This window comes from Siniperca chuatsi, linkage group LG4, assembly GCF_020085105.1.
Source record: "Siniperca chuatsi isolate FFG_IHB_CAS linkage group LG4, ASM2008510v1, whole genome shotgun sequence".
Taxonomy (NCBI): domain Eukaryota; kingdom Metazoa; phylum Chordata; class Actinopteri; order Centrarchiformes; family Sinipercidae; genus Siniperca; species Siniperca chuatsi.
Genome location: NC_058045.1, coordinates 30,530,013 through 30,651,908, shown reverse-complemented (window position 1 = coordinate 30,651,908; position 121,896 = coordinate 30,530,013). Strand labels below are relative to the sequence as shown.

At 39.7% G+C, this 121,896-nt stretch overlaps 9 protein-coding genes and 1 long non-coding RNA gene across 24 annotated transcripts in view; 1 reads left to right on the top strand and 9 right to left on the bottom strand.

Moving 5' to 3' along the window:
* Positions 1-9,315: 9,315 nt before the first annotated feature.
* On the bottom strand, positions 9,316-15,091 carry LOC122875580 (troponin I, fast skeletal muscle-like). The gene is made up of 7 exons (XM_044194917.1): positions 14,956-15,091; positions 13,566-13,599; positions 13,127-13,163; positions 12,494-12,622; positions 11,364-11,453; positions 11,107-11,280; positions 9,316-9,723 (listed from the first exon to the last, which is right to left on the bottom strand). The coding sequence occupies exons 2-7, from the start codon at positions 13,571-13,573 to the stop codon at positions 9,646-9,648; spliced, it is 516 nt and encodes a 171-aa protein (XP_044050852.1). The 5' UTR covers positions 13,574-13,599; positions 14,956-15,091; the 3' UTR covers positions 9,316-9,645.
* Positions 15,092-16,699: 1,608 nt separating this feature from the next.
* On the bottom strand, positions 16,700-26,461 carry LOC122875577 (troponin I, fast skeletal muscle-like). Of its 5 annotated transcripts, none has more exons than XM_044194908.1 (7): positions 26,339-26,461; positions 24,596-24,628; positions 22,245-22,284; positions 22,031-22,159; positions 20,548-20,637; positions 18,051-18,224; positions 16,700-17,048 (listed from the first exon to the last, which is right to left on the bottom strand). In XM_044194908.1, exons 2-7 carry the CDS (start codon positions 24,601-24,603, stop codon positions 16,971-16,973), a joined length of 519 nt encoding a protein of 172 aa, XP_044050843.1. In that variant the 5' UTR covers positions 24,604-24,628; positions 26,339-26,461; the 3' UTR covers positions 16,700-16,970. The 5 variants fall into 5 exon arrangements, with proteins under 5 accessions (XP_044050843.1, XP_044050845.1, XP_044050848.1 ...); XM_044194910.1 differs by having other exon boundaries at positions 26,301-26,412; XM_044194913.1 differs by having other exon boundaries at positions 26,343-26,361.
* Positions 26,462-27,786: 1,325 nt separating this feature from the next.
* Positions 27,787-34,732, bottom strand: LOC122875578 (troponin I, fast skeletal muscle-like). Of its 2 annotated transcripts, XM_044194914.1 has the most exons (9): positions 34,516-34,732; positions 34,304-34,365; positions 32,516-32,779; positions 30,305-30,337; positions 30,099-30,138; positions 29,682-29,810; positions 29,496-29,585; positions 28,060-28,233; positions 27,787-27,975 (listed from the first exon to the last, which is right to left on the bottom strand). In XM_044194914.1, the coding sequence occupies exons 4-9, from the start codon at positions 30,310-30,312 to the stop codon at positions 27,898-27,900; spliced, it is 519 nt and encodes a 172-aa protein (XP_044050849.1). In that variant the 5' UTR covers positions 30,313-30,337; positions 32,516-32,779; positions 34,304-34,365; positions 34,516-34,732; the 3' UTR covers positions 27,787-27,897. The 2 variants fall into 2 exon arrangements, with proteins under 2 accessions (XP_044050849.1, XP_044050850.1); XM_044194915.1 differs by lacking the exon at positions 34,516-34,732 and having other exon boundaries at positions 32,520-32,779; positions 34,304-34,428.
* A 1,977-nt stretch (positions 34,733-36,709) lies between these two features.
* LOC122875579 (troponin I, fast skeletal muscle-like) lies at positions 36,710-45,116 on the bottom strand. Its single transcript, XM_044194916.1, has 7 exons — positions 44,994-45,116; positions 43,630-43,662; positions 42,878-42,914; positions 40,582-40,710; positions 39,657-39,746; positions 36,995-37,168; positions 36,710-36,900 (listed from the first exon to the last, which is right to left on the bottom strand). Exons 2-7 carry the CDS (start codon positions 43,635-43,637, stop codon positions 36,823-36,825), a joined length of 516 nt encoding a protein of 171 aa, XP_044050851.1. The 5' UTR covers positions 43,638-43,662; positions 44,994-45,116; the 3' UTR covers positions 36,710-36,822.
* A 9,927-nt stretch (positions 45,117-55,043) lies between these two features.
* LOC122875574 (troponin I, fast skeletal muscle-like) lies at positions 55,044-69,939 on the bottom strand. Of its 2 annotated transcripts, none has more exons than XM_044194907.1 (7): positions 69,745-69,939; positions 62,595-62,630; positions 61,879-61,915; positions 61,663-61,791; positions 61,205-61,294; positions 58,446-58,622; positions 55,044-57,017 (listed from the first exon to the last, which is right to left on the bottom strand). In XM_044194907.1, exons 2-7 carry the CDS (start codon positions 62,603-62,605, stop codon positions 56,937-56,939), a joined length of 525 nt encoding a protein of 174 aa, XP_044050842.1. In that variant the 5' UTR covers positions 62,606-62,630; positions 69,745-69,939; the 3' UTR covers positions 55,044-56,936. The 2 variants fall into 2 exon arrangements, with proteins under 2 accessions (XP_044050842.1, XP_044050841.1); XM_044194906.1 differs by lacking the exon at positions 69,745-69,939 and adding an exon at positions 67,772-67,888.
* A 3,106-nt stretch (positions 69,940-73,045) lies between these two features.
* Positions 73,046-79,161, bottom strand: tnni2a.1 (troponin I type 2a (skeletal, fast), tandem duplicate 1). 3 transcript variants are annotated; one of them, XM_044194904.1, is made up of 7 exons: positions 79,054-79,161; positions 76,069-76,101; positions 75,706-75,742; positions 75,329-75,457; positions 74,948-75,037; positions 74,162-74,338; positions 73,046-73,338 (listed from the first exon to the last, which is right to left on the bottom strand). In XM_044194904.1, the coding sequence occupies exons 2-7, from the start codon at positions 76,074-76,076 to the stop codon at positions 73,243-73,245; spliced, it is 537 nt and encodes a 178-aa protein (XP_044050839.1). In that variant the 5' UTR covers positions 76,077-76,101; positions 79,054-79,161; the 3' UTR covers positions 73,046-73,242. The 3 variants fall into 3 exon arrangements, with proteins under 3 accessions (XP_044050839.1, XP_044050840.1, XP_044050838.1); XM_044194905.1 differs by lacking the exon at positions 79,054-79,161 and adding an exon at positions 76,225-76,586; XM_044194903.1 differs by lacking the exons at positions 76,069-76,101; positions 79,054-79,161 and having other exon boundaries at positions 75,706-75,777.
* A 4,098-nt stretch (positions 79,162-83,259) lies between these two features.
* On the bottom strand, positions 83,260-94,958 carry LOC122875571 (dual specificity protein phosphatase MPK-4). Of its 5 annotated transcripts, XM_044194895.1 has the most exons (5): positions 94,822-94,956; positions 92,096-92,193; positions 91,906-91,986; positions 90,753-90,937; positions 83,260-90,193 (listed from the first exon to the last, which is right to left on the bottom strand). In XM_044194895.1, the coding sequence occupies exons 1-5, from the start codon at positions 94,908-94,910 to the stop codon at positions 89,312-89,314; spliced, it is 1,335 nt and encodes a 444-aa protein (XP_044050830.1). In that variant the 5' UTR covers positions 94,911-94,956; the 3' UTR covers positions 83,260-89,311. The 5 variants fall into 5 exon arrangements, with proteins under 5 accessions (XP_044050830.1, XP_044050831.1, XP_044050833.1 ...); XM_044194896.1 differs by lacking the exon at positions 91,906-91,986 and having other exon boundaries at positions 94,822-94,958; XM_044194898.1 differs by lacking the exon at positions 94,822-94,956 and having other exon boundaries at positions 92,096-92,814.
* LOC122875581 lies at positions 93,033-99,501 on the top strand. Of its 2 annotated transcripts, none has more exons than XR_006377841.1 (4): positions 93,033-93,665; positions 93,759-93,809; positions 97,356-97,688; positions 97,852-99,501. It is a non-coding gene; the product is annotated as an uncharacterized LOC122875581 (long non-coding RNA). The 2 variants fall into 2 exon arrangements; XR_006377842.1 differs by having other exon boundaries at positions 93,759-93,826.
* A 400-nt stretch (positions 99,502-99,901) lies between these two features.
* syt8 (synaptotagmin VIII) lies at positions 99,902-115,013 on the bottom strand. Of its 2 annotated transcripts, none has more exons than XM_044194901.1 (9): positions 114,832-115,013; positions 109,023-109,198; positions 106,153-106,319; positions 105,859-105,954; positions 105,054-105,221; positions 104,545-104,712; positions 103,586-103,703; positions 102,061-102,194; positions 99,902-100,467 (listed from the first exon to the last, which is right to left on the bottom strand). In XM_044194901.1, exons 2-9 carry the CDS (start codon positions 109,171-109,173, stop codon positions 100,231-100,233), a joined length of 1,239 nt encoding a protein of 412 aa, XP_044050836.1. In that variant the 5' UTR covers positions 109,174-109,198; positions 114,832-115,013; the 3' UTR covers positions 99,902-100,230. The 2 variants fall into 2 exon arrangements, with proteins under 2 accessions (XP_044050836.1, XP_044050837.1); XM_044194902.1 differs by lacking the exon at positions 114,832-115,013 and adding an exon at positions 112,354-112,532.
* Positions 115,014-118,301: 3,288 nt separating this feature from the next.
* The window catches only part of dldh (dihydrolipoamide dehydrogenase), a 15,845-nt gene continuing 12,250 nt past the window's right edge, over positions 118,302-121,896 (bottom strand). The window contains exons 12-14 of the mRNA XM_044193149.1: positions 121,445-121,582; positions 119,282-119,371; positions 118,302-118,569 (exon numbers count right to left, since the gene is read on the bottom strand). Of these exons, the coding sequence (XP_044049084.1) occupies positions 118,504-118,569; positions 119,282-119,371; positions 121,445-121,582 (294 nt within the window). The 3' untranslated portion in view covers positions 118,302-118,503. The remainder of the gene's footprint in view (positions 118,570-119,281; positions 119,372-121,444; positions 121,583-121,896) is intronic.

Here is a 121,896-nt window from a genome sequence, read left to right as displayed (position 1 = left end):
ATCTTTATTCTGGTAGAAACAGCAGGTTGAGTCCTGAAACGCATCAAAGAAGAGACACAAACGGAAGAAAAAAAAACGACAACAAAAGGTAACGAGGGATCCAAACTGTCACTCTCACAGCTCCATGTTCCATAAATAGCTACAGCTTGTCATCTAGCAGCACCACCAATTACTTAAATTACACACACCTACACAGATTTCAAGCTGCTTCTTTGTGGTCTGGAGGTTCAGCAGGTATTTTGTAGGATTAAGGGCGTCATTAGTGGTTGAAGACCATAATTATTTTGCAGGTAACTGGATCAGCCTTTAACAAGAAAAAGACTAATGATTATGTGCATTTTGATGCAGATCTGGATCCTAACGCAGTAAATAAACGTATTAGATTGTGTGTGAACTCTCTGACTGCTTTCTCATTGTAAATGTGTCAATAGAATTCTTTAATTTAAAGCATGCACTGCAAAAAAAAAAAGGCAACTCAAGAAAGTCATATCTTATTTTAGGAGGATTAAATATGAGCACACGTAGCATTAGATTCCTGAGTTTGTTTTAACTGGAGTTGGTTTTACTAAGTAAGATGCAGCATTCAATCTATTTTTCATATTTCCTTACTTTGTTTGATACACAGAAGAAACCAAAGATTCACTTCATCACTTGTCCTCACTTTATTAATCTTTATTATCTGAGGACCAAAACGTTGCGATCGACAATGTCCAACTAACGAAATTAGTTTGGGAATATGCAGCACACAAAAGAACAATATCTACTGACATGATACGGCACTTAAAGATCCTGAAAACGTCCTAAATCTTACATATTTGTCTATGACATTAAATAGAAATGAATAAATAAAGACATCTTTAGGCATTATTATTAGTTTAACAGTCACAAACTCAACTAGTCTGCTTCATCAGGACTGTGTGGGTGTGATTTGATCAGATCTGAGTGACAGTGACCGAACAAACGCCAAATCCTGATTGGTGCAAGAAAATATATAAAATCACAAATTTTCTAAATAAGCTGCTGACCTGATCTGTTAATGAGTTAACCTGTTAAGACCTTCATTATTTTAGTTTTGCGTTTATTTGCTGCTGATATAAATTTAATGTGTCTACAGGAAACACGGGGGCCAGATAATATTCAAGCTTTAGAAAACTTGTACAAACAAGCATCTAAATTTGCCCCCAGGCCTCCTATCAGGTTCATACAGCCATGCTAGCAGTCTTTTTCTATTTTTCAGTTGTGTCTCTCTGAAAGGCGGAAGTGCTGATTGAAAATCAGATAAACCTGGTCCTGTCTGCTCTCTGACTGATACACAACCTGCAGGAACCAGATGGACGGCAAGTCGGGCTGCGTTCAAGACTCTGCCAGGTTCATGGTAACAAAAGCAGCTCTCTGTGCAGAGGAGCGTGGGCTGCAGAGCGCCTGGTTGGAAGGCCAGATTCAAAAAGAAATAAATCACCATCCATCCAGAGATGACAGCAAGCGTGCAGAGAGGCTGTGTGACTGAACACTCCTCCAGCTGGGGGGAGGAAACAAAGACCCGCTGCCTCCCCACCTGCGAGCTCCGGTGTGCTGAAAGTGAAACCATATGGGACTCAAACAGCGGAAATTAATGAGATTTTGAGCAGGCGCTAAATGTAATGGCAGTCCTTGAACTTTTACGATGACCTCCGGCAGGCTGGACCATAATAACCCTCAATGACTTTACAGCCTGGGTCAGTTATTAGGGTTACAGTTATGAGGTCTGCAGGGAGACGACAGCAGAGCGATATATCTGATTCAGCAGAGTGACGAGATGGAAAACGGCCTGAGCGATTTTCTCCATGCAGGAAATAAAGAGACCTGAATTTGGAAAAAGTCAATATAAAGTGGTGCATGTAAGATGGAGGGCACAGAGGGGGCTTCGGACCATGAAAATTAAATAAATGAAAACTAGAAAACAATAAGAAAGTTCATACTTTCGTAGAGACTGCACAATCCTCTACATTTGTTGTTTTAATAATATTATTTTAATAAATCTGGAAGCAGATCTGCATCAAAATACCCACTGTGAGAGAAAATCGTGGGATTTGTGTTTTCAATTCAAGTATAGTTTCTGAAAAAAGTGAGAATGTTAATAAATTCTTCAAAAAAACTCCTGGACCTGCACCAAAAACAAATCACTTGTTCTGTGACTTGTGGCCATTTTTTAATCAATATCTCTCTAATGGGGAAAGAAACAGGCCCCATACTCCCATATCAGACAAGCAGGAATAAATTAAATAATAAAATATACACGATCTGTATTCAATCTACAGTATTAATGAGGTTTTCACTCTCATATATTTATTAGGTCATTTTCATCCTCAATGTGTCAGCAGATACAAAATCACCTGCTCCAATCCATACCTTTACCTTCCCATCCTCCCAAAAATAAAGAAAAATAACCAAACAAATAGAATAAAGAAATAAAAAAATGAAAACACACAGACACACACACAGCTGCCACAGCTGAGACAAAGTCTGAGACACAAATATAAGCCCACATATGTTTAGCCAACGTTTCCACAAAGGTCCCGAACAGTCAGGTAACACTCACATACCTGAGCTGATACCTCAAAGTGCTGTGCTGCTGTTCGGAGCAGAAAAACAGCACAAACACGCCCCCTGCTGACCGTGAACCTTCACCCACGTCAGCAGGACGACCTCCTCTGATCTGAGGTCTGTTTCAGCTCTGAGCAGGAACATCTGAACATCATGTATCTCCTCCTCCAGGAGACACTAGCAAGGCTTTAGACTTTTCTTCTTGTTATTTGTATTATTGTGAGTTTAAGCTTCCTCTGTATTCACCATGTGACCTTTGACCTTCCTGGTGTGTACATGCTGTCCTGAAAAGCTCCAAACTGGTGTGAAATATTCAGTTCTCGTCTTTATTTCGGTTATTTTTTATATTATTTAAACTGACCACCAGCACAAAATATCATCTTCCAGCTGCTTTAGTCTTCAGAATGACATGTTGGTCGAAGGGGACACCCCTGACCCCCGACCTCTCTGAGACCCAGGGTTGGTGTCGGCCTGTAGCTTCCTCTGTCTGCATGAGGATGTCGAATAAGCAGAGTTTGAGTTACTGGGATTAAGTGTGAAAATCTACTGATCATTCAGGTTATCAGTTTACTGGTTTTCAGTCCTGCTCCTCAGGGCTGCTCAGTTTTTTTTTTTTTACAGCTAATTAAAACGAATTGCTTCCACCTGACGTCCCAGGTACAGCTGGGACGTCCTAATTACGCAGCAAGAATGAAAAACCAGCAAGATTGAAAGTCAAATCCGAACCTACGCTCAGACATTTGTCTTTGAAGGTTTTTCTGTGATTTTAAAATGATATATAAATATCACATTTCACTGGTTTCCTAAGATGTTTTTGCTACAAATCAAGTTTTGTTTAAAACACAAAACTGTGGATACTTTATCATAAAATGGTGTTTATTCAAATGTTCTGATATTTAGTACTGGTTCTGGAGCTTTCGGTTGTATGAAGCAATCTTTGTAGATGGAGTTTGGCCAGTTGTTGAATTGTACATTAAAAATTAAATATTTTCTGACCACTTTAAGTACTTTTTATCCATGTTGGCTTAAAAATAGAGATCTTCCTCCACAGGAAGGTCGCTCAGCTCAACTGGAGATTGCCCAGTTGTCATAAAAATGTAGATGTTAAAATGTCTTTTTTTTTCTTGTGGTGAGATGGTTTCAAAGTGAATGTGACAACAATCTTGATTTTCTGATGTTTCTCTTTCATATTTGTCAGGTTATGTGGTAGTATTTAAGTAGAATAGCATTGCCTCTTAAGAGTACAACCATACAGAATCATTAGATTCTCTATTTTTTAAAGAAAATCCTCTTATACATGTGAGTGTTTTGACCATATTTTATGTGCTGTCCTGAGCTCATTACTGTTTCAGTGGTTTTACTCTATTGATTCAGTAACAATTGTGTTTCTTCCTTCATTATGATGTGTAATTCAGTCATTTGAATATTAAATACAACCTGTTAACCTGAAAGTATGAACACCAAAAAACCCCAGCCTTCCTTAGTTTCGTGATGGACTGATAAATCTGCTGTGCAGCAGAGGAGGAATGACTCCTGGCCTGTTTTTAGGATCTGTTTTATTACGTTGAGGCTCAGTCTTAATGGCCGCCGCTCAGGTTAATAAATGCTCCTCTGCGGGTGCTGTCAGCCAGCTGCTCCCACATCTGCTGAAATACGGCATGACATCATTAACGAAACATCGACATGAACACCAGCCGAGTCAATAAACAATCAGGACTTTGTTGATGATCATGTTGCTCTGTGTCTGCTGGATGTGGAAACATGCAGCCATGTTTTGTGTTCTTAATCTTCTCAGTAAATTTTATCTTAAAAAAAAAAAAAGTTAATGCTCTCCTGCATGTTAATACAGTGTTTACTTCATACCTATCAAATTCACCACAGTGTTGGAATTTGAGGCTGTTGTTTGAACTGTTTGTATGTACCTTAGAGAGAGATATAAGCTGGTATTAGTTTAGTCCTGGGTGCAGAATACGAGAGCGAAGAGGAGATGGGTTAGGTAGGTATTTAAGGAAGTGCCGGAAGTGGCATGGTTGAGGTGTGGTCCTGCTCCTGAAACTCTGCTAGAAAGCTCCAATTAAAGGTTCTATATGTGACTTTCAGAAAAACCCTTGTTACACCTTTGGCCTTTAAGTGAACTGCAGTCAGCATCCTGTTGCTCGCGCTCGCACTCCGTAGGTGCAAAGCGAGCATCATCCTGGGCATCGGCCAAAAGTGACATACATTGAACGCTGAACACTGAATGCTGGAAAATAAATTACAATAATATTTAGAATAAAGTTACTATCTGTAATGTTCCTATATATTATTTGGACCATTGATACTAACTAGCTTGCTGTTTGCAAATCACCCCATCAGCCACGAAGCAACCAACGGCAGACCCACACCGCACAGCCATGACATATCTAGCCGGCCAACCCCAGCTTAGCTTAGGCCACAGTTAGCTAGTTGTCCTCCCCGCCTTGCATCACTGTTGGCTGGTAGAAAGCAATCGTTATACACCTTTGCTTTGTACCGTTACATAGTTTATTGTTGGCTAAAATCAACGCAACTCTTAATACATAAGTTAGTATCATGGACCACGTTAGCTGGTGAAGTAATGTGGCAAGCTAGCGAAATAACATATCCACTCAGATAGCTAGCGATAACGTTAGCGAGCAAGTGAGCAGTTAGGTTAGCCAGCGACGCTGCATATATCCGGTCGGCTCGCAACGCCAGCCGACAAAGTAACCTGCAAATGGCAAGCCAACCAATTTACCAGCCAGATCTGGATGAATTACCTGACATTATTCACCCAACCCTATTAATCAACCCTAAACCTAAACTAAATTATAACTCATTCGAAAGCCTTGTTCTTTCACACCCAACCTGGAAAACACGACAGCCAATTCTATTTGTTATAGTGTACCGCGCTCCTGGTCCTTATTCTGAATTTCTATCTGAATTTTCAGAGTTTTTATCAAGTTTAGTCTTTAAAACAGATAAAGTAATTATTGTAGGTGATTTCAATATTCATGTGGACGTTGATAATGAAAGCCTTAGTACTGCGTTTATCTCATTATTAGATTTGATTGGCTTCTGTCAGAGTGTACATGAAGCCACTCACTGTTTTAACCACACCCTCGACCTTGTTCTGGTATACGGCATTGAAATTAAACATTTAATAGTCATCTAGTTGATAGCGCTGCAGGCTCACTGCGAACGACACTCAATTCTATCGGCCCTCTAAAAAAGAAGATAATAAAACAAAGAAGGTTAGCTCCGTGGTATAACCCCCAAACCTGCAAATTAAAACCAACATCACGAAAACTTGAAAGTAAATGGCGTCCCAACGACCTGGAAGAATCTCGTTTAGTCTGGCAAGATAGTTTTATATATATATATAGGAAGGCCCTCCGTAGTGCCAGAGCAGCTTACTACTCATCATTAATAGAGGAAAATAAGAACTTTTCAGCACTGTCGCCAGGCTGACAGAGGGTCACAGCTCTATTGAACCATGTATTCCTATAGCCCTCAGTAGTGACTTTCATATTGCCATACTTTATGACCGTTTTATAAAAGTAATAGCTCACTTCAAGCCGTGATATATTGTGTTTATATCACAGCTAAGGCGGTTGTCGACCATGGCTTGTCGTGAGCTATTGCTTAAATATACGGGAAACGAGAAACTTAGAGTCCTCACATCACGGAGGGGACTAAGCAACAGAGGCTTTGTGAGGTAGTGACTATTCTCGCAGGGACAGTCGGTGAATGACTGTAACTGGCAAGCTAATTGCTAACACACTAATCATAGAACAAGCTAACACTAGTGAGTCACAATATCTCTCATAGCTTTCTTAGCTTCTCTCTATTTTCTCTGTACTCTGCCCTTTATGACCCCCTGGCATGACCTATGTATCGTACTTCGTTTCATTCAATAAAGAGATATGGAAGTAAGGAAATGCTAATGGAGGTTAGAAAGCTTATTAGCTTAGCTCACTCGCTAACAGGACAATAAGTTTGCACAGTTTATACAAAAGACGTGTTCGTACGATCGACTGCTGTCTCATAACTGTCCATAAACCATGCAGTTTATACTATCACAGAGGGTCAATAAAACAGCTAATAAACTACGATAGCTATATGATGTCAAGACCACATGTGGTCTGCAGTGTGCACTGCACCTGAAGGCAACAGGATACAGCTCCTAAAGGTCTATACTTACCCACAGCCCAGGTTAAATTGACCATGTTCTAAAGTGTTAAATTGGACTTTCAAACAATAAATGACATGTTAAACAGATTATATTTATTATTTTAGCTGTCCAAGTCACAGGGTAATTTAGAGACAACGTGTCTTTCTCTGCCTCCTGTCTGTGCATGTGTGTTTATCATACTTTTTATTCTAAAACAGTGTGCTTACATAAGAAAACTGCCAAGAAAACCACTATTAATCCAGCTAAAATCCAGGCTTTTTTAAAACTAAATTTAAAACCCAGCCATAAGAATGAGCCCGACAGACTGGTGACGGAGAGAAAACACAGCGTTTTTTTTAAAGGGAGTCTTGGTGAAGTCACATAATCCAAATATAACTCTGAGGCATCTTCTCACATTCCCCCGGAGGCCGACAGGATAAAGTTAGCTGCTGAGGAAACTTTAGAGGCCCCGGAGCCTCGGGCCCCCAGCAGGCCGGAGGCAGAGATTAGAGCACCATACAAGGATTGTGAGAGCATCAGTGTGTGTGTGTGTGTGTGTGTGTGGGGGCATATCTGAAACCAGCAGGGAGTTGAATCATTGAAGAACTACCAGAACTTTTTGGGAGTTTGGATCATTGATCTCCTTCTGTTACACCCAATGAGACGTCACTAAATGGCACTAAAATGTTTGTTTCTCCAGTTCAGTCTCATTGTTTCAACACACCTCATTAATTTAGTTTCACCAAACACTGTGATCACCCCAGAGGATGACTCCTGAATGATTTTGGTCCCTCTGACCTTTCCTTTAGCGCCACCATCAGGACAGAACTTAGAAACATACACAAGAAATATCAAATCTAAGATCAAAACACTGTGGGAAGTCATGTGACGCATATCATTTGACACCTGTAGCACACAACAGACGTGAAGAGAACTGCACAACATATTATAAAAAGCAAAGATGCTGTATTTGTGGATTCAGGTGTCTTCTCTGTGTGTTGTTTCACTTCATTTCTCACCTGAAGAGATAATCAGTCTTGCTGTGGTCCACCAGGAACTGGCTGTTTTTTTGCTAAGGGGGGAATGCACCAATTTTACACATCAAAGTCCGTTTACAGGTCTTGGGGAGTACTGCTACATATATGAAAACAGTTGTATGAAGCCTTATGTGGCTCCAGAGGATGCTGACTCAAGTGATGTCACTTGAGTTGGAGTGAGCTTTCCAGATGTTTTCCTATAATGTTTTGTAGGAAATGAGTGTCCTGTTCTCATTTGTCTGTGCTGATCTGTTGTGGCAGGAAGGTTTGGACTGGATTCAGACAGCCTCGCTAGCATCAACAAAATATAGTTCATATGCAGCTTTCAACCAACAGCAGCACTTAAAGAATGTGGTTTTGTCATGAGTCTCTGCTGTTTTCATGCTGTCATATCGTTTCGCTGATAAAATGTCACGTGGTTCTGTCAAGATGTGATTTACAGTGCTGTGAGGGTGTGAAAAATAATTTAGTATTACTCGCTTTGTGTTTATTGTGTCCTGATTAGATCATTTCCACGACAAGGGCTTTCTGAAAATCCTTTCCACAAAAGTGTGATGAAGTCTAACTGTAATGCTGTGGTTTTACTGGCTAAATTGCGAATGCATTGCATGCATAAATTAAGAAAATCCCATCGCACTGAAAAAATATTGTGAATCTGTCATAAGGATCATGATGCATGGCCTCTCACAAAAATAAATTCACTTCCTCCCTGAATTCTGTGTAAAATATATATATATATAAAATGAAATATTTGAAATAAAATGTAATTATCTGCAATATTTCGCATTATTTTTAATGTATGTATTTTTAATTGTATGGTATATAGGGACAATGATCCAAATTCTTCTGCAGATGCAGGGCTTTTAACGAATCTTATGATAAATCCACTCAAATACAACATCAAACTGTAGCACCACAAATAAATACTGAAAGCATTTCCTCATGTCATTTTACCATTATGTGTACAAAATATTTCCGATACACTTTTTGTTTGATAGCAGCATGATACCCACGAAATATGTTATCAGGTCAGTTTCAACAATATGGAAGCTACTAACTTTTTAAATCAATGATTTATTTTTCACGCCACTGATTACATAATTCAAATGTAGAATAATAATAAAAATACAGTATAATAAAATTTTACTAGTATTTGAAACTATTTTCAGCAAAATAAACTTGAATTTTTCAAACTAATATTTTCTGGGAATCAGAAAAAATATTTTTTAGACAAATTTACACAAATGGCATTGATTTTAGGTGAAACAAAACAAATAGAAATAAATAAATAATCCAGTATTTCCCCACCAGAATTTTATTCCTAGCAGCATGTTGAAGGCTTTGAAACAGGATGTAGGCCTTCATGTTCAGAACAAAAGGCAAGTTCAATTATTATTATATTATTTGAAATAACTAAACATTTTAGAGCTTTTTTTTTTTGTGTCGGGTGAAACATTTCCGTGGGGCGCACTGACACTCCTGACCTCAGTATTTCTGAAATCACAAAAAACAAATCCACACTTATTTTCTTCCACATTTTACTTTATTGTTTCTATTCAACATGGTTCAGTTTGTGTGAATGTTTCCCTGAATGTGTGGAGTTTAAGACTCGGTGTTGTGTGTTGATGTGTGAGCCTGCAGGAACTGTCCACACTCCTCCCCCCTCCCTCCAGACAAAAAAACAAACAAAAGAAAATTCCTCAACCACCTCAAACGTCCTGCAGAGTGACACCTCTAACATGCTGTCCAGCCCTGTGTGACTTAACCGAAACATAAAACAACCATCTGGTTCAACCAACACATATAAGACACGTGGAGTTCATATAAACAGAAAGACAAACAGCAGCGACACGTTTAGGAGGTCTCGAACATCTTCTTCCTGTCGGCCTTGTCCTCAATGTTCTTACGCCAGTCGCCGACCGCCTCTGTGGGCTGCAGAGGAGAAAACACAAACACTTATTTTACAGTATGTGAGAGAACGCTTCCTACTCAGGGATGCTATAGCTTTGGACTTTTCATTATGTTTTATTGTACGTAGAATATGTATGGATTGTGTCACTTCTCACACTATAAGACAGATTTTGTCCCAGACTGAGAGTGGAGAAACAGCTGATCTGATCTCAGAATAGGCGTGCTGATTACAAGATTTTTCCGTTTTTGTTTTTTTTTTGTTTTTTGTTGTTGTTGTTTTTGACCAAAATAAAAAGTCTTTCAACTGAATATCATGGTCATTCTCTGTGTTTGCTCAGTTGTCATCATGTGACCCAAGTATGGACAACTTTTTGCTCCTATGGGGAGAGTTTCCCTGATCTGGATCAAGGGTCTGAGGATGGAGGGTGTAAACTTTGAGGGGAATTTGTGATTTATGATTTAAGTAAAATTTGCTTGACTTGAAACCTGAACAAACTCCATCCGCTGAGGAAAACTGCGAGATTCGTTTGAAAGCTATCGAGTGGATTTTTTATTTATTTGTTTTTTGATCAGGGAATGAACTGTGGCAGCGTCTGGAGCAGCTCGCGGTGAGGTCAAGTCGTGTGCAGATCTGAGCCTCAGATCTCAGAAATGTATATGGGACAAGCAAACGGAGTTAAAAGTCACGCAGTCTGCAGTAGGTTTTACAAACATCATAATGTTAGAATTATACAGGTTTAACCTGCTAACATCACCGTAGCAGCATACTGACTGATGTATAAATGTGTTTTTTGCCCTATCCCAATAAGAATTTACTGAGTTTGATCCAATATTTATATTTTAGTCCATAACACAGATGAATGGTACACGTTTAAGCTTACAGTAAACCTAAACTAATGTTTGTTTTGCCTACGCATATTAATATTGAACTGGTCTTTCAGAAAGTAGGAACTCCGACATATTGTGTTTAATTTTTTTCAAATAGCAAATCTCGAGATCTGATTTTGGACAAACAATTTTGAACTAAATCGAACACAGTACTTCTGTTGTCTTGATGCTTCTGATCAAGACAACACTTTACTAAGTGAGGGAACTTTATTATGATAATAATGTTTCTAATCAACAAAATTCATTTTATATACTGCTATGACAGTTTGTGCACATTGAAACTGCTATTAAAATAGCTCAAATTCAATCTACAACATCTAATGAAACATTTAGCCATGCATATTTTTCAACATGAAATCTAAAATCTTTCACCTTTGCAAAAAACAATAATCGTTGCTTCTCTTTGCCTTTAAACAGCAGTAATTAAGATTCATTTTCACAAGGAAGACAGTGTGTCCTTGTGAGGATACAGCCGGCAGCCAAATGATAAAAATAGTAATAATACTGTAAACTCACCTCCTCTTTCACCTCCTTCTTCACCTGCTTCAGGTTGGACCTCAGGTCCATGTTGACCGTGTGCTTGGAGCCCAGCAGAGCTTTCAGCATGGTGTCCGCGGACATACGCACTTTCCTCAGAGCGGGTTTCTTCACACCTCTCAGATCCACCACTTTGATATTCAGGTCCTCAATCTATGAGAAGGAAAAGCTTTTTATTTTAGTTTACTGTCCTTAAAAAGGTCCTTATTGTTGTGATTCTGTCAGAGGACGTTTACCTCTTTGTCGGCCTTATGCACTTTGGCCTCGATGTCGTACCTCTCCTCGTCGATCTTGTCGATCAGAGCGTGGAGCTTCTTGCAGTATTCCTGTCGGCACGCAAACACAGTTCTCATGTTACATATATGTACAGCTGCAGGTGCACTTAAATGTGTCAAACATCAACGTTGGTGCACTGAAACTATTCTAAAGCCGAAAAGAGAAAACATTGAGGTTTATAATATTCATTTTGCCCTGTGTAGCTTTGTACATGTCAAACCCTACAAGTGTCAAAATAATGAAAATGTGTAAATTATGTTAATTTTAAGATTAAGACACATTTTTGCCTCCAAAACATGAGATCCACGAACAGGTCTATGCAGTAGACTGTAGTAACAGTAATGCTAACAATGCTTATCATGGTGGCTAAATGCTACAGGATGCACATTCATCTGGCAGAGCGCTGCTAACACTTTATAGCTCACTCAGTGCTTCACTTAACACTCCCTATTGCTTGATAGCCTCTATCCGTGGACAGCTAAGATTACATACCGTAGCTAAAGTCTCACGTCCAGGCTAGCCTGTTTTAGTTTCCTCTGATAGACTCTCTGCTCTCGTTAGCATCCAACAACCACACAGTTCCTTTGAGACTTTAGAGGAATAGTTTCTTAGACAGTTTCAGTTGAACACTAACAAAATAATTGGTGTTTCATCTCTGTTAACATGATGAGGTGCTCAATTTTCTCTTCCCGAATAGAATGGAAGCTAGCTAGTGAAACACAAGCTAGCAAAAAACTGTGGCGGGAATTCAGCTCTCAACTACACCAATTTTTGATAGTGGGGCAGAACTACATGCGATACCAACTAAGACTGCCGTGAATAATGATTTACCTCTGTTTAAAATAAAATAAAGCAGGATGCTAGCGTCCACGTTGGTAGTGTCTAACTTAGCTTTCCCCAATAACTGCTAAAAGCTAAACCACATAACCGCCATTGGACTTTCTCCCTGTGTGATTATTGAATGTTCTTCCAAAATGGCGGCTCTATAAACAAGTGCTCGCTCTTTGATTCTGAGGGTCTTTATTCTCTTTCAGAGGCTTTTCTTCAACAACTATGGAATCATTTTCGGGTACGTGGATGCTCCTCTCACCATCAGGGCGTTCTGGTCTCCGCTCAGGTCCGGGGGAGGACAGTGTTCGGCCATGTAGGCGGCCTTAGCCGCTGCGTCGTCCTTTTTCTCCTGTTCGAGCCAGTTCTGAGCGATCTGGAGGATCACGCTCTGCAGGACAAACAACAGAGAAACGTCAAAATCCCCTTTTAACTGTTTTCTAATAGCACACTCATATGACCTCAGAGGTCATAAGCAGCATCACAAAAGAATTATGCAATGCAACTCATGGGTATCAAACACTCGACAAACGCATTTTTTCCCCCTTATGTTTGCTAAAAACTACTAATCAGTTGTAAGGAAATTACTGAGCCTTATAAAACTGAAACAGGTGTTTTTAAAGATTTACGTCTTCCGTAGGAACCAATGAGCTTGGAGCTGAGAGCCACAGGCAGGAAGTCAGAGAGCATTGAGGGACGCACTGACATGTTGTTGGTTTTTGCCATTTTATGGGATTTGTTGACAATAAAAAAATATAGAATAACTGGTGAAGTGATTTAAAACTCAACACTAATATTTTTTTAGGAAAGGTCTTGAAAACCTTTAATTCCCCAGGACTGTACCAAATGCCCCTATAATTAAATATAAAAAGATTTTTTTAAGTGGTTGGATTACCTTCAGGTGATGCCTGCGGCTGGAAGTCATCTTTTTCCTGTTTGGGAGGAAGTCGTGTCAGATCAACACGTAATCGTAAACCAGAAAGTACATTAGTACAAGTAATTAACGTCAGATTCACTCTGAAAATCATGCTTTTCTTAACAAGTGAAAATATCCGTTGTGATAAAAGATAATTTGACATTTTTTCAATGCAGTTGTTTAAAGTACTATTATGATTTTTGAGTCAGTATCTTGAAATATGGCAGATTTCTGTCCTAATTTCAGGAAAATATTGTTAATTATTGGAAAAAAAACCCTGCAAACTTTTCACAAATATTGTTTTTACACCTATTTTCAGAAAAATTACATAAATTATGAGCTTATGTGTTTGTAGATGTGGATGTTTTTGCACAGAAATAATTCAGGTGAAAGCAGAGCGGATGTTGTTCAGACTTACTCAGACATCTTGGCGTTTTTTTGCGGTTCACAACCTGCACGAACACACAGAAGAACACAAACATTTGAGTCTTTTTGACCTCTGCTGAACGCCGTAGCGGTTCAGATCATGATGTCAGCGTGAGGTTCTCTGAGATCAGCATGTTCTGCTGCCCTGATGGAGACGGATGGACGGGAATATTTGTGCGGTAACGTGAGCCGAGGCCACAGCTGAAGAGCAGCGACGTCGACTGAACTAAACTGGGACAGTGGGGATCAGGTGTCGCCACTCGGCGGTTTACGACCGGATCGGGTGAAGGGTTAATTTAAACAATTCTCCACTGGAATATCATTAAATAAAGTTCATCGCTGATACCTTTTAAATTACTTTGAATATTAAAATACTAGGTCCAAATCAAGTGAAATGATCTCTTAATGATTAATTAATTCCAGTTTTAGCTTTTTGATTTTCTTTAATGTTTTAAAAAGTTATCTTTTTGTTAAATTTATTTTTTTTTTTTTTACAGTGACTTGTCAGAACTGACAGACCCAAATTTACCACCTTTTAAAAGTTGTACAATTTCCATTTTTCTTTGTTTCTTTTAACAGGATAAGACACTTAAAATTGAATTTAATTTTACTATGACGCTAAAAATAAAAGAAATAACAGCCAAGAAATGAATTCAACCAGCTGTTTATCAGATTGCTCAATCCTGCCGACACTGAGACAAATAAATTAACTTATGACCCATGAATAACATCATCAGCCATATAAATTAAACACTTAAGTGTCATTAAGTCTGTCCAATTATTGTCAGAGAGTAAAATTTGACAGCCAATAAGCTTTAAACAAATAACATTTTCACATCATCTGTAACAAACAATGGCACAAATTTTAAGGACTTAAGTGACTCAAATAAAAACATTTTTCAAAAAGTTGTTCTGTCAAATTGTTTAAACCTGAATTGTGATATTTTTTCTCACTCCAAACCCTTAAAGCATCACATTTTTAACAGCTGTTCAGATAACATGATGACAAGATGGTATTCTAGCCGTCTGAGTGCGACAGTTTTAAGACTTTGTCGGGTCACAATGATTTTCTAACGCCGAGCTGCAAACAGCCTCAGGACCATAAAACACAACACAGCGAGGCTGAACGGGTCTCGTAAATTTAGGTCTGTCAGGAAAAGGTCAAATGTCAGCTAACAAACATGTAGAAAGTGAGTTCAGGATGTCAGGATGGAGAAAGGAACGGCTATGATCCCCTTTTAAATGAGGATTTTTAGAAACAGAGTCTGGCTGATATGTGGCTGCACTGAACATCTGTCTGAAATTTCTCTGTTTAAATAAAAAGATGCTGCTCTCAGAGAGGCTCGAGGAAAAAAAGAGACAAAGTAAGGAAGATTTCTCACCTATTGAGAGGAGGAAGAAGAAGAGGACAAGACACACTTGGTGGAAGAAAAGGAGACACTGTCAAAGCCACAGACAGTGAAAAATGAAATACGGTATATATGGTGGGTTGCGATGCCTCAGCAAAATGCCCAGATCCTCTTTATGGAAATGGATTCCCAGACAGACCAATGGGCCAACGAGCTCCTGAAATACACCCGGCCCAGCCCAGCTCCGCAAACCGCCCTCCCTGTGAGGGTCTGATCTGAAGGCTTCGAGATAAAGATTCACAGTGTGTGTGTGTGTGTGGGGGGGGGGGTTAAATATACAAGACCACAAACCGGACTAACTGAGGCCGCTCTTTCACCTTCAGGGCTCTCTAAACTAGAACCAGGAGTCCTTAAACAGCTTTAAAATGGGCTCTTATTTCTGATTTCCGCCTTAAAATGTCTCTCAAGTAGCTTTAATGTTGTTTTTTTTTTGAAGCAATAGCATCAATCTCAACCCGAAGACGATGTTTTTAACGAGCATCAAATGGAAATATTCAGTTGTCTTGCTCTTGATTTTCTACATTTTATATGTTTGAAAACTTCTGGACAAAAATAAACTTCTCTGTTTCTGAATGTGATTTTGAGCCGCGTGCCATTTTGATTCAACAAGCGTCCTTTTATCATTAGAGAGACAAACTCAAATCAGCTGTTTCGAGACTTTGAGATTGTAGTGCAGAAGTTTTCCTTATATAGAGAGTGAGATGAGAAGATGGATACCAATCGCATGTCTGCGTGTTGAGTACAGAGTTGAAGTCAGGATGTGGTTAGCCTAGCTTAGCATAAAGACTGGAAACAGCTAGCTCTGCCTAAAGTCCAATTCTTGTGTTTGAACTATTTTACCCCTAAAACCACAAACTGTTGTTTTAACATTTCTGTTATCTGTGTACTGTTTAAAATAACAAAATAAAATGTGTTAATCAGTGAGCTTTAGAGGTGTTGGTAGGTGTAGTTCTGAACTTTGGACAGGCTAGCTGTTTCCCCTTGTTTCCAGTCTTTATGCTAAGCTAAGCGGACATGAAATGATATCTATCCTCTCATCTCACTCTCGGTAACAAAGCAAAAACAAAACAAAACCCACATTTCCCAAAATGTTGACCTCCTTTCCCGAAAGACACTCAAACCACATGAACTATTCTCACAGCACTGTTAGATTTTTTACTTGGTTCAGGAAAACGAGACTTTTAGGGCTCAATAACATAACAGTTGCATAAGATGGAGGTTTAAGCAAATATTGATATTTACTGTAGATATTGTTCACTATCGAACCCCCCGATATTTCCAGGGTCACACTTTTATTTGTATTATGGGCATTTAATAGCTTAATAAACATAGTAATTTCTATTTATTGTCTAAAGTCGTTCTTGTTGGCTAACAGATGATTTATATTGACTGTCTGATTAGCTGATCAGTTGTTTGCCCAGTTTTAAAGCCATGCAGGAGGACGTCTTTCTACTGAGAATCTAGCTTTGATCTCGAAAACAGTACTTTGACGGAAAAAACTTAACTTAAAGTTCTACTTTTCGCTCGTCTAACAGGCCGATGACTTTTCTGCATCATATTTTGAATAAATAAATAATATTAAAAAGAACAGAAAGTCCAATTTATCCAAGTAAAGACTAAATATCTCAATGTGTAATTCACAGTTTGATGTCGTGTGATCTGGGAAACACAAAATGAGGAATGATTAATATGCGGATAAATGTAACAAACAAATTAATCCTTATTTCAAAACATTTATTTCTAATGACTCCATGAAAACCTGTACATTTTGAAATGATGTGACGTTTTAACGGCGTACGTGATGACGTTACTTTGCTTCAGCTCAGTCTCTCTCGGGGCGATGGTTTCACAAAAACAAAAAACAACAACAATAAAGTGTCTAAACTCTTGTCCCTGTGCGTCCTGCTGGAACACAGAGACACATTCAGTCACTCAGACCTCGGCGGAAACGTCTCCCCTGCTGTCGTCCTCGCCACTTCAGGAAGGATTTAGGAAGTTTCGAACATCTTCTTCCTGTCGGCCTTATCCTCAATGTTTTTACGCCAGTCGCCGACCGCCTCTGTTGACTGCAGAGAACAGCAACATGGACTCATTAACACAAAAACTTTTGTGCCAAACGTCAACATTACGTAGGAACTTTTCTATCGCGATCGCTTCAAACTAACGGTACAAGAGCATGCCTCGTTACGTTTTAACTCATTTCTATTAAACGACACATTTTTTTCCAAGGTGTTCTGTGTTTTTTCCTCCTTCCATGCAGCCGTTGGCGTCCGTTCATTTCACTAAAGTATAATAATCAACCTGCAGGAACTTCAAACCTGCTTTAGATACAGTTAGTATCCATTACACTGCAATCGCCATATCAAGACATGTTTGAAAATCAAAAATCCGCCACTGCAGTTAAACTGTTTCAACCTGTTTTCAGTACTTTCTAGAAAATACGTAAAAAAATGCACAAATTTATGTTGAGAACAGGTTTCCAAATGCACCGGCAGGTTTTTCATTTTCTATCTGCAGCAAGTTTCAGGTCTCTGAAGGGTGATTTTACCAGTGCAGTGAAATGATTGGAAATTAATGGCTGCTTGGAGGGTTAAAAAGCCCAAAAATGTAAAACACTACCGCTTTGGAAACAGTTAACAGTGATGCAAAGTGTAAAGGATTTGTTGTAAGTCTGCTAAAACTTGCAAAGACACTGCCATGACCTTTTTAAATGCAAATACTGTTGGTTGTGCATTAAAAGTAACAGAAATGTGTTTCCAGCAGGAAGTTGGAAGCCCATTTCCACCAAGAAAAGACAAAAAGGATGAAAAGTAAGGAACGATATCGCATGGTAAGGCAAAATCCTTTTGGGGCGTTAGATGGAGATGTTAAACCAAATGTGACATCAGGACAAAGCTTGGGTCTTTCTGAAGAACACCTAAATGTCACTATTAGCTGATGTTTATTGTTCTGCTGCTGATACTTGATGCTTTCATGGTGTAAAGGACCATGTGACTGCAGTCTTTACACTCTTTACAGCTAATTTCAAGCTTCTACTGACACATCTGCAATCAATTTGAACTCCTCACCTCCTCTTTGACCTCCTTCTTGACCTGCTTCAGGTTGGCTCTCAGGTCCATGGTCACCTTGTGTTTTCCTCCCAGCAGAGCCTGCAGCATGGCGTCAGCGGACATACGCACTTTCTTCAGGGCGGGTTTCTTCACTCCGGCCAGCTCCACCACCTTCATCTTCAGATCCTCAATCTGGAGGCGGAGAAACATCACGACATGTTAGTCCAGATGTTGTGGAACCGCCCGGTCTGAGGTCGGGGAACATGTGGTACTTTGTCCAAAGGAAAGTTGAAGTTTAAAGATGATTAGTGAGGATTTCTTTCTTTTATGCTAACGCTAAAGCTACAACATTTGCTGAAAAGGACGTATTTAATGTCCATAAACTTTTTTCCTCTGGAGCAGCTGATGCAGACTGAACACAACAGGAGTGGATTTCATGGATCATAGTGTTTGAGATTATACTAGGACCAATGCAATGTGATAAAAAACATGCAAAAAGAGCTTAAACTACTGCTACAACATTAGAATACAAGTCAAAAATATTGGATCCAGACTTTTGGAAAACAGACCAGGACCCGACGCGCATAAATTAATTTTCAAATAAAAGGAGACCCAATCCAAAAGGGACACGAGGACGGTCAAAGCAGAAAAAGTACACTCAATCCAAAATGCAAAATCCACCAATGAAGGAGAAGATTCGGTGGAAAAGAGCTATGCATGTCCTTTTTTCTGCACTTCACAGTGGACATATTGACACACAGACGTGAGACATGCAGCAATACAACAGGATCCTACCAGACAAAGACTGATTATAATCTGGACCTGGTCAGACTCAGGTCTTGGTTACTAGGAATCAAATGGACCTGTGAAGACTTCTTCCTCACACAACTTAAAGCAGACAGACAGTTCTATTTCTTCAATTTAAAATGCAAATTTAAAATGAAAATGGGCCGGGATATATATATATATATATATATATATATATATATATATATATATATATATATATATATATATATACAAATATACTGTACATATATATATATATATATATATATATATATATATATATATATATACATATACTGTATATATACATATCCATATATACTGTACATATAAAAACTTCGTGGGTGTATATATACATATATATAGGAGACGTAATTCAATCTCCTCAAATGCTTTTGAGGAATCTGCTGAGAGGCAACCACACAAACGGGGCCAAAAATAAAATCCAGAACTGTAAAAAACCTTCCTGACCTACATGAAGCGTCCACCCTAACACCTGTTTTACAACCAGCGGTGGACAGTAACTAAGTACATTTACTCAAGTACTGTACTTAATTACACATTCCAGGTACTTGTACTTTACTTGAATATTTCCATTTAATGCAGCTGTATATTTCTACTCCGCTACATCTCAGAGGCAAATATTGAACTTTTTACTCCACAACATTTGTCTGACAGCTTTATTTACTTTACAGATTACAAACCTTCATCCCCTCCCTGTCCAGTGAAAACCACGTATCTCCAGATGTTTGTGATGAACTGAAGGATGAAGAGTTTCCTTCATGTGCTGAGAAAACTCTCCTCCTCCCGAAGCTGAATAAACTCTTTAACCCCCCCCTCAGATCAGCTGGAAAACGCATCGTCACGAAGCTGAAAACAGGCTGTTTCTCTCATGAAAAGTTGACTTTTTAGAGATACGTGGTTCTCACAGGACAGCGACGCTACAAACATATGATGATCTTATAGACCATGATGCATTGCTGCAGATTAAACTACCCAACAGTATATAAAGCAGTTAAAATGAGCTCAACCTTAAACATCTGCAGCAGTAAAATGCAACAGACACATTAGTGCAGCAGGAATATGAATCCAGAAACATCAGATATATTAAAACACCGACAGGAAGCGTTTTACTGCACAGGGACGACTCTTACTGTCATACTTTAAGTAACTTTAGCTGATAATACTTACATACTTCTACTTAAGTGAGGTTTTGAATGGCAGTGAGACAGGTGAGTCGCTCTGAACAGGACTGTCAGGCGATTTTTGAGAATTTTACATGAACAGATTTAGAATTCAACGGTTTTGGATGACTGCTGGAAACGTTTAGTCTTCTTTGAACAATCATCATCAATAATCATCAAAATGAAAGTGGTTCTCTGTCATTTATTCACCTCTGTTCACTCCTGAAATCTCATGGCCCTAAAACCAAGTGATTCACCTGCTTCAGCAATGTTCCTGATAGAAATCACATGTCATAAAATAAAACAGGCCGCTCCACAAGTATAGAAAGACATTTAGATTCAAGAACATTTTTGATGCGAAGGTATTTTTAGAAAACCACAAAAACCACTATTTTAAAGGAGCAGTGTGTAGGATTTAGTGGCAAACTAGTAGCCCCCTAAATCTTACACACTGGACCTTTAAGAGTCTTCACTTGACTACATCTAAAGTCATAACTCACCTGAGAACATCACGTCAGGTAAGCTGATCTCATGTCTCTCACCTCTTTGTCGCTCTTCACAACTTTGGCCTCGGCGTCGTACCTCGCGTCGTCGATCTTGTCGATGGCGGCGTGGAGCTTCTTGCAGAGTTCCTGTTGATTCGCAAAACAGACAAACGCGACATGTTTAAACGCATTTCTCAGCTGTCAGTGGCATGCCGTGATTTTAAAAACCGCGTCATGAAAAGTCAGCAGAGACCATCTGTAAGGTTAACAAGACTTTCTTAATCACTAAACTAATAAACTATTAGACTGACTGTCTGAAATCACGTGCAGAGATTAATATTCAGCCGAGGATGGATCCTGCTGAATCTGATCAGCAGGTCGACATTTACACTTTAGTTTTAGAGGCACAAAATAAAGACTCAGCTGTACTGAGATCAATGCTAACATGTCAGGCTAATATGCTAACTGTTAGTATTCAGTGGATTTCCTTTTCGGCTGTCTATGATGCTTTTTAGCTTCTAGTATTGATTGTTTGCTCGTACGATTCAATTTTCTAGTTATTTTTAGACCATTTTGTAAGGTGATCAAGACTTCTTAATCATTAAAGTTCAGTTGTGGAACGTAACTACTCACTAAATTACTGGACATAAGTAGAACTTGCAGACTCTTGTACTTTACTTGAGTGTGTCTATTTTATGCTACTTTACTTTACTTTGTGCTCTACTACATTTTTCTGACAGTTGTATAGTTTTTAGTTACTTTTCTGATTAAGATTTTACTCACAAAAACATGATCATCGTATAGAATATGATACGCTCTTAGATTAAACTATGTAACTGTATATAAAAGTTAGCTCCACTTTGAAAATATCAAAATGCTGCTTACGTTTCAGAATACGCGGTTATTATTTGGTTATTTGTGGACGTAATAACACAATGAGGGAGCGAGAAGCTAATGAGCTAATTTCATTATACCCCCACCTCTTCAGCTGCTACTACACCTCAGCTCTGACTGCTGGGAAGAGCAACAATATGGGAAAAGCTTGTTTCAGTGGAGAGTTTTAGTTTCCCGTGATGTCCTAAATCCTGTTCCACCAATAATGAAAAGTCTCTGGAATAACATAAAATATTTAAAACAAATTTGGGAATGAAAAACTGTCAAATTTAAACTGAGTACTGGCACAAAGTGCGAGCTAACGGCCAGCGCCGCCGCTCCCACCACGCGCATCACGCACTGTGCGTAGGGCACCAAGTGCTGAGGGGGCACCAAAAATAGCCTAATGAAATTTTATTTTTAAATGCCGGTATTATTTCATTAGCCTATAGAAATATTAGGCACATTTTAGCCATGTATATGTAACAAAAAAGGGGGAACAAGAAAGATATTTAATAATTGCTCTAGTCTAGTCCCCCCCCCACGTGCCGGATGGTCCGTTCCGGTTGTTCGCGCGGGCGAATAATAAAGGAATTATGCTTAGGGCACCAAAATGGCTAGCAGCGGCACTGCTAACGGCAGCATCAGTACATCGCCGTGGTCTCACCATGAGGGCGGCCTGGTCTCCGCTGAGGTCGGGAGCGGGGCAGTTCTCGGCCATGTAGGCCTCCTTCGCCGCCTCAATGTCCTTCTTCTCCTGCTCGATCCAGCTGGCAGCGATCTGCAGCATCAAACTCTGCAGGGGGAATACGAACATGTAAAATAAAAATGTCAACAACAACAAGACTTCGGCTGAAAAGGAGGAAAGGTTTTATTCTCACCTTCAGATGATGCCTGCGGCTGGACGTCATTTTCTTTCCCCTGTGAGACAGAGATTAGACATTATCAGGACTGATGGGCAGATTTCATCACACAACATCTTGGCTGATTTGATAAAGTTTAATTTTGTCTATTGAGTCCTAAAAATCTTTTTTTCCTTAAAGAATAATTCAACATTTAGGGAAAAACGCTTATTCACTATGTTGCAGATAGTTAGATGAGAAGATTGATATCACGTCTTTACGCTAAATATGAAGCTGCAGCCAGCAGCCTGTTAGCTTATCTTAGCATAAAGACTGGAAACAGGTGGAAACAGCTAGCCTGGCTCTGTCCAGCACCTCTAAGCTCACTAAATAACACGTTATACCTAGTTAAAAATGACAATTCGCTGTTATACAGGGTGTGCCAGACTAAATAAATAGGACAGAAAATAGTCGGCGAATTGTCTTTTTGCACTTCAGTTTATGTTTGGATTAAAAACATGACAATTAGTGAGCTTTAGAGATGCTGATATGTGGATTTTTTCCCTTTAAAATGAGCTAAATAAAATTAATAGAATACAAATTCAATTTAATTTAAAAATCTGCTTGTGGGGTGCCATTATTTCACTGTTTCCAGACACAATAAAATGAATTACAGGCAAATGTTTTTCACTTGTATCAAGAAAGACATAATTTTAAAAAGGATACTAAAATGGAAAATGTATGTAGTGCACTTTTTCTTATTACACAACCAGGAATGTGAGGTATAAATCACGGCACACAAACACGTCTGTAAATGACAGTGATAACACACTAGTCTCACTGTAGGAGAGTAAAAGCACGAATGCTTTGAAATGCATTGATTTGAGGAGGGAACACAAGCTGCAACCATTTGAAAAGTTGATACAGATTTAAAATGTATTAACATCACATTAAAATGCTTCCGACTGCCTGCCGTAAGATGTTTCTCCTCACACATACCAGCAACATGTACAGCTGCTGTCATCTGAAGCTGAAGGCTGACCTTCAAGCTGAACTGGTGCCTTCACATGTGTTCAGATCAGTTTAGACACATTTCAGACACAGCAGCAGCAGCGCAGCTTCACGGACGTCACTCTGCTCTACTGAGATCAATGCTAACATGTCATGCTAACATGCTAACTGTTAGTATTCGGTGGATTTCCTTTTCGGCTGTCTATGATGCTTTTTAACTTCTAGTATTGATTGTTTGCTCGTACGATTCAATTTTCTAGTTTTTTTAGTTCCTAATGCCTGCCTCTGCATTTATAAAGGTTGGTGGACTTCTGAAAACATCAGGGACAAAGGTAGAAAGTCCAGGACTTTATCTGATATGTTGTATTTTTATAAATATATGAGAATATTGTCAATAAAGCTGAAAGCACAGCTTAGTCTTATTAAAGTCTGGTAACGCTTTATTTTACGGGACCCATAGTTTCCTGGGAATGAAGTAATATGTTATATATGTGTGTGTGTGTGTAAATTCTTAAAAAGGCTCATGAAAGAGTTATTTACTAATATTACTAATGTGGTTTTAATTATGGGGTGATGGAGACAGTTTTCAATTGGTACACATCCAATCAATCAATCACAAACGTGTGAAATTTCTCTAGAGGCAGCATACAATTCAAAATATATGAAAAATTAAGTAAATCAATTCATCAATAAATGACTAATAAATTAATATTTATTGGGTTTGAATGGAGGTTTTCTTTCAGGAAAGCTTCTCTGGAAACCAACAACTGCTCATAAACTCAACAAAACAAACTAAATTCTAATTAAAATCACTGTTTCAGAACTTTGTCTCTATTTTCCTAATAATTAGAACCAAATTACGTGTTTTTCTCCATTGTGGCGTGGACAAAGTAACAGATCATTACCCTCCAAAACAATCATTCCCATCTAAAATGAATAATGCTACAAAAGAGTTATGTTTGAAGGAATAAACATCATATTCACTCCCACAAAATCAGTGTCATCCGAGAACTGCCTACGTTTTCCTGACTTGACTGGATTCTTGATTGCATCAGCACAAGTGAAATTAATCCCCGTGTTCTGTCTGATTGATCATCAATTAGAGACACCATATCGTGGCACACTATCTGGGATTTACACTAGTGTTTAAATCCAAAACTTCCTTGCTTCCCAAACGGCTGAGTCTGTCTGAGAGCCTGGGGAAGTCTTAAAATGGCAAAAAATAAATGAAACATAATTACAAATAGAGAGCTGTTTTTGTGAGGTTGGTGAAGTTTTGAAATGAAATCCAATTAATGCAATTAAAGTCAGATTACATTGTTACAGTCAATTGAACTCATTTGAAGGTTAAGAAGAAGAAGAAGAAGACGTGTACTCACTCAGACATTTTGGCGGTTTGTGATCTTCACACCCTGTTCAGAGACAGAAAACACTCGTCAGTTAATCATGAGCAGCTACATAAAGCACACTGACTCCGTCCACAGCTGAACTGAACATGCTGCCGCCCTGTTATCGATCAGCAACCCTTTGACCCGCAGCAGGAAACACAATACGCTTCACTATCACGGAAAACCGGCTAATTTTGGACGGGCGGGGTCAGATGGCGGGCCCTCCAACCCGAACAGTTGCCACCTCTGAAGACATTCTGTCTGGAATTTAACTTCTTACAGCGAGCCAATGATCTGAGCACGAAATGCCACCAGCAGATGATCCAAATGTGGCGCTAAGCACGCAGTGAGAGGCGTTAACACCAATTCCAACATCCTGCAGGCATCCAAACCACCGGCTGACACCGAGCTCCAGAAACCAGGTTTCAGATCAGAATCTAAAGAATCAGAAACTATAAAACTTTCTAAAAAAAAATGGAAATGCAGAGATCTAAAAAAAGGTCAGTTTTGAAGCTCAACAAAATCCAAATCTCAAAGAACACGTACACGTATTTACATGAACCACTTAAAACAGTATAAACTCTTTACTCTTCAGTTTAGTTTTAACATAAGATCTAGTCGCTGTGGAAATTTACACGAGGATGCAAAATTAGTTCACAAACACTTTGTCAAATCTTCTTATTTTCATACTAATAAGTCAAACACTGAGTCAGAACAAAGCATCCGACTACAGCCACAAAGAACATTAAATCCCCAAATCCTTCTCACAAAGAATCACATCAAGTCATTATTATTATTTATTTAAAAATCTGTGTTAGCACTTTATTTTATGCGTGTTGTAATTTCTGAATACTTTCTGAGAATTTGCCTGGAAAGAAGTCTGTAATTTGGTGCTAATTATAGAGAAGATACAGTGATCAATTAGTACACTTCCAATTATTAATTTCCAAATCACTGCTGGGCGTTTTAGTCCGTGCACAGCAGGTCAGCTGCACATGCAGATACGTGAACATTTGTTCACAGGCAAACAAACAATTCAACATATATGGAGACTAAAGTTTCCAACAATTAATTAATCACGAATAAATGAATATTTACGTGTGTTTAAATGAAGCTCTTCATTCAAGGAAATTAAAATGTCCATATAATTAGTTTTATTATGTAGATCTGTAATTTCCAAATAATTTTCAGAGTTTACAGACACGCAAAATGAAAGTGCTACCAAATCGGTCTGCAGATTTGAGAAGTTGAGCTTCAAAGACTTAAAGTCCAAGCTGGCTAACGTGAACTCAAACACGCCATTCAAGCTCAACGAAACATCCAGAGACCATCAACTCATGATAAAGCTGATTTTCATTTAAAGACGAGTCAGATCAAACCCTGCGACGCCAAAATAAAACAACAAAATGACAAATTAGCTTCGGTCCAAACTTTAACCTGCCTGAATGTCCCGAAGTTAGTTCACCAATCAGCTCAATGTCCTACAGTGTCCTTTAATAAGTCCAATGTGTCTCAACTGCTGTATAACAGCTCCTTCTCTCTGATTCTACCTCCAAACGTCTGAACGCAGCCTCAGAGGTCAGAGGTCACACCGGTAGCAGCACCTTTAAAAACCAGATAAAAGCGCCTCTGCAGAATAAGCTGAAGTCCCACCTGCTAACCAGACCTCAGTGTGACTCTCTGTATTGTTTCCTACCAGAGTGAACGAAGCGGAGCTGCAGTAGAGACTCTCACCTACTGAACGTGACGAGGAGGAAGAAGACGAAGAAGGGGGGGAGACACTGCCAAGTCCTAAACAGTAAAGATTAAACAGGGTATATAGGGTGTGAAGTGCTCGCTCAGCAGAAATGTCAGCCCTCTTTATGGTAGCAGAGCCACTTCAGACCAATGGGCCGGCAGGCTCCAGAAATACCACCGCAACTCTCCGAGGAACCTCGTAAATTTCTGCTGCAGGAAGTCGCCTCCCTGGACTGCTGCAGGTTCCCTCCCACAGAGACGAGGGAAAGGATGAAGCAATTGTTACACAACGGTCGGCCGGCGTGGGTGACACGATTAATGCTCACAGATTCAGGTTCTTTATACCAGCAGCTTAACAGGCCAGTGGTGAGAACAGTGTGTGAAGTTGTTAGTCACACCCACAAGGAGTCATTTACACCGAGGTTCAGCTCAAGTTAATCTGAGGCTTCAGCAGACCGAGTTAGACAGATCAAGTGAGGATCTTCAGAAGTTTACTTGAAGTCTTTTTAGTAGGAAACTCCCTCTTTGTACTGACAGACTGTAACTCTGAAAGATGTCCACTTGATTTGTCTGATTGAGACTGATGGAGCCTTTACTTCAGATAAAGTGACTCTTCCAGTGGGAGGAAGGGATTTCCTAACAGCCAGTATGAACAGTTACAGTTTCAAGGTAGATATAGTCATGTTAGTATCAAAACAGACTGAAACATATCGTCGTTCAGGACTTTGGAGGCTCAATTTAATGATGTAAACCAAGACAAACATCAGTGCATATGTATATATTATATATAACATGTAAAATGTGGATGTTTTAAAAGGGCAGAACTTCATGCAATGATAAGATTAACGGTGAAGTGTGAAGAGTAAAATGAAGTTACTCACCGTTCGAGGAACTTCATGACGCTGCAGCTTCGTTTGTGATGGAGAAGTAAAACTGTGATTTGCTGAAAATATCTGGAAAGAAGTCATGTTTCATGACATGAACTAAGGAGAGACGATGTGCAGGAAGCAGAACCATCCAGCAGAGAAAAAAGCGGGAGAAAGGCTCTCTGCTGACATCTGGTGGTTCATCGTGAGCACAACACTCAGTTAGGACAAATCTACATTAAGAGGACATTTCCAATTTGCTGTTAAGCCAAAATAAATAGCCGTTTAAATTCAAGTGACTTCTCGACCCTGGAAACAGCTTCTCCTGATTTGGAATTAGTCTCTATTTCTATGTAAGACTTTATGTCAGAGGGAAGACGCCTCAGCTTCAGATCAACAACAACGTCTATGTGGTTTAATGGAAGTAAAATAATATAACGTGAATTTTAGATATCGCTCAAATTAACTGATAAAAAAAACCCTCCTTTAGCAGAGTTTAATGAAACAAAAAGTTCAACACGAGCCTTTTTACCTCTAAACTTCCAAACATCGTCTGGAAAAAACTGCAGTGTGACAGCATTGCCTTATTCCAAAAAAAACATTTAATGGCACGAGTTTTTTTCAATTCCATGAAAAAGGTCAGATGTAACATTGGAAAGAGTTGTAGTAGCCCAGAGGAAGTGAAAGTCTTTAGGAAGTCTCGAACATCTTCTTCCTGTCAGCTTTGTCCTCAATGTTCTTACGCCAGTCGCCGACCGCCTCGTTCGCCTGAAGGACAGATTCGACACAGTGATGCAGGCCGTGTGTCCAACAGTGAGCTAATGTCTAAAGTAAATATGTGACACGTCTCACCTCCTCTTTGACCTCCTTCTTGACCTGCTTCAGGTTGGCTCTCAGGTCCATGGTCACCTTGTGTTTTCCTCCCAGCAGAGCCTGCAGCATGGCGTCAGCGGACATACGCACTTTCTTCAGGGCGGGTTTCTTCACTCCGGCCAGCTCGACCACCTTCAGCTTCAACTCCGCAATCTAAAAACACAGACAGAGGCCCAAAGACCAAACACAGCTGACATGTCATGAACACAGAGGCTCAGAGTGATCCCAAATCTGGAAGAACCCTGACTGACATCGACCAGTAGCAGATCAAAAGTTCAGTTTCCTCTTTCCTCAGTTAGTGGATTCTTTAACTGTAACGTCTTCTTCCTATGAAGTGATATTCAGTTTCACGTGAACACAGGAAACTTTCCTTTACACTGTACCAACAAGAGCATCAGTCGTTTGTTTCAAATGAAAACGACCTGTTTAGATTGATTACTGACCTCGGAAACAACCGTTTCTTGAGCTTTTCTTTGCATCACATGATTTATAGTTGTAGTATAGATAGTCAATAGCTGTTGCCACGGTGATGAATCTCAGCTTTTAAGCCAACGTGGATCAGAAGTCCTTAAAGTGCCCAGAAATTTTTTTATTTGATCATAAAAATCCATGACAGCTGGGGGGACGCCATCTGCAGAGGAAGCGCATGTGATACAACCAAAAGCTCCAGATCAGGTAGTAATGGACCTTGTGATGAGACTGTTTGTGTTAACCTACGTTTATGTTTTCCTCTTGTGGTTGTGTGAATAATGTGTCTTCTCTTACGGGCAACAGAGGAAGCGGAGTGATGTTGTTGTTATACTGCCACAAATACGTCTTAGCGGTGGATGTTAAAAGTGTTCGCTCACGTCCTGAATCTTACCAACGCTGAGTTTGTAACAATGATCAGAATCTTTTCATAACCTTCAACCTGCAATAACTGATGTTTTTGGCCACTTGGGGGCAGCAGAAGCAAGTTGTGAACATGACATTAACATATCACCTTACCGTTAAAGTAACTAAGTACATTTACTCAAGTACTGTACTTAACTACACTTTTGACATACTTGTACTTTGAGTATTTCCATTTTATGCTGTTTTATACTTCTACTCCACTACAGTGATTTACATTTAACTGATTGAATCGCAGGCATCTTATTGTCTGTCGAAACTTCAGCGCCACAACAGTGGACTGTAAATATCAGAATTTGTAGTTTCTATCGTAATTTATTTACATAGGCTCGTCATCTGATTATGCAGCCACAATCAAATTATGGTAGAAAAACAAGGTTAAGAATTATAAATTAAAGGGTTTCACGCAGATCTGGGTTTAGTTACTCTTTAATATGTAAAAGACAGTCAAACCCTGTTACTGTACTTCCCCAAATCCAAATACTATTCACATTAAAGCATCTATAACTGAGAAACATCGCTACCTCCTTGTCTGTCTTTTCCACTTTGGCCGCGGCGTCGTATCTGTCCTCGTCGATCTTGTCGAGGGACTGGTGCAGCTTTTTGCAGATTTCCTGTTGACATGAAAAGAGAAATGTTTTTTTCTCACGAAGTCAGTTCTTCGCGACCTCTGTTCATCCTCTCTTTAAGTTTTATTCGTGTGTTTTTACCACCAGAGCCGCCTGGTCCCCGCTCAGGCTGGGGGCAGCGCATTTCTCCGCCATGTAAGCTTCTTTGGCGGCTGCGATTTCGCTAGCTTCCTGCTCCAGCCAGGTGACAGCGATCTGCAGTATCATACTCTGCAGGACAAGGACACAGAGACTCTGAAGTTATTACAATTAAGCAAAAAGGTTTCTTATTATTCTTGAAGCTACAATCATTGATTATTTTGTCCACTTGGGGACAGAAGAAGTCCAGACACACAGCCCTGACATGTCACATTGTAAAGCTGTTTAGCTAACATGTTAGCCAGTGATGGCGTGTTTTTACCAGCAACATTACAATCCCATTAAAGTTTGCGTTCACCTGTTGGACCTCAATCTAATTTATTTTCTAGCGCATAATAAAGAAATTCTGTTAAATCTTACCTTGAGGTGATGCCTGCGGCTCGATGTCATCTTCTTTCCCCTTTAATTAATGAAAAGGTGATGTTAATAAATAATTTTGGTTTCTTCCCATTAAAAAAATAAAAAAAATCAAATCCAGATTGTTGAAGTTTCTGTTAAAGTTACTTTGACTTGGAAATAATTATTATTGTAGTTTAATATTTCCAACAGAATAAATTCATACGTACTCGGACATCTTGGCTTCTTTTTAGCTTCAGACTCTGTTAAAAATTGGAAAAAACAAAGAAGACAGTTAGGACGAAAATCTGAAACAATTAAAATAAACTATTTAATGAATCGGACTTCACAGATGCATCAGTGTTCACTGTCTTATATTAAACAAATGTACAAGAACCTAAATAAAAAAAAATACAGTATTAAACGAGCAAACATTTGAATTTAAATCATATTAAAGAACAAGACTTTAAATCTGCTACAGACACAAGTCAGTCACTACTTAAACAGCATTTATTGAATTAAAAAATTAGCGGATACATTTTCCACCTTTTTAAATCCCATAATCAATTGAATTCTTTGAGCTTTAGTCTGCCGGTCTATCTAACAAAAACTCTAAAGATATTTGTAATTATTTTTAATCATTTATAATCCAAGGCATCTTCACTTTTAAAAAATTCTTCTTAAAAGCGAAAACCATTTAATCCCAAACTTTTTTTTTTAATTGTAGTGTTTTTATTTCTAATGTTTTTTTTATTCTAATATGATTTTATTTTTAATTTATTCTAATTATATTTCAAAATCTAATTTCTAAATGAATGATAAAGTATATACAGTATAATATGCTCAATTTTTAATGTTCCTTTTAATGTTTTATCTGGTTGTTTTACCTTCACTTTGCCCTGTAAAGCACTTAATAGCTCTTTGGAAAGGTTATTATGATAAATGTTATAATATAATATAATATAATATGTAATATACTTTCTGTCTTCTGTAAAGCAAAACAAAATGTAACTAATGAAAATGATCTCGTGTGATCACAAACTGTTCCTCCCTGATGCTTGAGGACTGTCAGAGACTAAAATGACTTTAAATTAAAATTCTGTTTTAGTTTAGCTGTATTAGTTTCAGTGTTTGTCAAGCTGTGGTCTGAGGGCCTCTGGGGGCCCCCTGTGCAGGTTCCAGGGGACTTGTGCTAATCCTGGCTCAGGGTCAAAGGTCAACGATGACATTTAGGAGGATTTCTTTACGAGCAGTAACATGGGAAGTAGCTGACCGGAGAGGTGAGGTAAAATACAAGTGCCAACATTTAAATAAATAAATATAAATTCCAGCATTTAAAACCAAACTTTATTAATATTTTGACTTTTCCCAGCTGACTCACTTCTAGACAACTGAATCAAACAGCTTTAGATTTTATTTACCCGAAATTCAATGTACCAAATCAGACTTGCATTACTGTCATTTTTGAATGCTATTATTATTGTTATTGTTATCATTATTATTATTATAACTTTTGTCTTGCCAGCAGTCAAACTCTCGCATTAAATCTGTAAATGCAGAATGAGATAATTTCAAGTGGTCTGCTCTTTTACCTTTCAGTTCCCCGACTGTAAGCTCAAATGTGGTTCAGTTTTAAAGATGCTGATGGTGTTTGCAGCATCAGTAATTACTGATGAAATCACCTGTAATCTGATATTCAGGCTATTTTTCACCCAAAGGGAATCGGATATACCATTAAATGAGACGGAAAAAGTGGACCTGGAAGGAACCAAAGACTTTTATACAAATGCAAAAAGTTTTTGATTCTGCAAGTTATGGAAAAAGATCAAACAAAGCATCCAAAACCTCTTCAGGAGGTTCCAGAGGTGGTCTGACTCTGAGATCCAGACTTGTATTGAGTATTTGATGGAAAGATTAGTGAGTGTCTGGTTTAGAAATTTAAAAGATCAGACATTTAGAAGAAGAATTTTACTTAAGAAATGGAGGTAAATCCTACCTTGGGCTGACTTTCAACACTTTTTAGTAATCCTACAGTTTTTAAGTGACACGGGAACCAAGTGAAGTTAAGTTTTTGTGAACTTTAGAGAAGATTTCCGCTCATGACACAATGCTAAAAACGAAGGCTCTGCACACTTAGGTCCTCAGGTAGGCAAGTATTTAGCTAATATTACATACTTTCATTGGACTTAAGTGTACAAAATCCTTTTGTAAACTGAAAATATCCCGTGATATGATCTCTCAACTCCCAACAGTCACATTATCAAATTTGTAAATGCCTGATTATTACTTGAATATAAACAGAAAATACGATCATTTCCTCCAAACTGCGCAGTGATATAAGACTGACTGCATTCTGCAAAAGGTGCACTGTTTAAGTCTTTTACCACTGAGCATCACCTTCACTTTAGCCACTAAATCCACCAAGTAAAAGAGTTTCTTACCTACAGAGTGACGATGAGGAGGGCGGCAGGGACTGACAGAAGGAGTCACAGGCTAAAAAGTGAAATCTGTTGGGGTATTTATGTGCTTGGACGGGGATTCGGAGGTTCCTCTTTATGGCCATGAAGAACTCTGAGACCAACCAGGCCAATGAGCTCCTGAAATACCTTCATCCTTTGACTGCTCACGTCGTAAATCATCGATTACTGATGTCTGGTCTGTCCGAGGTGGTCAGCAGTCCTCAGTGGGACAGGACATGAAGAGATCTGGAAAAGAGAAAAGAAAAATATAAGACTTCAACTCAAATTAATAAGACTCAAGGTCCTGGATAACAAACCTAAAAGCCGTTGTATCATTGTAAGATACAGTACTCCCTACATACGGTCTCCTTTTCTGGGAAAATCTCATTAGGCTAAATTTCACAATACTTGTTTAATATACAAAATTCTTGAGGGATTAGCACTTCCCATTTTTACCACATTTCTAATTCAGAAAAATGTTGGTGACAGATTAACCCGATGAGAAAGAAGAGGGGACGCTGTTGTCCCACAGAGGGAAATATGTTTGTTTCCGTCTGTTTGTCAGATGTGTCTCCTCTGGCTTTACCTCGGCCTTGTGTAACGTAATGTGATTATATGTTGTAATGATTAACTGCTTGCGCCGACTGTCTGCTTAACATTGTTTTGTATTAATTGCCTGCATCGTAGGCTACGTGTTACTCCTTTTAGCTTTTTATCTTGTTTAGCTGCTTCACGTTCGTCTGTTCTGATTTTACATGTTGTTTGTTTTACTGGCTAATCTAACATCTAGCTAAGGAACAAATGAAAAAATGATTAATAAACAACAATTATACAGGAGCGCCTTGGTAGCCGAATGGTTACAGCGCATTAACTGCAATGTCGGTTGTATCTCTCTCACTGCCCAATAAAAAAACACCCAAAAAATATCTAAAACCGAAAAAGTAAGCTAACAGGAAACTAACAAATATGTTAAAGGTCCTGTAAAATTCAGATTTTAAATCTTGTCTGGAAGAGAAGATAACCAGATCCGGAAATCATATTGGCAGCAAAGCTTCAAACTCCTACCGCTAGCAAGGATAGCTAGCTAGCAAACAGAAACAGATGAAGCGTAGCTGGCTTCTGTTCTCTAACTTAGTAGGTTTCATTTATAGGTCATTTTAAAAAATGCTGAAACATGTTTCTATCTTACTGGAGAGTGAAATTTGAGCATCTCGTCATTTTAACCAAGAAGTGTGATTATTTAGCATAGTTAAACACCGTTTAAAAATGGACACGATTGGTTGGATTTTAGCGATTAGCCTTTTGGCTAACATTCAGTGGAGTTATGCCGTGTGTTTATGTCCGAGATAGGAAGTTAGAGAAATAGGAAATATTTCCATGCTTACGACTTTGCAAGTATTCATGTAAATGGACAATTCACGTCTCAAAAAATACAGTGTCAATATTGCAACAAATCGATGTTTAATTAATTGAATGGCGGCGGTCTTTGGCGTCCATGTTTGTTTGCTTTTTCAGGCCCTTTCATATTATTAAACATCGAGTCGGACATATTGCAGCTTTCAGAATTGTGACTACGACTTGGATGTCGACGTAAAGCTGTTTACAAGTCAAAAACAGGTAATTATGGTACTTTTGACATGAACGTTTTGCAAATATGACAACTCTATATTTAACCACAGTAATAACATTTTACCACTCTCAACAACACATACAGAATGTCAATAGATCAAAAATGTTAATTCTTGTCGTAAGAGACCTTTAAAGACGAACCTTATTAGTTGCTGTTTGGAAATCAGAGCTGCTGTAGTTCATGCTGGATTCAGACACAGCGACTGAAAACACAAAGGGACAGAAATTAAAAAAACAGTAAATACAATTGATCAACAACTCCAAACCTCCACCCTGTTCTGTATATGTAACTGACTGCAGTGTAATTGTATGCAAATCAAACCAAAGCCTACAATCAAACTGACATCGCTCACCTTCTCTTTGACTGAACAGAGTCCATCTCTGATCAATAAGGTCGATCAGGAAAAATTTAAATGACGTAAAAATGGCTTTAAAAAAAACAAAAAAACATAAAGTCAGTTGAGTTTCTAAAGAGGTTTGATGTTGTCCATCCTGCTCAGTCAGTAACCATCAGACATTAGTAATAAACTATATTCACATACTGTGACTGACGAGTTTGGGCAAAGTTTCCAATTAAAGACAAAGTGTTAGAAAGAAGTGTTTCCTAACTAAAATAAAAAAAATGTAAAAACACGCAGAAGTAAACACGAAATTACAACAAACAAACAGTTTAAAACATCTCAGTATTTTGTGAGGCCTCCCTTTCATCACAAAACGTTTTCGTCAGGTACCTGCGATGGAAATTTGTCATGTTGTGTGTAAACAGGATCTGGCCTGAGATGTTTGCAGAGGACTGTGGAGTGAAAACACCGAACAGCAAGGAGACAGCAGCCGCTGCACAGGAAGTCCTCCGCTGACACCGTGTGGTCGATGTGGAGGCCAGTTTACCTTAAGCCCCCCTGTTAGCGTTTATAAGCAGTATGCAAACAGTTATTGATGGTTTATAACGCACTATAATGTAATTGTAAGCAGATATAAGTGTTTAATAATGCATTTGTAAACATCTAAAACTCCTGTGGACACTCATAAGTGGGGGCTGATGTTTAAACAGATGATAAATGACAATATAGTAAAAACACAGTTGTAATAATATAAAATATGTTTTCAAAGTTAGAATTGTTGATAAATATTGTGCATTAATAAACACTTAAATGTCCTTATATCTGCTTACAACTACATTATAGAGTGTTGTAACCCATGTATTAAATGTTTATATACTGCTTATAAACGAGGGGACAGCAAAGTATTAGCGAACAGGCACATTTTTTTTGTATGCAGGTCAAGTATATTTCATATAAAAATATAAAAATGATGATTAACAAATGTGCTTTGTGGTAACCCCGCCCCCCCCAAACATTGTTTTGTTAAAGGCACAAATTAGAATTTAGAAAATGTGTAGCTCTACATAATACATGGTATGTATAAATATATATTGAAAATATATTTAAAACCCTTTTAACATGGAGGTGTCATTCTTGACCTTGGGAACACATACCTGCGATGACATATGCTAAACTCAAAGTTCAGTTACTTGCTGTTTCTAGAGCTTTCAACAACAGTCTCCCATGGCTTTCTTCAGCGACTTGCTCAGGTGTTATCACAAAACAAAAGAACTAAACTTTGACCATGTGATAACAAGTGGCCATGGAGGGGGTCTGAAGGAGGTGGTGGGAAAGCTCTGGAAAAGCTAGTAAGTGACCTTTGAGTTTAGAACATTTAATCATAGAAATGTTGTATTTTTGTTTTGTTTTTTGATCATTTGAACTCAGCAGAAAATAATACATTTTCCTGAATCTATACAGCGTGAATTACACAAGGACCGGTCAACATTCACTTTTCACAGCTCCCTGAACACTGAAATATATAATAAAAATAGAATATATAAATATGGAAACATGGATATTGTGTCTCAACCCTCGCTGACATGCACAGCACCACAAAGAGCACAACACGACCTCGTGAAAGCTTCAGCCCACCTTCAAACAGAACTTAAAGACTTAAAATCGGCTGCATCGTGATGCTTCTCTGAGACTCTGAATGTGAAAAACATTTGATTTTAATTAAATTACGTCTAAATTTCGGTGTAAAAAAGCATAATTTTGCTACAGCAAATATTCATTTTCCCTTACAGAAAGTGTCTTTTAGGTCACTGAACTCATTAATAAACTAAAAAACAAGCATTAGTTCTGTTTCAGGGCGAGCTTTGCTTTAACGTTTGACTAAAACAAACAGAAAAACAAGCTAAATGTCGATCTTGTGAACTTTTGTTTCTTGCGATCATAAAGGTGTGTCATCCGCTTCGTCTGCAGTGTTGTGCGTCACTGAGTCAAAGACAGAATACCTCATGGCAGCGGATGTAGGAAACAAAACACATTTATTACAAAAAACACTAAGAGCAGGAAGTTGTCAAAAGTGAAACATCAGCACAGAAGGAAACAGGAAGTCACAGTACAGAACAAACGTCTGATGTTTGAGAGAACTGTGAAATTAAGGGGTAATTTCTCATCTAAACCACTCGCTATACAAATGTACAATAACAGACAAAGCTGAAACTGACAGATTTAATGAAACAAAAGGTATTTCAATTAAATGAAAAATTCCACAAATTCCATAAAAAGTGCTAACAGCCGAGAGCAACTACAGGAGCAGAGTTTAATTCTTTAGGCAGTCTCGAACATCTTCTTCCTGTCGGCCTTGTCCTCAATGTTCTTACGCCAGTCGCCGACCGCCTCTGCAGGCTGCAAGACACAAACGGTCCGAAGTCAACAAGTGTCAACAGTGCATTTATCTGTTTCCGCTCTTCGTACCTGTGTGGTTCCTGCAAAGACTCACCTCCTCTTTCACCTCCTTCTTCACCTGCTTCAGGTTGGCCCTCAGGTCCATGTTGACTGTGTGTTTGGAGCCCAGCAGAGCTTTCAGCATGGCGTCGGCGGACATACGCACTTTCTTCAGAGCGGGTTTCTTCACTCCGGCCAAGTCGACCACTTTGATCTTCAGGTCTTCAATCTAAGAGAGACCAAGCAGCCAACAGTGGGGCAGATAAGTCTGATGAAATTCTACATTTTTCCCATGAAAAGACCAAAATCAACGATGAATGTATCTACTACTAAGTGTTGTGTGTGAATCACAGCCTGATATATCTTCCTCCTCTGAGCCACAGAGCTCCACTGTTGTCCAGAAACTATTAAAACACATCAGCGAGCCGCACTGTTGCACTGGGTGACATGTTCCTTCATCACCATGAACACACACACTGTAGTTTATTCTGACTCAGTCCCACGCACACCATCCTGCTGCCCCAAAGACTCACTACAGCACCACATGTGGATTCATTCGCCGCTGAAAATAGTCCCCAATAAATGCACTATTTCCTCCTGTTTGTTTGATTAAAAACTACAGCGAGCAGCTGTTTTTATTACACAATTACTGAGCCTTTCTTCAAAAATGAAGCTATATATTTGTGAAGTGCTTTTAAAGATTTTCGTCTTCAGTAGGAACCAATGGGCTCGGAGCGGAGAGACACAGACAGGAAGTCAGAAAATAGCCCATGCTGATTTTCGTCTGTAGTCTCTTCTTTTAAAGCTGCTACGCGATGCATTTATATCCGTAATATTCAGCAACAAAGGAACAAACAAACAAAGAATGCCACTAAAACTGACACGGACTCTTAGAACTAAGGGTTCTTTCTGAAGGTTACACCCAGAACCCAAAGAGACAAACTAACAAAAAAATCCCTTAAGAAACATTAAGTTAACTGCTTCTAACTGCCACCACAGCCTCTGTGTCGAAATGACAAAAATGACCCCCGGTATGAATGGTTAGACCCCCCTCCCAAACAGAAATCAGCAAACATGAGCACGACGTCAGACCGACTACAGGGTCCGGTTTCACAAAGATGGACTTTGACTTAGATATAACAAATAGTCAGACTTCAGACAGACGTCTAAATTCATCCGTTGCACAAAGCAGTTTAGGTCTTGACTATCTTAAGCAGGACTATGGTACAATGAATTCTGGGTAAATTAAGACTTTTTTTCAAAGTTAAGAAAATGGCCAACTGAGTAACCGCATCCAACCCATGGATGTATAATGATCCAACTGCTCAGAAAACGTTTGTCTTTTGGAAGAATTGAACATTTACAAGGACATTTTACTTCAGTGAATTCAGCGAAAAGTGTACCGATTAAAAAATAAACACTGCAGCGACAGTAAACCGTGTTAGTCCCACTGTCGACAGGAGCATCAAAGACGTTCAAAAAAGATAGAAATACATGGTACAAGACGGAAAGAAAGAAATGTTAAAAAGAACAAATCCTAAAACAGCAGGAGGACAACAGGACGAGCTTAAAGACACTACAGAAATGGTGCTGAAGATATACTGTTTTGGGGGATAAACGGTGGACGGGAAAGTATTTGGGGTCCACAGCGGAGCGACTACCGGGGCTCCCCCACCCACACCGCCCAGTGGTGGCGCTGACAGCAGCCCACCGAGTCAAGAGGGAGAGACGAGGGCCAATGAGAGCCAAGAGGAGAACGCAGGTAACATTAGACCAGTAATGTCTCTAGTGATTTGTTTGGTGACATCAGTCATAAGAAAAACGCTTCGCTTTGTGACGGTGGTTTTGGTGTGCTATTGTTGAGCCTGTACCTAGCTAATGATTTAATGACACAGCCTACGTGGACGCTACCGGCAAGTTACACGTCAACAAGCGCTATAATGTGGGCTTCAGAATAAAGTAATGCTTTCAGTGTTTATTTTTCTTAGCGACCCCGTCTTAAGGAGGAGAGGCAGGGAGCAGGAGATTGAGATCACTGATTGGTGCCATGGTAACATGGGTCTTATAGTTAGAGTTAGCCTGGGGGTAAGGTGTCTAATTTCTTTGGCTTTTTTGGCTTTGGGTCAGTCTCTATTTTTGTGAAACTTGCATTAGACTACTATATGAGCAAAATTAAGACCTTTAGTTTTCTTTCATTTTTGCATATTTTCTCCCGAATCAGACCAGGTGATTCACCCTGTAACACACATTAAAGACGCTGGGACGGGGCTAACGGTGTGTCCAGACTGAGCTCAAAGCGAATTTCAACTGTTCAAGTGTTTGAACTTGAACAAAAGATTTGCACTTATGGCTCCACTTCATGAACTTACAGACACAAAAGGGGGGGGGGGAAAGGAGAGAAATTAGAGGAAAATAACAGAAATAATTAAAGTTCCTAATGAGTTCTGAGATCAGTCACTCGCAGACACACTCCACAAAAATGGCTGCTGTCGCTAGCTAGCTTAGAGCTAACATCTGTACAGTTCATACACTGGCTGTTTGTGGCGAATAAACACAGACTACACAAACTCTCAAGCTGTCAAATTTATGCGAACAACACAAGGAAAAAAATCTGCTTCATGTGCAGTCTGAATAATTTGTAACAGCTGTCTGTGTAGCATCCCTCCTTTTGTTTGCCATAATTATACTCGTGTGGAGAAAAGCAGGAGGAGGTGTACCTCTTTATCAGCCTTGCCCACTTTGGCCTCCAGGTCGTACCTTTCTTCATCCACTTTGTCGATGAGGGCGTGCAGCTTTCTGCAGGTTTCCTGCAGACAGACGAGATGTTTACTGACTGATCACAACCTCTTACTGATGGACATTACACTTCAAACAGCTGCTAATATTCCTGACAGAAGGCTGCTAATAACATCCTCTGCAATTACAAAGCACTTCATTTTTAGTCATGCTGGCAGAATGGCTCTAGGGATGACAATATCGGTCTGTCGGCCCTCCACTTTGCTCCAGACTTAAATATCTCTTAACTATTGGATGGACTGCCATGAAATTCTGTACAGACATTCATGGTCCCCAGAGGATGATCTGTAATAACTTTGGTCATCATTAGGTCAAAATGTGTCCAATACTTTGGTTTATGACCAACCTGCAAAACTAATGACAATCCCATCAGTGCTAATTAGCAAATATTAGCATACTAACATGCTAAACTAAGAACATTTTACCTGCTTAACATCAGCATTTTAGCATTGTCCATTCTGACCATGTTAACATGCTGATGTTAGCATTTAGCTCGAAGCACCGCTGTACCTACAGCCTCACAGAGCCGCTAGCTGTTAGTCTTGTTTAACACAGTTTACAAAGTTTTTGACAGTCAAATAAAAGTAAAGATCATCAGCATAAAATGAGATAAAGATAAAAGGTCAGAACAGAAAGTAGGACAATCTGAAGTCTCCCTTTAACTGAACTGTTTTAGCTGCTAGCCTGAACTGTTCAGTGTATCATCATGACCAACACAAATATTTTGGCTCAGGTTTTTGGATGATTAGGCCAAATAGCTCAAGTTCAGGATAATTCCAGTCAAGAAATGACAAAGCTTTTCATCTTCAGTACATAACTCTAAATTGAGGTTGTAGCGTCTCTCACCATGAGGGCGGCCTGGTCTCCGCTCAGGCTGGGGGCGGGACAATTCTCAGCCATGTAGGCCTGCTTGGCGGCTGCGATGTCCTTTTTCTCCTGTTGTATCCAGTTGGCCGCGATCTGCAGCATCAAACTCTGCAGGACAGATCAAGCGAGAGTCGACAGTCAACACGAGAGGAAAACATCCTGCGGTAATGATTTTTTTAAATGTTTTCACTCGGTCGTTCTCCAGGTTTTAGGTTATATGTGAGGATTTCAAGGAGAAAGCTTTTTTTTCTCTACATCTGAACACGGTTGTCATTTTTGCACAAGAATTTAATTTGATCCCACGTGCGAAGAGATGATGAAAAGATGTTTTTCTTATGTAAAATTTGGCATGTTTACATTCAAAATTCTCTGTCTCCCCCCAAGACATGGTTTGAGTTTCCATGTGGGTTTTCACTAGTTCTGAGAGACGCTTTGAAGAAAAACCAACCAAAAATATAAGTATTTAAAAGGAAGTCCTTAATCTTGTTTTGGTCACAGAGGTTTTTTCTTTCTCGGGTCATTGTGACCGTTCGCCTCCTCACCGTTGGCTGCTTTTATGTTGATTAAACAGAAATCAAAGAATATTCTACTCCATTTAATTCAACTTAACAACATCACAAGGAGCATCAACATGATCCTGAGCCAGTAGAGGTTAAAACACTGAATCACTAACAATGAATTAAACATGATGATAGGAATTAACTCAATTATCAACAAACATATCATCCAGAAAATCAGACTTCCAGTTAAAAGTCAACAGCTGAAGATGCTCGAACATCACAGACACCAGCTGCCACTTCGACATATAAACCACCATGAAGAAATAACTCAGACACAACAAAACATTTAGGTCCGGGCCGACTTACAACTTTTTCAGTATTTATTTTAACATTTCCTGCAAGTAGGAGACATGTTTCATGTATACTGCATGATGAAGCAAAAATGATTTTGCCTGCATTTTGATCAGCGCTGAATTATATTATTATGATGATGATGATGATGATGATGTGCAGAGGACTTCTGATTTTTTTAAAGCACTGTATTTACCCCGATTTATTACACTTTCCTACTTTTGGAAGGAATCACAGAGCAGCTGACAGACGTGCTGTGGCTCAAACTGGACTACTGCAGTAATTCCGGTTAAATTTCTCTACTGATGCAGCTTCACACCAGCTGCTAATCAGCCAAATAAACTGTGGCAGCAGATTCACAGCTGAAGTGGTGCAACAGTAAAAAAAAAAAAAGTGAGACTGAGGTTCAAATTTAAAGTATGACTTTTACGTTGTAGGAAATTGCGCGTTTTGTGTTTTTTTTGGTGCAACGCCTTTCAAGTTTTTTCCCGTGAATATTTCCTCTGCTTCGATTTGGGTGACATAACTGCGCTGCCATTTTAGCCAAGACTCTCAAAAACGCCTCTTGTTTAAATAAAGGTAAGATAAAAATGACTTATTCCAGGTGCTAAATTGACAGTTTGAACTGAATTTTTAAATAATTCAACACATGAAACTTTCAATCCAAAGCAGTTTTTCTGCATCAGCAGCTTCCTGTCTACTTTGTAAATGATAAAATCTTTAAACACTGTGAAACACTTTCTCGGTGTGTTTTGGCAGTTCCCACCAGCAGGTGGCGCCTCAGAGCTTACACTGTCTCAGCTGCCTCTGTCTGCTCTGACAGCTGTGATGAATCACAAGTCAAATACACAGTTACAAATCCAAACAACACTCGTACGAGAGCCAGATGATTAAAAAGACAGCGGACTCTCTTCCACAAACACAAATCAAAAACTGCACTAACAGATAAACAACAACAACGGTACCCTACAGAGGCATGTCATTACCTGCAGTACTGCCACAGATAATCAATAATCACAACTGTTAGAATATCAAATCTATTAAAATCACCTAGAAACAATGTAAGGTTTCGTATTATTTGTTTAACTACAACCTGTATTTCACCCATAACGCACACACAACACAAACAACACACCCTTCGACAAATTTGACACAAATGGAGCTTCTGGTTTTCTGCAGCTGTGCTGTGCAGTGAGATTACTGATCAGCTGGCTGTGTATTAATAATCAGATATCTTCCAGAACAATCACAAAACAATGAATGATTTTTAACACATTTGTGATTGTACCTGCAATTTATATGCTCAAAAAGAGACTGGCTGGTCCTTTAACAGAGGAACTGTTGACTCAGCACAGCAGTGTTACTCAACTAATCAATCGAGCTCAGATAGAAAATGAACAACAAAGTGAAACAGACTGTCGTACCTTTAGATGATGCTTGCGGCTCGTCGACATCTTTTTACTGTAAAGATCACAAACAACATCGTTAGTCTTTGACAGAAAACGGCAGATTCAAGTAAATTCGTCTTTTATTATCAACTTAGTTAATAAATACACTCATCGAATAAATGTTTATTTGCTCTTTTCGCTGAAGTTTAATGATCTGTTTTATAAAAGCGTATAAATCCACTGGTCTTTGTTTCTCTGGGTTACAACAGCATAAGTTACTGGTTACTTTGCAGATTCGCGTTTTACATCTTTCCGCCATTCTTTCTTTTATTTCCACATTCCTTCTTCCAATCGTTCCTTTCTTCTTTCATGTCTTTCTGTACTTCCTTCCTGCCTCCCTCCCTTCTTTCTATCCTTCTTACTTCATTTCTCAGTTCTTTCCTTAATTTCTCTTTCCTTTCTTTGTCTTTCTTTCCTTTTGTCTCTCTGTCCTTCCTTTCTTTCCTCCTCCTTTAATTCTTCAGTTCTTTCCTTCTTTCATTCATTTTCCCTTTGCTTTCTTCTTTCTTCACGTTTTCACCCAAAACTAAACTCTTTCTCTTCACAGTGAGCATTTTGTACTTTGGATACTCGAGTACAATTCACCGCTGATACTTTTTAAATGAATGCAGTAATATTTCTTGCAATCAGACATTTTAACACTGCGGCACACAGTTGCAGTAAAAGGATTTGAGTTCTTTTTCCAGCACTAAAAATCAATAATTAATAATCGAGACAACAACACTTACTCAGACATGTTGGCGGTTTCTTTTCTTCACAACCTGTTAGACGAGAAGAAACAGAAGAAGAACTCACTGAGACGAGGGAGAATAAATGATGTTGTCATCTGCTCTCTGCTTGAATATCAGAGACCATCATCTGAATGAAACCTAATCTATTATAACAGTTGATGAGCAGCTGAGTGGTGACAGAGCTAAGTTTGGAGTTTGGGTCAAATGTCGGCGCTGACGCCCGTGATAAGCTCCTCTACAGGTGTTCAAAACTAAATATCCTCTGGGAGTTAACACTTCAATTCCTTTCGCAGAGAAGAAACCCTCCAGCAGAATGTGCTGCGGCAGCACGTTAGCTGCCAAAACACAATACACACACTGCAAGAACAAATCGGTCTCAACAAGTCACGCAGTCCCAGAATCAGATTTCAAATTATTTTTTACTAGAAATAATTCAAGGTTTAGGTTTCCATCCCATTAAGTCAGAATCTTAAAACTAGCTGAAAAGATTTTAACAAACTCTGAAAACAATAAAATCTTTTTTTTTCTCAGTTCCAGAAGTGCAGGGATCTAATTTCAAAACTTTCCATGTCAAATGCTTTAAAATGACAATGCACTGTAGAAAAAAAATATATGTCATGACAAGTAATGTTATGTTTAATGCTTCTTTAAATGTTTTTTTCCCCAGACCAAAGCTCCAGAAATGTCAACTTCCAGAGCAGAGTTCACATTTCTAAACAGCCAAAAGCTTTAAAATTGTAAAATTCACCCACAAAAAAATGTTAAGAAAAAAAAGCGTGGGCAGATTTTGTTCTTGTTTTGTCAAAAATTAAGATTTGACAGCTGAATTTGACACCAAATTACCTGCTAAGATAAAAAAAAAAATTCAGCATACTCTCTTAAAACAATAAAATCTCATCATCTTCTGTCAAATTCAAAAGACCTCGAGAAACCAAAGAGCAGAAATCAAGTTTCTAAACTTTGCAAATGTTTCCAATAGTTTAAATAGCAATCTTGCAATCAAAAGGCTTTAGTTTACAGGAATCTGTGAACGTGAGACTAAACAAGTATAAATGTACAAATATAAATCTTTAGCAAAACTCAGCTTGGCACATCCCCGGCTCATTAAAATCTCTGTTTCAACACACAATCTTCAGATCTCATCCCGCAGTATTCAGCGCTCTCCTTCACCCTGGATCACGTTTCCCTTCGCTTATTAACAAACCCGAGAGGTCAGGACTTCATCACCTTAGCACTTTACCAACAGGTCTCCCCCAAAAAGTCTCTAACTGACTCCACTCAGCTGCTTTGTATCCATTTACCAGCTCCGTTCAGGCATGCAGAGAGGAAGAGGAGGAGGAAGAAAGGGAAACTGGCCTCACCTACGACGAGACAGAGAGTCGAGGAGGAGGGCAGCAGTGGCCAGTGGCAGTGGGAAGAAATCATCCCGGGGTGTACATATATACGAGGGCTCGGATATGGATATGGAGCTCCTGTTTATGGAAATGCAGAATCCTCAGACCAATCGGCCGGCCAGCTCCAGAAATATCATCATCCTCTGCCAACTTCACCCTGTAAATCAGGCATCGCCGAGGAGGAGCCTGATATCTTTTTAGGACTCTGCTCGGTGCCACCAGGATGCTATAAAAGGGAGGAAAACGACTATCAAACCATCAGAGTCCAAACGTTTTACCAGATGAAGATGGGACTGATGAAAGTAGTGGGACAGTAGAGTCATTTAGGGGTTGTTTTTGGCTTGTCATCATCTGTCAGAAATGCCTGAAGGTGCTCAAAACCCCCCGAGTTTAAGTGATGATTAGCACTGGATACATACAAAGTTCACTTCAAATTCACAAGTTAAAAGGGAAATCTGTTGATTCTCTGTTGTTACACCACTTTAAATGGTCAGACAGGTACTAGGAATCATATTTAGAGCCTTAAGGTTGTTTAAAACAATCACATTTGACTGTTTTTCTCTGTATAGACTGCATGAAAACAGAGAAATCTAGATCTGGATCGAAACCTGCTTTGGTTAAACTTGTCAAGATTTATGGAGGAGAGCCCAAAAGACCTTTCAGTTCTTTTTGAAAAGTTTTAATAAAAAGCCACAAATCGGACGGATCAGCTTCAGCTTAGCATCCTTGTAATTTGCATCACATATCATGATATATTAGCTTTTTTTGCCGGTTCTTTCAAGCATGTGTGGACAAGCATCAACGTCTCATCAATAATTAGACGGAGGTTTATCACGAAGAACTCGTCCTTTAAAGTTGGCAAGAACGCCTCCCCGTCGTCGCCTCCACTTACAGATTTCAGCTGTGGCATTTCAGCTCAAAGAGTTTTCCCGGAGGAAATAACCAGCAAAGCCTCCTTCTCCAACAGCTGCCTGACACCTCTGAACACAGGACGAGGCTAAAGGTTGGCAGGCATGCTAACGAAGAGCCAAGTTTTTACGCTGATAACCATTGTAAAGCCTTTCTTATGAAGTTTTAATGCGCCCGAAACAAGTAACTCTTAAAACAACGCAATTTGATCCTCAATAGACTGAAAGTCCTAAATGTTGCTAACGTCCCCTGTTACCTGAATTTGGAAGATGGACCACAAGAACAGAAGTTTTGCGATCATCCGAACGTAAAAGCAAAGTTCCAGGAGTTCAACAGCGGGCGGCCTTTACCTCTCTGATCTACAGCATTTTCTAAATTGGGATCAAAGTTCCTCATTGATAACTTCACAGAGCACGAAAAGACACTTAACTCAGCCATGCAGCATAACAAAAGCCCATCTTGGATATCCCCCGAATATCGAAATCAGAGGTGCGATCAACCTGCAGCATCCAGACTCTTGTGAGTTCAGAAACAAGTTCAAAAGAGAGAAACTACCAGTCAGACTTTGATATCACTTTTAAGTATTGTTCCAAATAAAGTGCTTAGCAAGCTCGCATTTCTGCCATCTATAAATATCACGTAATAGCCGGCTGGCCTGGTTAGCGTTTCATCTTGGATTGCGGATCCGAGCTGTGGATCTGCCCTCAGAAAGGCTTCCAGACCTTTCTCTGGCCGCAGAAGGCCCTCTCATATTAACACTTGAAGCTGGGCATGATTTCAGGAAGTCAGGAAGGCAGATTTTCCATGTGGATAACGTTTCATCGTGACTCGCTCATACATGCATTCTTACATAATTGCTTCAGATTCCTCTCAGGGGGAATTTACCTGAACAAGAATGATTCCTGCAATATGTGACTTATACAGGACACTTGTAACACTTGTAAACGACTGGATCAGGAGATTTAATCATGAACTGTATTGTTTGAAATGCAGAATACTGAGTTCTCGGTTCTTTGCTGTGGTGGTGGCATCGAGGCTGGTGAGGCCAGCACACTTAACAACCTGGTAAGGAAGGCCAGCTCTGCGGTCGGGCTGGAACTGGACAGCCTGGAGTCAGGATGAAGGACAAGATCAAAGCCAAGTACCTTTAAATGTTGCTTTTTTTGTAATTTAAACCAAGCTAACATAGTACAGCTAACATAGGAGCTAATGAGGAGCTAGCCTAAATAAACTAGGCCCAGCCTGTCCAGGTGCAAGACATCAGGTTAGATGGCTCCGCCCATCTCTACCTGCAGACAACCTGCAAAATGGAAGGAGCACTGAAAGAGTCAGAGGCTGTCACAATATACACAAAATATTTCACTAATCAGGTACATACTAAAGATTAAAATGCTGTTTTTGATCCATATCAGAATCAGAAATACTTTATTGATCCCCGAGGGGAAACTCTTTCTTTACAGCTGCTCACTGTCACGTCAGTGCACACAGGAATAGAAGTACTGAGCAAATCTAAATATAATACACTATAATACAGGTCAGATAAATTAAGTACATATATACTATAAAAGCTAAAATAAGTGTAAAGTACAAAGTGGATTTACCGGTTGATGATAAGTATGTACGGTATAATAATACAATGTAATAATATAAGTAATAAGTAATAGTGCATGAACTGTTAAGTGTAACTTATTAAGATGATTATGATATAGTAGGATAGTGATAGGATAGTGCACAGCAGTAATAGAAGTATAAATAAATATCAATAAATTAAACTGAAAACAGAGAATATTGCAGAATTATCTCAAGTATTACAGAGATGTTAATGATCAATGTCCAGTTTAGTGACTTCGGGTCATACAGACTGACACTTAGAGGGAGGAGTTAAAGAGTTTGATGGCCACAGGCAGGAATGATGAAGGTGCTCCTTTGTTTGACCAGCACGTCATGGAGCGGGTGGGAGACGCTGTCCAAGATGGCATGTAGTTTACCCAGCATCCTCCTCTCTGACACCACCGCCAGAGAGTCCAGCTCCACCCCCACAATGTCACCGGCCTTACGGATCAGTTTGTTGAGCCTGTTAGCGTCCGCTGCCCTCAACCTGCTGCCCCAGCATGCAACAGCATACAGGATAGCACCGGCCACCACAGACTCGTAAAACATCCTCAGCATCGTCCGGCAGATGTTCATTAGAGATTAACCCAACGATACTGATATCCTAGTTAACTCCTAGTTAACTCTTCACCAGTGATCACCTCAGACCCACTGACCAGTAAAGGTGTCAGCTGAGCTATAAGCATTTAGCAGCTCAGACTATAGGAGTGGAGGCTGAGGGGGAAAGGCGGTGACAGGTCTGAGTGAGGTGCAGACAGCGGAGATGATGGAGTTTGAATCATGCTGGGAATGTAGCGGTGGAGGGTGATGCTGGGGGGGGGGTCGGGTTCATGGTTCTGTCAGAGAGACGGGCAGGTCCGAGTTTGGAAATGCGAGAGAAGCGTGTGGCCTTTCCTCACTATGTGAAAGCATTAATAACTAAATGTGTATGTTTACATGGAGTTTAATTCATACTCCTGATGTAGTAGTAGTTTGTTTAGATCCATCCACCATCTGGTTGTGTTTGCAGCGTGGACGAAGTGTGTGGCCACCCGCAGGCACTGGGTCTGCGGTTGGATTTACTTCTTGACACTAAGGCTTTTCCAGTATGAATATATATGTATATTACAATATGGCAAATGTGTTGCAACCAGACAAAACTCTTAAAAAAAACTCTAAATTAGTAAAACGAAAATTTCAATAACTTGTTTGTTTCTACCCACACAAAGTTGCCAGTTTGGGCCGATGCTTCGAATATCTGAATACAAACAATAAAACAAAAGCTTGTTTTTAAACATACTAAACATTATTACTCATGTTTTTGACTAGTAATACAAAATATAATCAACAAAAGTATTATTATTGATAAAGATAAAACTTTATTGGTCCCCAGGGGGAAATTCACAAGCAGTATGTAAAAGTATTTAAAATCAGCTCCACCTTTACCAGCTTCAACGTTAAAGTGATGAACATATTAATAATTAGAATCCAATAATATACATTATTCTGAAATGGGCCATTCTGCTTTTTTTATTTTGATAATAATACTATTACTAAACTATTTTCTTTCTACCGATAGTTCCTACATGAAGCTGCTCACCACAAGGCCTGTGGATTATCTCGAGTACCCGGGTCATGATTTCTGGAAAGAGACGGTGCTGTTGAGTTTTTCAAATATTTTTTTTTTTTGGCGCTTTGAGCTCCACAAGTCGAGTGCCTTATAGTCCCATTGTATTAAAAAAATGCAGACATCTCTCCAAAACTCAGCACACCAAAACAATCTAGATGGATAAATAGCACTACAAGTAAGAGGAAACGTGTGTATTTTTGATTTTGGGGTGAACTGTCCCTTTAAGACATTATGAAATTGGTCAATGGACGAAAGCACAACTTCCACTGAAATACATTGATTTTGGTCTAAAACTTTGTTGTTATGAATGCTGGTGTGATCCTGCCCTTACAGTCCTGTTACTGTGGAAACTTCTGACAATAATGCTCACAAAGTTCGACATTGGACAAATATCAAAAACACCACTAAAGCCTGAAACATACTCTGTGTATGTCCGCAAATGTTAAAGTCCAAACCCAGCTCACGCGCTGAAAAAGCGTTGTACATCCACCTTTGCATATTTAAGTAGGGTATATTTTTATAGGGTATATTTTTATTATTATTTCAGTTAACTCCAACATGGCAGGATTTACCTAGCAAGTCTTGTTTTTGTAACTTTGCATACAGCACACATTACTGCTTCACAGCTGAAAATACTTCTGATATATTCTGCTGGTTCAGACCTGTGCGAGCATTAGCATCCGGAAATTCAGTTCTGGGTGATGGGACTGTAATATGTTAGTTTTACAGTCACCTGGACAGGGGGAGATATGGGATAAGCAAGCAGAAACCATCTCTGCTGTTGGCTGAAAGCCTCTCCAATCAAGCACACCTCAAACCTACAGTACCTTTTCAACCATTAATATCTTTAAATACCCACCGAGACACATTAGAAAAGTTTAAATTACCGACTGAGAGCCAAATGTGTTTACTTTCTCTTCTAAAAGGTAAAGCTGAGTCACATTATTTCGAGCTTGGAGCAGCATCAAGTGGCCATTGGAGGACCTGCAGCTGAAGACAATAACGTCTGACAATGACATTGACTCAGCTGTGACGGTTTATACTTCTGCACTGTTGGCTGTTCTCTTTGTTTGCTGGCTGATCCCCAAATTCAGTCATGTCAGGAACAATTATGTAAGGGCTGTAACACTAAATGACACCTCCTAGCACCTCGAAGCAATGAAACATGAAACCTAGATTGGACTAGAAAATCCACTCAGCATGTGTCTGGTGTCAGTTTCCACCTTCAACAGAGGAGACTCGCCTCCTCTTTAACCTCCTCCTTCTGTCACTCCAGGCCTCCATAAGAGGAGTAATTACTGAAATGTAAATACAGTTGCTAACATGAACACGACATAAATGCTTATGTCACCTAAACTGCTCAGACATCAGCTGTGGTGTAAAAGCGTGAACTTGCAACTCCAGTTCACAGATAATTAATTACTGTATTTTAAACTGAAAATAGTCTTAAAGATGAATGAACATTTCTACTTGACATGGAAACAAACGTAATAAAGCGTCTGCGGTCAAACTGGTCTAACAGTGACTAAAATTTCTTGGTGACTCTGTTGCAGAGTCGCACACAACTCATCAAGGAGTATTTCTCACATTTGACTGTAATTAAAAGTGTCATCCAATATTGTAATGTAACACTTTAACGCCAGTGCTTGCTGCAACTTTTTGTTTTATATAGAAGTGCTAAAAGATGTGACATTAACTGATTAACAGCCTTCATTTAGAGAGGAAGAACTAATCGGTGAAATGCTGCAGGGTTTGATTGGAACAGAAACCTGCAGGTTGGACTGCGACTGCATTTCCCACCACAAATGTAACACAGCAAAATAATGTAAATACTGTTAAACATACTGTATATTAAACCATCAAGCTCAGAGGTTTGGAGAAATGTTTACAAAGCCAAATAGACATTTTATCTTTACTGGAGAGCCGATAGTCGAAAGGTGACAGGAAATAAGCGGAGCGAGACATACGATAAAGGTCCCAAAGGGCCAGACTCATACTGGGGACATAATTAATCATAACCACTGACCCCTTGGTCACCAGGACACCACAATTTTGACCTTGTTGTTATTGACCTTTCTGTGTGCTGTGCCTGATGCAACCTAAGAGCAACTTTCCTGCTACCTGGCGCACGAATATGTACTGCGCTTGACATTTTACAACTTGTCAGTGCTCTCAGGTGGACCAACTATGTAATGGAGACACTGTTGTTTCTTATAAGCTGACATACAGGCACTGTATACGGCGACGCGATGCGTCCGTGACAAGCTATCAGCTGATAATAGTGGGCACTGCCGATTGCTCAAATACAGTAAAAGTTCCCTGCGAATCCGGCATCTTCCACAACTCATTTGCTTAATTTTCATGGCGTTTTATTGGAGAGGTAAACAAAGACAAACTGTCAGCTGTTTCTTACCTTTAAGTCCTGAAGACAGTTTTCATTCATGTTCAGGGCTCTGAGCAGGACAGAGATAACAGCTCACCTGCCTGAAAGGAGAAGACTGTATCATCAAGCAGCTGAAGAGATGTTTTTGTGAGCTGTGTGTTTCCACAGGTTAAAACATAGGTCAACGCAGAGGACATTGTAAAATGCAAACTGTTGTAGCGCTCCTGCTCTGTTCGCTCATTTCTAATTCTGGCTAGTGTCTAAGTGAAGAAGCAGCTGTTATCTGAGGATATGATACAGCCGTCAGCAGAGGTCAAATATAACCTGCAGTAACTCCGAGGAATGAGATGCCAAACACAAGACATTGTTGAGTTTAGTGTTTAGAGAGATGTGGTACAGAATGAGACCAGTAAACAATACAGATTACTGTCGTCTCATCGACAATATTCAACCAGCCAGTGTACCCATAAAACAGACCCATGTCATACTTAAGTGTCAGTGCGGATCAGACGTGATCAGGATTATCTTGGGATTTAAGTGCTGTAACATTGTACGGTTGAGATCAGCAGGGGCCAGGAAATGTAAACCTCTGAGACTGTCTGACAATCCTGTTTCATATTCTTCAGGCATCATTATACATAATATACGACTGTTTGCTCAGCAGAAATACGGCACTTATTTTAACAAGTTGGAACCATGATAGGGAGCCTACAGGGGAGGGAGGTTCAATGCAGAAGCCTCATAATTAACATATCATTTTAAAAATTAAAGTGTTTTGTTTTATCACTGACGGGTAATCATCTGTGTAAGCTCAACAAAACGCTGCATTTCTCTTTATGGAACAGGGAAAAACTGCACTTCCCAGACCAAAGGAGCCGCTGAGGCTGAAACCAGCACCGCCTCTGCATCCACATAAATAACCTTTCAGCATTGTTTTGCGTTTTATTGCCTTTTTATTTTACTGGCTGTCTATCCACAAGAAGGGTTTCAGATTTATGGTATGGTAGGGAGAGTGAGGTGATTTGTGCCAGGGGGGAAGTAGTTCCACCCATTGTTTCTGGAAAACCATAGAAGAAACTGGTCATGTGACCACATAATTTTGAAAAGCCATCCATTTTACTCATCCTCCAAAAGAAAAGAGACACATGGCATGAGAGGTAAGCACATTTTAGCTCAAAAAACTGTTTTTTTCCTTTCAAAGTAAAATTTCTATGATCAAGGTTTTTTTGATTGTAGTGTCTGAACAATTATAGACAAGTTTGAAAACATTTCACACATGTTTTAGTGCTTTAGCAGGCTACACAATGAGTCTATACAGTTAGCATGATGTTAGCTCTTAACTGCTGGATCATGCTAGTTTTTCAAGCTTGTGGGTCTGGGGTGATTTGTGCCAAAGGGCCTGGGTTAAGTTGTGCCAGTGGCACAACTCACCCCCACTTATGATTATTTTCAACATATTATTAATTTGTAATTGTACATTGTACTCTTACATTTTAGCACTTAAACTATGTGACATTTTTAACTTTAGACCAAAACCCATCATGCCACGCACTTATAAAAGGAAGACAGACGGGGCTTCAACTCCTCTTGTGGAGTTGGACAGAGCAGTGAAAGAGGTGCAACAGGGAAAGACCATCAGGTGGCAAGGGAGATGAAGATCTGCAGGATGACCTTGAAAAGATTCATGGAGAAGAAAAAGATAGGAGAAGTAACAAAGACATGATATAAGAGAACCAACCAAGTCTTCAAAGAAAACATGGAGACAGAGCTGGCAGACCATATAAAGGCACTAGCAGCAATGTTTCAAGGCATAAGTGAGGAGAAGTGAGGAGATGGGCATGCCTCGTCAGTGTTTGACTTACCTGCCATTTGTTTAATTTAGCTAACACTGATTTCAGTTTTGAGTTTGCACTATGTTATTAAAGAGAAGTTTTATTCAGTTTTTAAGTGGCCTAAGTCACAGTGGGATGTTTAGAAATTAGCCTAGTCACTTTATTCTTATATGTTACATAACTGACAGACAGCGTTCTATGTATGTCAGCAGGCATCTATTGCCGAAGCCTTTTTGCCTGAAATGATTCACAAATATCATATATTGTGTATTCAAGTTTTTTGTGTTTTCCCGAAAAATACAAAATATGACTTATTCCAACAGTTTAACAGGGTGGCAATATCTAAATAAACCTTAAATGAGTAATTTTGTATTGAATTTGTCTTGCTATCATATAGCATTACAGTTCATAACGTTAAAATGTTCTTGTGGCACAACTTACCCCGCACCAGGGGCAAGTTGAGACCACTTTTTCCCCAAAAGCTATATTTCCTTTATTTCAGATCCAAAGTTATTGTTCTCAGGGATGCACCACATCCTGAAATATATGTACAAGTTGAAGGCATTACTGTCATGGCCTCACTTTAAAGTCACTTTGAGGAAAAACTGGCACAACTCACCCCACTTTCCCATATCTAGGATCAACTGAATGAACCTACCTGTGCAGCAAACCACACCAGGAAATATTTAAGTTCATCTGCAAAGGGGGGAAAAAAGAGAAAATTAATTAATTATTGTGGAAAAATACATTATTTTAAGTTCCACAAATAATTAAATTCAATAACTCACCTTTTCTTCTCCAACTGGCAAAAAGGCTGAGACTTTTCCATTTATAACTTTGAACCAACAGCAGATATTAATATAAAAAAGGCTTGAACCAATTCAAGAAAACTGATAAATTATTCATTACTACAAAAATTTACTCAGTATAATTATTTAAATCTGAGTCTCTAAATGGACAACATACAATTTTTAAGCGTTGCAAAACATCAAATAGATAAATTTGTATTTCTATAAAGGTTAAAGGATGACTTTTTATGAGTTTTTTTTTTTACATTAGTAAAGTTACCTAGTTTGTATAAAGATTAGCGGCAGAATAATTTCTGTCTTTAGATTCTGTCTGTTGTTCATGCTAAAAATTACAGGTAACGTTAGCTAACGGTAAGTTATCTGAAGCATGTAGGCGAAACCTTTCAAAAATCAGCATTGGTTTACATTCTTTGACCTGAGAATTCAAAAGACAAATCTTCATCATAAAATGTCTCGTTTGCAAGGGATTAGCATAAAGTTAACGTTAGCATAAAGAGTGTAGCGTTATATTAAGTCTAAAGCAGTTAAGGTCATTTGTGTAGGATTAGAGAAGCCGACATTTTAAGTACAATATTTATCTTCACCAGTCATCTTATATAAGCCTGGCAGGTTTAAATGTCTTACAGCAGCTACAAGTCCTCATTTTCTCACTTTTAGCATGATATGCTAACGTGGTCTACTGTACAATCCTCTGCTTCTGTTATTAGCTGGTGAGCTGAGGAATGGACCACACTCCCAAAAGGTCAGAGTAGCTCTTTAACTTAACACAGACAATTTAAGATTAATTGAAGATCTAAATTTACAGCATTTAAAAAAAAAAAATTGAGCTAAGTGTTTACAAATTCAACAAGACTATGAACGAGATGAACATGAAGCTTTTGTATTTAATGTGACAGCAACAGGATGAGAAAAGTACACATTTCCGTTTGAACAGTTTAGAAAAGATAAAATGATGCTGTTTAGTACAGACTGTAGGCTGAATTATACTTCTGCAACAGAGGAGTCGTTCTTGCTAGCAATGAGATAGTTCTGTTTTTTGCTTGATTTCATCCATTAGCTACTGAGCGTTAGCTCGACAGGCTAACGCAACACATTGGCTACACTCTTGTTTCTCTCTTCTTTCGTTCCACTTAGCATTGTGAATCTAACATGTGACACAAATGGGCGCAGATGATCCACGTAGAGTGAGAATGAGATAAATTTATTAGTAAATTACATTTAAAAAAAATAACCAAACCTGGGCCTGAAGCTTAATGGAACAAAATGGCCAAATATTACCTGAAAATGTGTCTGCTTGTAGGGCAGGTCAGGTATCAGAACTCTAGTAGGCAAAAAAGTTCAGCTGTAAGTTCATGTGAAACTAGTTTTATTAGGGGTTCAAGCCCCGAAGTCCACCTCAATGTGCTCTACAAAAAAGCCTCTTGGACCACTAAAGTCCGCCTGGCTAAATTTTCCACCATTTTGAATTTTTTAACACGTTTTTGACAACTCCTCCTACACCGAAGCTCCGATTGCTACCAAATTTTCGGTGGATCATCATTGGACGGCGCTTATCAAAACTTGTATAACGCTTGTTTACATCTTATTCAGTGATCAATGAACTTTAAAAGGGGCGTGGCTCTACACATAAATAGACCAAAGTCAACAACAGTTGGGCCAATCATCCCAAAACAAAGATATGTCCACCAAGTACCTGAAACATACCCTGAAAGTTTCATTCAAATCGACCACTAGGGGGCGCTACAAGGGGGGGAAATGGGCGTGGCATAACATAAATCAGACTACAAATCAGAAATTGTTTGTTGAATCATCACAAAACTTCCAGGTTATGTCCACAGAAGTACCTGAAACATGCCCTGAAAGTTTCATTCAAATTGACCTCTAGGGGGCGCTACAAGTGCAAAAAATGTGCGAACCCCGGAATTGCCGCTTGCGGATATATTGTTTTTAATCTTTTAATGCAGAAGAGATATACTCACCAAAACAAGTGTGCATGATGTCTCTTCTGCAGTAAAAGTAAAACATTAATAAAATTAATATCATATAAACTTAAAGATGAAAATCTAAACTATAGATTAAAATGCATGCTCACTTTTTGATACAGATCCGTTAACATCGGCGGTGAGCTAAAAGGTTTGCACTGGAAATTGCTTAGTGAGATGAAAATTTGCTGTGACATGTATATCAGCTACAGTGTAGGTTTGAGGAAGGTACATCGCAGGTACAGCAATATTTTGATACAGAAGCATAAGTCAGCCTCCTCAGAACAAAAGCAGGTTTGATTCACCACTCATGTACTAACTGACATCAGTACATACAGTACAAATACATCACAGTACAGTCAATACAGGCAAAAGCAGAAGGCAGCTTAGATTCAACTGAAGAGTTTTGTTCCAAAGTAAGATATCCGAAAACTACTGCCTCATCTACCTCAGCCCACATTAAAAGTTTTCCTACATTGGGAAAGTAAAAACTGTGTAACTTAACTCATGCTTTGGTTAAAAATACTTTCATTTAGTTCATTTGTTTAAAAAAAACTTGATTTCTAATATCCTAAATTAAAAATAGTGACATCAAGGTTTTGAAGCAAACAAACAAGGATAATGGATGAATATAATTGTATGTTTGCACAGTCAGCTATCATTTACAGCGGATACGCAGCACTTTGGAATAAAACTCTTCAGTTACAAAGACATTGGACCTGAAATTCTGTCCTGAAAATCAATCTTAAACCCAAAAATCAATGACAGATCACATTTAACTATCAAACATCTTCTTCCTATCAGACTTGTCTTCAATGTTCTTACGCCAATCTCCAACATCGCGCAGCTGCTTGTCCTGTGAACACAGACAATATTTCATTTAGTTTAGATAATAAACCCATAAAAGTATCAAATGCAAAAAAAAAAGAGCGAATGAAGCAGCAGCGTATAAAATATTTGTCATTTCTTGTTATTAATTATTTATTTAATTTATTTTTGACAGGTAAATCAATAAATGTCACTGCCACATTTGGCCACTAACTTTCTCAGAAAGTCCTCTGGTTTTTTTTTTTTTAAATTTTGCATTGATCAAACTTTGTCCCAATGGACCAAATCTACGACTCTATATCGATGGCTGCTGCCAAAAACCCATGTTTACAGTAGGTGTAACTATAATCCAGCTACATACAGTATACTAGATTCAGACACATGAAACATTAAAGGGAAAGTTCAGTTTGATGGTTATTCTATAACTTCCTTTATGGCAATCTATCAATCACAGGTATAAAACTGTGAAACAGTTACAGGATGGACAAACGGAGGACAGGCCCACCAATATCACCAAGGACGCAAACTGGATCTTATTTTCATAGGGTTGGCCATCTTTTCTATGGGTTATGATTGAATTTAGCAAAGTAATTGCTACGATCTGGGAACATGGCAACATTGCTCAAACACAAACAGTTGAACAGTCAAGTTGGAGACAAACCAGCAGTTTACCCAGGTTATCTAAACCACTTTATCTGGAGGTCAAACTGAAAGTCTGTAATAATCCCTCGCTGCACAGGAAAACTGTCAACACACAACTACAGTAAGTTGAAGCAGGAAGTCCGTCTACAATCTGTGACGGATGTTTACACCAGACAGTTTAGGTTAGTTTCTCTTCCAAATAAGTTTGACTAACGTGGGGGTGGGGCTGGGTATCGAACGTCAGTACCGACCAAAACGTAGCACAGAGTTTCAAAAACAGTCCAGTACCGAAAGTTGGCAATAAATGTCCGGTTAGATTCATAGGCTTGTTGTCAAGTTACCTTTTACGATTTTTATTCAGGCAAAGTTTGTGTACAGCTGCGTTTAGGCAAGATTTAACATTTGAGAACTAGAAAAACAAGGTATTGAAGTGTTGATTCATAGATACTGAAATAAGTTACTGTTAATAGTATAAACAACCTGATGGAGGTTTAAAACCTCTCTGATTGTCTCGCTGCTTGTTTGTCTTGCCCCGTAGGACTTCTTTTTAGCAATATTGCAGTGCTCTGAGATTTCAGCACCAGACTTGGTGAGTACTACAGTGTTATCGTAACCGATGGCCAAACCAAGTTGTAATAGACAATATTAATATTTCAGCCCTGCTTGCTAGTGGGACAGAAAATTCACTTATGTGTTTATACGACTTATACGCAAAACTTTCCCTTTAAAGTTAAAGCTGATGTAGGAAAATGAGTCAGTAGAATATCGATGCAGGACCTGAGTTTGACACAGAAGTCCAGATGAACCAGCTCACCTCCTCTTTCACCTCCTTCTTGACCTGCTTCAGGTTGGCCCTCAGGTCCATGTTGACCGTGTGCTTGGAGCCCAGCAGAGCTTTCAGCATGGCGTCAGCGGACATACGCACTTTCTTCAGCCTGGGTCTCTTGAACTTTCCCCTCAGATCCACAATCTTTATGTTGAGGTCTCTGACCTTCAGGAGGATTCAGGACAGAAGGAACAGACATTTATTATAAGTCAAATTATCATATATTATAGCGGTCACTTTAATGGTAACTTGTGTTCTGAAACAGGGAAGTATTTCCCTGCTGAAACATAAGGCGAAGGAACATTTACAATTTAATTCGCTAACCACATTTTCTAAAACAGGACTTCCAAATGACAGCCAGTTACGTTCGAAACACTTTACGAGAACTAAACATACCGTACAAGAACAAATTCACCCACGTGTGGTGGCCACTTGATGTTGATGAATGAAAATATCTTTACTGTAACAAAAACTACATGCGCACTAGTATCCTGGTTTTGATCATATTCAGGATATGATGTACTTGTGTAAACGCACTCAAGTTACAATCTCTTTTTTTTGTAAGTTTTAATGCAAATCCTGGTGCACTTTAATGCATAATATATAGCAGTGATGTTGATAGGTTTTCAATGTAGTGAGTCCCCGGGACCCACAGGTGATTCATCATCAGAAAATTGAGAGGGTCCCCAATAAAATGTTTGTTTTTTGACAAATTGTAGTGTTAAACTAGTGTTTAGGGATGGGTATCATTAGGATTTTATTGTTACTACTACTCTAATCTATACTCTTATCGGTTCTTTTTCATTACTTAATAACTGATATTTAGTAATAAATCAGAAAAGGATTAGAACTGAATATTTTAAATATAACTAAATGTTTCTAGAGCAGCAACAGTGTTTACAACAGTAATGTCACTATATAAGCTCAATACTATCTCACTGGAAACAAATCTAAAATGTCCATAAAATCATTAATATCCTGACATCAAAACACTGAGTGAAGTTTAGAAAGAATGAAGACGTCAGACGTCAGTCAGTATCCGTCCCTCCTCCTGTCCTCTGTCCTCCTCCCTCTGCTGCTGCTGTGACTCACTGCAGGTAAGTTACCTGGCGGGGGGGGGGGGCTGGTTTGTCTCAGCCAGCAGGAAGTTTACAAGAATTTGCCAAATTTTAAGGTACGTGGCAAACTAAGATAAACAGTTAGACCACACACAGACAGCTTCGTTTTAGCTTTTTTGTAACAATTCGCTATTAACCGAGCTAGCTCGCTGTGGTTTTAAATTAAAATATCGCTTTCTACATGTTCACATGTTTATTCTTGTTGAACAGGTGTATTGATAGAGTATTGGCTTTTTACTCACGAAGGTTTTATTGCACTTACAGTGACGAGCGTAGTTGTCGTCAACTCGAGTAATCTCCACCGCCTCTCTGCTGTTCTGTGTGTGCGTGCTCAGCCGACACCCAGAGCAGGTGAGAGGCTGCAGCCTGGTAATAAATTACACCATGTTTTTTTGACAGCGAGGTTTCTTTAGTTTATTTATACGATTTCAACACGTATTTGTTGTTCACAATGTAGCATCATCAGGGAAAAGGTAGGGTGCGTCCCCTGGACACATCGATAGTGAGTTTACTGCGTCCTTTCGGATTTAAATGCGTCAGAGACGAGCAACATCAGTTGTATAGATAGATAGATAGATAGATAGATAGATAGATAGATAGATAGATAGATAGATGTGTCTCCTCTGATAAATGACACTCAGATTCAGCCATGCGGGTGCCTCAACCGATGACCAGAAGTTGTAGAGACAAAAACATGATCCCCCACTGGCTTCCCACCCACCAACACTGACAGTTGTGTTCGTTTGGAGCGTTTGGCCAAACTGAGCGGTGTTTTTCCAAATGTGATCTTGATAATGGGCGCCCAGGTGGTGCGGGCAGTCACATTATCACCAGTTTCGGCAAATATTCGCTCTGTCTTCCATACAACAGTCCATACGACACATTGAAGTATGCATTCACCGGTGTTGCAGTGTGATCTCCAACCATGTCCGGCAGACCTGCAGGTCAGAGTTCACCTTTATTATTATTATTATTAAGTATTTTTTTCTACAACTTCCGTTTATCAGCCTCTCAAAGTCTGTGAGAACAGCAAAAAAAAGTTTATGAGCATTCAAGAGCACTTTGGTCCGAGCTCTGTTAATTTCTGACCCGGCCTCTGTTGTGCTGCTGCCGCGCTTTCTCTTCCCCCCCGTCTGCTGTAGAGAATATATATCATTTGATGAGAATTATTCAATTTTGACGGAGCGTTTCTATTTTAACCGGCGCAGCTTTTCTAGCCTTCACGGCGCTGGTTTAGCGGCCCGCGAGTCGAGTCGGTGAGTGAGACAAACACACACACAGGGAGAGTAGACGAGACGAGAATAACGTCACATGGCGTGCTCTAAAATGAGAAAAGTAGACAGCGGAAACAGAGCTTTTAATCAAGAATGGACTCTTACATGTTCAATCTTCCCACAGGCAGCTCAAAACCAGTGTGTGTCAAATGATCCGAGACCGTGGCGATTATTAAAAGCAGCAAAGTGAAGCGCCGCCACGAGACAAAGCACAGAGCGTCTTTTGAGCAGGTTAACAAGGGGGACGGATTTTGGTCATTTTGCAAACAAGGGGGATGGCCTCCCCCTCTCGTCCCCCTCATATCGCCTACTGGGTAAAGTCAATATAGTGAACTGACCTGGAAAAGTGTCTCACCTCATTCAGAACCATGTTCAGTTTGAACTCCATACAGTATCTCTCCTCTTCACTGATGTCAATCTGCGCATGGAGTTTCTTGCAAAGTTCCTGAAGAGAAAACAGCATTTTAGAGTTTTTGTTGAGTTTGCTGGGTGATTGCAAGCTTTCACCGAATCAATTTGACCTGATCTTGGCTAAAATATTTTCATCTAGTGTTAAACCCACAAAACAGAGACAAAAATGAGCTAAAATGTGTGCTGGGAATTCTGTTATTTGACGAAAACTGAACTTTGTAGAATTGTTTCAAAAAGTTTTATAGGATATGAATATTTGTAGGATATATATGAACTATTCTCCATGTGTTTTTACTGGCAGAAGCAAATGTATCATATAACCTGACTCCAACATAGAGTAATAACCCTGACAGCAGTTTAACCCGGACCGACCCGGGACAGTCTGTCCTGTTTCTGTCTCACCATGAGCTCGTCCTTGGAGTACGGCAGCTCCAGAGGAGGACATTTCTCTGCCAGGAACTTCTCCCTCTCCCCAACCTTCACTGTTGCTTCAGCCTCCAACAAATTATTGGCCACCACCAGCATACAACTCTGTGGATTACACCATCATGCAACTTTAAGTATTTTCAGCTAAATGTTCAAAGTAGCCAAGAGAATAAAAACGTACTGATTTCTTACTTTCAGAGTATGCTTACGCCTCGCAGACAGTCTTTTCCTGCAGAGGAAAACACAAAACATGACTCAGACTGGCTGACATTTGTTATTATTGTTATTTGTTGTGTTTCATTAGAATCATGTTGAAAATAAATGTCCCATAACACACATTTTGGTCAACATTCACTTTTCTTTCACACTTTACACACTTAGTCAGCTTTTGGAAATGTAATAATTGATTCACTTTGGCATGTGAAGAGCCTCTTCAAGTTTTTTGTCAATGGGATGTTATGGGACTCTTTACCTTACTAAATATTTGCAGATATCATTACTACCGATGATAAAATAGTGATAAACTAAAAAACACTCAAAGAGTGCATACGTCCAGCAGTCTTATAAAACTGATATTTTAATAAAATAAAAATCTTTAGACATTTTTCAAACATAAAAAGGAAAATTTTAATCTGCATCTGGATTTGCAGCGACAGATGATCGTGGGATACATGTGCCAGATTTTTCTTGTTCAGCTGAGTGCTGCAGTTAATGAGAAGATATAAAAAGTCCAAAAATATTATATTTTATCCTTTAAAAAGTTCCTTGATCTGCACTAAAGATCACTTGTTTCTTGGCCCGTTGGCCTAAATGTCCACCAAATGTTAACGAGCATACGAAACATCCTGCTATCTAACAAACAGAAGTATAATTATAGCACATTGATACATTTCAAACTGTTCACTCACTCATCGGCCATCTTAGCTGCAGGATCCTGATGTTATCTGATGAAAAAACATAAAAGACACGTTAAAGTTACATTTTGATGTGTGATAAAACATGAAAGTGTTTCTGGAGCCTGTTACCAGTTATTTACACACGTCTATTTTTCTGCTTTTGTGCACTTATGAAGTTTAATCTCCAGGCATCAATTCATATCAAACCATTCATACCCTACTTTCCATTGGTCTGAAATTATATTTCTCTCACTATGAGCTTTCCAGTTTCACTATGGGCATATATGACACATTGGTAGAGCAAAACTAACATTAAAGAATGGAAAAATACATTTTTTTCTTCCTGACCACTAACAACATGAGCGACACCCTCACGACAAACTACATTTTAGGATCTAAGAATAGCAAAATGATGCCATCTCTCTCTGGAACGCTAACAAGGCTGTAGACTTTTAGTATTATTTTTAATGAGAGGACAAAGACTAAATTTACACTGAATCTGACGTTTCAATTGTGATTTGGGACACTTTCACGTGTGACCTCAGTCTGAACAGACACATCAAATGTTAAAAATATCTAGAAATTCCCGATAAAGTCTGTTTCTGACGTTGTCCACACAGTGCAAGTCTTCCACCACTCCTGCCTTAAATCACACATCCCTGCGTCCCTCTATTCAGAAGTAGTGAAAAAGGTAAAAACTCCACATCTTTACTTTCAGCTGCTCTGTTTCTATGTCAAACTGCTTCATGTGTGAAGTCCTGTCTCCTCCTTCTAATTCCTTCCTGCTGTAGAAACTCACCTGTCTCACATTTCATGTTTGGCTCATGTTATTTCTATCTTAAGACATCATGTTTAATTCCAGGAAATTTCATCGAACTGAACTTTGTAACCCAGGACGTGTTAATGCCTTAAAGGACCACAACACTATTTTTAGCAGCGTGGCTCTGCGGACAGTGGTCCAACTATTAAATGGATTGCCATGAAATTTGGTTCAGACATTTACGATCCACAGAGGAGGACTCGTAATGACTTTGGTGATCCTCTGACTGTTCTTTTAGCGCCACCAACAGGTCAAAATCTATACATGTCCAACTTTTCACTTCATGACTTTTCACTTTTGACTAAATTCCTTTCAGCCTAACCTCAACTTGGTGGCTAATGCTAACATGCTAACACTAGCATGCTAACATGTTATTTGTTAGCATATTACACATGTTACACATGCGAATATGCAAAATTTAAAAGCTAAACTTTAGCATATTACCAATGCTAAATGAAGGTATGGTAACATGCTAACATCTTAAATGTTACATGCTAAAAGTTAGCATTATAGCAACCTAAATGCTACATATTAAATGTCATATTTTAGCACGTTAGTGTAACATGCTATCATGCTATTAGCAGGTCCAACTTTACACTTACCTCGTACCTATAAAACTGCCTGAATTCCCATCAGCCTCAGCTGCACTTTGATTCTAATGCTAACATAAAATGCTAACACTAGCATGCTAATATGCTAAATGTTAGTCATGCTAATTTCAACTTGCTAGAAAATTTTCATGCCTACATTTAGCATCGTAACATGCTCAATGTTTTATGCTAAATATTAGTATGCAGTGTTGTTAGAGCTTCAAACTATATTTTTTTCTGGTGTATAATTAGCATTACAGCCTCTATTGCTATGACCCAGCTGACTTTTTGTCTTGTTACATCTTTTACTCCATCAACTATTAATAATCATTATCTGACATTAATGCTGACCATTCTCTAAAACAGCAGTGATGTAATGATCTGTGGTACATGGTTTTGGCAAACTGTCAAAGTACAAGGTAATATCATCCACTGTGTCTCATTTACACTCAGTCCTGTTCAGTGGTAGAATGTAACTAAATACATTTACTCAAGTACTGTACTTAAGTACATATTTGAGGTACTTGTACTTATTAATAATAATAAATATAGAATAAATGTAACACTTTGTATGGAGCCATTTTAATATGAGTACTTTTACTTTTGATACTTTAAATACAGTTTGCAGCTAATGCTTGTGTATTTTTACTTAAATAAGATTTTGAATGCAGGACTTTCACTTGTAACAGAATATTTTTTTCATTATGCTATTAGTCCTTTTACTTCAGTAAAAGTCTGAGTACTTCTTCCGCCACTGGCCCTGTCCTCAGACCAGCAGCCAGTACTGAATAAGTTTGAGTAACAAAAAGATTTGTGAACAATCAGGCTTTTCAGTTGTGCTTTTTGATTCCTGAGAGCAAAGATTAGACTGTGCCTCTGTCCACATGCGTCAACAGACCAATGTAATGTTTACAATATGAGCTTTACAAGCTGCAGTACCAACACAGCAATAATCACTGCACAAAATAATTTAACTTTACAGATTTTCATCCACAACAAGCTCTCCAACCTGAACAACAAATCAGGTCAACCTTCCAAAATGCATATGTACATTACAAAAATTATTCATATGACTGGTTTCGACCCCCCATTGCTGATACATTTTTAAAATGTACTCTTTTATTGCTTTGAGCACCGCAAAAGGAAAATCCATTCACCACCATCGTGTTGGGGTGGAGGCAGACATCTCAGAGAGCCCGGCAGAGAGGTCTCAAAATATAGTCAAATAAAACCAAAACTATCTGCCAGTGATGGAGGAAGCACTCAGATCTTATACTTAAGGAAAAGTACCAGTACAACAATGTGAAAATACTCCACTTACAACTGAAAGTCCTGCATTCAAATTCCTACTTAAGTAAAAGTACAGAAGCATTATCAGCTTAATGTACTTAAAGTATCAAAGTGAAAGTACTGGTTCTGCAATAAAATGAACCCTATGACATTATTAGATCGTTAATACTGATGCGTCAATGTTAGAGCAGCATTTTACTTTTGTAGCTGCGCGAGACGAAGCTCGTTTTAACTGCTTTATATACAGTTAGCTAGTTTAGTCCAGTGATTCCCAACCTAGGGGTCGGGCCCCTCCAAAGGGTCTCAAGATAATTCTGAGGGGTCATGAGATGATTAATGGAAACAAGTTCTGAAAATATTGAATAATTTGACCTCTTTGGGCCTAAACCAGTCATTTAAATGAAACCACGTGAGAAGTTTAGAGGGGAAATGTCACTTTGATGGAACTGCTAACACACAGTCATTTGAAACATGACAAAGGGCCCCAACTACACACTGCTTTTTCGTAAGACAAAAATGTTGGGAACCAGTGGTTTCATTTTTAATGGTTTGCATTTTATAAATGTATCGTCTGTTTTTAAAAAAATGTAAAATCTTAATCTGAAAAGTAACCAGTAACTATAACTGTCAAATAAATGTAGTGGAGTAGAAGTATAAAGTAGCATAAAACGGAAATACTCAAGTAAAATATTGTACTTAAATACAGTACTTGAGTAAATGTACTTATTTACTTTCCACCAGTGCTATCTGCACCACTAGACTGGGTAAACCGACCCCTTCAGGACCAGGCTGGAGGACTCTGAGACCACTTCCAGAGGTACGCGGAGGCCAGATAGTCGCTGCCTGAGCTGTTTGTTTGGGAGCTGTGACGGAGCAGCGGATTAAGAGTCTATTCCCGGAGCCACAGCTGTTCTTAACATCTTCATAATGGAGGAAAAAAAATGACAGCAGGCTCGTCTTGAAAGAAAAGACGTCTGACAACCACTGCAGGCATCCCAAAACACATAGCTAGGAACAAATGGTCGTCATCTGTAAACCAATAATAGGCAAAGGGGATATCTCCAGGGCTGACAATGTATTTTAGGACACTTGAATGTCGGAGGGCATAACGACATGTTGCTGTGGAGATGGGATAATATCTGCAGGGTTAAATTTGGGCCCTGATTTTTGTCTTAAGTAAGTGTCTGTGTATGAATGTTACGGGTAGGATTGTCTCTGGAGGGAAGGTGGAAGGGTCTGCAGTAACCCAACACCACAGAACATCCCTCGGACGGACAAGACGTTAGAGCATATCGCAAAAATAACTCGCTGTTGGGCTAACCTGAGACGCACACACAGTTCATCTGCCTCACACTGAGGAAAATAGGTACAATATCATTTAAATCCAATGCAGCAAGGTGCATCTAAAAGAGAAAAAAGATATCTAAAAGAAAACGTGTTGCTCAGGACCGTGAAATTACGGAAACCTCTACTGTAGGAACCTTGTTTTTAAAGACATTAAAATAAAAAGCTACTGTTGCTAAAACATTCAAACACTTTTACACTTTACATTTGGTGACTGAGGTTCAGACCAGGTTTCCCTCGAAAGAGTTAAGTGTCACTGATTTTCTGAAAGATACAGCAAAAACAAATTAATTTATGTGTCATTAATTTCCATATAACCTAAACCTATACTTTTATGAGAAAAAATATATCTATAAATAAACTTGTTGTTCAGGACAAATTACGGAAACCAAACAAACAAAATGTTTTGTACACCACAAAATAAAGCTTTAATGTTGCTTGTGAAGAAAACAGGCTAAATTTGGTGAGTGGGGTTTAAAGTGAAGCGTAAAGTCGGTGCTGACAGGAGGATAAACACTGACGGATCGACTTTCACGTTCATGCCTTGTAGTGGTGTTGCCTTTCAGCGTGCCACATCACCAGACCATACATCACCGGTTTGTCACCGCAGCAGACCGAGCACATGTATCTAAAAACAATACAAAAAAACTACTCCTTTAACCTCAGAAATCTAGAAAAAACACTCAGGACTCAAGGAAAAAAGTTGTAATAATGAAAGAAACGGGACAGAAACCAAAAACGTTCCACCTTTTCTGGACAGTTTCATCTTATGTAACACTAAAAGTACATTAAAGTAATCTAATACCAATTAAACATCAACTGCAAAGTGTGTAAAACAGTTCATTCGCTCCGAACTCGTCAAACTAACTGACACCTTGATGTGGCGAGCCAGCCAATCACACTCTACAGAGTCTCCTGACCACGTGCGCAAATGCTAAATATTCAGCAAAAGCTCTGAGACCAAAGATTTCAACTTAACCTCAACCTTCCTAATAATAAATTAGTAAATAAACCGTACCGACAAGATTAAGTATTTACAACTGCGGTCATGCAAAGAATGTGCACGCAAACGTCCAAACCACACTACATGCTTTTAGACTTCACCTACTAAAACAGCATCAGACTGGCAGAGAAAGAGTTCTTACTTTAAACTAGCAGAGTTGTCAGCTTGTTAGAGTCCCAGAGACACAGACTGAGTCCCAGGCAGACGAAGTGTTAAGAAGGTATATATTGCAATCTCCGATAGCCCTCTAAATCCTCCACTTTCTCTTTATGGAAGTGGATTACTGGTCAAACCAATGAGCTGGCAAGGTCATGAAATACAGTACAGTGTCATCTGCCCCCCTCCTCGGCTCGCCTCATTATAAATAACCCGCCCTTTAAGATTGTTATCTGTATTATCTTGTGTCATCGAGTTTGTGACGGACAGAATGCAGGAAAGTGATTAAACCACAGAGGCATTTTGTTATCAACAGTTAATATATATAGAGACAGAAATCATTTAGAGATTTGATAGGAGAGGAAAACACTCACTGACAGGCTGCTGGGTGAAATATGCGTCTCTATATGAAAGATACATCAAAGACTAATTAATACACTATAAGTCATTGATTTTCATATGAACTAGAGCAAAAAACGACAGAAAATGAATCTGCAGATATTTTATATTTTATATTCTTGTTCAGGCTTAGAGCTTTTCACTGACATCAGGCTGTTTCTACCAGATCCAGCGTTTTATTTAAGTGCTTTTTAAAAGCTGCACAGCTGGCAGTGAGGTAAAACAAGGCTTTTACGCTCTGTAGTGTTCGATAACCGCAGAGACTCAAACTGAGTTTTTGTAACAAACCTGGTAGTTGAATCTGAAGGCTGATATTTCACCCAGCAGACATATTTAGTTTGGTCTCAATATGATGATGAATTCTTATCATATAGATACATTCAGAAACATTATCAGTTTGTCCTCCATCACTCACCCAACCCTGTCTGTTTATATACAACTCATTTGCAACAGCAAATACGCTTTGTAAGAGACGTAATGCCGTTTTCTGTCAACACGAGGAAACATTTTTAATGATCGTATTTGTCAAGTTGCAAAATGAAAGAAACATAACAGTAAAATGTTCACTGACAATGTATTTCACTTGTTTTTCCTGCAATATCCGCTCTTATCTGACTCAGTGTGTTACATTAACGCACATTTTTGCATCTCTTCTTGTGCACTTTCCATCCTCTTCGTTTTGAAACACCGTACAGCTTTTTTTTAAATTTTAAAACAGATATATTTTACATTGGAAATTTCTATTTTACATTTCTATATCTTGACTTTACTTGTTTTTTCTTTTCTCTTACTATGTTTATTGTGACCGTTATGCCCCAAAATACCAAAACAAATTCCTTGTATGTGAAAACCTACTTGGCAATAAACCGATTTCTGATTCTCAGCAACTAAAACACGATTAACATTTCTGTTCAGGCACTCGCAGCACTCGGATAAGGCTCAGAAAAGATGGTGGCCGTGGTTAAATACTAAAAAAAGTCAACTGACGTGTTTACTTTATTAACATTTAATTAACACCACAATCTTTCCCTAACCTTAAAGGCCAGGTTCACAAGTCTGTCTTAAAACAGCCGGGTGCCCATATGAACATGGAAACAGGTTTTGCCTCCTAAGAGATCTCTTCATAATGTGCTTCCAATGGAAGTGATGGGGGACAAAACCCTCATTCTGTGCAAAACTACATTCAAAAGTTTATCTGAAGTTAATATGAGGCTTCAGCTTACAAATTACAATCCTTTTAGTACAAAATTCCCTCTTTTTGTTACTATCCCTCCACTGCTGCTCAACAGGGAAACACAAAGAGGGAATATTATCCCAAAAAGACTTTTGGAAGTTATCCATTGAGAGTTTGATGTATGGATGACAACTGAGCATAAATGAAAATGTTGGCTTGATTATATCACTTCTGATGTAAAGCAAACCTGCAACAGTATCAGAAAAAAATCAATAACTTAGATTTTGTTGTTGTCTTCCAGATTTTGGCAACGCAGCAACCCTTTTCTTTACATTTGGATTACGGATCGTGCCTTTAATGAACAGACTGAAGGAAGTTGAACTCACATTGTGCTGCTGCAGCCCAAAGACGCAGCTAAATACCTGAAATGTAAAAAGTAAACTGTAAGACAAAAACAGACAGCTTCTCGTTGATGTAAACTTAATTATATGAGTCAATATCAAAATCATAAAAATCCATAAAGTTAACGAGTTTGATAAAGACCAAAAACATAAATGGTAACAGCTTATTTTAACCCTCCTATTAATCATTTACAAGCAGTGTATAAAAGTCGAATAAATGGTTTATAACGCACTATAATGCAAGATAAGGACATTAATGTACAGCATTCGTCTGTTTTACTATTGTCATTCATTATCTGTACATTTATCTAAATATAAATATCTGTATATACTGTATATACATCAACCCCCACTACAGTTAAAGTTGTTGACAAATACATGAATAAATGCTTATATGTGCTTACATCTACGTTATAGTGTGTAATAAACCATTTGTCAAACGCTTATACTTATAAATGCAAAATGGGGGGGGTGGGTTAAAGTGAAGTGTTACCACATAAATATTTAATATAAAAGGTTCAAATCAACTAAAAAAACATAATAAAACAGAAAATTATTGGAAAAAAGGCTTCACTTACCTCAGATCAGTTTCTGGGTGAACAGAAAGACACTAATCAAGAAAGATGTGTTGAAGACGACACCTCTTACTGCGAGTTTAAAGCTTCAGTCAGTCTGTCTGACACCGTTAGAGACTTTGCACGTCATAAAACAGCAACAACCAAGACACAAGAGTCAGTCTGCAGCTCCATGCTGGATCATGTTCACTGCTTTTAACATTCCCACAAGGTGAAGAGACGCTGCATCCATTCATTTCCATCCACCTGTTGTGTTTATCCTCTTCTTCAACACTTACAGTTTAATTATGCATTAAGTTATTAAGGCTGGGATGACATGCACTTTATATATATATATACTTGGATTAACTTGGATTTTGAAATTAATTATATTTTAAAATCAAAGCAGTGCATGTATTTTGTTTAGCAATTTAAACTCACAAAATGCAATTTACATGTGTGCCACTGGAGGGCGGCAAAGCATTATCCATGGTGACGATACCTCCTCACAAATTCATATAGTGAGATGCTACATTGGTAGTTTATCTAACATCATTTAGTAATTATTCTCAAGATTAATCAACATGACATTGAAAAGTTATTGTCTTATCATGGTAATAATGACAAACCTCCAAAGTTTTCTGACGGTCCTTAAATGATACTGTTGACAATCTCTCAGTCTCCATTTTAGCTGCTAGCTAACGTTAGCTTCACAGATAGGAAACACTGCTCTGCTCTGAATCCAGAGCTATTAAGGTGATCGATTTAAAATACTGATGTAAAATTCCAAGTACTCTTAATCATCCGCTAGCATTAGCTGTTGTCAATATGCTCAACTGCTACCTATTAGCCCTGGTGGCTAATAGATGTTACCCAGACATTTGTCACTCACACTTTCATTAAAATTTGTTAGGGTGGATGGTATGCAGTCTTATTAGTAACTTGTAGACAGGATTTAGCTGTAACCATAGGTGTAGCGCTGATGGAGCGCACCGTAACGACGCTACGCCACTTTTTTTCTGCAGGTGAGGAAATAGAATATTCGCAGTTAACGTTAATAATATCCAGATAATAATCCGCGTAATCCGGTTGAAATTCATATACATTTTTTTAAGCGCTTGAAGATCCAATATTGACATTAACACACAAGGTGTGTTGATTGATTCACGATGTCATGTCATACACTTAGTAACATGCAAGTAAACATTCCACCTTAAAAGTTTCCGGTAGCTGCCGGTAGCCTTTGAGCAGCACAGTGAATTAAATTTAAAAAAATGTATAGCTAGCTAACGATAACTAGTAAATGAAAAGGCAGCAACACATCCTTTAATTTTTTGGAAAGCTAAAAAGGTAAAAGTTTACAATAATGTAGTTTAACAACGATAGAAACTTAGGCCTACTGCTCAAGATTTTGATATTCTTTTGGACTCAGATGCTGCAACAAAATGACCCCTGACCAAACTGAGGGTAACAAGCACCTCTCTGTTGGTTACAAAAGAAACAGGCAACTTTTCTCAGTTGAGATGGAAAGGGAATTGGTCGAACACTTATATATGATACTTCTGTCTCTGTCCGTCAGAAGTAAGAAAGTTGGCTTACCAGCTTGCCACGTCCACAGTTTTGTCCCTTTAAAATGGTGGGAACTTAAGAAAGCCAGCCCCGACCAGCTCACTGCCTTTTTGAAGAGGCACCCATCCTTGTCCATCTGCAAGCCACTGGCCTTACAATAAAGAAAATGTAGTTTTTTTTATTAACAACCTTGACGTTGCCATGCAGAGGCACAAATTTCAACCCAGTGACGTGTGGGAAATGGACGAAACGGGGGTGTCCACGGTCCACAGACCAACTAGAGTTGTTGCTTCAAACTAATCGGGTCCCTCACCTCTGCAGAGCGAGGGACACTTTCATGTGCAGTTTCTGCAACAGGGAACAGCATTCCACCATATTTCATATTCCCTAGGGTGAATTTCAGGAACCATTTCATAATAAATGGCCCTGTTGGCTGTAAGAAGGGGGGCAAACCATCAGGCTGGATGAAGGAGGAACACGTCCTTGAATTTCTAAAAACACTTTGTAGCATCCACAAAAGTCACTAAGAAGATCGGCTGCCATCCAGTGAATTCGCATTTTAATATTCTTGACTGAAACGTCCGTGTTTCGTCTGTTAGCGTATCAGGGTCCAGGTTCAGCTAGCTAAGATCCTAAAGATTTACAACCAAAAACTCACAGTGCACTCACTTTTCAGTTCTTCAAATACAGGTCTTTCTTTCCTTAGGGAACAGTCGTGGCCTGTAGAGTAAATTTATCAGACAGAAGCCGAGCGTTTCCTTTTGTAGTTTGGCCAAATTATGGAATGAATGGTACCTGGTTGGTACTGATAAAATCAGCAAGAAACATTTGTCATTTCAGCTGACAAACGAGAAGCCTGATAACCTATTCTGTTAACGAAACAGGCACCGTGTTGAACTGGTATTTGAACTGGTAATAACAGGTAGACATTAGCCCTGAGGAAAATAAATGTGAATATCTGTAACAGTAAACAAATTTAAGCCATCATGATATTTATGTCTGTTATTTAGAAGTTTTGTTTTAGACTAATTAAAATGGCATTAATAAAAAGGTAAGATTGAGATTTGTCCTCTCTTGAGCTCTGTAAGTATTAATGACGATGACTATTTTCTGTAACAATCTTTCAGTTGTATGTATTTACAACAAATATGTGCAAATCCCAGTAAGCTTGACAAAACGGCTCCTTCAGCAGGTGTCGCTTGTTTATTCGGTCAAAGTTTCTGCAGCTTACATGGTAGTTCAAAATATGTATTTGTGCTATCGAAATGCTTTTCTGATTAAACCAGTCGATGAAAAACAGACTGAAAATACTGCGGGTTTGTTAAGAGCAGATGCAGTTTTCGTCAGATAAGACACTGATTCAAGCCTCAGACTCAAACATCTTCTTCCTCCCGTCCATGCCAGATTTGTCTTCAATGTTTTTACGCCAGTCAACGACGTCACGAAGTTCCTTATCCTGAAACACCAAGATGACCAACAGTCAGAGCGGGACCAGGTGGCTTCATGAAACTTTTAGTTTTAGATAAAGGTGTGAGTACACTATAACTGGTCTGGTAATCCTACTTTCCTTTTGACTGGAGACCTACCTGACACTAGCCTTCACAAAAAGGGGTTGAAATTAGCATATCGATGAGGTAATGGCAGTTTAAAAAATAACAATAGCTAATGACAAAGGTAGTTAGAGTCAGTTACGTTTATATTGATTTACTATACAGTGTAATGATTGTGTTTGTTGTGAAATACAAAGGAGTGACCCCAGCAGGCCATGCAATGAAGAGTAAAAAGATTAAGGAGGACGTTCTCAGTATCATATGTAATTCAGAATGAATCAGAGTTAAAGGAATGAAAACAGGTTGTTATTATGTCCACCACTCTACAGTATGTAGTGTGGAGATGTTTTTGATATTGAAAGCATGAAACAAATATGATTTTACTGCCAGAAAGACCAAAGCGACTTAATCCAGACTGTATGAAGTTACGAAGGTCTTTGATTGAGCACAGTGAGGACTTTAACATCAAAACCTTGGTTTTCTACTCCATCACATCATTGCAGGTTGATGGAAGTGGGTTCTAAAACTATTCATCTAATCAGGATGGTCAAATGTTGGGAAAAAATGCCAGTGGTATGAACCCTGTCCCTGCTGGAGCGCAGGTTTCTATAGAAAATTACGTATCTTATATACTTCACTTCCTCCACAGGGCTCCGTGTCTGCTGACTCATAAAACTGAGCTGCTTCTGTCAAGAAAAGTTTATAAAACGAGGCCAGGCAGTTCCTCACCTCCTCTTTCACCTCCTTCTTGACCTGCTTCAGGTTGGCCCTCAGGTCCATGTTGACCGTGTGCTTGGAGCCCAGCAGAGCTTTCAGCATGGCGTCAGCGGACATACGTACTTTCCTCAGGACGGGCTTCTTGAACTTGCCCATCAGGTCCTGAACTTTGATCTTCAGGTCGTCGATCTGGAGAGGGGAGACGGTACAGAGGCCATGATGGAAAATGAAGTCTGGATTTACTACAAACAGCTTCAGCACTGACTGTTGATGGGAAGCCATCAGAAAAGTGATATTTACGACCAAGTACAGAAAGAAAATAAAAACACTGAGAACTAAATATCGCAGGGTTTCTCAACCTCTTTGGACCATGATCTTGCTTTTAGATTTCCATTTGAATTTGAGCAATTTTCAAACATAGCTTATGGCTTGCCTTTCAGTGGCATGAAGGGAGCCATTGATATACTTCTATTACACTGCAAAATGGATAGAACAAAAAATATCCCTTTATTCTTTCCCTAAAGCCTTAGCAGTTAAAAGATTAGCTAAAAATGTAATGTTTGTCCTGAGGTTGGGAGTGGAGAAAGTAATTAAAATCCAATCACATCACCCTCTGGGGAGCAGTATTGTATTTCGAATCATTTTATACGCATTTCCCCCAAAATTCAACATGACATACTCGCTATCTTTGGAAACTCTGGAGCCTAGATTTTAAAATAAAGTTGTGTGAGTTTATGAGGACGGAGCCACTGAAGGTTCTGCAGGGGTTAAGTCTTTAAATAATTTCATATAATCTACCTCCTTGTCGGATTTATTGACTTTCATCTCCAGGTTGTATCGCTCCTCATCGATCACGTCGATCTTGTGGTGGATCTCTCTGCACAGCTCCTGAACACAAACATCAGCAACATCGTCACAATGGACCCAAACCATGCATCACAATATCAACTAAATCTGACAGCCCTCACTCGTTGTTATTTCTTTACACACATAAAATGCCAGAGAGTTCAATTCCATACGTTTACACTGAATTCAGGTGGGTTTTAATTCTGTTATGTACATACATGTTGTGTCACATTTTATAAGACGATGTTAAAGCTGAAAACACTGCAACTGCATGTTCTATGGAGGAATAAATACAGTAACTAATCTTCTGCAGTCGAACGCTGTATCACGTACCTGCAGCTCCTGCATGCTCCTGGGCATGGACACAGGAGGGCAGTTCTCAGCCATGTACCTCGTCCTCTCCTTCTCTCGCTCCCTCTCTTCCTCCTCCAGTAAACCTTTGGCGATGGACAGCATCAAACTCTGCCAGACAACACGACAGAACATCACATACTGATGCACACCGGACGCTTTAAGTTAACTCTTAGCAGCAGAAGGTATCGATCTCTCTGTTCGTTGCTTTAGTCGCATGACTGAAAAGTATGTGAAGAGGTTTTTGCCAGTTGCTTGTGAACATTGTTCATCAATATCTCAGCAACCCCGTTTCTTTTATTACTCAGTTTGGCTTTGCTTTATACAACACTGTAAACATTTTAAAAGGAATCTTTTACCTTCAGATGATGCTTGCGACTCGAAGACATCTTTTTCCTGAAGAGTTTGGAAAACATCAGTTTGTTATGACGGATGGAAACATGAAAAAAAAAAATTAGGAAGGTTTTAGGACTCAATAATAGACCAAAGGATGATAAGATTTATTTCTTTTTTCAGTGCAAATATTTGCACAAATGTTGTTTCTGTAACACGTCTACATGGGGAGTCTTGTTTTTAATACAGTATATGGTTCTTCCAATTAGATAATATACAGCAGTTCTTTAAGTTTAAAAAGTTTGACATTTTGAAGTTTAACTTCAGTGTTAGGTCCAAAATAAAATATACATGAACATATGGATGAATGAGAACAGAGAATTACTCACTCCGACATCTTGGTGTTTGTTTAGCTTCGAAGTCTGCAGAAAAACATAATTTTCCATTTTGAAATAATGAAAGGTCGAAGCACACAGACACAATTTTCACAATTAATCAGAAAAGTATCTCAGAAACACAGAAAAGTCAGTAACTGCGTGGCGTACAGCTAACACAAACAGAGGGGAACAGGAAACAGGGTGAAGGTGGGGTCGGGCGGAGGAGGAACAGGACTGGAATGCTTCTGTCCGGTCTTTCAGAAATAATAACTCCACTCAGAGGAAACGTGACACCAACTGGGAGCATCAGTGGTCTGCCTCAAGGAAAAACCTCTAGTCTAAATTAGGACAAGGATCTGGGGTCCAGTTGTCCCCCCTTGGCATCCCTCTCATGAAAGGTCTGTCTTCTGGAAGATTACCAGGAAACACCTGATACCTCCTCTGTTGGTACAAACATCTCTGACATGACTGAGACGGTACCGTCTTCTCTGAAAATAGAGGCCGTGCAGAACAATCCAGATCAACAATCACTGCGTCCAAATGGAAAACAGACAACTAAAAGCTCTCCAGTCTTTGCCAAAATGTCAAAAAAGACGTCACAACAATGATTTCTCCACGGGGACATAGAGTTGTGAATAGTTAGTAAAAACCATGTTTGTGGCAATCATGTTTTTTTGCTCCTGATCCAGATCCGAGTCCTCTAACCCTGAGTATGTGCCAATAGTTCTGTGGAGTCTGATCCAATATTTCTCTTACAGTGGATCTAGATTTTTATCAGCTTAACAAACAAAACAAAAAATCAGAAATGGATCTGGCTTTGTATAGCAGATACTGATTAGAGAATCAACTTGCGACATCCCTAATATAAACCACATCGGTTAAACTGACTTTCCACTCAGAGGATTGTCTCAAAAGAAGCACAATTACATAACTTAAAGAAACATTCCCTGAATTTTGCTACAGTAGAAAACAGCGCCGCCTGCCGCCAAATCCCCTGATCAACACAGATGTTTTGACACTCGACCAAGTTCGTAATAGAATTTCAAAACATAAACAATGAAATTTTGGGGATTTGGGGGCAATGTAACAAAATCAGAGCGTTTATGTTTAAAATGAAACAAACAAGTGCATTGTTCAAACAAAATTATTTTTTACAAACAACACAGCCAGGTGATTTACAAAAGGACATTTCCCTTGGACATTTTATAATAATCTTATTGTGTTTTAATTATTCTAATTATGTTAATATTTAATTGTATAACATGTTAGATTTATAATTTGTAATTTTAAATATACAGTTTTAACTGTCAGACTTATACACAATTGCTTTAAGGTGAAGTAACTTGCTTTGAAATGATCAAATTAGGGTTTAAAATAATTCTTTATACTTTTTAATGTTGGTCACATAATAAATAAAAAAACATGTTTTTATTAATTATCTATATGTAGGTTTTGCTCCTAAAAAATCTCATTAAAATAAATTTGTTTTCAGTTTAAAGCAGAGTATCATCAGCATAAGGACATCTTTGTCGTATGTTAAAATGGTGAAATTTGCTTCATAACTTTTCAATATGTGAAATCTCAACTGAGTGATAATCTGTTGATCTTCTCATGATTCGCTGGAAATAAACACAATAACATTTTCATTGTAGCAAACTGCAAATTCACCAATACTGTGAACTTTGCCCTTTTATTAAAAATATCAAATATCAGTCAGGCTCAGTTGTTCCTGTCCTGACCGCAGCTACAGACCCACAGCCAACAAATCTGACTTTCTTTACAGTAATGTATCTCAGTCACCATGCCTTAAAGGGACAGTTCACCCCAAAATCAAAAATACTTATTTTTCCTCTTACCTGTAGAACTATTTATCCATCTAGATTGGTTTGGTGTGAGTTGCAGAGTTTTGGAGATGTCGGCATTTTTTGAATGGCATATTTCTGAAAACAGACTTTGCTGTTGAGTTTTTCAAATGTATTTTTTGGCGCTTTGAGCTCCACAAGCCGAGTGCCATATAGTCCCGTTATATTCAAAAAATGCAGACATCTTTACGGTCAATATCTCCAAAACTCTGCAACTCACACTGAAACAATCTAGATGGATAAACAGCTCTACAGGTGAGAGGATGATTTCAGTGCAGAGTTTTAGTTGTTAAATGTTGTTTAGCAGGTATTCCACCCTGACAGCAAGAAATTCTGGAGGAAAAACTGAATGCCGGGAATATTGTGGCCTGAAATGGTTTTAAATCAGCACCACAAACAAAATAATTCGATGCTTGTTCTTCCTTCAAATACAAAATGGATCTGAGATGTTTTATTGCATTAAAATGATAATGAACAAATGATAAGAGGACTTTGTGTCCAAATTCTGTAAAATATATATATATTACAGATTTGTACCTTGAGCTCACATGTGGATCCTAACTAAATTTACATTATAAACCATGTATGTATGTATTTGTAAGATAACTGTATTGGAACATACTGCAAGCTGTTCCATAATTTTGACCTTTTATATTTTCTTGGACTCTGATTTTAGACCTGCAGACTATTGTGAGCAAACATGAAGCCAAAGACTATTTTATTAAACGAAGCCGTCAGATTAACCACCAGCTCACACTGAGCTGCGACACATTAAATCTATCCAAACAGTCTGTGATGACAGCGCTAAACACTGGGACTATCACTTTCCACCTCTAGAGTCCATTTACACCAACACACCCCATCACACTGCATTTCACACAGCACCGACCGCTTCACCCCCAAAATGAACAATATTAACATCCAAAACCTCCTCAGTCACCATCATCACCTTCATCGTCCTGCAGCAACAGTTTCTAATGAGCTGGCTTGTTTTAGCAACTCGTCAATGACAATTTAAACATCCATATTTGTTTTGACAAGAGCTCAAAGAAAACAACCAAAAAAACCTAATTTACTTGACAGCATAACGACAACAAAAGTCAGCAGCAGCAGAGAAAAGAAAAAGATTTCTCACCTTTTCGCCGAGGACGGAAACGGAACGGAGCGACAGATTTGGGAAGCAGCTCAGTTTTGGCATTATAAGTTGGTATATATTGCATTTCCCAAAGGCAAAGGAAACCCCATCTTTCTCTTTATGGAAGTCGATTTTCTCACAGACCAATGGGCTCACCAGCAACAGAAATATTATATCTGACCCCCCCTTCACCCTCAAAATCTCCTCCCTATCTGACCATTATAAATAACCCCTTCCTTTTAGATTGTTTCACTGATCGCATTATCACCCTCCCTCCCCCCGACCCCCAAAAGGAAGGTGCTCATGAGCCTGGAGGTGAAAACCAGGAGAAGTAGAGTGGAGAAAGGAGGCAAATCAACAAGATGTGACTCAATGAACAGATTATTATCATACACGAACACTGCGAGGCTCACTGTATGAAACGAGGCTGGGCGCTGAGGAAGAAGGAAACCAGTGAGCAGCAGTGATGAAAGTTGAGGGGACAGCAGGTGGGAGGGCAGGAAAAGTCAGCGAGTGGAGTTTCGAGACGGTCATTTAAGACTCACTAAGTGGATGCTATTAAGAAGCTGTTAACAGGAGCTGGTCAGTGAGAGGGAAAGCTTCTGAACTCAGATCACGCAGGATTTTCTGTGCAGAAAGAAAAACAGGAAAAGGGAAGACGGAGTGAAAAGAGCAGAACTATGGCAATAAAAAGGTCAGAAAAGAATGACCTGATGCTAAAGATCTGTTTACCAACTGTATTTGTTAGCTCCAAACTTGTTCACAAAAGATCATTTGAGGACTACTGGACGTTTGATTAGGCTCTCTGAATAAATGTATTGATTTATTGGCTCAGCTTATCGGCTGGAATGGAACGAGGAACATAGACGGAAATACAGTAAATAGTAGTAATAGTGTCCTGGTGATAGTAATAAATCAAAGCAGTTGTTTGTTTTAATTATGCTAACAGTTTAATTTTAAGTAAAAAAGGAAGTTGCCTCTAGTAACAATAATGTACTCTATTAATAATGGTAAAAATTCAACAAATACATAAAATGAACAAAAATGTAAACATGAAGATAAATAACATGCAAACAAATACATGAAAAAAGCAAACCCAATCAAAATGAAAAATTGTATAGTTAATTTATCCAGATAAAAGATGAATGAACTCCCAATATGTGAGTAAAATTGCTGAACTAAGCAGGAGAGAACCTCGCGTTTCAGCGTAAATAAATATGTAATAAATATGCTTCTCCATCGCTAATGTATTCCTGACAGATGTAAAAGCAGAAAAGCATTTGCTCTGGTGTTTCTCTGGTGGGGGGGGGGCAGTTGGTGACAGACAAACTGCAGCATGTGAAGCCACAAACACTCAAATGATAAGAGAAGGAACAGGAGACCCTTAAACCACAAACATGACTATTACAGTATCAGCTTTAATGAGAGTCGAAACTGTTTTATTCTACTGGAAAACTGGCTAATTCATTAGCTGTCTAGAAGATGGATGCTGGGTTTTTAGTGTTACGTGGTATTTCTGGCTTTTGGGGGTCAACCGCTTGGCCTTTTGTTAATGTATAGTAGAGTTATAACATACAGTTAGTTCCCGTGCCCGGGTCTAAACCCGTCAGGTCCCGTCTCAGAACTGTGGCGAGAGGACGCGACCAAAAATAGAAAGAATAGACGTCACCTAATGAAGTGGACGGCAAATTTTAGAGATGACAGAATCAAAGCAGAGCTCTACAGCACTCTGATACAACTGATTTCACAGATGTGGCTGTTCAATAGCAATGAACACTGAGGGAAAATCCATTTCAAACTCATAACACTCAGTACAGTAACCCTGGTAAGTTTAACATTTAGGCTCTTAAAACTTTTAGTTACTTACCAAACAAGAAACTCCTCCGATGTCACTACGCTAGCATCGCCCCAGAAAACACCTTCACCTGCGATCTGTTAACAAAGTCATGTGATTCCATCTGTTGTCAAAGTAATTTGGACCATTTGTTTCCAGTTTACTTTGCTTTTTGTGAGGGTTATTGTGGGTCTGTTCCACATACTGTAATTAATTGTACGCTCAGAACAAACTAGTTCGTACGATGTTTCGTCCAACAGCGTCTGAAGGGAAACGTGTTTAAAGCTATTTCCAAACAGCCACACTCAAAGGCGGAGTAAAAAGCCTGCCATTATGGAGGGGCGAGACGCAATCAAGGGCGTAGGTTTGCATATGGACGGTAGGGACCAATATTTTGGGAAGAATTGTCCCTACCAATATTTGAGCGAACTTGTTTGCATTATCTTTGGAGTGAAGTCATATATTAGATAAAAGTAGGTGTCAACTGTCACACCTCCACACACCTGGTCAATCTATAGACTGTATATAAAGATGGACGACATGACAGCGCCCCAGAAGTGAAGCCACAACATCTGGATCGCCCCCTGGTGGCTGGCTGCAGTATAGGTCATAAACCCCGCCCCCTCCATGTTAGCGGATGCGACATGAGCCAAACTAAAATCTCAAAGTAAAATAAAATCAAATAAATTTTTCCCAAAGATGGTTTCTGTCGGTTTAGGTAGTTCTTATCACGCTGATGTTTGTTCAAGTGTCCGTTTTTCTGATAAGTTTGGTTTTAATTAGTTATTTGATGCTATAAAAAGGGGGTTTCACGTCATGCCAGGTGTGTGGGCGGGACCTCGATACCGCGGCTCCACCCCCGATCACTACTGCGCAGACTCTGGCGCCAAATGACGTCACCAGCGCAAGATGGCTGCTCCCGTATCCGGGACATTTTGGCTTCATTACAGTCTACAGGGAGGAAGTGGAGACGCGTCGTCCATCTGTATATACAGTCTATGGGTCAATCACTCAGTGAAGTGGGCTTGATTGTCTGATCGATTTGGAAAATTATCCTTTCAATGATCCGACAAGCACTTTCTTTGCTCAGTCAGACCAGAACATACAGCGAGATGTTGTGGCTAGCTGGTTTGCTAATGACTAGGTAGCAAAGCTAGCTAGCTTGGCAGGTCAGTTGCTGACCCATCAAAAAGTTAAGACAGCGCACACCGTGTCTACACCAAGCGGCAACGCCCGGGGCTGAAAATAAAGCCAACAGGAAGTGCCAAAAACTGCAGTTCACTGAATGGCCACTTGAGGCGGCCTCCAAAAGCGAGTCAGTCCCCACAGAGCCCCGTGTTAAAATGTCCAACTTTACAGCAGAAATAAACATGTTTACAGCCTGGAACGAAAAACAGTTTTGGTCTCTGTAGCTAATTTCCCCGTTCATGACAACTGTGAGGGGGGTGATTTTTTTTTTTTTTTTTACAACTCACCCGTTTAAATTATATTAAGGCTTAAAGTTACACATAATTAAGGGCATGGCCCCTTTGAGTGACAGGTGGGTGTCCTATCAGGTGGCTTGCTGCTAGGTGGTTCAGCAACCAGGCTTCCTTCGGCCCGCCTCAGCTCCACCTCTTTGCCCATTTTTGGATTACTTTGAGCTTCACAACGGCCCTTTAGAAACCTACGGGTGACGTCACAGACACTACGTCCATGTTTTAGACAGTCTACGGTCTACTCAGGAGGTGTAGCATGAGCAGCATGTTCGCAGCAGCTTCAGTCCTCCATCTGTGTCTACACAGGATGCCTTCAGGCACAGTATTTAATTAAAAAGGACCAGTGTGTAGGATTTAGTGGCATCTCGAAAATACGCTTAAGGTTGCACATGTGAAACGCAAGCCGTTATGCAGCCTGTGCAGACAGCTGTATTAATTAAACAGATGACTGTCTCGTGACTGACTGCAAACCGTGCGTTTTTTTGTGGAACAGTTTGTACTCTGGCAGAGCAGAGTTGTATATAAATTCAGCTAATATAATAGCTTTCTCTTTTCTGGACTCTGCAGCTTTCTGTCAGCACTGTCAACACGTTCTAGCACAAATTCATTCGTGTGAACGTTCACCCGAGTTGAACGCTACCTGAAAGATCTGCGTGGATTTACTTTGTCTCTGCAAGCATCATGGAAATGTCATAAACGTGAAATTTCGCTGGTCTGCTTCCAACGCACCTGACAGACTCCTCCGTCAGGTTTGGACACCTTTAAAAAAAGACCTTTAGTCACAGTCATACTGGCTTTTTACTCATTTAAAGACCACACCGTTTGTTTGTTTTTTAGTTTGCTGCCTCGTTCTTTTACTGCACTATTAATTTGGTAAGTCAACACCAAAACAACTGGTATGTACATCCTTTTCTTTAATATTTCAACAGTACAAATTATATGACTTAAGAAACATGACATGAGAAACACATCGCTTCACATTTCTGAATATCATATTCATCGAGAACATTCTGGGCCACTGAGAAATCACCTGAGAGAACGAGTTAGAAAACCTATTCAGTTTGATATGATGACTTTGACTTGGAGCATTTACAACAAGGGCTAAACCAAAATATGCTGATACTTTGTCTACTACAGTGCCTCGCATAAGCGTTAAAACATCCATCGAGAAATATACCCTCTTCTTCGGTCTCATCACCACCTGCATTAGTAAAACACCGGTACTGTACACTAATGACTAGCAAATATATTACAGCGAGGGCCGCTTTACACGAATGTCATTTTCATACTTTTTTTGCTCAAAATAAAACATCAAAAAATATTTAACATTTTACAACATATAGAGAGAAGTTAAAGTCATACAAAGTGTGCAAATGTCACCGTACGGTCACAAGACGACTCCAAATGAAGGCACCATACTTTTAGCTTCCACTCCTACCACACCGGTCACATGACGACTTAACTGTGCTGCTGGGGGTTAACGTCACGGTAAATATGCTGGAAAGGGAGGAAGCTAGCAGAATTTAGGGGTTTAGTTACACTTCAACTGAACCGTTACTTAACCAGAACCAGACTTTACTAGCTAACGTATTTATAGCAGAAGGGTCTCTATTGAACTAATGTGGTTCAGGAGAAAAATCCAACAGTGGGCTAAAAATACTTTCAGTTTTGACGACACAGCTTTAATATTCAGATCAGGATAAGCTTTGTACAAGGGGGAACAGTTAGCCAATCATAACCAAACTTTTAACCACTAAACTGAACCATTAGCTAACCTGAACCAAACTTTTAGCTGCTTAATTGAACCGTTACTTAACCAGAACTTGACTAGCTAAACGAATTTAGAGCATAAGTGTCTTATTATAAGTCGGTTCAAGAGGAAAAATCCAACAGTGGGCTAATATCTGTCTCGATCATGTTTTGTGCTAAAACGTATTTACCTTCAGCTCTGACAACACAGCTTCAAGTTTTGTACGAGAGGAGGTTTTCACTGATTGAACGTGACACAAACCGTTAGCTAATCAGAACCAAAATCCTAACCACTAAACTGAACCATTAGCTAACCTAAACCAAACCTGTAGCTGAACCAGCCTAGCCTGAACCATTTCATTTCGGGATTGCCTTCTGTAACTCGTTTGGATCACGTTCACACTCTTAACTATACAAACTGAAGTTCGACAGATTTCCAGGCTTCTCAGGGCTGCACGTTTCATAGTGTTAAAATTGCATTTATAATTATCACCCCTATGTAATTATCTTTGCATGACAGGACCATATTAGCATTTACAGGGAGACTGATGCATAAAACCAAGCTACGCTAAATCCTCCCTTAAATTGCATCTTCAAATGACAGGATGACATTAGACCTCATGAAACAATGACTAGCAGGCTAATAACAGCATTCCACAAAAGTTGAAAAACACACCTTTTTAAATATTTGTCATTATCACTACCGTCCAAACAGCATCCCTCCTACTCTGCAACAAGTTCACCTTCTAATTGTGAGGCAGAAATGTAAACTCAACTCAGACTGAGAACACTATGATCCTCTTCGTTTCCACAATCGTGTAGCGCTTGTCTCATTGCCATTATTTGGTGCCATCAGTGACACTGGACAATCAAAATAAAGCAGATGAGGAAACGCTGTTCACATAATCTGGTGTGAAAATGAACCTGACATCTTCGAACAACGGTTTTCATATTATCTTGTTGCGTGAAAAGTGAAAAAAACAAAACAAAACGTAGTCCTCCAGGTTCAGCAGACACCTCATATGGATATAATCAGATTAAGGCGATCCTTAGATTGTGAAACATGTCACACTTTAGTACACTTGTCATAAGCACATTAAGCTAATAATAAATAACCAATCCAGACCTTTGCTCAATTATTACATCTATTTGGGGATGTTGGTGCATTCTGATTTCTTTTAGTGTTCTGATTTTAAGAAGGCATCAGCTGATGCCGCAGTCTTTCTACAGAGACAGAGCGCAATTAAGTCCCGCCCACACCCAGAGGGGAAAACAATTCACCGCTCTCCATTGACTTTGTATTGAAGGTGCCTCCACGTCACTTCCGTCTGCTAGCAAACAACAGAAAAATGCCTAAAAGCTGCTGTGTGGTGGGATGCTCTAGCGACAGGGTAAAGAACCCAGAACTAAGTTTCTATAAGCTGCCGAGACGAAAAACTGAGCTTCTAAGACAAAAGTGGATACAGGACAATAAGACGTGAGGCATCAGCAGGTAGAGTGGGATCCTGACACAGTATGCATTTTGTCACTGGTAAGTCAAATATCCAGTAGCTTAACTTAAAACTGACAGCAACTTGTGTTATAGTGAAATGGGGATAATTGAGAAAGCTATGAAGTATTACGTTTGCAAGCGCTTTAGCGAATTACAGTAGCATTTGTCCAAGAAAACCAAGGTAAGGAGAAGGGACACTGAGAGGCCGACAATATCGAGTTTATCAACGTACTTTTTCCTCTCTGGCAGACATAAGGTGCTAAAATAATCCTTTGACATGCTGATATCTAATGTTATTAGCTAGCTACAGGCATTCTGTTAGCGTTTCAGCATTTGGTTGCATATTGTGGTTTTCAGAGTATGACGCGTTGCGCTCTGTCTCCGTATAAAAACAGCACCATGCCTGCTGTGGAGGAACAACATGCTTATCAAACCTCAACAGTTTTCTTGGTACTGACTGAATTGTCTGTAGCACAGAGTATCAAAACCTGTCATGTACCGAATGGCGGCACCAGTGCTGAAACTTATACGTGATTCATCAATTAGTCGATCGAGAGAAAATTAATCTGCAACCATTTTCATAATCAATTGATCTTTTACGTAATTTATTAAAAAGCAGAAACACCAAACATTCTCCAATGTGAGGGTTTGCTGCTTTTCTGTTTTATATTTTGGGGGCTGAACTGTTGGTCGGACAAAGCAAGGCCTTTGAAGACGTTGAGACATTTTTCACTATTGTCTGACATTTTATAGACTAAACAATTTAACAATTAATCGCAAAATAATGGATAGATTCAATGATAATGAAAATAATCATTAGTCTTAGCGCTAGTCAAACTGTTATTCTTTGATCAGACAATCACTGATTTAAACAGATTTTATCACATATTTTCTTGTTGTGGTGTGGATTATGTGACCAAACAACAGCTGTAGAAAAACATTTTTGTATTCAAAAAAGTATAAAATATTGAAAAAAATGATCATGTTAAGACTAAAAACAGCCCTACACAACAATCAAACCAATAATGTAAACTCAAGTTATCAGGGATCAGATTGTGTGAACCACGTAAACACTTTAATTGAACCGTTACCTTAATCTGGTTATTCTAATGAGCATGTAAACGTGGCAGCTGTCAGACTCATAGCCGATAGTCACTCTCCCACGTAGGTGTGAAGCGTCATCAGCCGTTCTCCCACAATAACAACAATTCAAACAATATTAAAATAAAAAGGCAATACTTTGCATTTTGGACAACCCTGTGAGTAGTGCAAAATCACCTCTTGCAGTGTGAACCCTGAATCGCAGTTCAGTGGCACTGATACACTAATACTGATAATCCATAGAGACGCACATCACCCAGCTTCACTGCATACACTTAAGTTCAAAGTCACCAAGTCACAGTCTGAGCACCACCGAAGAGATTTAACCAAACAAACTGTGGCTCAAAATGGGGCTACAGTCTTCCTCACAGAGGACAGGTTGGGCCGTTCATCTTCCATCAAGTATGACCTCAGAAAAGACACCAAAAAAACAAACAAAAACAGCGTGAAAAGGTAGAACAGAAGAACAGAAGCAGGCCAGATTTGAAACGTGTCCGTGTGCAAAGTTCCCTCTTGCGATAGAAGCAGATTAATCGGTAATGTAATCCAGTCAGTGGTGACAGATCACAAGAACATCACCAATCTTCAGAGTATCAGCAGCAGAGTTGCAGCTTTGCTTTAACAGGGTTGGAAACCAACTCCATTTTTATTTTTTTTTAAACCAACGGTTAGTACGTCCAAACTATTTTACCAGCAAAATTGATTTTTAGGAAGAAAAACAAAGCTCCAAACAAACAGTGGCCAGTTACTTTCTTCATTGTCAGATCTTTGCAGATTGTGTCAAAGTCTATATGAAACAGATTGTAGTTCACACCCGGCATCAGACATATTTCTGAAATGCAAGTGACTGTGTTTCGACTTCACTTTCACATTAAAAATGAGATTTTATCTGCGAGGAAGCTGAAACTTCTTTTAAAACAGAATTTGGACTCAGCAGCAATAAAGCCAGAGAGGAAGTTAGGCTGGTTGATAACTCACTACGAACTCTGAGATTTTGACCACTAGTGGTGCTATGGAGCAATGTTTTGATAACCACGTCCCTGTTTTGTTTGCATCTCATGCTCTCCTAGCATGTGCTCAAGTGCAAGGTAATATGTAGTGCATGCAAGCCACACTTCAGCATAACTGTTTGAAGAAAAGTCCACATGGCACCTTTAAAAAAAAACACAGATCTGAGTTATTTGGCAACTCAACTCTGCTAGCGGTTCTGTTAAGTTATTAGGGTTGGGCACTAGGATGAAAACGGCGCTGTTGTGGGCTACACAGCTAAACAATGAGCTGAAACTCGCTATGAAGGGGCTTTAAGCCGAGGGGAGCTACAGGTTCAGCTGATAACTCTCTGTAGATTCATCACTATGAGACACCTTTCAAACTGTTTTCACATTGTCACTTGGTGCATTGCTGATTATAGCCGCATTAAGGATTCAAGGTACCAGGAATGAGGCGAGTAATTATCTTCTAGAGGCTAAAACTGTTTCCCCGTGGAAGGACAATAACAACTGGAACACACTTTCAGGTGTCATACTTAGTTTCTAAACATTTACAAGTGCCACTTGGCCCCTTCAACCTGTCCACAACTGTGTTTCGATTTTCTGATGCCTAAAGGGCAACTCCACAGCTGCAGCTGCGTTTCTGTGCATCAAGACACAATCCCAAACTCTCAAACCAAGACCCCCAGTTTCCCTCTGAGCTTTCCAATTTCACTACGGGCATATAGAGATAAAGGGGACATTTGGTCCCATTTCTGGAGTTATTCAGCCTGGTGAAGACAGTTTGTCCTCCTGCTGTCCTCCCAGCTCCTCAGGAGCTGTACTGCTGACAGGAAAGCTGCTTCTGAGGACAGAGGTAAGATATTAATGGAGGTTGAAGTCAGCATGGATTGAACGAAGGGATGCCTCAGCCGCTGACGTGTCTCACATCATGTTTAAATTCAAGGTGATGCTTTAATTGTCTATTCTATAAAGCGCTACTAGATGTAAATTTGACTTGCATCAGCAGCAAATAGAACCAAGTGTAAGATAACATGTAGACTTTCTGTCCACGTTTGGTATCACACATTAGCCTGCTGTACAATTTATACTAACAGTGACCCTTCCAACCCTTTTGGACATATATATATATTTACACAGCTCACCAAGTTGCATTTTAGTGCCAGGTGTGAACTCTAATGAATTTCCCACCCTGAATTGGAATGACATCAATAATCTCCTGAGATCTCCCATTAAGTAATTCTCCTGATATAAAACACCACCACAACGGCATGGCACAGAACTGAAGCAGGACTATATCAACTATACAGCCAACACTATTACATCGTTACCAAGAAGCTGTATACATTACAGTGAAGTCTATTGCGTCTCCTGTTCGGTGACGGGGGAGGGGGCATCACAGCCAGGTCACATTTACAGGTTTGAAGAGGAAATACATCAAAGTCATAACTTTTACAACCACTGAACTCAAGTGGAGACAATAATATTCAGTTGAAAAGTCTACAGGGGAAAGTACAGCTGCCCTTGGTTGTCTTTAGGAAAATATCTAATACCACGGGAGGATGGAGGAATAAAGACAGCCTTGAGCAGCAGCCGAGCATGTTGGGAAACTGAGTCAGGTCCACGCCACTTTGCGTGAGATGGCCTGTTTGAAGCACTCGGGGTCGACGTTGCCTCCGGGCCGCAGTGCCCTCTCCAGGCTCACCAGCACGTTTTGGTGGCACTCCCTGATGTTGACCGGGTACTTCGCCCTCAGTAGCTCGTAGGCGGCGATAAGCCTCATGTTCTGTTTCACCATTAGGTACTGGATGATACACGTCGGCGCCAAAGAGAAACCGTCTCGACAGTGGACCAGGACGCGCTTCCTCTTCTCGGTGGAGGCGTTGATGCACTCGTTGATGTCCTCAAAGCAGCGCTGCTTCAGGGCCGGGCCGTCACCCAGAGCGTCCGGCACGTCTCCGATGTCCACCTTGAGGCGGGACCAGCTGTGGCGGGTGCCGCGAGAGCAGGTGCACGGTATGAGGTTGAGGCTGGGGCCCAGTTCTCCCGGCACACTGCTCATGTCGATGACGCTGTCAATGTTATTGCGGCACAGGGTGCGCCCGTTGTACGCCGCATTCAGGTTGCCAACATAGATGTAGTCCGTCACCTTGGAGATGACGGGTTCAGAGTACTGGAAGTGTTCAGGGCCGCTGGGTTTGGGCTCAGGCGTATCTGGGCCCCTGGCACCGGCCGGACCCGTGGCAGCTCTCCTGCTGTAGTTACGCAGCTTCTTGGAGCCCGAGCGGGATGGTGGGTTGGAGTCGGACTCAGAGCTGCTGTTCCAGGGCGGAGAGAACAGAGAGAAGCGGCTGGAGGATTTGCTCTTGTTGAGGATCTCCACTGGGCTGGACAGGCTGGAGCTGGATGGTGTGGTGGAAGCCGAGGCGCAGAACAGAGACGCTCGCACCAGAGAACCTGTGCTGCTGGCAGCTCCTGCACTGTGGGCCTGCTCCATCTGCAACAAACACACAAATGTGACATGTGATCGACTGTTTTAACAAACAAAACTCATCCTTTACTGGCCCATGATACGGTCGAGACCTTTTAATGGCCCCGGCAGTCGAGTTGTTATGTGAATTTGAATATGGCAAACTTTTGTGTTCTACTTTTAGGAGCATGGAATGAGCTGCAAAGTCATTTTCTCTGGTATAGGGGATGAGGAACCGCACACACGGATTTTGTGCTCAAACAGTACTAAAATAAATGACCAGGGCGTGTATTAACATCACCCCACTTCCCCCAGAGAAATAACGAAAGTAGCTGTACTCTTTAAATATCACCTATGACCCCAACCATGTAACTTTGCCATGACTCTTCACCCTGGCAGCTTCTGGATGCAAACTGGCACATTAAGCAAGAAGACCATCTTGTCAGCAAGCAAGATACAAATGTACTAGGATTGTAAACGTTTTTTATTTCTACCATTTAATGTCTTTAACCAGTTACTTGTTTTGCTTGATCACACTCCTGAGGACAGAGCAGGAGCTCAGCGGCAGATGTGTGTTTGGACGTACCTGAGCTTTGAGGTTGTTCTTCCACTCCTGCGTCTCCAGAGCTTTGAAGCGTCCGCTGCTGTCGGAGGAGACCGACATGCAGAGGGGCCGGTGAGCTCTGGGGGGGAGCTGGGGGGTGAGGGCCACGGGGACGGGCCTCGCATCGGCGTGCTCGCTCCTACTCATTATCAGATTTGGACAGGAGCCTGGGTCACACGGGAGGACATGTCTGAGATCAACAGCCAAATTACAGACAGAGACATCTGTCTTTGGTCACTGCCACACTGGTTGATCAGCGTTAATTTTCTGAAGTATTTAACCATTGCATGTTTGGGGGAAAAAAGTTTTGCAAAACCCAGAAAAGAGTTGTTAAAATGTGCATGCATGGTTTATTTTTGTTGTTAACAAAACCTGATAATGTGCCATTTACAACAGCACTGCCTTTACATGTTCTTACTGTACATTCAGAAACAATAGCTTAAAATGTTTATATGTTACACTAGTCAGTCATTTTATACCTAAATCATGTCTGTGTTGTAAAGCCGTTAACTCAAGAAAATCGTCCACAATTTAATATGAAAAATCTGATGGTAGCTGGAAATGATGGGTCCTTTTTCAATTTGTACAGTGTGAAAAATCAAAAACTTTTATTATCCGCTATATTTGTTTTGTTTACTTTCTATTATTTCAAATATTCATACAAAATATTTATATAAAAAAATGAACAGTGAAGCATATGGAAGTTCTTTCTTGATCTTATAAACAAAAGTTTGACAAAAAAACTGAACTCAAGGTCCAAGAAATACTTTTTTCATCCTGATGGTTAGAAGTCAAGAGTCTCTCAGGATTTTGGAAATACCTCCAGGACAGCGGGGGGGGGTTGTTCAAAGAACATATAGGTCCCTTTCAGAAAACCAGATGCTTAGCTCTGTGACTTGAATGAAATACATGAGGAGGCACAAGCAGCTGGGGCTAATCCGAAAAGTTGACATGTCCTTCAAATGTTCTGTCACAGATAGGCCTCAGTTGATAGGATGCTGCATCTAAATCGCTTCATCCCTACAGTCCCAGTGCTCCCTAAATGTAACCATCAGATTTAATAACATTTTCACTGAGGACAACATTTAGTTAAAGCTGGAAATAACTTTTTTTTAACTTAGAGGATTATACCTACCAGCACATTCTGAGCGGGTGATGGACGGAATCTGCAGTGTGTTCCTGGTTTTCAACAGGCTGTGAAGAGTTCTCACTATAACTGTAGATGAGAGGTCACCTTGCAGTAAACTCAACAAACCCAAGTGCTTGAATGGGGTTATGTTTATCGTTTACAGTTTGGAGAAGACATGAAAAAACACCAGTCTTACCGATCCTTCCATTCTGCTTGCCGAGCACCTTTTTCTCCAGCAGTTTGTGTGCACTCAGGTCTTTGTTCCACTCTTCCTCGGCTTCCATGTTCCGCCTCCTGCTGACAGAGGCACAAAAACCCGGTTCAGGCGGCCCGTCATCTTTGGCAAGCCGAGCAACACTTCAGCTCCATCGGACAGACATCACTTCAGCAGCTCGCGGCGTGGACTGACACTGCTAACGTGCTAGCATCACCAGCTAAGTTAGCCGCTAACGGCAGGCTAGCTAGCTAGCTCACTGTGCGTGAGTCATGTTGTTGAGCTGGCGGAGGCTCTAACCGTCGGTTATTTCTGCCCCGAGGGGAAAGTAAGGCCGCGACAAACTAAAGCAACCACACTGGAGGACGGGGCTAACATGACGACGGAAGTCTTTAACGTTATCGGTTAAAAAAACAAAAAAAAAATGCTGAACGTTTGCTGGAACGTTAGCGAACTAACCGTCGCTAGTTAACGTTAACTGTCTCCTGCTCCTCTGCGGGTACTGCGGCGCATTACGCATAAACGTCAACTACCACAGCATCTTGTGCTCGTCAGCCGCTACACAACACGGGTCGGTGACAAACTCCACAAATGTGATCGTTTATACGGAGCTCCAGTGACTAGCTGGCTGGCTACCAAACAGTTAGCCAGCCCAGCAGCAGCATCACCGCCGTGAGCGCGAGCCCGACCCCCTGCCGCGCGAACTCGAATGCGGTTTGAGAGACGGAGACTCTCATTCCCTGAGCTGCGCCTTCCAGGTTCTGTTAAATCCATGGTTAAACCACATGACAGCCTCTATAAATAAAAAAAGTTCAGGTGATAAGTTGTTAAAATGAGCTGAGACGTGGTTGGAGGTTAGGATTTAGGGTGAAGTAGAGCAGGATTTTTACGCATTTTTAGATGAAAACTACCTTGAAGGCTAAACTCAGCGCAAAACGATCATTTCACAGGGTTTGCTCGATAAAAACACTGGCCTCTCTCAGGTGGGCGGAATTAGTCAGTTTCTCAATGAATTCAACGTCAACTAAGCCCGTTGCAATCACCTAACGGCTGATGCAGAACACTAAAGCTAACGAAAAGCCAACCGTTGATTTCTTATGACACACTAATATTTAGCAAGTGCTCATTATCGAAATATTTGTACTCTCTCCTATGACAGATTGTGCTGAAAAAGACTTTAGGAAACTGTCGCTACTTGACATTATTACTGTAAAGATACAAAGCTACCCAGGAGGACAGCCACGGATCGAACCACAAACCAAGTATACTAATTTCTCCTACACTTCCGTGAACTTAAAGGAGCAGTGTGGAGGATTTAGTGGCATCTAGTGGTGAAATTGCAGTTTGCAACCATTTGAATACCGCTCGCCTCACCCTCCCCTTCCAAGCCTGTAGGAGAAACTACGGTGGCTGCGAAAACGCAAGAGGCCCTATCTACAGACAATAATTGGTTTGTCCATTCTGGGCTACTGTAGAAACATGGCGGCGCAACATGGCGGCCTCCGTGGAAGGGGACCCGCTCCCTCTGTAGATAAAAACGGCTTATTCTAAGGTAACGAAAACACAACGATTCTTATTGTCAGGTGATTAAACACTAATGAAAACATACTTAAATATAAATATTATATTCCATTTCTGCCGGCAGCTACTGCACTGCAGCGGTGGAAAGTAACTGAAGTACATTTACTCAAGCACTGTAAGTACACCTTCGAGGTAGGCTACTTGTACTTTACTTGAATATTTCCGTTCTATGCAACTATATACTTCTACTCCACGACATTTCAGAGGGAAATATTCTACTTTTTACTGCACTGTATTTATTTGACACATATTGTTACTTTTCAGATTACATTTTTACATAAAAAAAACACATGATTAGCTTACAAAATACAACACATTGCTAAAGAGTCGGGGGCCCCTTGTTACCTTTCAGAGACATTTCCCCTCTAAACTTCTCATTTGAATAACTGCACAGGTAAAATCTCTCCAGTATTTCACGAAAAAAGCAAAGATTAGAGAAACATTTGAAAAATCAAACAAATTCATATATCAGAACTTAGTTTTTCCTTCTTTCCTCTCCCATTAATCATCTCACCACCCCTCAGATTTACCTGGTGACCCTTTGGAGGAGCCCGATGACACTGTTATTTTTACTTAAGTAGGATTTTAAATGCAGGACTTTAACTTGTAATGGAGTAGTTTTACATTGTTGTATTTGTACTTTTAACTAAAGGATCCGAATACTTCTTCCACCACTGCTGGAGCCCATGTTCACATTGTGAGGAGTTAAAGTTTGTTAGATCCAGGAAATACTCACTTAATCTGTCTAACAGACAAAATACTCAAATGGATTCAAATCACAGTGACAAAACAAAATCAACAAATGTTTGGTATTTTTACCTAATACATTACTTCAAAGTTTCAATCTGTTGCTAATAATAGTGCTCTATTAATTGACAAATTGCATCAGAACAACGTTCGAAATGCCTCTGCTTTACGTCAGGTAAACCTTTTCACCATGTTGTTGCATGACCTGCCTGCTTAAACACAGCAAAGCTTTAAAGAACCATTACACCAGTAATGAAGTCACGCATTCACGTTAAGAAAGCTCGAAATCGAACTCGCAGCCTGTCAAATATTTGCAGTATTTCTAAACGTAAGCTACACCTCTGTCACATCCCACCATCAGTTGTTTAAAATGCACTCACCGTGTATGTGTGTGTGTGTGTGTGTGGAGCTGGTTGTAGTTGTCCGGCTGTTTCTCGGTGTGACTGACTGAAGCAGCAGCAGAAAACATTTATCTGGGAGCTGATCTGGAGCCTGTTTTTTTTTTTTTGTTTCCTCTTCTTCTTCCTCTTCTTCTTCTTCTTCTTCTTCTTCTTGTGTTTAATTGGATGGCTGCGCCTCTCTCCTGGTATCCTGGTAACCCACCGACCTGCTGATGTCACTGCTCTCCATAATGAAGTGTGAGTGTATCTAGCTGCCTTTGTCAATAACCAGGCAGGGAAATTCACAGGAGATAAGACCGACTATGAAGGCAACGTCTGTCGTGATGTGATTTAAGGCGATCGGGACACGCTCAGCTTCTCTGGTTATTATCCCAGATTAGAGTATTATTACCTCAACGTATTTTCTTTTTGCTATCATTACTTCTGTCTTTAGATTTTTGTCTCATTTAGATTCAGATTCCCTTGAGACAGCAGAAACAACATCATTAAAGGACCGTGCTGGTGTTGGGTTTTTTTTGTTTTGTTTTGCAGATGTGATAAGAAACTTTGCATGACTGCTGACCAAAGTGCTTTTCATGTTTTACATCTTCCAGGCAGCCATTGGTTTCCGTTCACTTCACTCACTATGAAACTAAATCCCTTAATTTTTTACCTTAAACTTCCACAAAATTAATCCATTGATAATAATGTAATTGAGGTATTTAAAAAAAAAAAATATCGCCTTAAAATCTTAAGGTAATGTTCAATGGATAAGTAATTGGATTACAATAAGGTATTTTTAATGAATTATCTATTTGAATTAAGTTTTTTAAAAGGCGTAAAATAAGGTGCAAATTCCTGGTATTAGGATGAATTAATAGATTATAATAAGTTAAGGGGTTTTTAATGGATTACTTCTACATTTAAGAGCTTTTTAAGGAGTTAAAACCCAGTAAAATTGTAAAAACTAAATAATAAGTTTTGAAAGGATCCCTTAATCATATCTTAAAAGGGTCTTACTTTTTCAAGTATGGTGAAAGTTTTATCCTAAGAATTTTTTTTTACCCCTTAAACATGGAGATAATCCTTTAAGGCCCCCTGAACAAATTAAAATCCATTAAGTTATCTGTTATTTAACCTCAACTATGGGATGAACCTGAAATTTGCCCTTTAGTTGAAAATTGTTTACAGGACTGGTGCTTTTACGGTACAGTTCAAATTAATGGGTATAAATGAGATATAATGTTATTTTATACATTTTAAGGGTTTCACCCTTTAAAATCCTTTAATTCATGCAGAAAACCCATTATTTTATTACAATAAACTATTTTATATCCAAAAATGTAACCTATTAAATACCTAAATAGGGATCCCCTCAAATATCCTTAATGTGTACCTGAAACCCCCTAAAGTAAACCACAATACCACCTTAAAGTGACAACTAACTAACTGTCAATTTCAAATTAATGTGTAAATTAAGGGGGAGGTCATGTGCCCCTTAAAATCTACTTCATTTGTTAATGAAGGGTTTTTCAAATGAAACACCTTGATTTAAATTAAGGGTACATTCAGGATTAATTAAGGTTATTTAAAGGGCTTGTTGTTTCATAGTGACCACAGTGTGGAAATAAACACCGCGCCGAGTCAAACCACTCAGTGCCAGAACTGAACATTTCTGAAAATCCCGGATGAAATTAATTTTTTCAGCTGTCTGCTCTTTGCTCATTTGGCTGTGTGTCCAAACTAACTGCTAGGGTTTATTTGGCTCAAGTTGTGGATAAAGTGATGTTGATGAATGTCAGCAGGTCCTCGGGAGCATTTCCACAACACGGTTCTCAAAACAAGTTTTAACCACAGAAGAATCCAGTGAATCGGGTCTGATCCTCCTTAAACAGCTTTCAGAACTGTGCGAGGTGCAAAGTGAGAGACAGCAAGCCTAAAAAAACATCTTATGGTGTATCAGAGCCGCATGGGTGGGTGGGACATTTGCATTTCAAAGAGACTCCTTGAGCTCCTCAGCTCATCACCGTCGGATCTGTTGGACCTCCACTGACCTGCTGCCTCCTTTAAATCCCCCCGGGATACTGACAAACACCTGCCCGAGGTAACAGGAGCATCACCAGACCGACAGAGAGCGTAATGCTCGTTACACAGCAGAAACCGAACCGTTAAAGAGATTCAACGTTTCTGTTCGATTCTCTCTCATCTTTATCACCAGTAGCATTAAACTAGAGTCTGTCCTGAGGGTGGCGCCAGAGGGGAGACGAGTTCATCGTCTGTACGGCAGTGGTGGAAAGTTGTGTTTTACCATTTTGATTTGCGATGCATTAAAAGAAGAATTGCTTTAAAGACAGCTGGAATAAACACAACAGAAACTAAACTTGGGTTAATGCTGCAAAAAGCAAAAAAACAACAACACATCTTTTAAAACGTGTGAATTAATCAATTACTGATTACATCTGGAGGTTTTCTTGATTTAAATACATTTTTTTTTAAATATTCTGCGCGTGTCTCCTGTTTATTCCCTCCTCCAGGTAAACTGAGATCACATTTCAGCATCAGGTGCCGACGGAGTGGAAATCAAAGCCCTCAGGTTCCTCCTGGTTTGTTTGAGTGCAGAGCTCAGGGGCTGTGTAATGAAGATGAGTCTCGGGAGGCCTGAAGCAGCAGGAAGAGACACCTGCTGAGCTCAGCTTGATTGATCCAGAGTCTCATTGGAAACCTTCATCTATCTGGGGAAAGACGAGTGAACGCAGAGCTCTTTGTCTCAGCTCCAAACGCACAACCTCAGTCTGCTGCTGGTCCGCAGTGCATGTCGAGGAAGCCGAGCGTTTCACATTTACTTCATGTTTGTGCACTGAAAATGGGTAAAAGTCAATTTTTAAAATGGCTCAAGTCCAAATGTTTCTTCTGACATCCACAGAATTGCGAGGAAATCTCTCTCCAAAAATGATTATGTGCAGCTGTTGTCAGGTTATTTTTTAAAGAGCTCTGTCTGTTTAATCGTAATCTTTTTTCTATTTTACTCAGTCTGCCCCTGTCTCCAACCTCATTTCCACTTCCCCCGGGCCCCCTTGCATCTCCATGAAGCTTTGCAGTCATTGCCATCCTCCACCTCCTCAGTCTCCACCTGCTCCTGGCCAGATCGCCTGTGTTGCTCATAGCCTTTGCTTCCAGCCACCTGTTGCCTGTTCCCGACCTGCTCAGCACTCGTGCCCTCTTGTTCGGTCCCGTTGCCAACTTGTCAGCCTGTTTCTGACCATTGCCTTCAGTAAAAATGTCCCTTCATCCTACCTGCTTGCCTTATGTGTGTGTGAGTTTGTCCTCCCTCTGTTTCACTACCTGTGACAACGTATAGGCTTGAAGCATCCCTTCACAGGTAGCTCAGTAAGAACCAGAGGACATGATGGTCCAAGCCACTCTGACTCATACTGAGCTTCAGATCTGTGGCATTAAAGGGCACTCCAGGGATTTTGTGTTGCACTTAACCCTGAAGTTGGGCGATAAACAAGAGACAGATTAAAAAAAGAACTGAAGCAGCAGAGGCCGAGATATCCTGACTTTTAGTCCCTACTATGTTTGTAATATATGTTAAAAATCTGTAGTCTTTAAGCCTAAACTGAGATTGCATCACTACGACATCATCAGGGTTATTTTCTCCTCCAGAGCCACAGAAGACATGATACAACTAGTAAACTGATGCAGGTGAAGTTACTCGTCAAATGTCTCTAAAAGGAGGCGAATCTTCATGAAAGATCAGTACTATGCCCACTGTACGGCTGGCTGAGACTTTATTTTGTAGGTCCTGCTAGATGATCATTGGCCAGAGAAGGCTGGTGCGATGTTTTATGATTAATGATACTGATAAAACCTCTTTCCTTTGTCTACACGAGGGCACTTCACTTAACGGACCAACATTATATTTATATTATATTTTTTAAACAGAGCATCATCATCATCTTGTGTGCAGCTGGTTATAACGTCCTGTAGACGTGTAGACGTCAGCGCTGTGGCTCACGACTCCTTCAGATGAAGAGATGCTGACCTGCGACTCCCATCACATCCCAAAACTCACTCCACTCACGTTTTTGATGCACCCATACACTTTAGTCCCGAAGACATGACATTTCATTTCAGCTGTAATGACAAATAAACATGAACTTGAAGAGACAGAGTGGTGATTTCATTTGATTATAAAATGGGGTTTCAGTGCAGAAAGCTATAAATTACTTAACATCAAAAAAGTTCCATTAATACAATGGCTGAAAACCACAGGCCTTGACGCTCACAGCTCAGGAGGTGGAATTTTTATGGTGTTATAGCATCATTTAATGTTTATCTGATGGCGGATGTTTTTGTATGAAGGGAAATGAAAACTACCAGGTGAAAATTGGTCTGTGTTGCGTTCAGCTCATTCATCTAAGTGTTGCTGGGTTGGATCCACTGACTGTATATAAAGATGGACGACATGACAGCGCCCCAAAAGTGTAGCCACAACATCTTGATCGCCCCCTGGTGGCTGGCTGCAGTATAGGTCATAAACCCCGCCCCCTCCATGTTAGCGGATGTGACATGAGCCAAACTAAAAACCCAAAGTACACGTCAAATAAATTTTTCCCAAAGATGGTTTCTGTCGGCTCAGGTAGTTCTTATCACGCTGATGTTTGTTCAAGTGTTTGTTTTTCTGATAAGTTTGGTTTTAATTAGTTATTTAATGCTATAAAAAGGGGGTTTCACGTCATGCCAGGTGTGTGGGCGGGACCTCGATACCGCGGCTCCACCCCCGATCACTACTGCGCAGACTCTGGCTCCAAATGACGTCACCAGTGCAAGATGGCTGCTCCCGTATCTATGGTTGGATCCATGGCGTTGGGGCTTGTCACCGTGCACTGATGTCTGTTTGCCAAGTGCCATCCTTGATGCCACCAACAGATGCCGCCAAAGTACAGAATTTTCAAATCCTACACGTAGTCCCTTCAAAGAAATAACTTTCCAGAAAGTTTTCAATGACCTGATTTTGTAAACATTTCAAAGGGTAGTCGATGCATAAAGAGCCTAAAGGTCGCCAAAGACATCCTGATTACATGAGATAACATATGTTTAATATGTATTACAGCAAACTGCAGAATGTTATCATAAGTTTGAGGGATGAAATTTGTTGTGTATGATACAATTCATACAGGGAAAAGTGCTCAGGTTTGAAATTAAAGTATGATTCATAACTTAAATTTGATATCAAAATATAATTCTTAATCTTAAATGTAAAATACAAAGTAATCAATCTGATACATTTAATAATTTCCATCCCAGAAGAGCATCTGAGAAATGATCTTTACACAGTATTTAAATCTCCTCATACTGATGTATTTGAAATGTTTCCATGTTGGACAGGACCACCATCGTTTCCCATCAGAAGGGCAGTTTGTCGACAAGGGGTATCTTCTTTTTCAGGGTCAGGGTGGAGTTGACCTGCTCGGCCGACAGCAGGTTATGCCACTGAGCAACCGGCCGCCGCGGGTTGGACAACATGTCGGCCCAGTGTCTCAGCTGGTTCCCCGAGGCGTCGCAGCCCAGGAAGATCTTCCCTATGGAGTCGTTCCGGGTCATGGCGTCGTGGTCCCACACCGAGATCACCAGGTTCACCTTCTGTGGACGACAGAACCGGAGATTTTAGTCTCATTTAGATTAAGAATTCCCAAAAAGCAGCATTAAAGGACACTGCAGGTTTTTATTTTTTTAAGGGGATGCTGCATAACGGATAAATGAATGGATTGTAAATGGAGATGTACCGAGCTCATCCTAAAGATCAGTCACAGGGCTGATCCGGGCATATTTTAATGGATCGGTATCAGCTCGGCTCTTTACTGAGTTATATCCACCTCAGTCTGCTGGTGTTGCTCTCACATATGCATTTCGCTGCATATGTGAGTGAAAATTATGAAAAGTGTGTGACGCACCAGTGATGGACTCTGTTCTGACACCTGGGATCGCAAAATACAAAGATTATAAAGATAATATAGACAACAAAGAGCACAAAACATCCAGCTAGCAGCTTCTCCTTTTTAGCGTCGCTTTCACCGGTTAAACTGACAAACGTCACTGTAAAAATTGATATCAGCTGTCGCTAATTGATGTTAAACTTGGCTGTTGTCTGGTTAAAGTGCAGCCAGTCTGTACTCAGCTCTCTGTAACACCACTGTGCAACCACAAGTGTTTTTATAGGTCCAACAAATCCAACAGAGTGAGACGTCTTCTCTCTAACTGATTGCGTCATGTCAATTTCAGGAGTCGCATTCGCCATTTGTAAGATATTAAATCCTTAAGATTTTCATTAAATTAAACCCTATCTTTGATACTATTTATGGCATTTCTTCCCCAATAGCTATTCAATGTATTTACATTCAGTAATTGTCTCTCTAAATAGTAGTTTTTATATTTACTGGCAGAATCCGCCATTCCCGCGCTGGAGTCAAATGACTTTTTACACACGAGGGATTGACAGGAAACGATGCAGCGTGTTTGTAATTGTATCTCATTGATATCAGCCTCACAGTTTACTGTTCACTCCCCTACAGCCGTGTCAGAGCTGGATTAAGTTACTGCTAACGCTAATGCTAACCCAACATTTCCTGCTGCTGCTACCCCACATTAAAAGTGTTCAACTGGTGAACCACTGGGTGGCAGGCTGCACACCTCCAACTTCTCAGCAACATAACAAGCTCTTTTTACTGTGTCCTGCTGTTGTGTGGAAATCTACTGACTGTGTATGCAGCATGGAATCAGATCATGTAAACAGATACACCAGCTGCTCTTCTGTTGTATTTCTGTATTTCACCAGTCATGACTGAAATCATAAGGCTTACGATTTAAAAGGGTCACTTAAATCGCTTCCCTCTAGTGGTTTCAATCCAGTCAGATAGTTTTGGTTTTATTTGTCTCTGAGATCACTGCCTTCACCCTGAGAGCTGAGCCTTGGAAAGTTAAGATGGGCCGATATATCGGATGATACTAGCTTATTGCAGATATACAGATGCCAGTGTACATGTTGAGTAATAAGTATAAAGGAATGTCATTACCCTTATTGAAAATGCTTGATTAATTCATGTGTTTATGTAAAACTATAAAGGCTTGTATACTGTTACCAGATTTTGCTTTGAGTTTAAAACAAATATTATTATCTGTATCAGTCTAAAACATCCTGTATCAGTCGGGCTCTATTTCTTATCTGGTGACACTCACCTGGATTTGTTCAAATGACACGTTGAAGGTGAAGGACTCGTTGTAATAAGGGTTCAGCGTCTTCTTTTTAATAGACGTCTTCCTTTTCTTCCACTTTCTCTTGTCCAGAGCCAACTGCACCTTCACGTAAGGATCTATAAACACCAAGTGGATGTTAAATTCATGCATAAAAAAAGATGAAATATCGCAAAAAAAGTTTTGGTTTGAATGAGGAGTAAAAGTGGCTGTAACTACAACGGAAAGCAGAAAATACATATTAAAGAAAAGTAGTGTAAATGATTAAAAAACTCACAATGTTAAGAAATAATTTGAAAAATTGTTGTGCGGCTGGTGATTGTTTACTTGGATGGGGCTTCAGGCACAGAGGACTTCTGCTTACACACTAACAATGTTGTTCGGTGCACTAAGCTTTGACTAAATAAGACTGTTAATGTTAAATTTACTCAACAAATGAATCAGAAAAATCAAACACACTCCATCCAACAGCTCAGCTTTGCTGCTAAATCTAACTGTCTCTTTTCTCATCAATCAAAGACCCTCTACAAAACAAAACAAAAAAACAATTATTTAATTTTAAACATAAATGCTGACTGTAAACTCGTTCCTGTTTTTCATAAACATAATGAAATATTGTCTTGATTTGGTGCTTTTCTGCTTAATGCTTCTGTAATAGTTAGAACAATGCAAATATGCAATCGTGCGTTTGCTTTTCCTGCCAGTTTTGATTGTTTGCTCCGCCCTGATCAGTTTCTCATCCTGTGTCTCGTTGTCTCCCCTCACCTGAGTGTATTTAAGTCTGTTTGCTTCCTTTGTTCTGTGTCAGTTCACCAAGCGTCCCGGCCTTTGTTTCTCAGTGTGTTGGACTTTCTTCTGTTTCTCTTGGACCTTGCATGGACTTTGGATTTTGGACTTTGCCTGCTCCCTGTCAGTATTGTTTGCCTATGTTGGACTGCCTCCCTGGTTTTGACCACTAACTGCCTGACAGATCCATGCAAGCCTTATACTTTCATTAAATCCCTTGTGTTCCCTGTTTCCCTGCTTGGCGAACCACAACACAGAGTACCGCAATGCGTTCCCCTCATACTGATAACACAAATATTAGACTAATAGGCTTTGTTTCTCTTACGATAAGCTAATCACTCATGAATCCCATTGTTTTATTGGTTCTTTTTAAACCCATTCACTTGTGTTAGATGGAGGCGGAATCAGGAGGAAGTTAGTGATGAATTAGTGTGTGGACTACAGCCATTAGTAAAGAGAATACAAACTAGACTCATTTTTGTGGTTAATTTCATACAGTACAACTTAATTTGAAGTAATTTAAAAATGCTTAAAAGGTAAAAACTTAATTTGCTCATTCAAATATTTAACAATAATTGATTAAGCTTGTTGACTCTGAACGAAGCTTTGTGGCTGGTGTTGTGCCGCGCCCTCTATTGATCGGCCGCCACTGATGGTTACCCTAACCGAAGCTAATCTTTTGAGAACTGAATAATTCCTGTATGAGATCTTGTCTCAGTCAGACCTGAACTTCCTCCGATGTCCATGCTCTTCAGGTCTTTGGCCTCCAGGATCACCACAGTCAGTTTGCCGGCAGAGGGAACGTAACGCAGAGAGAAGCAGATCTCCCCCAAGTTTTCATCCTGCGTCACACAGACGAGACAAGCGACACAAATCTTTACAAGAAAGATCATAAAACAATTTAATAAAAATAAAATAACTAACCGATTGAGCTAAATGTACTTGAATGCAACATGACATTGAATTTTAGCAAGGAGATGAGTCACTTCCGGCTACCATCTGTGTGTCGGTCAGGAAATGGAGTTGCAAGTTTGGAAATATTTTTTATGGTGCAGCAGACGGAATATTTTTTGATCCAGATGGTTAATAGAGTCTTTGAGGATTCTGGAAATACCTTCAGAACAGCAGTAAGTGTTGGTAAACAACTTTCTTGGTTTTGGAAAGAACACCAGAGATTTATCTTTCAGAAAAATACTGCAGTCCTGTGATTTAAATGTAATGAGAGATCTCAGCAAAGGCGTCGGTGAGTATAGGTGGGTGGCTGTGGTTTGGTGGTAGAGCGGGTTGTCCACCAATCGGAAGGTCGGCGGTTCATCCCCCAGCCTACATGTCGAAGCGTCCTTGGGCACTGAACCTCAAATTGCTGTGCCTTCAGTGTGTGAGTGTGTGTGTCTGATCAGTTAGTTTCTTTGTAGTGATGAGCTGATTGTTGAAGTTGGCACCTGCCATCAGTGTGTGAATGGGGTGAATGTGATATGTAGTGTGAAGCGCTTTGAGTAGTCGGAAAGACTAGAAAGGCGCTATGCAAGTACAGTTCATTTACCATTTATAGCAACTGATAAGCAGGATGGTCCAAACTACAAAGACTTAGGTTGCAAAAAATGGACTACTAAACACCTCACCAGCCACTATCACGCGCCTTGTGAAATGTACAGAGTGTGAAAATAGAACGATAAAGAAAACCTCAAACTTGGCGGGCTCGGCGAGGTCCTGCCACTCCTCGATGACGTGGTTCCAGTCGACGTCGCAGAGCTGCACCCTCAGCTCACCGATGATTTTATGTTTGGAGAATCTGTTGAAGTCAAACACCTGCATCACCACCGTCGACTGCAGGAGGGAGGACTTGGATATCTGGGAAAAGATCGCTCAGGTTAGAAGAAGAAGCATCTGTTTCCTTTTCTGTTTGGGGTTTAAAGGGTCAGTCCACCTAAAAAGATTTTTCTCACACTTCCTCATGGTGATAAAGCTGAAGTGCAGCAGCTACAAGCAGACAGAATATTGTGATGCTTGAGGAACAACTTTATCTGTCAGGTTAAATATCATTTTAGTTTTGCTTTTTGAGGCTGTTTTGTTTTCTTGCTTGCACGCTGGTGGCAGAAAACGCACCAGAATGACAGAGAGAAAGAGGGGAGATCAACATTTAAATTCTTAGCAAATGCATCGAACCAAATTAAGTCACAACCACCTCCTACCTGGAAGCTGAATTGTTCGTTGAAGACGGGGTTCAGAGTGTGACTGAACACTTTGGTCTCGCAGGTTTTGGATTTGTCGGGGCAGATGTAGACTTTGACGTACGGGTCCGAGTTTCCTCCCAGGTCCATGGCCTTCAGGCTGTTGGCTTGTTTGATCCCAACTGTAAGCTGTAAAGACAGACAGAAAACAGACTGACCTTTAGTAACACTGTGAGTTAAAGGGGAACTCTTACACATCAAAGTATGTTTCCAGGTGTTGGGGAGTACGACTGTATATATAAAAAATTAAAAGTTGTATAAAGCCTTCAGTGTCTCCAGGGGGAGCTGTGTGGAGTCTGACAAAAAAAAGCCTCAAGTGATGTCACTTGAGTCAGCGTCGGTCGGGGCTGAAGACTACAAGTTTGAAGATGAAACAAATGTGTTGGTGTGGAGTTAGAAAGCAGTGAGCTCACCAGACCTCTGCAGCCCGCTGCTCATACTGCTGCAGGCTCCAGGCTGCATTAGCTGCTACTAGCATAACACAACACAATCTCAGACTGAACTGTTGGTGTTCGAGTTGCATTGTGGATAATGTAGGCGCCAGGTTTTGACAAGGAAGAAAGACATGTGGAATAAAAAGATTATATTTCTGGTTCTGCTGCATTGATTTTATTTGTTTTTTAAAAAAACTGTCCATCGTGAGTCTGACAGTGTTACAGGAGTGCAGTGCTAAATCTGTGGAGTACTCCTGTAATGCAGGTGGCAGTGTCGAGGCTCTGTAGTTAGGCATGCTGCGCTGTAAACAGCCAGTTACAGGTTTACTCACCTCAGACTGGGCGCCGTTGTACTCCAGAGAGTAGAGCAGCTTTCCTCTCTGCTGTTTGGTCGAGCCGTAGTCCACATCCGCCACATCTGGCTGAACCTGTCAGAGAACAGGGAACACATCATCTTACATCCTTCACCCTTTGAAACTGTTTACACATTGTCATTTGATACATCTATAAATTGCAATATTTGTCATGCAGAGATACTGTAAATCATCCTTCTTTATGCAGGATAGTCTCTCTGTTGATGTTGGTGAAAGTCTGAGCTATATGAGCTAATGTGCGCTGTCACTCACCAGAGCTGTGGTGGTTTTTCCGTTCACGTCATTCAGATTGATCTTCTCGTTCTTCTTCTGCCGCTTCTTCTTCCCCTTGCAGCAGCACTTGACGCAGATACACAGACAGCAGATCAGAATCAGCAGACCACCGCCCGCAAAGATGGTGTAAATCGCCCATCGAGGCACTGCAGGAGACAAGATGTTATTTATTGTGTCATGCACATACAAGTGTCCAACCCACAGGCACCTATAAGACACCAAAACATTAAAGGACAGGTTCACAAGGTCTGGTCAACAAAAGTCAGCTTCTCATATGAACACTGAAACTGTTCATTAAGAGGTCTACGGAAGCCCTGAGAGGCAAGTGAGGAAAAAAAATTCTGGTGATCCATTTTCTAAGTCTGATCTTAGTTGTTTTCTCTCCTGTGTTTATGACTTAAGAACAGGTGGAAAAAGGTTTGTTTATTGTTGGTTTTGCCAGGATAATCTTTCTAAGTTCCTTAAAAAAATGAATCTGTGAAACAGGTGGGAAAACAAGTTTTGTCAGGATCATTTTTCTCATTTTTCAAGTTTTGGCAGGTGAAAAACATTTTGTTTCTTGTCAGGATCATTTTCTAAGTGTTTGTTGTTGAAATACTCATTTCGGCCACAAGAGGCTGAAATGCACCACTACCCCATGTTCTACATAGGATTAAAAGCATTCATGGATTCTTCCAGGTGAGTTTTAATGTCTCCATGCACTTTAAACACAAGGTACATGTATTGTGTGTTGGCAAGTTATGTAACATTACTGTCATGTCTTTCTTTTGGCTAGAAATGCTTCACCTGCAAGAATACATGAATGCTTTTAGTCCAATTTGGAACATGGGGTAGTGGTGCACTTCAGCCTCTTGTGGTCGAAATGAGTATTACAACAACAAACAAACACTCCTGACAAACTTGCCTCTAAGGGCTTCTGTAGGATCCACTCCTAACATGCTTACAATGTAAGTGATGAGGGACGTTCTGTGCAAAAATACATGGCCACTTTGTTAGGTACACCTGTAAAATCTAATGCAATCCAATACATCAGCTCAGCCATAAATTCTACCTTTTACAAAGGTAAATGTTCAGTTTGAATTGACACTGTCAGAGAGGTGTTTCTAATATTCTGCTCACCCCGTTTACAAACATATCAGAAAGAATATCAGAAAACATTTCAGATTTTACAAACATACATACAAAACATACAATTAACATCAAAGCTTAAAACAGTGGCCCCCGACCTTTTTGGGATGTGACCTCTTACAAAAACCCAGTGTCTAGTTCCACCATGTCATTCGTTTCAATTAAACAACCGTTCAAAGACCAAAGAGCTAAAATTATTAGATTTCACAAACAAATCAGAGATTAAAGTCCAAAAAATTAAACAGGTTTGTGTATCAGAACTTTGTTTTTTCTTCTTTCCTCTCCCAATAATCATTTTCCGACCCCTCAGATTTATCTTGAGACCCTTTGGAGGGGTCCTACCCCTAGGTTGGGAACCACTGGACTAAACTAGCTAACTGTATATAAAACAGTTAAAACCAGCTAACTGTTTATAAAGCAGTTAAAACGGGCTAACTGTATATAAAGCAGTTAAAAGTAGCTAACTGTATATAAAGCAGTTAAAACGAGCTAACTGTATATAAAACAGTTAAAACGAGCTAACTGTATATAAAGCAGTTAAAACGAGCTAACTGTATATAAAACAGTTAAAACCAGCTAACTGTGTATAAAGCAGTTAAAACGAGCTAACTGTATATAAAGCAGTTAAAACGAGCTAACTGTATATAAAACAGTTAAAACGAGCTAACTGTATATAAAACAGTTAAAACCAGCTAACTGTGTATAAAGCAGTTAAAACGAGCTAACTGTTTATAAAGCAGTTAAAACGAGCTAACTGTATATAAAGCAGTTAAAACTAGCTAACTGTATATAAAGCAGTTAAAACGAGCTAACTGTTTATAAAGCAGTTAAAACTAGCTAACTGTATATAAAGCAGTTAAAACGAGCTAACTGTGTATAAAGCAGTTAAAACCAGCTAACTGTGTATAAAGCAGTTAAAACCAGCTAACTGTGTATAAAGCAGTTAAAACTAGCTCCAGAGCAGCTACAACAGTAAAATGCTGCTCTAACATTGATGCATCAGTATTAACAATCTGATAATATATCACCAATACATTTACTCAAGTACTGTACTTGAGGTACTTGTACTTTACTTGAGTATTTCCATTTTCTGCGACTTTATACTTCTACTCTACTAAAATTCAGAGGTAAATATTGTACTTTTTACTCCACTACATTTATTTGGTAACTTTAGTAACTAGTTACTTTGCAGATTAAGATTACAATAATATCAAAATATAATCAACAAAAAATGAGATAAGACTTTATTGATCCCCAGGGGCAAATTCACAAGCTACCCAGCAGTTTAGTTTTTAAGTAGTTAAAATTTTCTCCACATTTACCAGCTGCAACATGATGTGATGAACACACAATTAATGCATCAATAATTATTTTCCAGTAATATATATATTTTCTGAAATGGGCCATTCTGCACAATGAGTACTTTTACTTTTGGTACTTTTAAGTAATGTTTTGACTTGCAGGACTTGTAACAGAGTACTTCTACACTGTGGTATTACTACTTTTACTTGAGTAAAGGATCTGAGTACTTCCACCTCTGTATATCAGTCACAGGGGACGTTTCACTGCACAACCACTACTTTTACTTTTGATACATTTTGCTGATAATACTACTGTACTTTTACTTAAGTAGGATTTTAAATGCATGACTTTTACTTGGGGGGTGTGGATTGTTTGGAGGCGGAGGAGGGTTCAGGTGAAGCTGCTGTTTGGTGACTTACGGGGGATCTGGTCCAGCAGGTCATTGACGAAGGCAGCGGCCGGGTTGAGGGTGGTGTTAGTGTGGGTGGAGGTGGTGGAGAGGATGGTGATGGGGTGAATGGTGGAATTTGGTGAATGAGAGGAATTTGTTGGTGCACGGATGGTAGGCATGATGAGGAGGAGGAAGAGAGGAGCTCTGGAAGTGAAGAGAGAAGAGTTTCAGTCTGGACTCTAGTGAAGTGGATCACGCCCCTAAACCTCCCCACACCCCATAAAATAAAACAAATAAATAAAAAGAAACTAACACTTCATTTTCAGCTTGGTGTAAAACATGTGACATATATAATCTGACATCAGTGGTAAGTGACTGAAATAATACAGATGTTGAGGTCTGAGATGTATCAGTTTTTACTTTGAGCTCTGTGTACAGCGACAAATCTTTCCATCGTTCGCTCTAACAGTCACAATTTCTGACCGTGTACCTGGAAAACTTGCATACCTGAAATCGCGTTGGGTTTCTAAAACAACCGTGAGCTGTTGAACTAGTCTTAGCTGCGGCACTGCTGTATATTTAACAGCAGGATGTTTATTAACGGATGTTTATTCTTCAGTTTGGATATGTTTGGAAACATAACAAGAACATGTGTTTGCTGTAAATATTGCCTTTTTTTTTTTTTTTTACGTGATGAAAAGTTATTAAAAATGTACAGTAGTCAAGTCAGTTTTATTTATATAGCCCAGCATCTCAAATCACAAAGGATTCAAAGCAAGCTGACACACCTCTGACGCGTTATCACCTTATAAAGTCGTTCTGGTGAAAAGTTATTTGCAGACACAGAGCAGCATTATCATCAAAAACTATGACAAAAAATATTTAAAACTAAATAAAAAGTAACCTTTGAAAACAAAATCTGTAAGGAAATATACTCAGCTCCTCTGTTCTGTTATCTTCATCTTTTAACTGTCTTTACTGTCAACAAACTGCAGACGTGCATGGTGCATGGTCATTTATAACATTTTAGTTCAGCGCTCACCGGTGGACTTCCAAACAAATTCAGTCATTCATCATATTCTGTTCATCAGAGGCACTGTTTTGTGGAATTCAAACTGCATTGTGGGTAATGTAGGCGCCAGGTTTTGGCAAAGAAGAAGAGTGTGTGGAATAAAAAAGACGATATCTCTGATTCTGCTGCATCGATTTTGATCCTTTTTTAAAACGATGTTACGGGAGAAGCAATGATAAATCTGTGGCGTACTGTTTTAACTACGTACAAATGTTGAGAGACACAGTCAAAGGGCAAAGGGCGCTGCTCCAGCCACTGGGTTATGAGAAGAAGAAGCAGATTCACTGTCACGCTATGTTTGGACAGTGAAGACTCCTGGACTGGAGGTTTCCTAACAGTGACGTATAAAATCAAACAAACATCGGAGCCATGAAACTCTGCTGACATGACTGAGTGGAACTCCACCTGCAGGCCTCCACCATGAACAAACAGCAGCAGCACATTAACTCGCAGTCTGATTCACACTCTGATAACAGCTCTCCTCACAACGCTGCAACACTGTTTCTGTGTCGCGAATCCATTTGATTAAGTCAACAGGCCTGGAAGCAACACACATAACTGTACTTCTACTACCTAAGCCCCTGACACTAACCTTAACTTAATCCTAATTCTAATCTTAAACCTAAAACCAAATCCGAACAATCAAACTGCCCTTTGAATACGTGTGAAATGTCCAAAAAATGTCCTCAGTTTTCAAAAAATGTCTCCCTTTCTAAAGAAAACGTTTCAAAAGGTCTTTATTTTCCCCGAAATATCGCCACTTTCCAAAAGCAATCCTCAATCTCAAGATCAAAATGTTTTAATTGGTCCTCACCAACATAGAAATACAAGAGCACACATAAACACTCACACACAACATACTGTAACTACAGGAAACAAAACCAAATGGCAGTAAATTCGTCCTCCTGACTGGACGGAAGCACCGCTCTCTGGGTTGTCGCTGGTCTGTACTGGTTTCAGAAGTACTGTCAGATTTCTTCCTAAACTCTTTACTAAAGTCAGTTTCTGAATAAATTTAAGTTTGTTAATCATGTTTCTTTTTACATTTACAACATACAGTTTTGAATGAGTCACATGTTGTAAAGGAGTATTCCAGTGATTTAGTATTATACTTTAATAAAGTTGGGGGACTCGCAAAAGAAAGATTAAAACAAGAATGGTCACAAAAACTCCAAAAACACTGGATCCTACATTTCCCATAATGCAACTAATGGCATCTCTGATGAACCCTTTCCTGCATGTTAAATTCCCTCATCTCCATGCCCCCCAGCTCACAACACAGATTTTAAGTCTACAAGCTTGGCGGCGTAGTGAGACGACTCGCAGGGTTAGTGGTGAACTGCTGGTGAGATAACCGTTAGCACACAACAGCTCCCGGAGTGTCTCTCTACCTTCTTTCTACTGTTCTGTTTACTTCCCCCTTTATTTTGTTCAGCATTGCACACCATTTTGCTCAATAAAAACTTATTGAAGAGGGAAAATAATCCTTGTTAGCTTAGCCCGGTCGCTAACGGGACAATAAGTTCACACAGTTTATTCAAAAGACGTGTTCGTAACTGTCTGCAAACCATTTCTCTTTTGTGGAGCAGTTTTTACGTCTTCACATGATGACAACGTCACTGTGTTTTTCAGATGTCGTAAAAAAGGAACAGGTGAGCTTCTCCTGCGCTGACGTTCAGCCGGGTGCTCTGCCCGAAAAAACCCAGCAATGTCTGTATTTCAGTCAGGTCAGGTAAGTCAGGTAAAAAAACCCAAAAAACTTAGAGGATTCTGGAAATACCATCTGAACAACATTAAGTCTTTTTAAACAACCTTCTGGGTTTTTCGCCGACGGTACATTATGTTTTAGAGAAACCGACGGTTACCTCTGTACACGAGGGGCACAAACGGGGGTTAGGGCATGTATGGCAGCAGTGAGCTCTCTCTTTTTAAAAGGACACATCATGTGATCAGCAATCAACAGAAAACAATTACACCTGTACACCTGCAGGAAGTTCCTCCACTCCCCACCCCACACCAAAAACATAAAAATTTAATTTAATTAAGACAGCTGAATAAAGCTGTATTTCTATCCCTCCTGAAAACATGTCAAAGAGATGATGGTATGATGCGGCTGCTTTCTCCTCTGGAACTGGTGTCTGTTATTAGCCGTTAATCACAGTCTACATCGAGTATCTTTACTATTAAGTGCACGACACCCAGTAGTCCTGTTGATGTCCAAAAACACAGGTTTCGTCAAAATCAAGCGTCTCATAGATTAAAGCTGTAAGCGAAACACTTTACTCACTAATGACGAGTTTTATAGAAATGTCGACATCCTTACTCCTGATCCGCACGGGCTCAGAATAAAAGGGAGTCGTGTTGGAGAACGAGTGAAGAGGAAGGAGGTGACGTCGAACAGAGAGACTGGACTTTTCCTAAAAACAACCCTCAAGCTGTTTGATCAGGAGGAAACGTCTCCTCCCTCCATCTCTATCCGGACTGTTTTCACTGCAATCAGCAGGAAAACACATCATCAACAGTCCATCTGAAACAAGCAGGAGCCCGGCCTCTTTCCAAACGTCTCTGTCAGGAAACAGTGAAAGCGGCCGGTGACAAAACAAGTTCATTTCCTGTTCCTGAAGCAGAGAAACTAAATCTCCACTTAAAGATCCGAACCTCCAAAATTCAGACTGTAAAACACGCTTTAACAACATGTTCATATTGTATTTATTTACACAAGAAACGGAGAAGCCAAACATGGTCCTGGTTTCGCTCCTAAAGATGTGATATTGATGGACAGAGCCCTCCATCCTGATTTATTTGTAATCAGACTATGTGTGTTGCTTCATTGATTACATTAGATCTCTAACAGGTGATATAATTATGTATCTATTGTAGGTTCTGAATTATGTGTTTCGTCCCGTATTGTTGAGTCTTGTGTACAGATGTCAGATGTTATGTGTTTTTTTTCCCATTAAGGTATTGTAAATGCATTATGTGGACCCCTGTTGTCACAGTAGCTAATAAACAAACACACACACACTGGTTAGTTTCAGCCCTGAGGGGAACACACATCTGCAGCATGTAACATGCGTCAAAACACCAGCAGGCTTACTTTACACGAATAACAAAGCTGAAGTAGCAGAGAGGGCTGATTTTTATTCCCACTCCGCCCCTGCTGTACACCGGCGGCGTCTTAAACTAACTCTAAACTTTCCGAAACCAACAATCCACCATTGACACTCACTTCACGCTGTGATTGGTCAGCTGTGCAGAGGCGAGAAAGCAGGCAGGGTTTGACCTTCCCTCTCTAGCTCTCTTTTTTCCATCAACGGCTTCTGACACTTTTCATGTGAACAAACGAGCAACACTATGAATGTCTTCCAGGAGAGAAAACGTCTGAAAATGTGCACCGTTATCTCCATATTTAAACGATATCGAGTCTCCCCCCTCTCTATGACAGCTTTTCACTCCGCCTTCCAGTGCGACCGTCGGGTATAAACAGGTTTCCATCGTTCGAACCACTTCTTTTCTAGTATAACGCGGCTCTCATGGGCAAATGATGCCCAAAAATTGAGGCAACGCTACATGTGCATCATTTTTTAATCAGCTTATTATGTTTTAAATAAAGTTATATCTTATCTTACATCTTGTATTGAAAACTGGCAAAGAACGGAGATGCTCCAATGACATTTATTAAAAAAATATAACTTAAAAAGTAACTTAACAGCAGCTGAAAATCTTGTTTGTGCTGACCTCCAGTGGTTTAACTTCTCACCTTGCTGGAGTGATGTAGAAGCGTACTCCATGGTGTGTCAGTACACCGTGACATCACTGTTGGGTGTGATTTCAGGTTCAACCAGAGAGGGCAGTGAAACACAGATTTTCAGGCTGCTGTTAAGTTACTCTTTAATAATTTGTGGCCGCTGCGTAGGATTGGTCCCACGCCTCAGTATGTCTTCGGAGGGTCTCTTTAGTAAAGAAACCTCCGCTGTTCGATGGCTGTAGTTACTGTATACAATCTCATGAAGTAGAAATAATAAAGTGCAAGAACTTCACAAATGTACTGAAGTACTCAAATAAATGTAAATGAATTTCCACTGCTGCTGCTTCACGGTGACGAGAAACTCTGAAGTGTACAGTTTCACTGCAGCAGGTTAAAAGTTCAGACATGTGAAATGTAAAAGTTGCTGAAAAACAATTTTGCTCCACTGGAAGTCCACAAACAGCCGAAAGCCACACACACATATGAAACTGAAGAAGCAGACAGAATGAAATGTTATTATTTCTCATAAAACATTTGTAGATTTATAGATGACACCCTGTTTTATTGGTTATATTTCTGGCGTAAACTGCATCTTTTGAAATGTTTTCTTTTTTAATTTGGGGAACTGAACATCATGCTGATCTTAGTTGTTGTAGTTTAGTGTTATATAAGCCCATATTTTGCTGTGTGGATGTAAAATCAAAGAATCAATCAACCAATCAATCCATCACATATAATGAACGAGGGACTGGAAACGGAAAGTAAAAGAGTAAATAACAACCAGAAAGGTGCGTTTGTTTTCTGGAGAAAATGAGTGCTGGCAACAGAAAGTTAATGATTTAAAAGTACTAACGGAAAGGAAGAAAGAAAAAGAAAGATACAAAAAAGGACTTGTGAGAAAAGTAAGAGAAGGATGACAGGGAAAATGAGGGAAGAGGAGATGACACATGGGAAACAGCTAGAGAGACCGCACAAAATAAATCGACAAAGAAAGAAACAAAGACAGACCAACAGTACCTGAGTGTAACGATGAGAGTTTCTGTCCAGAAGTTTTCTTTTCTTTTATTTAAATCTCATTTCTTCACCGTTTGTTCAGTCGGCTGTTTAATGTGGTTTTCTGTCCTGCTGAACTTCAGTCGGCCATGTTCAACTCTTAAAGTCTGTCTACTTCAACCTTCAGCAGCCACCACACCTGCTGAACTCACACATTAACACACACACACACACACACACACACACACACACAGTTACCTACGTAGTTAGTGTTCAAACAGAGGTGGAGTCGTTGCTGCTAAAATACCAGTTATTCAAATGTGTCATCTGATAGAACAACAGCTACTGAAACAAGAATCACGTCTGTATGCTGCGGCCATTAAAGGAGAATAAAGTTTAATTAAGGAGTCAAAAACTGCTGCCTTCACTGCAGAGATGAAGCAGTAGCTGCTAGACACCATTCCTAATCAGACTACAGATCTTTTAATATGTTGTTTTATAGTTTTTACCATTTAATCCATTTATGTTTGTAGCTTGAACAATGTTTTTTTTTTCTGATGTGACTTTGCTGGAGATCGTTAGTTCGTACGGTTCAATTTTGTAGTTTCTAGCCACGTTGGCAGCGCGGCTTCATGGATGGAAATGTTGGTCGGTTGATCCACTACTTTGGTCCAGACTAAAATATCTCTACAACTACTGGCTGGATTAAGATGACTTTTTGTACAAACATGCATGGTCCCCAGAGGATGAATCCTAATGACTTTGGTGATCCCCTGACTTCACCTCTAGCGCCACCATCAGGTGTCCAATACTTTGGCTTATGACCAAATACCCGCAAAACTGATGGCAGTCCCATCAGGCTCAGCTGTACTTTGTGTTTAGTGCTAATTACCAAACAGCATGCTCATGCTAAGCATGTTAGCATGCTGAGGATTGTGTTTTGTCAATTTCTGGAACGTTCTGAAACTACTAATCTGACTTCCACACCCACTTTACGCAGCGATTGATCAGGTGTGTGGAGGTGAGAAAGTAGGCAGGGTTTGAACTTCTCTAGCTCTCTTTTTTCATTTGTTACACAAGTATTTCTGTCACTTTTCACGTGAATGTTTTCCAGGAGAGACTGTCTGAAAATTTGTTATCCCCATATTTAAACAATATTGCGTCTCCCATCTCTCTGTGACGGCCGGCTTTTCACTCCATCAAGTGTGGCCGTACGGAACAAACTACAGTCGGGCAACACGTCACACAAACACACATTTAAAGACAGTCTCTCTTCGAAGGCATTCATAGTGTCGCATTCGGTTGTTCATGTGAAGAGTGACAGAAATAGTTGTGTAACAAGTGAAAAAAGAGAGCTAGAGAGACGAGTTCAAATCCTGGCTCCTTTCTCAGCTCTGCACAGCTGATGAATCACAGCGTGACGTGCCTGTTACTGTGGGACTGTTGGCGTCTGACAGTTGCAGAAATTGACTGACGTCTGAAAGTCCACCGACCGTCAAGCCCGTTCTGATGAAGCATACTGGCGCCTTTATTCACGTCATGATGAGACTTTGCTGACTTATGTCAGACATTGAATGCCTGTCTCCATCTTGATAAAGGTTGGTGCCAGGGACAATAGAAATGAGTTTTATCTGAAATAACACCCTATTTATTATATAGTGCTCTATATTTACCCTTCACTATTTTCTTTGAGCATCTTTATTATCCACTATATCGTAAAAATTCCCACAATGGAACGAAAAAAGTAGTGTCCATGGCGCGTACATGTACAACTCTACAGCTGTCAGCGATGACACAAAACGATGATTGGTAAGTGTCTGAAATATTAATTTACAGTAAACTGAGTTTGCGTTATAGGTAGAAATGAAAGAGCAACATTTTAAAAAGGTGGAGATGTGGTCCAATGACACTGCGTATGACCCAGTTCGTTTGAAGCACACTGAGACCTTCACTGAAAGTTACTGTAAGTACGTCGTTGCGGATGTCAGTAAATGTAAAGTTACACACTGTAGTCTTGTTTAACTGATATTGCATTTATTGGTTTACATGGTGAGATAAGCAAGAGCTGGCCAGAGCCAATCACAGTGAAGTAATCAGAGCAGGAATCAGAGACACTATTAACAACCCTTCCCCAAACCTTAATTTCTATTGGCCTTTAAAGGGTAAACAAACACAGAAAAGTGCTGTTGCTCTGCTCTCTGTGGGCACACCTGCACAAATCAGTGATGTCACAGGAAGCGCTGAACTTAAAGGTGCCCTGTGGAGTTTTCTCGTAAACAAACAAGACATGTTTACATTGTTACTCACCAAAACTTGTGCGTATTCTTGAGCTCTGACAAATGTGCTGAATTGTATTTCCTCCCTCATAAATCACAGATTAAGTATTTTAAATACAGCATTGTTTACATCCATGTGTACTAGCTTGCAGTCTTCTTCTTCTTCTTCTTCTCTGCCTTTGTTGGCACGTTACAGCCGCATGTAGATCAGTGGAAAAGGGGTGAAACCACTGGAAGGACTGTGCGTCACGTCACCTGCATGCATGGCCAACAAAACGGGGACCCACTCATGGAAAAACAGGTCCACAGCACTACTAGAGGTCTAAAACTCCACAGGGGACGTTTAAGTAGTCAAAGGCAAATGATGTGTTAAATAAATAAGTCAGAAGTTGTAATTTCCAAACCAGGGAAATTAAAATGAACATTTATGATAAATCATGGTGTATCCGTATTTTGTTGCCTCAGTTCAATCATTTGTGTCCTCAAATTGTCACCGTCACTCCATTTGTCGTCCACACTCTCACTACAGAGGATTTTATACTTTGATTTTAACCTTCAGGCTTTAAATCAAAGTATTAAGATTATTTTTGGTTTTATCTAAAGTCAAGGTTCGCTTACTATCTTTTTCCGAAGCTTCGACCACATCTCAGCGAAAAGATTTTGCTCGGTTGTCACGACGTGACCTTGAAGACTTTCCACGTACAAAGTGATCCATTTTGATTTTGTATTGTTTCGCCGTCTTGGCCAGAGGTTTCCCACCTCAATGGGACTTACCTGTTTAAACACAGGTAAATAAAAAAACATAATCTGAGGGAAGAAATTATGGAATTTAAAAAATGTATAAATGAGCGGATAATTTCTCAAACGCCTGGGCTCTGCTGGTCAGCATTGGTGCATTTCTGATTTTCACACTAAATATATTGATAGTTGAGGGGGGGAAACACCTGCTGTGATGCTTGAATGTTTTGACCCACAAAGAGCAACTTTAAGAGTGAATTTAACCTTTAAAAGTCGAAACCGCGGAACAGCTTCCTGCTCTGGTTACACATCATATTCGTGGTAGTAAATTCATTCACACTGTAAAAAACAGAGAAACAAAAACACTTCCTTCTTCCTTTACAAGAGAAACCGCAGCCAAAATAATATTTATATCTCTATGTGCTGTAGATGTGTAATGAATAATTTAAACTATGTGTTTGGAAAGCAAAAAGGCTGATCTGCAGTCGGTGTTTATTTACTGCCCAAAACCCCCTTTATCATTTTATTGAGAACATTTAAATAACATTAGAACTAAATGTGGTACAGTTTGGATGTACACAGAGGATTCCCAGTGGGGTGGATGAAGGTTTTGACGCAGACACACACAGCTTCCTGTTTCTCCTCTGTTATGTACACTGAAGGTGCGACAGCGGCCGGCGGATCAGAAGTTGATGGCTTTGCCGAAGGAGGCGGCCAGGTTTGCTTCTCTGAAGGCCTCCGACACCGTCTGCAGGAGGAGGAGGAGGAGGATGAAGAGAGGGATGAAAAGGAGAAAGAGAGAGTGTGAAGAAGAGGATGAAGCAGCAGAAGAGGTCAGATTGAGTTTTAATTTCAGTCTGGTTGTGTTTTAACTTTATATTTGTTTTGTTTTTACAAATGTTCTGTTATTTTATGCAGATTATGAACCTTTATGTCTCCACGATTACTTTATCAGTAACATTTTACCCCATTTAGTCTTTATAAGCAGCATTTAAACATTTAATAAATGGATTATAACGAGCTATAATGTAGTTTTAAGCAGATATAAGCGCTTATTAATGTGTTTTACAACAACTATAACTCCTCCCATGAGTGGAGGCTGCTGTATAAACAGATAATGAATGACAATATAGTAAAACACAGTTGCAATAATATAAAATATGTCTTCCGAGGAGGATCAGCACATCCCGGCTGCTGTACATTGATGATGATGATGATGATGATGATGATGCAGTGTTGCCGGTGTGTGTTTCACTTGAGCTCTTACAATAAGAATAGTTTGTGTTTTATAACTTTTGATATCTTAAGACAAACGTTGATCCCAACAAATCAACGAAGTAGGTATCTTTTTTATTTCCCAGCCCTACAGATAATGTGATATTCTGATTCACTTGTGTGTGTGTGTGTGTGTGTGTGTGTGTGTGTGTGTGTGTGTGTGTGTGTGTGGCTGCAGGACATACAGGATGGGCGTGGCAGACTCTGGCGATGTCCTCACAGGAAGCACCGTACTCCATGGCCAAAGCAGCTTCATTGATCATTTCTCCTGCCCCCTGCAGGGAAACACGCAAACAACAACTTTTAACATATCTGTCTTAAATTCTGTTTTAAAAGAACACATTTTATGTTTAGCCACACTAGTAGTGTGTGGCTAGTGATTGTGAAAATTGTAGGTCAGTCCAACACTTTTATCCATAGTGAAACTGGTCAGAAACTATTAAAAAGGATTACCAGAAAAGCAAGCTCAAGTTGGCATGCTAACATGCTACATGTTTGCATGTTATACTAACATGGTAATTATTAGCACAGCACAGTACTGTTAATTTCATGGTACACCAACCTGCTAAATGTTAGCATGTTGTCATGCTAGCTGTGAACATGCTAACACGCAAAATGTTACATTAGCACGTTAACAACCAATAATTTTTAACGTGCATGTTAAGACATGTCAACACGCTAACATTAACATTTAGCTCAAAGCACAGCTAACTCATTTCAGTTGGGCCAAGTGTATAGCTGAGTGTGAGATGTCCAAAAACGGCCACCGTACTGAGGATAAACCCTTTAGGTAACATGACGACTTTCTACTCTGGCACCACGTTCGGGACAAACTCGACTTTTTCTAACCCACTAGTGGTGAGAAAGTAAGAATAGCAACGTTGTCTCTCTGATTTGTTTTCTGCTGTGTAATGAGCATTGCAGCCTCATGGGGACGCTAGTGCTCCTGTAGACTATGTTAATATATTACTAGTTAAAAAACACATTGCACACACACAATAACACAAAGTAATAGACCTTTCATAGCTGACGTTTTGACACGTCAAAGCAGGAAAACACAGGTGTAATTAATAGCATTAATGAAGGCTGTATCCCATTTAGGTGGGCCAGTTCCAGGGTTTGATATTTTATGTGTGCAGGCTCACCGGACAGACTTAATGGAACAGAGCCATTGTTAACGTCAGTAGCTCATGTCTGCTGTGAAAAAGGTCTATTTATTTGGGTGGTTGGTGACTTTCAAAGAAATACGAACACCTGGTCCACCCACACAGGTGTTTTCACTTATTTTGACTAATCAGATCTCTGTGATATCTGACTGTGTGACATCTTCCTCACTTCTGTTGCAACAGTTAGAGCGAGACAACTTACACCTTTATCATTACTGCGTGGCGTTTGCAGAAAATTCCCAACATACAGTAGCCCCATTAACCTTTAACTAGCTGAAAAACACCTGTGTGGGTGTGCAGAGAGTTTGGGGCTCCAAATGAGTCTGATTAACTGAAAGAAAGACTAACTTAAGACGGGCTCGGCTTGAAATCGGATTACATCACGCACATAAGGAAAAACTTCACAGATGTTCTTCTCTCTAATCTCAAACATGCTCACACTACAAGATTGGAAAATAATAATGCATCACACACTACAGGATATTATTAAGATTATCGTGCCAACGGGAGCGATGCCCCACCTCATGTGGGAAGCAGATGTAAACAAAATGGAGACTGACGTGGTGCAACAACTTGCTGTAGTAGGCTAATGCCATGCAGTGAGAAAAAAACAAAAGCAGAAGGCACGAGTCTGGATGAGAGAATTGTTGGGGAGACGCGGGTTGTCTATTCTTCAGCGAGAACTGGAGTTGAGATTAGTTTTAATATCTGTCAACAGTAGTATGCTAGCTAACGTTAGCCTGAAGGGCTACAATGTTTACCATTGCTTGGCAGCACCGTCAGCTGCTCCGACACGCGTCTCTCATTGGCTACTGTGGTCCCGCTTGGAAAGTACTGACGTAATCATCCAGATTTTAACTCCTAAATATCAAACATGTTATCGGGGCGGCCCACGATGAGTCTGCGAGCAGTTCGGGAGGGTTAAGACTCTGTAAACCCCTCACATTACCAGATAATCTGGGCCGAACATCGGTACCGACCGCGGTCCCAGACCAGATTTCTCCTCCGATTGTCGGATAAATCGGCCCAAAACTCCTGTAGTCTGAGCGCGGCTTTAACAGCAGTTTTCACAAATTTATCGACCAGCTTGATTTGAAATGACAGCTGCTCCTCTGTTGGCGATTCTCAGTCTGATTAAAACTCATTCACAGTTAGTCGTGTGTCTGATGTTGAAGCTCTTACCGTTCCGAGGATGTGAGCTCCCAGCATCCTGTCTGTCTCCTTGTGGCCGAGGATCTTCACCATGCCGTCAGTGTCGTTGTTGGTCTTGGCTCGGCTGTTGGCTGCGAAGGGGAACTTGCCGACTCTGTAGGGGACGCCCTGAGGAGGAGAGGAGAGTCACTGCTGTACAAAAACCACACAGAGACTAGATAATCACCTGGGATATTAGTTATCCTAACGGGGTGGTTCAGCTTCAAATATCGTCCATTTCTGGTCTTCAATGTTGCTTTAGCATTATACAGCTTTCTGAGCGTATGCGACTGTTGCAGGCTGTAGTGACATTTGTGTGTGTGCGTCTTCATTTTGTATATGGTCTATTGTCTCTAGCGCAGAAACAATTAATCAAATCGACAAAAAATGTATCAAAACAATTTGATAAATAACTTAAATACATTGATTATGAAGCAAAAAAC

Bases quoted from the DNA above. Each gene is read 5' to 3' on its own strand.
- LOC122875580 (XM_044194917.1), bottom strand. The intron at 12,623-13,126 runs GTAATCCAACCA...TTTGTCCTGCAG, and splicing joins GCCGCAGGCATCACCTGAAG to AGCGTGATCCTCCAGATCGC. The intron at 11,454-12,493 runs GTGAGAGGAGCA...GCGTGCCGACAG, and splicing joins GAGACCAGAACGCCCTGATG to GAATACTGCAAGAAGCTCCA.
- LOC122875577 (XM_044194908.1), bottom strand. The intron at 20,638-22,030 runs GTGAGACCACGG...GCGAATCAACAG, and splicing joins GAGACCAGGCCGCCCTCATG to GAACTCTGCAAGAAGCTCCA. The intron at 17,049-18,050 runs GTGAGGAGTTCA...TGTTCTCTGCAG, and splicing joins AGAAGGAGGTCAAAGAGGAG to TCAACAGAGGCGGTCGGCGA.
- LOC122875578 (XM_044194914.1), bottom strand. The intron at 29,811-30,098 runs GTAAGATTTAAC...CTTGTCCTGCAG, and splicing joins GCCGCAGGCATCACCTCAAG to AGTATGATACTGCAGATCGC. The intron at 29,586-29,681 runs GTAAAAACACAC...TCATGTCAACAG, and splicing joins GGGACCAGGCGGCTCTGGTG to GAAATCTGCAAAAAGCTGCA.
- LOC122875579 (XM_044194916.1), bottom strand. The intron at 39,747-40,581 runs GTGAGAGACGCT...GTCTGTCTGCAG, and splicing joins GAGACCAGGCCGCCCTCATG to GAAACCTGCAGAAAGCTGCA. The intron at 36,901-36,994 runs GTGAGTCTTTGC...TGTGTCTTGCAG, and splicing joins AGAAGGAGGTGAAAGAGGAG to CCTGCAGAGGCGGTCGGCGA.
- LOC122875574 (XM_044194907.1), bottom strand. The intron at 61,792-61,878 runs GTAAGAAATCAG...TGTAATCCACAG, and splicing joins GGCGTAAGCATACTCTGAAA to AGTTGTATGCTGGTGGTGGC. The intron at 61,295-61,662 runs GTGAGACAGAAA...TTTTCTCTTCAG, and splicing joins ACTCCAAGGACGAGCTCATG to GAACTTTGCAAGAAACTCCA.
- tnni2a.1 (XM_044194903.1), bottom strand. From the start codon at position 75,762: ATGTTTTCCAAACTCTTCAGGAAAAAGATGTCTTCGAGTCGCAAGCAT. The intron at 74,339-74,947 runs GTAGATTATATG...TCCCCTCTCCAG, and splicing joins TCAATAAATCCGACAAGGAG to ATCGACGACCTGAAGATCAA. The intron at 73,339-74,161 runs GTGAGGAACTGC...TTGGTGTTTCAG, and splicing joins AGAAGGAGGTGAAAGAGGAG to GATAAGGAACTTCGTGACGT.
- LOC122875571 (XM_044194895.1), bottom strand. From the start codon at position 94,910: ATGTTTTCTGCTGCTGCTTCAGTCAGTCACACCGAGAAACAGCCGGAC. The intron at 90,938-91,905 runs GTAGGTATAATC...CGTGTGACCCAG, and splicing joins CACCCGCTCAGAATGTGCTG to GCTCCTGTCCAAATCTGATA. The intron at 90,194-90,752 runs GTACGTCCAAAC...TGTTTGTTGCAG, and splicing joins AGAACAACCTCAAAGCTCAG to ATGGAGCAGGCCCACAGTGC.
- syt8 (XM_044194901.1), bottom strand. From the start codon at position 109,173: ATGCCTACCATCCGTGCACCAACAAATTCCTCTCATTCACCAAATTCC. The intron at 105,222-105,858 runs GTGAGTAAACCT...CTGTCTTTACAG, and splicing joins ACAACGGCGCCCAGTCTGAG to CTTACAGTTGGGATCAAACA. The intron at 103,704-104,544 runs GTTTTCTTTATC...TGTGTGACGCAG, and splicing joins CCGAGCCCGCCAAGTTTGAG to GATGAAAACTTGGGGGAGAT.